This window comes from Hesperophylax consimilis, chromosome 29, assembly GCF_061612785.1.
Source record: "Hesperophylax consimilis isolate HC1 chromosome 29, BYU_Hcon_1.0, whole genome shotgun sequence".
Taxonomy (NCBI): domain Eukaryota; kingdom Metazoa; phylum Arthropoda; class Insecta; order Trichoptera; family Limnephilidae; genus Hesperophylax; species Hesperophylax consimilis.
Genome location: NC_142864.1, coordinates 7,300,062 through 7,444,240, shown reverse-complemented (window position 1 = coordinate 7,444,240; position 144,179 = coordinate 7,300,062). Strand labels below are relative to the sequence as shown.

General features: G+C 36.2%; 3 protein-coding genes across 4 annotated transcripts; 1 reads left to right on the top strand and 2 right to left on the bottom strand.

Moving 5' to 3' along the window:
• Positions 1-18,346: 18,346 nt before the first annotated feature.
• On the bottom strand, positions 18,347-20,283 carry LOC149409837 (Na(+)/H(+) exchange regulatory cofactor NHE-RF1). Its single transcript, XM_089649120.1, has one exon. It carries the CDS (start codon positions 20,230-20,232, stop codon positions 19,675-19,677), a length of 558 nt encoding a protein of 185 aa, XP_089505246.1. The 5' UTR covers positions 20,233-20,283; the 3' UTR covers positions 18,347-19,674.
• A 5,058-nt stretch (positions 20,284-25,341) lies between these two features.
• Positions 25,342-134,346, top strand: LOC149409835 (epidermal growth factor receptor kinase substrate 8-like protein 2). 2 transcript variants are annotated; one of them, XM_089649230.1, is made up of 18 exons: positions 25,342-25,435; positions 78,958-79,004; positions 79,683-79,914; positions 81,813-81,883; positions 86,143-86,336; positions 87,428-87,590; positions 89,077-89,210; positions 90,358-90,438; positions 90,966-91,159; positions 92,128-92,386; positions 93,739-93,899; positions 95,367-95,491; positions 104,610-104,750; positions 106,365-106,413; positions 113,674-113,784; positions 121,346-121,476; positions 127,390-127,581; positions 131,717-134,346. In XM_089649230.1, exons 3-18 carry the CDS (start codon positions 79,695-79,697, stop codon positions 131,783-131,785), a joined length of 2,295 nt encoding a protein of 764 aa, XP_089505356.1. In that variant the 5' UTR covers positions 25,342-25,435; positions 78,958-79,004; positions 79,683-79,694; the 3' UTR covers positions 131,786-134,346. The 2 variants fall into 2 exon arrangements, with proteins under 2 accessions (XP_089505356.1, XP_089505358.1); XM_089649232.1 differs by lacking the exon at positions 78,958-79,004 and having other exon boundaries at positions 25,343-25,435.
• Positions 73,389-75,616, bottom strand: LOC149409836 (uncharacterized). The gene is made up of 2 exons (XM_089649368.1): positions 75,258-75,616; positions 73,389-74,462 (listed from the first exon to the last, which is right to left on the bottom strand). Exons 1-2 carry the CDS (start codon positions 75,477-75,479, stop codon positions 73,524-73,526), a joined length of 1,161 nt encoding a protein of 386 aa, XP_089505494.1. The 5' UTR covers positions 75,480-75,616; the 3' UTR covers positions 73,389-73,523.
• Positions 134,347-144,179: the final 9,833 nt, after the last annotated feature.

Below are 144,179 nucleotides of genomic sequence, written 5' to 3'. Positions count from 1 at the left end.
TAAATCCCTTATTTAAACACAAGAACCTATTATTTAAAATCTCCTTCCACGACGAGTTGTAGAACTGTTTGTGGGAACACAACATATACAATGACGAAATGCGAAAATGTTTAGATATTTATGATAATAAGTTCGTATTTTACTTAAAGTTTATTAGGAAATCTCATTCGTTAATGCCGATTTTAACTGGATTACGAATAATTTTAAGAGATTCTTAATAAATTTAAAAATTCAATATCAGTCATTTTTCTCCTTAAAAAACCCTTTTTTATTATTATAAGTGTTTTTTCGTAACAAAAACTTCGCTGTAAAATGAAACAAATATCATTAAGGCGAAGCTTAGTGCTAAATCACTATTTTGATTAATCTTTATAACGAATTGGTGTACGTTATGAATACCAAAAAATATGTTTTAGATAAATTGAAGGTTTTCCTATCGTTTCGCTTGAGTAGAATACAAATAAAAAAATAAATTACTCATTAAAAAATATTAATGTTAACTACTAAACAAAATATTTTTTCAATAGAAATTTATGAACGCGTAAAGGAAACAACTTTTTTAAAATACAGTATCATAGCTAAGATTATCTGTGACAGTTTCACTTGATTAACTTTTTTGCTTTCTTATAAAATTATTTACAAAATAAATAAAAACCAGTTTTGTGCTTGAAATCGAACGTTTCTAGACTCCGTTTATCAAGCAATTTTAATGCCTATTATCTACAAAATAAGGTATACCACGAATATACACATTTTTGGCTTGTAGCTTCCTCTTAAGCCGATGATGAAAAACTGGGCCTTAGAAATCAACGAATAGATTTATTTACAAATAAACTTTTCAAGGAAATAATGCTGATCATTTACAAAAACAGTTTATAATAGTTTTTGTGATAACGAAAATGAGGTTGAATTACAATGGGTGCCGTAATGTGTTTTTTCTTCATTGTCTTGCCAAAGTTGTGATGGATAGTAATTGTGAGCAATTGAAGCGGATTATAACCGCGGTTCACGGTGACAGGTATTGCTAACTAACTAACTAACCATTACGCCGTTTCCCCGCAGGGGTAAGCAGAGAGGACGGACCGCCAAACAACTCGGTCTTGGCACACACTCCTTGCCTTACTAACATTCATACATGGCCCGACTCAAGTAAGTATCTGATTTACTTGACCGTGCTTTGTCTTCCTCGGGCGTCCCCGACTTCTGCTACTATTCACATTTGCATCATATATTCTCCCAAGACTCCTTTCTTTGTTCATTAGCTCGAAATTCCCAAAGCGTCCCTTTCTTAATCTTACTCATTATGCTTACATCAGCCTTGCTTTCTTTGCGGATCTCCATATTTCTCACACGATTATACATGATTTTACCACACATACTCCACAGGAATCTCATTTATACAGCATTCAGTTAGTCAAATGTAACATTGTCATCAAATGGCCAATCAGCGCCATTTTTTTTGTGCTTCTTACTTCCCTATTATGATTCTTACTTCCTTCATTAACATTTGTGTCATATCCTTACAATCCTTTCTTTGTTCATCTGATCTACGTGCCCAAACTAACTGATTTCTAACACGATCATATATTTCTTTATCAGTTTAATTCTACCTCTGCCAGTTCGATGCCTCACTACCATACATTAGGGTAGTCACCAGCACGCCATTGTGGACTGCTAGATTCGCTTTTTTGACGAATTAGTTGTTACCAAAAGTGCCAAAGTTTTATTCCAGAATTGATGAAAATTGTTTTGCAAACTTGACCTTCAAAACAAGAGGAGTATTTACTGTCTACATTTAATTTTAAAAAACCTCCTTCACCCGTTTTTCTCATCAATCTTGGAAAGATATAGTGAATTTGCTTGTAGCTTACCGCACTTGCTTCGATTACACGGTATTTCTGCTTTTAAACAAATCTACTATCGTACTAAAATACACTTTATTCGCTTGGCAAGGAAATAATGTGTCTTAATATTTATTTATTTACTAGCTGTACCCCGCCACACGTTGCTGTGGATCAGTCTGTCTATGCAGATAAAAAAAACCAAGAGATTACTCTGTTTTTACCTGTCATAGATGACATCTATATAATACGAGTACATGTACCTATATAAAAACACATGCGTATTCGAATGCAATGTTGTTTCAAAATTTTAAAGCAATCGGTGAAGAAATTTCGGATATTTAAGATTTCGGATATTTAATAAACGAATATTTACATTTTTATTTACATAGTTTTAATTATTCACGCCTTGAAGGCTTTTACACGTATACATTTCTATAGGTAAGTTGTTAAGACGTACTATAATAAGTTTTCAGTACATAGCATAATAAATTGAGTATGAACGATATAAGCAGGTACAATATAAGTTATCATAGAAAGTTCTGTACAAAGGAGTTCAATAATAAGGAAGTTGAGTCCATTTTTTTTAATTTTTTTTTATCAATGTTCGCATTCAAACTTAAATACTGGTATTTTTTTTTTTTAAATTTGTTTTCATAATTAAATTAATTCTCAAAGTTTAAATTTTATTAAGCCCGCCAAAACGAGCGGAATCCGAGCGGTAAGAGGCGGGGTGTGGTGTGACGTCATTCGAACTGTGAAAACCACGTCGCTTAAGCATTTTGTATGGAAAAAATTTTAATTCTTCAACAAGGAATTCCAGTAATTTTTTTACCAATGTTAACCGTCTATTAGAATTGATGTTATTAAAAAAAAGAAAATCGATTAAGATTTCATATTTAAATTAATATTTTAAGTTAGAATATTTGCTTTTCCCGCCCGGTACGGTACTTGTACGGTATTGCCGTCGCTACTTGTTGACGTTCCCCGCGCGAATTCAGGACAACCGCGCAGAAAAGTAAAGACCAAAAGTAAAATAACGGTTTACAGCCCAGTTCACTGTGAGACTTTTCTGGGCGGCCGGCGGCCTGAAGTGTATCACATGCTATGTGACATGTATAATAATAAAAACTTCTAAGTTATGCAATAAACAACATATTATTATAAAGCACTATACGAATATGTATCTTTAGAAATCTATTTCATATAATAATAACAACAAATACGTACATATATTTGACTAACCCAAATAAACCTTTGGCCTATACACCTCTCTCATCTAAACCGACCATCTCTCATGTAATAGAAAGAGATGCACCATAGGTGATCCGTTGTACGTACAAGTCACGACACATGTGACGTCAGAATTCTTTCGACCAATCGTGGAGCGTATACAGTCTATTGCTATTGAATGCTTTTTCAAGAACGTTTAACTAATTCTAAGAATAATAATATAGAAATATATTTATATATTTAGAATCGATATTTTTTGATCTACATGAACATATTTTTTATAAGTCAAAATATTTTTCACTCAACTTCCTTATTGTACATAATAACAAGAGTACAAAATTAGTACTTAAGGTACTACGAAAGTACAGGGTTTTCCAATAAGAGGTGTTATTTTGATATTCAATCGTAAAAGATCAATGGTTTCGTTGCTTGTGTGGCACGTAGCGCCGTCTTGTTGAAAATAAACGTAGTTCAGATCAATATCATCCAATTCCGGACATGAAAAATCATTAATCATCTCTCGATAGCGCAATCCATTCATCGTAACTGTTGCTCCAGCCTTATTTTCGAAAAAGTAAGGTCCAATCACTCCGCCGGACCATAAACCGCACCAAACAGTCACACGTTAAGAATAGAGAGGCTCTTCAACAATAATTCTTGGGTTTTCCTAGCCCCAGATGCGACAATTTTGCTTGTTGACGAAGCCACCGAGGTGGAAATGGGCCTCATCACTCAAAATGATTTGCATTTGATTCACTCATGTGAATTTTAATAATTTCAATGCGTTGTTGAAGCGTGTATCGTTCCATTTTATTGATGGCGTAGTTTCTACTTGTCAAATGTCAAAAAATGACAGCTTCAAAAGTAACATCTACCGAGATAGCGGGCTATTCAAAATAACACCTCTTATTGGAAAACCCTGTAGTTACAGAGCAATGTGTCGTAACTTTGTTGATATTTATAAAAATAAACATTAATAGTTTATCGTAAATCATTTTTGTATTAAGCAAACCTTTATTACGTCAGATTGGGTGTTTTACATAACGTACCTTTTTTAAATCAGTCAATCAACATTTTAATTAAACTTAACAACCAGTAATCAGAACTTTATATTAATGTGATTGGAGTGCAGTGAGAGAAAATTCTACTAAAAAATATTCTTAATTCGCTGAACTTGAACTTGTGACGAGGATCGGTAACTGTAGGTACGCCAGATGTTGTCAACGGAATTCTCGGAAAATCTGAAGGCCCTAACAAGTGTTTCGCTTAGCCCAGGGTAATTTATTATCGCGACCGTTTATTTTTATTGTGGGTACGATGAACCACTAACTAACACAATCACCAGGTACAAAATTACATGGATATGAATGATGGACTCGCCGAACGTCACAGCGGTGCACCAAGGTCTGTTATCTATGTGAGGATAATTGTGTCAGCGCTTTATTAGCAGCAGACACATACCTGGACGGATGACAAACCTCGTGCTGGCACTGTTGGTGGACGCGTGCACTCTCTCGCTGCAGCAGCTGGTCCAGTTTCTTCACCACCTAGAATTCTTGCTGCATAGTCTCCATATTCTATCTTCGTGTCACCTGTTCCTGTACTTCATTTTATTTAACTTAATTTCACTTTATTTTGGTAATATTAATATTTTTTGTAATACCTGCATCAAATGTAAAGCGCCCCTGAGGTGACATTTCACAAAAGCGGCGCTATGCAAATTGTCCAAAAAATAAATAAATAAAACTAAATTAATACAGCGACAATAGTTGAAAACAAAGTCTAAAAAATTCGTGAAAAAGTTCAAAAGATATATCAAAAGCTGTACAAAGCATTATGAGAAAATAGAGTCATATTAGCTCAGTGGTTTAGCATCGCCCCGGCGAGGATAATTTCCTGGGTTCAATTCCTAGATGCGACCTCTAGAACTTTTTCATTTCCAAATTTTCGTTTGAAAATCGCTAATATTGTCTTCAATGCTTAGAGTTTTCAAAATTACAGGAAAATTTTAGTTCTGTCCACATCTGAATTCGAAAAACTCTGTTGAAATCCCGGGCAATGCCGGGGTCTTAAGCTAGTATTTTTATAATATGTTTATTAAAGACCACAAGAACAACACAAATTGTTGCAGAGGTTATTTTTTGTGCAAATGCTTGGTGATTTACCTTTTTACAAAGTAAATTGCTGTTCTTGGATTTGCGAGATTGGCTAAACACTAATCGCAGTTATTTTTAGACACAATTTATAATCATAATGCCAATTATTTTCTCTTTTAATGTTCATCTTCTTGCATACAGGATGTCCCAAAAATCAACATTAAACATTGGATGGATGATAATTTTTAATATTTTTAATTGATTTGAAATACTAAAAAAACTGAAAGAGTATTTCATCTGCTTTAAAGAACAGTATTTAGTTTTGAAATACGTTCAAAAACAGCGAATTTATCTGAAATCATTCTGACAGCTATCACATGAGACGTATATTCCAAAATGTCAAAGGCTTTTAGCGGTTAAAACATATTTTTCATGTAATTTTAGTAACGCGTGATTTATACTAATCATTACAATTTATTATCATTTCCGCACAACGAATGACATCGTTTTGTTTCCTGTTTTTATGTGTATTTTTTGCGGTGATAAATAACATAGTTTTAGCCATGATAATAATCGAGATGCAAAAATGAAAAAATCGAAAAAGTTATTAATCATCCAGTCAATAAAAATCAATCCGCTAAAACAAATTAATATCTGATAATATTATTACTCCAGCGTCTGGACGGTGTAGGCCCTGTGATTGGTCAAATTCAAATTGTGTTTAAATAAGACTTTAAAGATTAAGACACCATTTCATACTGAAATAGAATCGCCACATGTAATACGATATTTCTTAAAAAATATCGTTTCTGCTCATACAATTTTTGGATAATATCGAAGAAAATATGTCTTAGAAAGTTCATAATCCATTGGATTAATTACATTACAGTGAAAATTATCCACAATTACGTGATTACGTTTGACGTTTGACGAAAAAAGCAGGCGTTAATTCAATATGGCCGATTCCCGATACGCATCGCGGCTAGGTGGCCGACAGAGCGCCCCTCTGGCGGTGAAGAAACGAATCAAATGACTGGCGCGTATATTTAAATATGCAAAATTACTTGAACATCAAGCATTTAATAATAAGATTTCTTCTGGAAGTTTAGTTCTACTTTGCAATGGCATTTTTCATTATTATTTATAATTTTTTTTTTGCTTATTAATTACATCTGATTTTATATTGACATGTTTTCTAATTTCTAAAATTTCTAAATTATTTATTTGCGATGCTTTAATCCTGAGTGAAGTATTTTAAGACCTGAATTTTTATCGAAAGTGTGATTCAAAAGATGATTTGCAAACTCATATTCACTATTTCCATTTAGAACCCTGAGATATTTTTTAGTTCTGACTTCAAAGTTTCTATTGGTTCTACCTTTGTAAAATAAATTACAAATCCAGCCCAATTGAGTTTATAAACTCCTGATTTTTTTGTTTGATTTTCGCAATCTATATTATTAAGAATATATTTATTCATTCTGTTATTAGTGTAAAACGCCGGTTGAATAGTACCAGGAATGTTTATATATATCATTTTAGAAGTGTCGTTATCCACAAACAGAATTCTACGCCATTGTTTATTTATATCTTAAGAACTAGGGTAAAAATACCGTTTGAAGATAATATGTTTAATTATTTTATTTAGTATTTCAACTATCAATTTATTAGAATAACCGTTATTAAATGTTATTTGTCTTATGAATATATTGTTTTATGGTTATATGCAAAAAAAATTTCAGGTCTTAAAATACTTCACACAGGATATAAAGCATCACAAATAAATAATTTCGAAATTTTAGAAATAAGAGAACATGTTTATAAAAGTAGATGTAATTAACAAGAATTTTTTTTTATAAACTCTCTTTTAAATATTTTCCCACTTAACTGGTCTTTCATATTGTAATTCATAATTCTTATAAACCCAGCCTACTCTTACCCCTCCCCCCTCCTTCCACTTCTTTTTTCCAATTGTAATCTATATTTAATTTTTGACTTCGGTGTATACTTCGTTCATGAAACATGTATTGGTTGTATATAATAAAGTGAAGTTAAAAAAGTTATTTGTTTTTTAATAAAATAAAGTTTAATCGGATAACATTATTTTATCTATTTCCATTGTATATCAATGCATACGTACATAATAAAATGTAAACATTATATTTATTTATTAATTGGACAATTTGCATGGCGCCGCTTTTGTGAGATATTACCTCAGGGGCGCTATATTGTAATAATCTACCTTTATATATAGATTTTTACTCTCCTGATGAAGGTGTATATATAATCTAACTTTAAACTTTATTAGATACAGTAACAGTTTTAGGAAAAGAATTACCACCAGTTGGAGTAAAATTCACACCTTTTAATTAAACCGACTGCTAATCACATTGCACCATTACCCTCCTTTTATCCATAAACACGGGTACAATTAATCAATATGTAATAATGTATTATTTCAGTCAACTTTGTTGTAACTATCTTTAATTGTTGTGACAAACTATACGATATTGATTCAACTTATAGACATTGACGGTTGTAACACATATTTAAGCACTGCAAGTCTCCTATGAGCAAATTATATTAGGTACCATAACAGTTAATATCAGTTGTAGACATGTAGTCAATAATAGTGTTTCATTTGAAATAATCCATCACAAATACGTAAAATTTCATTTATTCAAACAACTGTCATTCTTATTATGCCTAAATTGAGCATGTTATTATTCATTAACTCCTTCCTGTTCCGTGTTTTAACAATATATACTCACCCTCTCTCTGTGAATGACCTAATATTTATCTATTAAATGTAACTGTTGTTAATATCACTTAAACTGGGCGCAGCCCAACCAAGTGCCGCCCGCAGGGCCTAGCAGCAAAAACCCGCGGAGCGGGTTTTTAACTGCTAGTTACTTACAATTATAGAACTGTTTTTATTAACATACTAACTGTACCCTTCCACGCGTTGCTGTGATTCAGTCTGTCTGTGCAGGTAGTGAATAATAGCGCGTGTTGCTTTTATGTCCGACAGATGGCGCTATTTAAATAAACAAAAAGTTTTTTCCTGTCGCAGTTGACATCTATATAATATAGGATTCCATGATAACTCAACACAGTGACAATTCAACACACTTTTAAAAAGTGATATAAAGTCATTAGAAAAAAAAAATTAAACCTAACCTAACCTAGGTACTTAAGCCAGTTAATAAAGTTTTTGTTTCATCACTTTCCATAACTTTATATAACTTTTTAAAGATGTGATGAATTATCATTTTGATGATTTATCCGGTCACCACACATATGAATGGGTCACCATTATATAGGTATATAAAAACACACGTATTTGAATGCAACGTTTTGTCAAAATTTCAAAGCAATAGGTGAAGAACTTTCGTAGATTTAAGATTTTGAACAAACTAACATTTAAATTTTTATTTATATAGATAGATGTATTTTTTTTTGATTTCACTGAGGATTGAACCCTCCTCCCTAAAGACTAACCAAAATTAATTAACCGTGCTATAACTTAAGCCAAATCCTAATTTATTTCGAAGATTAACTGCTGATTATTTTATAATGTCATCCAATTCCAGAGAAATGCGTGTGTGTTAGCAACTATGTGCGTTAGTGCCACAAAAAGTTGATGGAATGTATTGTCATCGACAACGAGTCTATCTGAGGTGTTTCAGCTTGAATGAACGAAGTTCACCGCATCAGGAGTAAGTATACATTGAAACAAAAATTAAATATAGATTACAATTGGAAAGAATAAGTGGAAGGAGGGGGGAGGGGTAAGAGTGGGCGGAGTTTATCAGAATTAGGAATTACAATATCGTTAGACGGGAAAGACCAGTTGAGTGGGAAAATATTTAAAAGAGGGTTTATAATTTTTTTTACTTATTAATTATATCTGATTTTATATTGACATGCTTTCTTATTTCTAAAATTTCAAAATTATTTATGTACGATGCTTTATATCCTGTGTGAAGTATTTTAAGACGTGAATTTTTATCAAAAGTGTGATCATTATTCAAAAGATGATCAAACTCAGATTCACTATTTCCATTTAGAGCTCCGATATGTTCTTTAGTTCTGACTTCAAAGTTTGTATTGGTTCTACCTTTGTCAAAGAAATTACAATCATCCCAATTGAGTTTATAAACTCCCGATTTTTTTGTTTGATTATCGCTATCTTTATTATTAAAAATATGTTTCTTCATTTTGTTATAAGTGTAATATTAGATTGGAAGAAGGCAAAGTGCGTAATTCTGAGTAAATATTTATTTAGTCAAGGCGAAGCTTAATGCTAAATCACTATTTTGATTAATCTTTATAACGAATTGGTGTACATTATGAATACCAAAAAATATGCTTTAGATAAATTGAAGGTTTTCCTGTCATTTCGTTTGAGTAGAATACAAATAAAAAATAAATTTCTCAATCAAAAATATAAATGTACTTAAAATACTAAAAAAAATTTTTTTTCAATGTAAGTATGAACGCGTAAAGAAAAGAATTTTTAAAAGTACAGTATTATAGCTAAGATTATCTGTGACAGTTTCACTTGATTAATTTTTTTGCTTTCTTATAAAATTATTTGCAAAATAAATAAAAACCAGTGTTGGGCTTGATATCGAACGTTTCTAGACTCCGTTTGTCAAGCGATTTTAATGCCTATTACCTACAATATAAGGTATACCAAGAATATACACATGTTTGGCTTGTAGCTTCCTCTTAACATGTTTGTTGATTATTTAACTTAAAACAATACATAGTACATGTACGGCGATAACATGTATGCTAATATTTATAAAAAAACATATACACACATATATTATAATATATAATAATAAACTTACAAAATAAACAAGATTTTAAAAATGCCCAAAACGTCTTGAGACATTTTTAAGATATTCAACGCTTGGTTAATCACAGTACCTACCCCATTTCAATCATTAAATTAAATGGTAGGTAATTAATTAATTAATTTATAATTTTTTTAAGAAGATAATATCTAAAGGAAACATGATACAAAACAAGACATACAAAAATAAAAAAAAGATAACGGTCACAACTAGGAATCTAAATAATATGGGAAAAATTAATTGCAAGATGGTATCGTTAATTCTCAATTTGAAATATGAGATTGACAAATATTACTTCAAAAAGTTATACTCAGAAATGTTATACTTCGAAAAAGTTATACAAATAAAAAGTTGTACAAATAAAAAGTTATACTTCGAAAAAGTTATACTTTATGTTTAATAATTTATTAGTATTGTATTCTTCTTCAATAATAATAATAATAATAAAACTTGGATGACTTGTATAGCGTCGTTTTTGTGCAAAAACACCTCAAGGGCGCTGTACAAACTTATAATACATTTCTACAGTGATCTATGTTATTACTTAACTATTTATGGAGAAAATATACAGTACAATACTTACCTGGTAGGTCACTTGAGATTAACACTTAATTAACATTATCTAATTGTTTATTGGCGAAATTTAGATACAGGATTTAGGACTTAATTGAAAAATTGAATATAACTGGACTTTTTCTTAGGATTGGTATATTTAATTTAAGGGTACGACAGCTTAAAAAGGTAAGTTTTTAGTTTAGACCTGAATTCTGTTGGACTTGTTATGGATCTTAGTTCCGTAGGGAGTTTATTCCAAGCCTTCGGCACATATACTCCGAAAGCGCGATCACCAAACTTAGTATTTGGCTTTGCGCTTAGGTTCTATCAGTCTGCCTACAGCTGATGATGTTGCTGATCTAAGCGTTGACTGCCTCAGACCAGTTTTTTCCGGAACGCATAGTTCAGAGATGTAGGGTGGGGCCATTTCATTGATGGATTTAAACACCATCCAGCACAGTTTGTACTGGATTCTTTCAGGGCACTTGAGCCAGTGAAGGTTACGAAGGTGTTCTGAAATGTGCGAATATTTTGAAACCCCGGTTATGAGCCGTGCTGCTGCATTAATGATATTGATGAGTATAGATAACCTTCAAAATAAGTTAAAAAGAACAAAATGATTACTTTTTTTTTTCGTCAAATAACAACATTAATTACTACATATTTTCTAACCTTACTTAAACACTACAATGGCGTGCAGTAACTTTTCCGTTTTTTTGTGAAGCCGTACAAGAGTCCCAACTACTCCCAACCGTTTAGGGCCAATGAGATTATGGCATCCCCAATTGGAGAATGTTATGAGGGAGTCGATTTAAGTATAACCTTTTCAAAATATAACTTTTTCGAAGTATAAATTTTTCGAAGTATAACTTCTCGGATTATAACTTTTTCGAAGTATAACTTTTTCGAAGTTTGACTTTTTCGATTTGAGGTTTCTAGTTCATAAATCGAATCGAAAGTTGGAATTGTTTGTGTATTTATAATATCGACTGTTTAACGTCTTATTAAATGCGTCTAAGCTTAGACCTGGCTCCAAAATTATAAAAACCTTTAATTGCTGAAAAAAAATTTGGGTTCTCCATCTATTTTATGATAAACCGCACAAAAGTCCCGACTGCTCCCAACTGTCTGGAGCCAGTGAGACTATATGATCCCCAATCAGGGTATGTTGTGCAGATGAAGGTAGTGGGGAGGGAAAAGAGATGAGGTAGAGGAAGGTGGGGGTCAAGCTACGATTTAATTCTGAATCGGATCTAATACCAGGGCGATACTGAGAACATCTTCCACTCTGCAAACGTGCCGCAAGCATAATATATTTTAATTTTAATGAGATATTTGTGAAATAACACAAATTAATCTCTTCATACTCTAAATAATATTTGTCTTACCTTTAACATTGTTATTTTTTCGGATTCACTACCCAAATCCAAACGTGGCATCATGTCAATAATTTAAACTATTCAATGCGCATACATACACACACACACACACACACACACAAACACTCACACATACATTACACACGTCTCACACACACACCTATAAACTACACAAGTCTACTGGTAATTAAGGAATAAACATACCACTTAACAGACATTACAAGGAAACCCAACATGAAGTATCTTATTCCTGTATATTGTTCCATCTCTGTAAATCATGTACTGTTTGTTTCTATAATATAAAATAAAATAAATAAATAAAAATGAAAATTTGCTTGCCGGGATTTGAACCAGCGACCTCCAGCTTGCTAGTCGAGAATCTTACCGTCGAACATGATGGAGGACATCAAAATATACGATAAAAATTCATAAATTTAATATACAGGTTGTCCGGGATTAGTGCTACATGATTTTATAAGTAAAATCGAAAAATTACTTTTTGATATTCCAATGATTTAAGATACTTTTTAGGTTAAAATAGTTGAATTATTTGTATGGAAAAATAAATGTTCATTTATAAAAAAGTTATTTATCTTTTTTACTTCTATCCTCGTGTAGAAACACCTCGTTCCGGACACCTGTATCAGATTAACAAAAAATAAATAAAAATCAGATAGTCTATGAAAATGTAATTTATTACAAAATAATAACATTAGCACTAAGGGACTAATAATAATTTATTAACGGAATGTATTGAGATGGAGTCAATTGTTTTTATACACATTTGAAACAAAATTATTCCTATTCTATATAGCATAAACAAAACAACTTATATAACAGATAATAAGCAAACAAAAATTATTTAGGATAACATTATGGTTTCTAAATATTAATAATAAACAGTTTTTATTTAAGCTTGGTCAAATTGGGAGCAAAAAAGATCCTTTCGATTATTAAATTAAAACAATTTCACTAAGGCGTCACGCGCCGCCAATTGTGTCAAGGCGTCATCTGTTATTGGCTTGAAAAAACGCTAAGAGTTTTTTTACTCCCGATGTGAAAAGGGCCTTGGTCATTCTTCATTATATTTTTATACATATTTTGTCAAAATTAAAATTAAGATTTTTTTGTTATAATTAATTAAAATATATTTAGTTTAAATTATTTAGATAATGACAATAATTTGACATTAGGTGCATTTGTCAAAAGATATCTGAAAAGCACCGAGTGTAGTCTAGCAAAAACTTCAGAAAAATATTAAATTATAATGACAAATTATTTTATTTTGTGAACACAAGAGTCCCAACTGCTTCCACTATCCGTAGCCAACAGGATAATAGAAATCTGATTTAAGGCATGTCGTAATGCTGATTGGAGTGGTGAATGGGGAGATGGGAAATGTGAAGGTTGGGTAGAATGTACCTGGCTATTCAGATCTGGTCACCAAAGTCAGCTTAAGCCATTTGAAGCAACATTTCTATCGGATTAGTTAACATACTGATATAAAATATTGCTAATTTAATAAAAATCTCTTCAAATTATTCGCATTCCTGTTAAAAACGGGACTGAAGGCGTTTAAAGAATGAATTGACAGATTAACAATAAACTATCGTTTACTAGGAAATGGCATGCTGTAACCTTTTTAACAGGATTTTGATAAATCAACGATACTTATTTTTCTCCACGCAACAACAGTACAGTCAACCTCACGCAGTTTTTTTCTATGGTGGCTTCGAAGTCAAAAATCTAAATTCTGACGTTTTTAATGTTTAAATAATGTCAAACAAAATAAAAATTTAAATAGTAATTTATTACAACTTTGGTAATGGAAATTCTAGTAAATTTATTAATATATTTCAGATTTAATTTAAAGTATATATTTACAGTTAAATTTGAAAGTTTTATAATGACAGGAAAACATAATTGCATACTAAATATATTTACAAACAAAATTTTATCTGATGTGATTCAATTTCGATTAAAAAGTACTTAATTATTTATAAACATACAATAAACACAAAAAAAAGAAAGCAGTAATTTAAAAAAAAAGAAAATTTAGATAATAGAAACAATGGAGATAGGTCGTGTTAATCAAAAGTTTCGAAACCAAACTACTGCTAATCGCATCTATTCACAGCAGCACCACATCTTCGTTTCTATCTACACTCCAAATTTGTAACTTTCATTGCAAAACCGCTTTTATAGTCCGTGCAGATTGGTTGTAAGGATCTCGATTAGTAATCCGGAGGTTGCAGGCGCAATCCCGGCGTGCGCAAGTAAATTTTATTTGATGTGTTTTTTCACAAATATTCCATAATTGCGAAACGTTCTAAAGTGGAAGATACTCTCAGTATAACCCTGGTGTAAGATCATTATTCAGAATTGAAACGTTGCTTAAATGACTTTAGCCGTGTTTGGAGATCAGATCTGAATATCACGGAACTTCCCCTCCCAACTACCTTTAGCTTCATAACATACCCCAATTGGGGGTGCCATAGTCTTACTGGCTCTGTTGGGCGGAATTGGGACTGTAGTGGGGTATTCACATTAAAAAACTTTACGACATTCAGCACGCTTCCACGCCAGATCTCAGTTTGTTTCTACTATCAATGATTGTTAGTTAGGATAACATAAAGATATTCATAAGCTAGGATTAAAATCTGTTTAGCATTTCTTATATGATTAAATAATAATTCTTTAACACGTGGAAACAATGAATAATAATACAAGCGTTGATTATTCTAACAAGCAATTCAATTTACATACATTATACAACAATAGTTATTTAATTATTACAACTAGCTATGTTATTGCTGCATTTTATCAAGCAATGTTTACTTAATATCCGCTTTTAAGGTGATATTTTACAAAAATATCTGTACAATTTATTACTTACAAAAAAATAAACAATTATCTGGTTAAATTATGTAAATCCATCAATTAATTAGAACAAACCGACTGAAAACACAAATATTTTCGCGACTTTTTTATCCATCTTTATAAAACATTATATTTATCAAAACTATGAACATCAGTTTTTCAAAGTTCGTCTAGGTAAATTTATTTTAAATATTTACAGCTGTTTTGCCTTACAAATGCATCGTAAAACTGTGATAAAGCCAATAACATCTAAAAATAATTAATTTTATAACTGTTATGTCCTTCAGAAGCATTGCCGAACTGTACCGCTAGCTATTATGCATAAAATAAAACTCTTGTAAAATTTTGCACGTTGTAACAGTGTTTTCGTTATAAACGCGTTGGTTATAACCGGGTTTGACTGTGCAACATTTATCAGCGACTTTTTTTACAGTTTGATGATGCTTTCAGAAGGCGAAACAGCTTTCGAGCTTAAAAATAAGTATACCTGACAGAATTTAATTATAAAAAAGTATATACAGACATTATAATTTAGTTGTTTTAATAAGATTTAAAAAAAAACAATTGAATATAGGAGCCGATGATTCAATTGTTTTGTTGTTATAAACACCAAAAAAATGTTGAGGTCATATTACATACCGGATTTAACTTTTAGATCGATATCAGGAACAAAGCACGAATCAATTGCACAAAATAATATAACTATGAAATGATATGATTGATTCTTAGTTAATTTAAAATATCTATGAACTAAGAATAACTAGATAATACTAAGGACGTAGAATATATATATTTTTACTTTTAAGACTGGCGCTACAATAATTGATATTTTCTAAAATAATGTTAAGACAATATACAACTTGGTATCTATATGTTTAATAGTGACTTATTCATTTTTCAATGTCCAAAAATACAAAATTGTCTAAAACTTTAAATGTTGACTTTTCTATGTAAGTAGGGGTGTCAAGCGAATTACACAAAAAGGCAATAAAAAGGTGCTTTTCAATTCATCTGTCAGAAATAATTTGTTTTAATTTTTAATTCAACCACTCTTGCAAGCATTCGAATATATGTAATTGAATTAAATTGGAAATAGTATCTACATGGGAGACGGGTATGGTTACCGCAGCCCCGGGAACCATTTATTGGATAACCAAAGTGATATAAAAGGTGGGCTCGGGGGGTGAGTTTTTTCTATGTCTTGACGGTGAATGCATTTACCGGACCACTGCATTGCGGGCCGGATCGGGAGAGACTGGTTGAGGGAGTCATTTTGACAGCAGGACTCTCTCGACACATCGCCTTGCACCGCTGGATTTAAACGCCAGTGACTCCCAGATTCTTACCCGACCGTTATACATTTTCCCTTCTTAGAACATCCTCTTTCCTTTCCATAAAAAGACCCCCCACACAGCATCCCCAAAAATAACAAAGTGTGGAGCTAATGAAAAACTGTCTCTCTGTGCGCTTAGTTCTTCTAAACTACGCAACGGATTTTCATCGGATTTTCACTATCATTTAGAGAATTTCTTCTGTAAGGTTTATTTATATATAATACACACAAATCATATTTATAGAAAGTAGAGAAAAGTTGAGCAAACCGTGTTCATGTCAGCTAGTTAAATATAATTTGCTCTGCCGAGTACATAATTTAAAAAAAAAAACAATTAAAATTTATTACCAGGACGATTGTACAGATGTTTCGATATTTTATCGTTTCGAGAGGAAAATTATCAATATTAAATTTATTCATGACTAATTGTAATCAGTTACTCATTTCTGTATGAATCATTATGATTGCTGGAAAAAACCTAGGGTTTTGAAAAAAACACTCGGTTATAAAAGAGATTTATGAGTCAGTTACGAAACGATGCAATAAAATATATATTACTTATATTTAATGTCCTATTTATTGCAACAAAATGAAATTCTAAATTTGGAAAACCGCAAAAAATATTTTGCGGTTCGAAATTTTTCAGATTGTAAATGGAAATTAATAAAAAAATGTTTTTACATCAAGTCCACAATTTAGACTGTGAGATTCATCTCAAGTGCTAAGCCATTGGGACCAGATAAAACCGGACCCTTAAAAAGTGATGTAAAGTCGTGAAAAGACTTGAAACAAAGACAAGATTAAATAGGTTACGTACTTTGGGTTAATTTTTAAGCCTTTTTCATTCATTTTAATGACTTTCTACTACTTTTTAAAGGTTTATTAAATCGTCATTGGGTTGAGTTATCATGGAACCCTAAACCATAATTGGGAATGCTCTAAAGAGTGTATTTTTGAAAGGAATGACTGAAAATCGTTCTTGAAGAAAACAATGTTGTTAGAGAAAGGAAACGAGTCGTTCGGTTCACAAAAACGACCAATGACTCTACGTCTTAGGAGCACCTTTCATTGAAATACCACCACAACAGACACAGCACGTGATGAAGAATACAAGCGGACGGTATTCAAGAATTCATTTTGCTGACTCTCATATGTTTTTTTCTTTTATATATTCAATAATGTTCAATTCATAAAAAAGCTGTTTATTTATAAACAAGTTCTGCTGTGGAATTATTATGACGCGTGACAGCTGTTTCGCCTTCTAAAGACATTATCAATCTGTGATAAGGCCTTCAGAAGAAAACAGTTTGATAATGCAGTCAGTGAAACAATGAAATAGCTTTCACGCGTAATAATAATTTCACATCCGATTTTGTTTATAAATAAACTATTTATAAACTCAACGGATTTTGAAAAGGTTTGTCAATATGTTCATATTCTAAGGTAGAAATTAATACAAAAATGAATAAGTTCTTTTAGCGTATCTGCATTTTAGATTTTTTGCGATTGATAGATTTTGAACAAACGAATATTGACATTTTTATTTATATAGACAGATGGATTGAAGATAAATTTATTACTGGTACTAAGGGCGACTTGTTTCTGAACGGGTAAACGTCATTGTAAAGATATGGTGTCAATGCCACGTATTCAGTGATGCGTTAATTGTGTTGAAATTAATTTAATTGTTTCAGATTGTATAAATTCAGATTTATTTTATTGATTGCAATATCCCTTAGAATACATTTTATTTAATAACAAAAACGACCATTTTTATTAGGGGAAGGATCAATAACTCCAGAAACATCCTCATCATCGAATCCCGCCAGACCTCAGGATCGAGCATCGAAAAACATTGGAGAAAAATATTGGCCCCCATAATTATCGCTCCGATGATAAGCTTACAAGATATTTAAATGTTATATTTTAACACTCTCCATTCTATATAGTTCCTTTTACTTTTTCTTATGTTTTATTTGCTCTATCAAACTTACTTTTTATATTATTTGTACTTAATTGTATCTCTGTATATAACATTGTAGTTATATTTTATGGATTGTGTGGAATTGCACTAACCTCCCCACATTCTGGAATATTATTATTAATTAATGCAAATTTAGAATTATTATTATTAATTAATGCAAATTTAGAAGCGAAAATCCGATTGAGCTGAAACTCGGTAGATATACTCGTTGTCGAGGACAGTGCATTCTATCTACTTTTGGTGTCAATCACAAACACACAAGCGGACATACACGCATTTCTCTTAAACCGAATGACATGACTTTTGCAAAGGCATTTTAAAATAGACGTTAAAAAACGTTGTTTTTACGGTTCTGATTTTTCAAGAAATATAAAAAATTAATAATAATTGAAAAAATATATGTTTTTATAAGTCATTCAGATAATAATTGCTATTAAATTCTACCACGAATAACTCGGGTAAATATTATTAGTGCATTTGCAAAACAAACTAACATGAATTAATAGATAAGATAAAAAATTAATCTATTAAACCAAGAATGTAATAAATTTTCTGTTGATTCTAAATTATTTATATTTTTAAGAAAACCATTATCTGACAATATTTAATAATACAGCATGACACGTATAACTTTACACGTAGACAGAAGAGGAACGAACAAAATATCTGTCAATATTTTAATATACTCAATAGTGTCATTTTAATGAAGAATGAATCCATGACTGTGGGAATCCGAAGCATTTATCCACTCGACTACTAACCATGCTGAATATGTGGGAAACATGCTTATAAAAGATGTGTTCCATTCATGGACTTAAAAAACTTTAAAAAAGTCTCTGTAATAATTGCATTATTAGAACGAACCTTCTGACTATTTTCCGCCATCATTATCTACAGTACAAACAAATTATACTAATAACCGTTTTCAATTATAGAAAACTTCACATCAGTTGATTACTATCATGTGATTACGTCAGTGATTGATTGGAAATTATAACATGTATCATATTTACAGAATGTTGGTTATTTTCCAACAAAATAACTCTTTGATGTCCAATATTAATACAAAATATACATTAGCAAAAAATACAAATTACATACTTCATAAAATATTATTATTCAAGCCGGATTATGAACGCGTGTAGATAAGAGAACGAATTAGTTCGCTGAACCAATATGGTTGCAATTTCGAATGGAATTGTTTAAAATATCGCCAAAATATATTCAAATGGTGCAACAACTATCTATACACATTATTATAATAATATTCACAGAATTGTATGTACATGCGATGTCCTCTGCGTGGTTGTGTTGCAGGATACAATACTAGCCAGCGATGGGAGTGGCAAAAAGCCAACAATGAATATTGTTGGATGTTAGGTATTATTCAAGGACAAATACACGTCATGTATAATATAGTCGAGAATAGTTATAATAACTCTCACAACTGATAACAACTGCACACTAAACACCATAACAAAACTTTAAAAACACCACATTTAAACAAACTACAACTTTTTCATAATCTCGAATTTGTGTTTTAAATCCATTTGTGCAAGCTTGGGGTCTGTTTTCTTTTTAGCAGCCAATTGAGCTCTCATTTCTGCTGCTGTCATGCCAAGATTCAGCTTATTGATTTGTGGTCCTTTTGGTATGAACATCTCGTGTTGATTCATCGCTTGATCTTCTCCGTTTTCTGGTGCAGGTTTTTCTTCTTTCTTTTCATTGTTTTTAGCGTTATCAATATCTGCTTGCTTCTCGAGTCCTGGTACTTTTTCGTTTGGAGGCAGAGTGACCACGAGTAATTTTGTCTCGTTTGGTACAGATTTGATCTTTTGAACGACTTGTTTGTGCGCGTCGTTGGCAATACTCATTCCGTTGACTTCTAGGATTCTGTCTCCTTGTTTCAAGCCTGCGGTTTCTGCAGGGCTGCCATCGTCTACTTTTCCGATGTATTGTCCTGGTTTGCCTTGTTCTGCGTGTAGGTTGAAGCCGTAGCCATCGAAATTGTCCACTTTGATAACATGGCAGAGCCGGGGGGCACCCTCCGCGCCGTTGGCCGACATTGCGATGATAATAACACGGCGAAAGACAATCTACTACTGCAGCTAGCAGCTAGGTTCACTTCTGAATGGTCGGGACTCATCTATAAGTCCTGGGGGGAGGGGCATGTGCGGTCTGCGGGTGAGCGGGGGAGGGGGGAGCGAGAAAACACCTGTGTGATCGTCGGCAGTCAGGTGTGTTGCCGGTGCTGCCAGGTGTAACAGTTAAATGAGAACGGATTTCAATAAATGTTTTCATTATTATAATGACAAACTAGGAAAACCGCATTTTTATGATAGTTTAAAGGTTTTCATAAGGTCGAGTAAACATTAAAATACCCAGATTAACAGTATGTAATTTAATTTAATGTTTTTTTAGAAGAGTGGAAGTCTCTCAGGATCAAATTGAATAAAAATTCGACTTTCTTGAAAAAATGTTATTTTTAAAAATTTCAAAGCTACATAATACTCGAATAACGGGAGTTTGGTAGACGCTCACATTTTAATTATTTCCGATGAACGTATTACTAAAATCTCAAATGTTTGTATACGGATCATTATGGATGTAAGTTATTTATATATAAGATTAATAAAAATAGGACCATACAATAAATATATTTATTGTAAAACGGTTTAAAAATTTATAAAACGTTTTTCGGCTATAAAATTAGCGGTAAGCAGCAGATTTTTTTTTCTTGATGATGAATTAGTAACTTCCCGAGGGATCCCTCTAGAAACATTTTAGATTTTAGTAATACGTTCATCAGTAATTACTAAATTCAAAAATGTAAAATTAAAATAAACCCCACGGAAATATCAATTTTCTCTGCTTGCTAGGGCAAAGTAGACCGTAGGTCCATCATCCATTACGCCAGGCTGCTCGTCGAAGATTGTTTTTACACGACCTCATCACTTATGTCGTTACGATTCCCACTTTATTTTAGAGATTTGATAGGGCGAATTCGACCGCAAGTCTGTCCAATACACCAGGGCCGAGCGTCCCATATTTTTGTGCACGACTGCTTCACTTACGTCGTTAAAAAGCTGGCTTTATTTTAGTGTATTGTCTCTTTAGTAGATGCCAGCCACATTAATGGCTTATAAAATTTATCTGGGTTTTATGCAATCCACAAAGCAAAAATATCGCTTGTAGATATAAAAAAAATTTTACGGTTATAAAAGTCTTGTCATATTTTTTCTTAATGTAAATAAAACCGTGTTACTTTTAACCACCAATAAATTAATCTAAAAAACCGTGTTACTTATAAACACCAATTAATCTATTTAAATGTTTTTATAACGGTTTTTGTGGTGAGATTAAACTGAGTAGATATATTATATAATTTCACTGTGCATATTTATATAGAAAAATTATAATATGTTCATGTTACATATCTGTTTAAATCCAGACAAGTGATAAACTACCTACCTATAATATATTCAACCCGGTGATTATTTTTATTCTTTGACCGGTCGACGGCCGAGTTGACATCGCGCTTGGGTCCCACTCGGGCGTAGTGTGTTCAATTCCTCGGCTGGCTAAGTCCTCCATCACAACACAAGTAACATTTTCAGCTTACTGTGGTGGTAGTAGGAGATTTTCAAATATTGTCAGGTTATTCGTAACCCGGGAATGTTTGTCTTTCTTCTTTAAAATAAAATATTTGAAATGAGCATCCATATGGCTTACTTGACGATGCATTGTATTTTTTTTATCTTGACAACACTAAAAATGAGTAAACATTTCACGTCAAAATTATTACCGTGATTGTTTGATTGGTTGCACTACACTTCACCACAGTCTACACATCTGCCCTGATGATGGACACAAAGCTGTCCGAAACAATGGCTAAATAAGGACAAAGCACAACAAGGCACAATAACCCAAACATGAATCGTGATAACACTAAAGATGGTTATGTGAAATGAAATGGCGATAGACAAAGAAACAACACAATATTATTTAAAACTAGCTTTTTCCCGTTGCAGGCAACTAATGGGTAAATGTGCTAAGCGATCTGATGTTTGAATGTAGATGAGGCGATGGTGTGGGACTACAAAATTTTAAAAAAAATGTGAGAAGGAGCTTACTGATCATTTTTTCACCGAGCCGTTCGGGTTGTGTAGGTCGAGACGCGTAATTTGATACCCATATCGTATGTACGGTTTTTGCCACCGAAACTCTTGTATTATTTAAAATATTAAGTTCTTTTATAACGGAAGCGGAAATTAGCCCACTTTCTGACTTCCAATTGAGCTTAAACTCGACAGATAGACTTATTGTCGATGATTCCATTCTATTAACTTTTGGTGGCAATCTCGTATACCTACCTCTCATAATAATATCTCAGTTAATATATGAAATATATTTTGGTCCTTCGCTATCGGCATTTAGCAAAGTTGTAAGCGTGGTTGAATCCAGTCCAGAAAAAAGGTACAATTCTCAATCAAACCAGATTTTTTTAATACATGTAAAAAAACTTTTTTTTCTAGTTGATTTTTTACAATTTTGAAAGTATGCAACGTCTTGGTACTAAATTTCATTCGTAAAAGTGGTAGAACCTTTCTGTATCTTCCAGAATGCGACTATTACATATTGCTCAGTAAAATTTAACCTTCAAGCCAGTTCCCACAGTTCGTATTTTCAAGTTTAGTGTAGTTTCCCACATTTGCAGATTCGACCCTACAATAAAACAATTCATTGGCCTGGTATTTTTATAAAGATATTGCCTTGTTTGTATCATTTATGATTTAAGAATTAGTGACATTTTACTGCAAGCGGCGGCAGCTTTCAAATAGGGCTGTTCGCTTTATATGTTTATGATGACCCTAGTTAAACCATTATGCCTAAAAATATTTGCCAATACCTTTCCCACCCCTGTCCCATAGTAATAAAAACCCCAAATAAAGTTTCATCTCCTTTAAAATAATTCCTTTAAAATATTTGTATTGTTTAAGTCACGTCTGTATCATTAATAATAGTAAAGTGCATTTTATTTATGTTAAGAATGTTGTTTGCCAACGAGCGAGTGGAACATCTTTATTTTGGTAAAATGTCCTTCAGAATTTAGTTTAAATACAGATACCTCCCAGAAAAAGGTCAGTATTAGAGTATTCATATAACTGGTAGGTACAGACGTACCTACGCAGGAACAGTATTAGAGTGTTGCTATAACTGGTAGGTACATGCGTACCTAGGCAGTCAGCCGTGAGATAATTACTAGGTTTATGTAAACCCAGGGAAAACTGAAGAATAGAGGAAACTAGACCTTTATTTCTTTCAGTTTAAGTTTTAGCAGAGGAAAATAAGATCCTCTGCAATTATATTGTGAATTAATAAATTTATATGTCAAGAAGAACATATGTTTCTGCTATCGTGGTACGAGAACACGCCGTCAGATGGAATGCAGGAAAACACTTCTTCTTCTTGACATATAAATTTATTAATTCACAATATAATTGCAGAGGATCTTATTTTCCTCTGCTAAAACTTAAACTGAAAGAAATAAAGGTCTAGTTTCCTCTATTCTTCAGTTTTCCCTGGGTTTACATAAACCTAGTAATTATCTCACGGCTGACTGCCTAGGTACGCATGTACCTACCAGTTATAGCAACACTCTAATAACTGTTCCTGCGTAGGTACGTCTGTACCTACCAGTTATATGAATACTCTAATACTGACCTTTTTCTGGGAGGTATCTGTATTTAAACTAAATTCTGAAGGACATTTTACCAAAATAAAGATGTTCCACTCGCTCGTTGGCAAACAACATTCTTAACATAAATAAAATGCACTTTACTATTATTAATGATACAGACGTGACTTAAACAATACAAATATTTTAAAGGAATTATTTTAAAGGAGATGAAACTTTATTTGGGGTTTTTATTACTATGGGACAGGGGTGGGAAAGGTATTGGCAAATATTTTTAGGCATAATGGTTTAACTAGGGTCATCATAAACATATAAAGCGAACAGCCCTATTTGAAAGCTGCCGCCGCTTGCAGTAAAATGTCACTAATTCTTAAATCATAAATGATACAAACAAGGCAATATCTTTATAAAAATACCAGGCCAATGAATTGTTTTATTGTAGGGTCGAATCTGCAAATGTGGGAAACTACACTAAACTTGAAAATACGAACTGTGGGAACTGGCTTGAAGGTTAAATTTTACTGAGCAATATGTAATAGTCGCATTCTGGAAGATACACTTTCAATATGAAGACCATACAGAAAGAATGCCTTACCTTTTTGAGGGAAAAAAGATTATTTGTTTCACATATTTTCGCGACGAAAAGGGTTTGAATTTATGTGGTTTATGAATTTATCATCATTTTGTAGGGATTCCAATAGAGGAAATATTTCAATAAACTATCACAAATTCACTTAATATTTCATAATATCCTAGGAAAATATAAACATAATATATTTGACAATTTTATTAATTCTAGTCGGTTATTAAAAAAAATTCCGATGCTTTCATTGAATAGCTTAATAATATGAAAACTAATATCGAATTTATTGTAATATTTCCTGTAATTATTACCCATATATGTTACTTAGAATTGTAGAAGCGTTGCATATAATATGTTCGCATCGATTCACGCCGCGATACTTATAAAATTATCACAAACAAATATATATTACAATTTTTTCCGGGTAGGTACTTTTCCAATTCATTTCGTTTCATTATTATTCCAGTGCACCTGACCACACCTGATAACTTCACGGCAACTGACAAGTTGCCTTTTAAAACCTGATAAACTTTATTGCTTACTCCTCCCACTCGCTTCAAAAAGCCTTAGCGAGAAAGAGACAAAAGTGTACACGTATGCATGCTGCCGTGTTCACAACAAATACTACTCCTAACAACGAGAGAAGCTACTTGAATTCCTATGTATTTAAACGGGTTACCCTTTAACTGACGCCATCTGATGTTTTGGATGAAAACTACAGCGATAATTGATTTATTCGTATGAAATTTTATCGTTATTCCAGTTTTTGCCGCTAGGCTCACAGTTGTTTTATGGCCCTACCTGTGTGTGAAATTAATTGGTATTACAATCTATAGTATTCACTAATCGGAACGCGCTCAGGTAAGTTTGAAAACTTCTAAGAAGTTTAGTTCGTAAAAATGGCCGCTGGTGCTCGTAGTTCACTTTGTTCGCGGACATAATCCATTGGAATACATACCAGGAAGCGGAAAATACGCGTTAAATAAAGGTTAGTGGCTACTTTAATGTTATTACAACAATCTTTAAAGTTCTATTGTTAATTTTTTGGTTGTTTTCCACGTTTGCGAGGCTCTCGAACTGTCTTGACAGATTCTTGTATACGTTGTGTTATGGAGATATTATTTTTGGGTGTGTGTGGTATGGTGGACATTTTTCACATACCTCTGAAGAATTTGCATTCCTCCACTACAACAACTTTACTTTCTATAATATTATTATTATCTATTACACGGCGGCCCCGGGGCATGGATGCCATCGATATTTGCCCCGTTGCCGAACTGTATTACATTATTCCAATAATATGATAATATAAAAACCTACAAAGAGAAAATAACATCGAATGTTGTACTCGTACGATCGTCTTTATTTATTTACTCAATAAAGTTTTTTAGTATAAATAACGCTACTGCTATAATATCAACTGTTCCGAGCCAGTGAGACTATGGCATCCTGAATAATTACGGTATTTTGTTAGTTGAGAGGCTGAATGGAGGGGAAGAGGAAGGAGATGGGAAAGATGAAGGTTGGAAAGTACCTGACTATTCAGATCTAGTCACCAAACACAGGGACTAAAGCCAGATCTCTCACCAGATCTATAATGACAGTTGGAGGCAATTGGGAATCTTGTGCGGTATTCAGACAAATATGAAACGTTGTTTGATTGACTTTAGCCGTGTTTAGTGACCAATCTGAATAGCCAGGTACCTTTCAACCTTCATCTTCCATCTCCTTCCTATCCCACGCCATCCAGCTTCACAACATATCCTGTTTTATTGGGGGTGCCTTAATCCCACCTGCTCCTGATGAAGTTGGGACTCTAGAATAAAATAATATTATTAATATTTATTTAATTTCGGTACTTCACCACTACAATACAGTAATAGAATACGGAGCAAATGTTTAATTTTAGGTTGTTTTATACAGGGTGTTTAGAAATGTTCATGTCTTACTTTAACCGGTGATTTCTGGCATTATTTTTTCGAGTAAAATATTGTAATGAAATTTTTGTTGTTACTTTTTTCTTTCATATGTCCACACTGTTTATTCAGATAACTAACCACCCATCTCCCCCACCCCGACCCTTGCTGACCAATAAATAAGTACTGATATTTTATGAGTTTAGTTTTTTTTTTTAAATGATTTGACCGAAACCAAAATTTCATCTACATTGTTACTCCAAAATACTTATGGAGGCGAATCTTCACGTCAATCTTATTATCTTACTACTCTTATTAATCTTTACTACGAATCGGTTTATATTGATAATACCAAAAATGTGCTTTGGGTAAATTGAAGCTTTTCCTGTCATTTCGCTTGAGTGTAATTATTAATAGAATTGTTGATTACTTTATAAAAAAATATAAGCGTAAACTACAAAATTATTTTTTTAATCATAAATGGATGAACGCATGTAAGAGACGACTAAAAAAAAACAATATTATGGCTAAGATTATCTGTGACAGTTTCCCTTGGTTACATTTTTTTTATTTCTTATAAAATTATTAACAAAATAAATAAAAACCACTTTGGCGCGTGAAATCGGGCGTTTCTAGATTCCGTTTGCCAAGCGATTTTTGTGTATATTACCATAGACATATGAATATTAGTAGACCTGCCCTAAGTGATTAAAAGCGTATTATCCCCACTCCCTATACCGGTTCCATTGGAGCCGGCTGTGCTCGCGTATGGCCTCAAGTGAAATTTGAAAACGTGACGTCATCATTCTTGTGCGAACTATGGTCGAGGCATCATCGGTTCATTTTACGAAATAACACGGCAAAATGTTGACTTGTACTATGAAAACTTGTAAAAATAGATGTGAAAAAGAGAATAAACCCAATTGTCGTATTACATTCCATATATAAGCATTATTTTACTTTATTTTAAGCATATTCACATTGTATAATATGGATCAGTTGTAGAAACATGTCTGGACGCGAAACACAAAGCTGGTTGGTTGCTGGGAAGTAAATTATGAACATTTATAAAAGTGTCTTAACTAAATACTTAAACGAAATATTCGACTCTGAAAATAGAACCGAATTTTTTTGCCGAATTTGGACTTCGAAAATTTGTTCATTACGTGGCGAGTAATTTGCGCTCCCATGTAAAAATGTCTATTCATTCAAAAGCAGATTTTACTTTTAAGAAGTAAATGGTGATATTATAATGCGAGATGACTATTTACTGTCAGATTGATTTATTGACGAATCACAGTCAGCCTTACCCCCTTCGTTCTTCAACAGTTGATTTTACCCCTCGCCATTATCTTCTCGTCTATTAATTCCTATGTCTGTGTATATTACCTATATTTGTGGTACGTTAATAATGTATGCATTATTGACTTGTGGCTTCCTCTTAAAGTAAGTCAGGCACGCCTCCACCTTGTACAGGTCGCGTAATTAGAGTAGTACCAAACAACACACGCTTAAAACTTTCAATTTGCCTTTTATAATGCTAACAGCTTATTTTTTTTATGGAAAAGGGGATAAGAAGTTATTGTGGATGTATACTATATTCGAATTTTAAAATTCTAACCGTCTTACTAATTAAAATATTACACGCCCGTTTAACGCTGGTGCGGTAAAGCCGGCCTTGAGCCTGCTTTAAGAGGAAGCTACAAGCCAAAAATGTGTATATTCTTGGTATACCTTATATTGTAGGTGATAGGCATTAAAATCGCTTGACAAACGGAGTCTAGAAACGTTCGATTTCAAGCACAAAACTGGTTTTTATTTATTTTGTAAATAATTTTATAAGAAAGTAAAAAAGTTAATCAAGTGAAACTGTCACAGATAATCTTAGCCATAATACTGTATTTTTTAAGTTGTTTCCTTTACGCGTTCACATATTTCTTTTGAAAAAAAAAAAAATTTTTAGTAGTTTACATTTATATTTTTTATTGAGTAATTTATTTTTTTATTTGTATTCTACTCAAACGAAGCGATAAGAAAACCTTCAATTTATCTAAAGCATATTTTTTGGTATTCCTAATGTATACCAATTCGTTATAAAGATTAATCAAAATAATGATTTAGCATTAAGCTTCGACTTAAGACCGTTTTACGCCTTGGTAATAAGTCAAGCTTGTCACTGTTCTGATCTTACACATTTACACTACGTTTTTAGTAAGGTTGTAAAAGTTCTTTCGATTATATTGCAATTGTTTTTTTTTAAAGATGAAACAAGCGAGAAACCGAGGAATCCACATCACAGGTAATAATTAAAAAATCGATTGATTATTGTTATTTTTTGTTTCGGAAATTATATATTTTGAAGACGGGTCTACAACCTACAACTTTGGGCTCGATTTTCTGTAAAACAAAGCTTAAACGTGTTAAAAGTAATACCTACCATAAAATCAACTACAAATGTGATGTAAATTTATTAGTTTCCCGCTTATATCACTAGTTTCTGGTTACCATGTATTATCAAAGCTCACTAATAATACCATCTTAAGTCGAAGCTTAATGCTAAATCACTATTTTGATTAATCTTTGTAACGAATTGGTGTACATTATGGATACCAAAAAATATGCTTCAAATAAATTGAAGGATTTCCTATCGTTTCGCTTGAGTAGAATACAAATAAAAAATAAATTACTCAATAAAAAATGTAAAAATGTAAACTACTAAAAAATTTTTTTTTTCAATAGAAATGTATGAAAGCTTAAAGGAACCAACTTTAAAAAAATACAGTATTATAGCTAAGATTATCTGTGATAGTTTCACTTTATTAAATTTTTTGCTTTCAGTTCTGTCAAGCAACTAGCTTATAATGATTTTGAATAGGACTTTCGCAGAACCCGAAAATTAGCGTTGAAATTTGATGAATTGTTTAAATTCTGCGAAACAACCCATCCTTCCTTAGTCAGTGAAAATCCTTCTGTCAGAAAATTTAGGCGTATTCATTTAATTTAAAAGAGTGTCGTAATTCAACAAAATTGATGGAATACCCATTTTAAAACATAGAAAACAAAGAATTTATTTAGAATTCTTGCAATAGCTTGTACATGTATATTGTAATGTGGGTTCTAGACAGGAGATTGTATTCAAGTTGACTTCTAGCAAAGGCAAAATATAACACTTTAATGCACTAACAACGGGTTGTTTTGGAGAATTTGAACAAATCTTCAAATTTCAACTTGAAAATTGCTTTGAAATTTGAAGAATTGTTCAAATTCTCCAAAACAACCCGTCCTTAATATTGTTGAAATTTCTAGTTAACCTAGTTATAATTAATTTGTAAACACTTTTTTGCAGTATCCTAGATACTGCTCGGGCTCCATTATTTGGGCACCTTCTAAACTTTTGCTATATCCTAGAAATATAAAAAGTACAAAAGCGGTTTATGCGTTACCTGCATATGAGAAAATATACAATATATCTGTTACTGTATCCATCCTTGTTCAGATGTCGAACACTTTCTGTCGCGAATAAATTTGCGAGCCGAAACCCGAGCCGAATCTCGAATTATGGGAAAGGAACGAAGTAACACTAAATGGCGCGAAACGCCACTTACGATTGCTTTGTTCCTTTCACATTATTCGACGGTTTTCTTTCGGCCGCTATTCTCAATCTTACTGATCAACCTTTGAGCCGAAATTTTGGCTCTTTCCAACGGAAAAGTGACGACTGAGCGATCAACCAACTTAAGGAAGCCAAAATACTGGATTAAGCTTGCCTCACTAAATGACTAGTTATAAAAAGTGTCGACAGAGTAAAAAATATTGGCGATGCCAAACACATTGGCATTAAAGTCAAGCTAACACTTTATTTTTAACATATTACATACGTTTGTTTAAATATGGGTTTATATATTACAGTATTTAAAAATATATATATATGCAATAATAGTGAATAAAATGATTATTTCTTCAATATTAATTTAACATTGAAAGTTTTTACTCTGGTGTCATTTTATTGTCTATATAGTGGCCGGGGCTACTTAAGGTAATCAACGATAAAGATGGTTGGAAACAGGCGAATCGAACGTTACTGAACAAATCACTTGGCTGATCGGAGCCTGAGATTGATCGTTCAAAAAGTTGGGAACAACGGCCGTTATAGTTTCATTCCCATAAGTTGAGGTTCAGTTCGGGCAGTTCGGCTCGCAGATGTATACGTAGCATTAGAAGCCTGCCGAACAATAGTTTTAGGTACATTTTTAAAGTTAATCCCATGTTGAAAGTGGTTAACTTATATGTGCAAATATACTCGTGGGAGATCCTATGCACTTTTTCCTACTCCGCGAGGACTTCTGCATATCAGAACGCGCCAATCAACAGAATGACTCAACTGCATTGACCATCGTCGACATTTTCAGCGACTTGCAGACAGTTCAGCAACTATCTTTTGACGCGAGTCGCAAAATGGTAAAACTACCCCAGGTCCTTTTGTACTTACATCTCAAATTTGTTATTTTCTTCGTAATACGAGTATATTGGAGCATATCCGTTTTATGTACAACATGACTAAATGAATAAATTATGTAGTTTGATTTTCATTATATCATGTTTTAGCTGAAGTCCCTAGCGTTGTCCGGCTTTTTCGAAATCTCACACATAGACATTGACCTTGATCTTATTTTGAATGTCACGTGTGCAAAATTTCGCCAATCTCGGAATAAAACTGTAGATTTATACAGGGTTTTCCAATAAGAGGTGTTATTTTGATATTCAATCGTAAAAGATCAATGGTTTCGTTGCTTGTGTGGCACGTAGCGCCGTATTGTTGAAAGTAAACGTTGTCCAGATCAATACCATCCAATTCCGGCCATGAAAAATCATTAATCATCTCTCGATAGCGCAATCCATTCACCGTAACTGTTGCTCCAGCCTCATTTTCGAAAAAGTAAGGTCCAATGACTCCGCCGGACCATAAACCGCACCAAACAGTCACACGTTGAGGATAGAGAGGCTTTTCAACAATAACTCTTGGGTTTTCCGAGCCCCAGGTGCGACAATTTTGCTCGTTGACGAAGCCATCGAGGTGGAAATGGGCCTCATCACTCAAGATGATTTGCATTTGACTCACTCAAGAGAATTTTAATAATTTCAATGCGTTGTTGAAGCGTGTATCGTTCCATTTTTATTAATGGCGTAGTTTCTACTTGTCAAATGTCAAAAAATGACAGCTTCAAAAGTAACATCTACCGAAATAGCGGGCTATTCAAAATAACACCTCTTATTGGAAAACCCTATATACAAATCAAATCCACGTCGCCCACTCAAAAGGCACACTCCCCTTAAATTAGAAATGATTGCTGTCGAAATGAAATCCCTGAGGCGTACGTGTAGTAAAATCATGTATGATGCATAAAACGATATTGGTGAAGGACTCAACATGGTTAGCGCTAACAATAAAATGTCCAAAGAAGCGAAGCTAGCAGTCCACAATGGAGTTCTGGTACCTACCCTGGTGTATGGCAGTGCGGTATGTAACTGGCAGAGGAAGGATGAAAGTAAACTGAATGCTTTAGAAATGAGATCCCTGAGGCGTTTATGTGGTAAAACCTTGTATGATCGTTTGAGAATTGTGGAGATCCGCAAATAGTGTAAGGCTGATGTAAGCGTAGTGAGCAAGATTAAGAAAAAGGCGCTTAGATGGGCATGTAAAACAAATTAACGAAGAAAGTAGTGTAGGGGGAATTTATGTTGTTCTAGGGACCCTTAAAAATATCACATCGAATCAGTAATCACCGCATACTATGGATACGTATACTAAATGATAAAATACGGAATAGTTTTTTGGGGAAACTCAGTAAACGCCAAAGATGTTTTTATCATCCAAAAGAGGTGCCTACGAAAAATTACAAACTCTGATCACCGGGATTCATGTAGACCAATTTTTAAAAATCTCACACTTCTGACAGTGACAGACATAATATATATAATGGAGTTATGCCTGTTAGTTCGATCATCTCCAGAAAAGTTCCCACAAAAAAACACATAAACACGCCACAAGGTTCACAGAAAATTTATTAATCCCTAAAGCAAACAAAACTATTTTTCAAAAAGGACCACACTACATGGCCATTAAAGTATATAACAACCTTCCACGTAGCATCAAACAAATAACCGACATACCTAAATTTAAATCAACACTAAAAAAAATTCTTTTAAACAAATGTCACTACACCTTAAATGAATACCTTACATAAATTAAATACCTCTGTTTTATTTTATTTTTTATTTACATGCATTTGTTAACATGTAATTGTTGGGTTATATCACAGACATAGGAATTAATAGACGAGAAGATAATGGCGAGGGGTAAAATCAACTGTTGAAGAACGAAGGGGGTTAAGCTGACTGTGATTCGTCAATAAATCAATCTGACAGTAAATAGGCATCTCGCATTATAATATCACCATTTAGTTCTTAAAAGTAAAATCTGCTTTTGAATGAATAGACATTTTTACATGGGAGCGCAAATTACTCGCCACGTTATGAACTAATTTGCGAAGTCCAAATTCGGCAAAGTAAATTTCTTCTGTTTGCAGAGTCGTAGTTAGTTTCAGAGTATTTAGTTAAGACACTTTTACAAATGTTTCATAATTTACTTACCCCAGTAAACAACGATGAGCACACTTGAGAATCGCTACATTGTGATGTGATAGTATATGTTTCTAAAACTGATCCATATAATACGGTGTGAATAAGCTTAAAATAAAGTAAAATAATGCTTACTTATGGAATGTAATACGACAATTGGGTTTATTCTCTTTTTCACATCTATTTTTACAAGTTTTCATATCACAAGTCAACATTTTGTCGTGTTATTTCGTAAAATGTACCGATGATGCCTCGACCATAGTTCGCACAAGAATGATGACGTCACGTTTTCAAATTTCACTTGAGGCCATACGCGAGCCCAGCCGGCTCCAATGGAACCGGTATGGGGAGCGGGGATAATACGCTTTTAATCACTTAGGGCAGGTCTACTAATATTCATATGTCTATGGGTTATATCATATAATGTGTATTTGTTGGGTTAGCTGGAAGAAATAGGATGTAACCTATAAGCTATACCCTTTGTACTCTTTTTGCGCAGTAAATATTTTTTTGAATTTTGAATTTTATGACGCCAATTTGAATGGTAAAAGAAGTCGGGGACGCCCGAGGAAGACATGGCACGATCAAGTTAACCAGATACTTAGTCGGGCCATGTCAAGAGTCGAAAATAACGAAAGAGTATGTAAGACCGAGTTGTTTGGCGGTCCGCCTCTCCGTCTACTCCTGCTGGGAACGGTGTGATGGTTAGTTAGTTAGTTTATTAGTCTAATAACACGTTTGAAACGTGCTATACGCCACCAATGCATCTGTGAGCGTACTGCGTTCATGTAAAATACCAGTATATTAACATAGTTCATTAATAATACCATCTTATATTGGCTTGATTTCGATTATATCATCGCGCAAGCCCATTTTAAATGCGTCAATAGTTTCTATTAACAGTTATCTCGCCAGCAGCCGATATTATGTTTGATATGGTGCTTGAATACATTATAACTCGCTTCAATAATTACAAGTGAATTTATATTCTAACAGCGTCATCAGTCAGTCTTCATTTTACGGCCGATACATCCGATGACTGTGGTTCGCAAACCATTAAAATGTTACCATTTTAATTTTTTGAATACTTCTATTTGATACCCATAAAGACACTCATAAAGTTCTCAACTGGGAATCGAACCCAGGATCACTGTCTTCCCGGGACAACGTCTTTAAACCTTTCAGTCCCAGTGTTAATTCAAATTAACATGAACTTTGTGAATTTTTTTACCGTAAGGGTAGCGATTTAGAAAAGCCATGTTTTTGTTTTCTTATAGCTTGTAATCTTTTCTGTGGCGTATATTTTTTCCGCTCTGTTGAAATCCTTATTCCCGCCACAACAACGATAAATATTTTGGCATCTGCTGATTGTGAGTTTCATCGAATTTCTGCCGTCATTGATTAGTTAATTTAAGGTGAGATATCAATATTTTCTACTCGAATTACAAATATTTTAACGCATTAAAATGTCTTCTATAGTAATAACATCGGTTCAATTCACTTTTCACAGTCATTTGCCAGAATATTGTAAATGAATTTCAATGTTCATTCAAATTAACACTGGTAGTGATGGACATGTTTTCGACTAGTATGGCGAATTTTTAAAGATTTATTATCCTAGGTTATTTCTTTATTTCTGAATGAATTTTAGTTAAAATGTTATTTGTTTGTACCTTAGAGATTATTACTACATTGTAAATGTGCATTTTTGACATGAAACAATTATTTGTATTACTTCTGTGTTATGTTTATTTTACCTTACTATTTAAAAAATACCTTCTGACGTCCAATGTTAATCCAAATTAACATAGAATAATTTCTAAAAAAAAAATATATAATAACAAAAATTTTCAAATAATTTTCTGAAGTATTATCAAGCATTACATATTTTATATATGTGGAAACAATAATGCGGGTGTGAAAGGGTTAACCACTCGAATATTGGGACTTAATTATTATACGTCATTTTTGTCCATCTCATATTTTAAATTCAGAATTAACAATAATATCTTGCAACAACTGTATGTTTGTTTTTTCCTATAGACTCAAAAACTACTGGACCGATTTAGCCACAGACATAGGAATTAATAGACGAGAAGATAATGGCGAGGGGTAAAATCAACTGTTGAAGAACGAAGGGCGTAAGGCTGACTGTGATTCGTCAATAAATCAATCTGACAGTAAATAGGCATCTCGCATTATAATATCACCATTTACTTCTTAAAAGTAAAATCTGCTTTTGAATGAATAGACATTTTCACATGGGAGCGCAAATTACTCGCCACGTTATGAACAAATTTGCGAAGTCCAAATTCGGCAAAAAAATTCGGTTCTCTTTTCAGAGTCGAATATTTCTTTTAAGTATTTAGTTAAGACACTTTTATAAATGTTCATAATTTACTTCCCAGCAACCAACCAGCTTTGTGTTTCGCGTCCAGACGTTTCTCGATGTGATAGTATATGTTTCTAAAACTGGTCTATATTATACGATGTGAATATGCTTAAAATAAAGTAAAATAATGCTTATATATGGAATGTAATACGACAATTGGGTTTATTCTCTTTTTCACATCTATTTTTACAAGTTTTCATAGTACAAGTCAACATTTTGCCGTGTTATTTCGTAAAATGAACCGATGATGCCTCGACCATAGTTCGCACAAGAATGATGACGTCACGTTTTCAAATTTCACTTGAGGCCATACGCGAGCACAGCCGGTTCCAATGGAACCGGTATGGGGAGTGGGGATAATACGCTTTTAATCACTTAGGGCAGGTCTACTAATATTCATATGTCTATGGATTTAGCGGAAAATTTCGAAGTTTGTTCTTATTATTTCCAGGGGTGTTTAGAGAGCGATTTGAATGGTAAAAAAAGTCGGGGACACTTGGGGAAGACTTCGCATTATTTCGGCACTGGAAAGAGATGCGTATTCGAATGAAAGTTGATAAAATGTAGTTTTTTATTAGCACCAATGTGGTATACTGTAGTGGAAGACATGGCACAATCAAGTAAAAGAAAAACTTATGAAAATCGAACTTTTTTTAATTCTTTAGAATATTTTTTTTATTTTTTTTATTTTTATTTATTATAAATTTTTAAAGATACAAGTTTTATGCAGTCCCACAAAGCTGTCACACATGACGGCTTGTCTGTAGGTTCTACAAATAATATATATAAACATTTTTAATTTTTAATACATGTATGACACAAAATTATACAATAAACAATATCACAAAATAATATATCTCAAAGTACCTACCTATATACAAATTATTTAGGCAGGTACGTTGAGATGTTCAGGAATACATCAATAATAAAGTTCAGAGATACATTGATTCGTCGCTTATTAGCCAACGCTTAGTGTTTTTGGGGCAGGGTCTCTCATTATTCTGAGGTTTAAAAGAATTATTAAATTTATTGAAAATCTCTGGTATTAAATATTTAAGCGTTCGGCTTCCATACTTATTTGTTACTCTTGGAATAATGAGGCCCTTATTTTCAGTGAATCTTGTTGTGTGATTATGTAATAATATCATTAATATTATCTTAACATTAAAAATAGACCCAACTTTCAGGTATACTAGAATTTATAAACTTGAAAATTTACTGCAAACAATTCACAATCCCAAGCAATGCCAGGTACACGTCAGCTTTGGTTCTTTGTGGTTACTTTGGTATGTGTGTCACCCATATCGTCGGAATCTTCTATCAAGATATTATAAATTTCTGCCAAGCATTTTTCAGTTTTACGTCGAGTGTAAAATGATTTACCCATAGCAATAGTGATTGGTAGTAATTATGTGCTAATTGCGAAAGCAAGCAAATTCCGAAGCAATTTTAAACATTGCGAAACATTCAACTAGAAGGTAGGGTATGTCATGCAGCCATTAAATCTACATACATAGGCCCAGCTACAGGGTTTTCCAATAAGAGGTGTTATTTTGAATAGCCCGCTATTTCGGTAGATGTTACTTTTGAAGCTGCCATTTTTTGACATCTGACAAGTAGAAACTACGCCATTTATAAAAATAGAACGATACACGCTTCAACAACGCATTGAAATTATTAAAATTCATTTCAGTGAATCAAATGCAAATCATCTTGAGTGATGAGGCCCATTTCTACCTCGGTGGCTTCGTCAACAAGGAAAATTGTCGCATCTGGGGCTCGGAAAACCCAAGAGTTATTGTTGAAAATCATATCTATCCTCAACGTGTGACTGTTTGGTGCGGTTTATGGTCCGGCAAAGTCATTGGAATTTACTTTTTCGAAAATGAGGCTGGAGCAACAGTTACGGTGAATGGATTGCGCTATCGAGAGATGATTTATGATTTTTTATGGCCGAAATTGGATGATATTGATCTGGACAACGTTTACTCTTAACAAGACGGCGCTACGTGCCACACAAGCAACGAAACCATTCATATTTTACGATTGAATATCAAAATAACACCTCTTATTGGAAAACCTGTAGTTCGCAGAAATTTAAATGTGATATTGTCATCAAATGGCCGCTAAGCGCCATTTTGTGTTTTTTTTAAATGTTTATATTTGATAGGTTCCCGTTAAACGCCGATTCTATGTTCGTTTTAGCTTTCTACCAATCTAATATATCCAATATATAATATCAAAAGAAATCCGTGTTTCCCTGACCGCCTGATTTTTTTCACAGCCAGCCACTGCCACACACCGGTGGTTATGGCAGTAGATAGCCCTTGGTGTCACATCGAAAGTAAGAGAGTTTGGTGTGGGTGGCTGAGCGTGGGTGGGAGTGGGTGACAAAAATGTGCTTTCTAGCATATGGCTTTTAGAAGGTTCCAGAAAGTTCATGAAGGTTCTCGAATGCTCTAGAAAATTCTGGAAGGAGAAAGTTCAAGAAGGTTCCAAACTGAGTGGCGGAGTGTGTCTGTGAGTCTAGAAGCTTCCGGAAAGTTCATGAAGGTTTTCGAATGCTCTAGAACAAGGCTGCCCAACCCCAGGCCCGCGGGCCACATTGTGGCCCGCGAACGAATTATAAGTGGCCCGCGTGAACCATTTTCAAAAAACCCGCCAATCCGGAAAAAAGTGTCGCGGGCCCGCGGTAAAACAAACAATGCAGCTTGCGCGCGGTCACCAGTGTTGCCAACGAAGGCGATTTATCGCTATTTAGGCTACTCAGAACGAGAATCAGCGACTAAAAAATCTAACCTGTTGAACTTACTTTTTAAACAAAAATACACGGTTTTGATATAATATTTTTGCGTCCGAAATGGAATCTTGTAGCCAACCCCCCCCCCCATGGAATTCGAAAAATTGTTGTGGGGAATCACATATGATGTTTTTGGGTGCGCGGAATTTTTTCTCAAAAGCGAAGTTTCGTAACAACCCCCCCCCCATGGATTTCAAATATTTTGTGGGGAGCACTCATTGTGAATTTTTTTTGTGGGGAATTATGTTTCATAGAAATTCTCTAACAACCTCCCCCCCCCCCATGGAAATAGGAACCGTCAGGTATTCAGTGGCCCGCCAGTGATTCAAAATCGTCAATTTCGCCCAACTGTTAAAAAGGTTGGGCAGCCTTGCTCTAGAAGGTTCTGGAAGGAGAAAGTTGGTTGAATGGTGGCCCTACCCCAGGGCGATAATGAAAGTATCTTTTAGTCTGGAACGTGCCTCAAGTATACTATACACGGTGTCCGGAAACTCGTAGTACAAGCGGGAAACTGGAGAATCTACACCACATGGGGAACCCAAATAAACATAAAGTTTTTGATTTGAGCATTTTCACAAAAAAAAAAAAAAAAACAAAAAAAAATATTTTTCGGCTATTTTAGGGTTAAAGTTTTTTCTGGTGTTTAGGGTTGAACAAAACAGATGTTTTAACCCTGCAGAGCAGAAATATTTTATGATTACACCGGATTAAATGAAGGGTGATTTCAAAATAATGCTTCAAATTCGAGTTTCTTCATTTGTTTTACTTTCAAATAGTTTTAATTAGTTGGGTACTTTGATCTTCAGTAATAATTTATAAGAATTTGATTAAAAAAAAAAAAAAAAAAAAAATCAACTTCTAACTCGATTTACTCGATAACGAAAGCTCAAATCAAAAAAAATATACCACAAAATTGACTCCAAATGTGATGTAGATTCACCAGTTTCCCGCTTGTACTACGAGTTTCCGGACACCCTGTATATATAATTTTTTAAATGAATAAATCGTGAAATAACACAAATCAATCAAATAAAATTTACTTGCGCACTTCGGGATTGAACCCGCGACCTCCAGCTTGCTAGTCGAGAGCCTTTCCCCCGACCACGGAGGCATTACATTATTATAATAATTCTCGTATTTTTTATAAACACGCAACCTTTCATTATGATAAAAATTGGTCTGATACTGCTAGGAACACCAACTTTCCTTCATAATAAAAATGTTTGTAGGTACTAAAAAATGGGTGTTCCCCAATTTTATTTCCTAGCAACACTTTAAATTTCATATTATCGCATTTTTGTTGACATATATGATACCATGTATGATACTTTGACAGAAGCAGGGGCATTTAACTAAGCTTTGGCCTTGAAACTCATTTGAAACCGCCACGCCCACCTCAAAATTCTTATAGAAAACGAATAAAATGGCTAAAAGCTCAGATCTCATTGGTGAGAACAGAAGGATTGGTTTGATCTCTCGCTCTCTACCATAATGACTCGTGTAACAGAAAGAGATGACGGAATTTTGCCGTTTGACACTTTGACAGTTTCAAATCATTCAAACAAAATGAGAGTGGTTTATTTATACACGCGGGTTGTCATTTTCTGCCGAAATACTATCATTTCCGTCGAAAATATTGCGTGTTAAAGTTGTTCGTGATAAAAATACAATATAAGCCAGTATAGTGTTAGCGAGTTACAAACATATTATATTCAACCTACCTACGTAAGTTCAAGTTTAAAGTGAATGAACAGTTTTAGGTTATTCGTTCGGTTTTTTGAACAATGCTTGATACTTGACATATGTCTTCCTCCACAACGTATAAATGTTATTTATTATATCGATAAACTTATTCATGTTATTGATTAGTGTTATCCTGTATTATCTTATTGTTTTGGTGAAATTAAAGATTTTTAAACATATGTAACCATGAGTTCATGAGGCTGAAAAATGTCGGAATTTTTCGTCGTACTGTCGGACAATCATGTTTTGGAAATTTTCTTCAGTGTTTTTGCAAATTTCTTGTCATTTTGGGTGTCTTCTTCTCAGATTAACAAGTTTCATCTTAAGGAAATGCACTGTAAAAGTTTATTTTCTTAGTCAGATGAACCTTGCCCTTGGAAAACATTTCGACATTTTTCTGATTCAAGGACATTTTTATTTTTATAATAGTTTTTTTGGGCTAGTGAATGAATAGAGTAGGCTGAGAGCAATTATGTTGTCTATGGTCGCATCTTTTTTTAAATGGCCTTGAGTTTCCTCTACCTTGTCTACTGCTCTGCTCCGCACGGTAGGTACTGCTTGTATATCTGTGGTTAAGTACTGTATAATTCTGTTGGATACAAAAAGCCGGAAGATATCGATCTAGAGAGTGGTATATTTATGGACAGAAGATGCCAACATTACAAACTACTAATTTCTGCCGAATTTCTTAATGTTTGTTAAATGTCCTTTGGTTCTACGATAATAAAATTAAAATTCAACACACCTTTAAAAAAATTTACCTAGTTTTTGTTTCATCACTTTTCATGACTAAATCACTTTTTTAAGATGTGTTGAGTTTTCATTGTGTTGTTATCCCGTTAATGTCAAATCTATACTAACAAAATCCAAAATGGTAGCAAAGGGATCGTTTTATAAGGAATATTTTAAACTTGGATTGAATAAAAATGCTATTACAATAATGCATATTTTATCATCTATCCCGACGTAAATCGCTGTTTCTTGTAGTAATTAAGTTAAAACGAAGTATAATTTCTATTAGTGTGGCGGTCAGTTAAATAATCTCTGAAAAGTTTAACAGTGAGTTTCAAATTCTGGGGCTGCGATAAATTTTAATTTTATGAAATAATATTAAAAATACACAATATTTTTCATAGACAATCATTTTAGAAATGAGCATTCCTACAAAGAATTTTTCATTATCTCATCGATTTTTATTCAGAATCTTATCAAAATGATTGTTTATTCTTATCTGCAAGTTTCAAATCTTACAACAAGGTTCATTTCATATCTATAATTATTTATGATAATACGCAATGATACAAGCTCAAGTATGTCGACAAATATTCTCTAAATTCACTAAAAGATAAGTAATATTACTTACTTACACCATTAGTTATTTTTCATTATTATCTTTTATCCTGTGTTATGTATACATTATTTGATGTATTGATAATAAAGTCGTAATCCGAATGATAACTATGTCTTTTGTTCAGTGACTTTCAAATTTATCTGTGTGTTTTTTTTGGTTTTACGGTTTACGAATAGTTCCCTTGACTCTCAGGCCATCAACCCATTGTACTATCTCCCATTTCACCTCATTTCTTTAACAGTAACCCGGTCCCTATGTTAAAGTTCACCAGGGTTTTCATTGGATATTTGGCTACTGGATATATCTCCTAGTTCCACAATGTGTCTTCCCAGGTATTTGATCTTGTTCGTCACTGCGGGACATTGGCACCATAGGTGAATGAATAGAACAAGACACAGAATATAAAAAAATAACGGTCACAACTAGGAATTGAACCCAGGATCTCTTGTCTTAGACGGAGAGCGTCTTAAACACAGTAAGATAAAAAATCCTGGGTTCGATTCCTATTTGTAATCTGTTCTGTTTAAAGGTTCGTTTAGATTTATTATTATTATCCCCGGGTCTCGTTATATCGGACTGCTGTGCGTGACAAGTTGTAAGCAATACGTTAGTTCGTCATAATTTCATGAAGAATGCACTGTCTCCAGCAAAACAAATACTATTTAAAATTAGTATCCTCGCGTTTAGCACCATGCTGATTGAAGTGGGGAACTTTATCAAAAATCTAATCGTAAATTAAACTCGATGAGAGTAGATGGATAAACCACTCACGTAGATAGTAGTTTGGTTTTACAAAGAAAAAAGATACACGTTCCTCTATTAAAATCATAGACAATACATGTAATGTTGGTGATATCTAGGCTTCCAATGTAATATTAATTATGTTCCAAGCCGCGCTAAGCTCGGAATTCCAACCGAGACGAGCTTAAAATTAATTGATATACCGGGCCTAAGTCACCAATCCCTGTGGGACTATAACTAAGAGCTTTATTACTAATATGATCCTTTACAATTTGAAATTTTTTGTCAGTTACAAAGGTACATACGCTGAAAACATTGTCCCTGAAAAGGTGTAAACGAATGAGATAGCGCTGTTATATTTTTGTCTTTTAGGAGAGAGAGGGTAATGATCAGAGATGTGCTTTATTTCAAATAAATCCATTTCAAATGGAAATGCAAAATGCAAAACTAACAAAAAAACATTGACAAAAGCTCTTAAAAGATATTTACTTAGCAGTTTCATTAATGACTAACACAATCTTTCTCTGGTACTCCATAATAACATCTGCGTTTATTTATTTTAATGTATTTTATTTATTTGCCTTGTCCTTTCTAATGTTGTCTTTCCCGAAATCAGTTTTATAAACTCATTGGGAATAATACATTATTACTTTGTTATCATTTTGTAATGTATTATCTTGTAATACAAAAAAAAAAAAAAAAATGGGTATTTTCCATTTTGCATTTTAAATGCTTTTTTCAATGCATTTTCTATTTTAAATGCTTTTTTGCAACATTCTTCCTACTATCTCCACTCATCTTTTTTTCATAAGCCCCAAATATCAGTCGGTCCTCAACCTCGCTATGAGAGATCATTTACATTTGTCCAGTTGCTCCCTGGTAGGAGCCCTGGCAATTGAGTAATAATTAATGGTATCCATTACAAAAAATACTGATTCAAATACTAAACATGGGGCCCCGGCCATGGCGCTGTAATATTAAATGTTAGATAGCAGTTTCTATGTTTTTACGTTGGCAACATTAGTCCCGTGCAAATTTTTTGTGGTTTCATAATCTGTAGTCGTGGTGTTTTTGGATTTACCATCATGTAATATGTTTGTTCTACATTGATGTCCATTATTAAATGACAAAATTGTTTAAAAATGCCATAAATATTTTGATTGTTTGACCTGAGAAACCATTTTGCATTTTCAAATGGAAAAGTTCTGACCCATTTCCATTTTGCATTTCAAATGGTTTTGGGTACCCATTTTGCACATCTCTCTGGTAATGATGAACATCTATAATACACATCCGTATCGGACACATATTGGAAGGTCCTTACAGTGCATCTGTGAGTATATTTAATATAAAGATCAGTGGGATTCTATGCCAACGTCTCCTTGCAATTCATATTAAGTTGATATTATTATTTGCACACAAAGAGTCTTGTGAAAAGAAAATTGGCCTCGGGCTATCAGCAGTGAAGTGCCCAGGCCTGTAATATTTAATATTACTACTACCATAGGAATGTTATCAAACCTGTTTATGTTCTCAATCTTGGATTATACAAGTGTAGAAACTTCGATATACAGTGAAACCTTTATCTATCGTTTTTGAAGAATCCTATAAAAGCTACCCTTATACTTATGTATATTATATTCACAATAGTTTATTAAAAAATGGCACGATGCCTAAACGTTTGACTACATCAAAGTTTGCAGTTTTCACCAAAATCAAAAGCTAAAATGGATCCATGAAACAGTATTTAACGGGAATCTTTCAAATGGCGCTGATTGGCCATTTGATGACAATGTTATATTTGAATGATTGAATGTTGTAGTAATGAGATGCCTGATGCGTATGTGTGGTAAAAACATGTATGATCGAGTGAGAAAATGTGGGGATCTACAATGAATGCAAGTAAGATAAAGAAAGGGACGCTCTAAGCATTTAGAGCGAATTAATGAAGAAAAGAGTGTAAGGAGAATATGAGATGCAAATGTGAATGGTAGCAGAAGTCGGTACGCCCGAGGAAGACATGGCATGACCAAGTGAATCAGATACTTGAGTCGGGACATGTCAATAGTCAGAACAATAGTAGAGTATGTTTGAGATGATCTATGAATGTGAATGAGACAAGGAGTGTGTGCCAAGACCGACTTGTTTGGCGGTTTGTCTTCTCTGCCAACCCCTATGGAAAAAAAGGTATGATGGTTAGTTAGTTGGTGAAAAACCTCAACCTAAAAGTTTTAAAGTTTACAGAGAATTTACAGGACTAAATTTAACAGAATGTTCAGTGTCAGCGGTGTTTGGATGATCAGGTAGTGCTCATGGGATCTATACGAAAACCATTTCTGCTTTAAAAAAAAGGGGATTTATTTCGGTTTTTTACTTGACGAGTCTTCCCTCAGGTCATCTTGCATGGAGTTGCTGATTGTTGAATTGATCGGTTAGTAGCAGAGTTGACAAATGCGTTGAGTTACTACTATGGCGGTTTCAAGCCTCTCCTTTCCAAGTCCTTCATCAATGCCCAAGCATTTTCCCACTATTACGATGGAAGTAGGAAAATTTCAAACATTGTCAGGTTATTCGTAATCCAGTCGATGCCAGTCACTTAACCACTCGAGCAATGGGTGTGATATATACCCTATTATTTCATAACATTCCGTCATTGCTGGTTGTTTTTACAGGAACAATTTATATTCCATTATCAGATCTAGTGTTTCTAATATATGTGTCAGTTATTATTTCTTGTATGAGTGAACAATGTTGGCGACACGCGTTTGCGCACAGTTTCATACTAATAATGGTTTGTTGTCCATCTCCCTTGCTTCTTTTATCTATACAGGGTGTATCGGCACTAACCCGACAAACTTTATCCAGCTATTCCTTAGCACATTTGGAGTAAAAAATGTTATGGGCACTTTGCTGTCCAGTAGCATTTTTTTTTCAATTAAAAACAAAAAAAATAAAAATCTCCACACTACATCACTGTCATTGGCATTGCTTTTCGTGTTCAACAGCTGTTATAAGCAAGTATGTCGAAAAGCGTCTTCGCTTTTTCGCTCACACTAAATAATAATAGTTAAAAATGAGACGAATGGTGCCGTCCCATTTCGTTGTGATTGTAAAAGTGCGCCAATATAGGTACACACCTGCATTATTCAACAGAATTCGAATAAAATATTGCCAGATGGGTTTTCAAACTTTGACAAAGGATAAAACAGTGGTGACATGTGGTGGAAATATGAATAATACATTTTTTATTAAAAAAAAACGTTACCGAACAGCAAAGTGCAAATAAGATTTTTTGCTCCAAATATGCTAAGGAATAGCTGGTTAAAATTTGTCAGGTACGTGCCGATACACCCTGTATATCAGAGGTATACGGTGATGCGGTAGATCGCGCCACTGACGGGTCAGGGAAAAGGATTAGGTCCTCTGCTAAATGAAAACCTATACAGGATTGCACCGCCCCACACCATTCATAGAGTATCAACCAATATTGTACCAACTTTTGGTTATCTTGATGTGTGTAAGTGGGGCTCGCTCTCTGACAATGTTGAGATAAATTTGATCATAAGTCACGTAAAAAAACACTAATCACGGCTCAAGTACACGGCAATCAACACTTGCAATGGTCATGTTTTTCCACAGCGTTTACGGTGAACTGGACCAGTAGTTACTGATAAAGCTTTCAACATGCTAATATTAACATCGATACACTCGTCGAATTATCACGTTGTATAATAAAATGTGCGGATTTGAAAGTAAAGGTTTGAATCCTGGCTTTGTAATTGGTGGGGAACAGAACAAAGCCACCGGTAACCAATGACGTGATGAAACAAAAGTAACGTTGTTTTGCTACACACTCTCTTTGTTTATTCTGCCATAGGTTTATATGTCTAATCAATATGGCTCGTAAATAATAATGGTTTTGGAATTTGGTATCATTCGATAAGCAAAGCCCTAGCATTTATTATTAATTCATAATGTTCCGGAATCGCCTATCTTTTGTATGATGGAATTTGTGGACAAAAATTCAAGTGATAAGGATACCAGTTTATTTATGTATGTATCAAGTAAGCATGTTTAATGCATCACGGACACAACCAGCGGCTGCTGATGTTGTAGCTGAATATGTCTTTGTGTTTTTTCGAAAATTCGTAAAAAATTAATTAAAAATTGTTTTGGATAACGACCAATAAATATATTAGCTATAGCAAATCATTGCTGGGTCCATTAGTAAATAGATAAATTGGGGTACGTTGTGAGACTTACATGATCGGAGTAGGAGAATGAGATGGGGAAGAGAAAGATATATAACCTGGCTATTCAGGTACGGTCACTAAAAAGCCATTTCTTAATTGTGATCTTTCATCAAGGCTATACTTAGAATATAACATCTCTAGAAAATGTGCCCAGCCATGACAATAATTCAAAAGCACGTAATAAAACGTTTATTTTATAGACTTATTGTGTATTACGACAAATACCCCATTATTAACAGCCTCTTACGCTGATTCTGTCTAATAAATGGCTAATCTATAATCCCACCATTTGTGTGATTCATATTATGTATTATCTTTAATAAAACTGTGTTTATCACTGATATTACGACTGATATTTTATTTTCGCTTCGTGTATTAGATGATATAGATGACTTATCATATTTTTACGTCAGCTCTAAATCATTCTTTTCAAGGCCTATCATAATTTATTTATAATTCAATCATATATATATTGTGAACTCCTGCAACTTATAAACATACATACACCCACAGTAACAACACGACAAAATACAATATTCTACAGCAGCACACATAAGCGTAACTACATTGCCCACTCTCCGATACAACAACTTCACACCATGGGAAATCATTACTTGGGTGATGTTGACATATTCAATACCAACTTGGCAAGTTTTGTGGATCATTTAAAACATTTATTTCAACAATACTCCTAAACACATCATCTAAACCTACAAATAGCTGTAATTTTCTGTTTTTGTTTCTTGTGTTTGTATGACTTGTTGCATAGCTTTTATCAAATGTAATTTTATTCTTATTTTTTATGTTTCAAAATATCTGTCAAATTAAATTTATAATACCAACCATGTAAAAGCCCTCTGGGCGTTAAATAAATAAATAAATAGTTATGTCAAAACCCTTTCGCAACATATAGACTCGTATTCTCTGTATACTGTAAATATATTTCTACCAGTGGTGGTCGGTGACTTTTTGTAAAAGGGATGCTGGACATCAAATGTTTATACTCGTACTTACTACGTACTTGATATCAAATATGCACATCTAGACGCTAGCACACGAACAAGATACAATTAGGTACCGTCTAAAATTATCTCCATAAATCCATTAAGCTCCATAACTCAATATTTCCAGTATTCAGAATAAGTTTTTATTCCGCAAATGGCCGAGACACAAACATTTTCGCATTGATGATTCAATTATACAACCACACAATTCACTATTATCATTTAGAACACGTTGGCGAAGTATCCAAGCTCAAAGCAAACTGTCAAAGCAGCGTGCGCATACAATCCAATAGATTAGTAATAGAGTATACGATTCTGTGCATTATACATATGAGCATTAAAGACGGTTTTTGTACGTTGGATTCTGTCATTAATATCGTATAAAGTTGACAAAGATACTGGCTTGCGGGTCTCAGTGCGCATGCGTGGAAAGAACGTACGTTCTAGCGTTCTTGGATACGGTTTACAAATCGCTTCCACACCACAGTGTTTTTTACGTGTTTCACAGTATTTGAGAATGTATGTGTATTTAGACTCGCCAGCGCTCTTTGTATCGTGTCGTTCGTTGTGCGTACACAGGAACTGGACGATAACATACACGATGTCTTATAATAATAACATTTGAAAAATCACATTAAGGTGGCTGTAGAAATATTAAAATATTTAAATTGCAGTATTGCTGTTTACGGCTAGAAGTCCAAATCTTTTTAATCTAAAATGCAAGGGATGCGGAGCATCCACAGATGTATGGACTGCGCCTGATATCCACCCCCAATTAGAACAATATAATTGGTTCACTTGATCGTGCCATACCTTCCAAGGATGTCCCAGATTTCTTCTACTATTCTCTTTTGCGTTCTTACACATCTTTCTTCATTTATCAGCTCTACACTTCTAAATCATCTAAACATTACTTCTTTAATCTCATTTGTTACATAATATTGGGATCGTCGCATTTGTAACAGGGTCTTAGATGGTTTTACCACACATATGCCTCAGCGATCTCATTTCAACAGCATCTAATCTACTTTCATATTTCAGTTTCATGCCTCTCTGCCACACATAATGCTTGGTTTCATCGCTCCATTATGGACTGATAGCTTGGCTTCTTTTTAGAACTGTTTGTCTTAAAAAAACAATGGCCATGAAAAATTTAAAATATTTGTTCATGTCGTTTTTCAAATCTTAAATCCTTGATTGAATATTTTTGTTATTATTATTAATTCACCACACCTTTATGCTTTTATCTCTGTAGGTACCGTAATATGGGGTGACTTTTCAATCGGTGGGTGACTTCGATCAGCACTACCACTTAGAAATTACTCACTTCTTTTTAAATACATCTATTTGAATTTCACTTTTGTTATCGGTAATGAATTATGCAAATCTTGGAAGCGGAAACTAACCCATTTTCCGACATTCGATCAACCTGACACTCGGCAGGTAGAATCGTTGTCGATGACAATGTATCATACGCGGATAAACGCATATCTATGAAATTCAATGACATCACAGCAGTTAATATATTCATTTCAATCCTCAGTTAAACAAACAAACAAAAAAAATATGTTTTAAAAGGCATTTGAAAAAAGGCTTTATTATTGTTTATTGTTTATTGCGGTATTTTAAGTAGGTACTAGTTATCTATGTCCTAATACAATCCTTATATACATATACATATAATTATAGTAACACATTTAAAATGAATCAATCGTGGTCCGAGAACATATTTTCGTAATTTAATTTTAAATGTTTTTATTTATTTTTCGGAATAACTTTATTGAGTAAAACCTCAAATTGTAATATTTAAATATTGAAGACAATATTAGTGATTTCTAAACGAAAATCTGAAACAGAAAAATCAGAAAAGGAAACGGTCACATCTGGGACTCGAACCCAGGACCCTTGTCTTTCCGGGACAGTGCTCTACCGACTGAGCTCAGTCGGTAGAGCACAGAGCTCGGTAGGGCAGTCCTGGGTTCGAGTCCCAGATGTGACCGTTTCCTTTTCTGTTTCAGATTTTCGTTTAGAAATCACTAATATTGTCTTCAATATTTAAATGTTTTTATGTTTTCTTCTGATTTTATTTCTTCTGGTAGCTCTCCAAATATCTTCAACGCTCCGTACATCAATGACTTTTGACTCTGTGTTTTTTTCCTGAAGGGGAGTCTCAATTTATTTCTTTTCCTCATTTATGTGTTGATTTTTATAAATAATTTTTTATCAGGCATTGTGGATACAATGACTCTTCGAAATTAAGTGTAAAATTAGTTGGTTTCTAGTTATATTCAAACATATTGATGGTTTAATTATTTTGAAGCGGTTTTTTTTTTTTTTTTACATTTTTCGGATAAAGGAAAGTATAAATACATTTTATAATTAAAACAACAACGACTTTAATAGTTTTGTGTTATTTATATTGTGAAGTTTATCAATGTCTATCGATATAATATCATACATAATATATCTACTTGAATATGAATTGGCATATCATTGTAAAATTTATATAGCTTTTAAAAAAAATTATATCGAAGTTGCCCCAATCGGAAAGGTGACTTTGACGATCATATTTCCTACCTGAGGTTCCCCAACCACATTTAAAAAAAAATTTAAACATGTATTTCGATTGTTTAAGCATGTGCAATAAATATTATGACATAAATTTTTCCCTCACAAATTAAGGGTTTTATAAAAAAGTTGAAAATTTGACCCGAAAAGTTGAAAGTCACCCCGTTTTACGGTACTGCAAATAAAAGTAAATTGTTTATCTTTAAAAAGATAAGTCTAATGATGTCATTTAGTTTGGAATTTTAAAGTTATTTGGTATGTTATCATTTCTCATAACAAAAGATTATTTAAATCTTTCTAGTTCAAAGTCTTTTACAAGAAGTCATACTTAATAGAAACGAGGGATACTACTCAATTGCATCTGCGCATAGCGGCCCCCGCCTTTGTTTCTATCTACACATCAAATGCATAATTTACATTGTAAAGCTGTTTTGATAGTCCTTGCAGTTTGTACGACAGTCAGTACGCTTCCATGCCATTTCTCCTATTGATTCTATTATCTATGATAAGAAGTCATGGTCATACGGCCTCCGTGGTCGTGACGTCGTCCGTGGTCATTACGGCTATAATAAATTTTATTCGATTGATTTGTTCAATTTCATAATTTAAACATTTGCAGCACATTTCAGAGTGGAAGATACTTTCAGTATCGCCCTAGTGTAGACTACCATTCAGAATTGAAACGTGGCATTTTTTTAATTAATTTTAAAAGATTACAATTTTGGTGATTTTCTCAGCTACCATACTAGCAGAGATGTGCTTTATTTCAAATAAATCCATTTCAAATGGAAATGAAAAATGGGTATTTTCCATTTTGTATTTTAAATGCTTTCCTAAAAACCATTTTGCATTTTCCATTTTAAATGCTTTTTTGCAACATTCTTCCTACTATTTCCACTCATCTTTTTTTCATAAGCCCCAAATATCAGTCGGTCCTCAACCTCGCTATGAGAGATAATTTACATTTGTCAAGTTGCTCCCTGGTAGGAGCCCTGGCAATTGAGTGATACCATTACAAAAAATACTGAACATGGGGCCATGACGCTGTAATATTAAATGTTAGATAGTAGTTTCTATGTTTTTACGTTGGCAACATTAGTCCCGCGCAATTTTTTTGTGGTTTCATAATCTGTAGTCGTGGTGTTTTTGGATTTACCATCATGTATAATGTTTGTTTTACATTGATGTCCATTATTAAATGACAAAATTGTTTAAAAATTCTGTAATCATTTTAATTGTTTGACCTGAGAAACCATTTTGCATTTTCAATGCATTTTGAAAATAGGTATTTTGCATTTGAAATGCTTTTCTAAAAACCATTTTGCATTTTGCATTTTGCATTTTCAAATGGAAAAGTTTTGAACCATTTCCATTTTGCATTTCAAATGGTTTTGGGTACCCATTTTGCACATCTCTGCATACTAGGCTAATGCCCATATTACTGTAGTTCTACATGGTTTATCTACGAATAACAAAATATTTGTAGAAAAAATAATAAAAAATAAGGGAAAAGAACATTATTATAAAAACCATATTAGAAATAAAAATAATGATTGATAAATTAGTAAAAATATTAAAAGTACAATTAAAATATGTGCCAAATTATATCATTATCCTTTTTCTTTAACACAGGTGGTGTTACTTATCTAGAAATGTACCTATTTACGGTCACATTGTCACATTTGAATTAAGCGATATATGGGCCAAATCGGGAGAGACTGGTTGAGGGAGAACGTTTGACCTCTCCAGCAGGACTCTCTCGACCTATCGCCTTGCATCGCAGTGGAGCGATGAATTCAAACGTCCATCACTCCTGGATACATTGACCCCCACATTCTTATCCATCCCTCATACCTTTTTCCTTCCCAGAACTTTCTCTCCTTCCTTTCCTTAAAAGGTCCTCAAGATAACATCCTCAAAGATGATTTTGTCTGACTCCTGTGTGGAGTTAATGTAAAAAAAAGTCATTTCTGATATACTGAGAGTTAGCGAAGAGTAATTCATGAACGAGCCACACAATTGATAATAATAAATCCACCCCCAATCAGAACACTGAACACCGATCTGGACTCGTGCGTACTAGCGATGAGTCGTTCATGAACAAGCTGCACAATTGATAATAATAAATCCACCCCCAATTAGAACACGGAACACCGATCTGGACTCGTGCATACTAGCGATGAGTCGTTCATGAACAAGCTGCACAATTGATAATAATAAATCCACCCCCAATTAGAACACTTAACACCGATCTGGACTCGTGCGTACTAGCGATGAGTCGTTCATGAACAAGCTGCACAATTGATAATAATAAATCCACCCCCAATTAGAACACGGAACACCGATCTGGACTCGTGCGTACTAGCGATGAGTCGTTCATGAACAAGCTGCACAATTGATAATAATAAATCCACCCCCAATTAGAACACCGAACACCGATCTGGACTCGTGCATACTAGCGATGAGTCGTTCATAAACAAGCTGCACAATTGAGCTACGTCTTTGTGATAAGCCATATTTTTACAACTCCCTGTAAACAGTGCCACTGTTCAATTGAACTGATACTCTTTTCTATCAGGAGATATTTTAGAAAAATAATGCCATTAAAACTATCCAAGTATCAAATGTTATTACATACTCAAAGACGTGAACGACATCTGACAGTCCGCAATCTGGACTGGAACATATCCAACTAGAACTACTAACCACCTAACATCTTATTTTTCTTGTGATACGAAGCGGTGTACCGGTACCAAGAGTCGTATGATTATTCAAACGCTGGGAGCTGGGAGCCGTACCGAGGAAGTTTCATCGGGTGAGCACAGTCTTCTCATTGCTCATATGCTCTGATCTTACGGCTCCCGTCCAATTGAGTCGACTCTTCGAGTCTTACGGAAATATTGAGCTGGTACAGTGGCTACCGCTTTTAATAAAATGAGTCATGATCCATCGCTACTAAGAGTGTATCGGCATACATTTTGATAGATTTTTTAGAGAATCTGCAACCTACAGACCTAATTATTTCAAGTATACAACTTCTTTGCCGTGTAGGTTGGTTACTACAGTATATTATTTGTAGAAGTGTTTTTAAATAAATTATGCATTCATGACATTGTGGGTTTGATTTCCTATTATTACTGATTTAACATTATTGGGTAATTCTAGATATTAATTTTTGCACGCTGTGCGACTGTCGTAATACTGTAGGTTTAACTAATTCTGATTATGTTAAACTAAATGGCTTAGATGGTGCGAGTCATAGGCGTTGATTCTGATGTTGGCATAACAGGTAGAATGGATTCAGAAATATACAAATTCTGTACTGAGATTCCCACTAAGAAATTAATTCATTTTTTTTTAAATACGTCTATTTGAATTTCACTTTTGTTTTCGGTAATGAATGAACGTAAATCTTTGGAAGCGAAAATTAACCCACTTCCCGACATCCGATCGAGCTGAAACTCAGTAGATAGACTCATTGACAATGACAATGCATTCTATCAAGTTTTGGTGGCAATCATGTACACACACGCGGAAATATACGCATTTATCTGAAATCGAACAACATTAAATGTCGGTCCTACGATCTACCTGATCAGCATTTGGCGAGGTTGATAGAGTTGTCGACACCAGTTATTCGGTAGGAAGCCTCAATCCTCAGTAAAAAATTCATATTAATTTTCCTTCCTTTGGGGATGCTGTGTGGAGGGTCTTTTTGAAGATAGGAAGCAGAAACCCAGGGTTTTGAAGACCCATGTTGTAGGAGGAAGGAAACATAGAAGCCGATAAATCGTTCCACAGTAAGGCTGTTGAACTTAAGAACAAGTCGTAGAAATGAACCGTTCTCATGTGACAAATGTCAACAGCGTACAAGTGCTACCTTAAATATAAAGATGTCACCTGTGACAGGTAAAAACATGCTTTTTTTTTAAAACAGTTCCATCTGTTGGACAAAAATGCTTTTTGTGAAAAACCGCCATCTATTGGACGTAAAAGTAACGTGTGCTATTGTTTCTAAATCTGTATAGACAAACATTGAAATTAATAAAACTGATTTTTCCACCACATTAAACCTACTTGTTTATTTCACAATTTATTTATGAATTAACACCATTTACCGGTTTTATAAACCTCCGCAGGTTCAAATCCCGGCGTGCGTAAATAATTAAAAATAATATATAGTATATTTGCGGCACGTTTCAGAGTGAAAAATACTCTCAGTTTTGCCGTGAAACAGGCGTTATGCGTGGCAGAGGGTACAGCCAGTAGATAATATAATTAATTACACATTGAGATTGCAAAACATTTGTTAATGAATACGTCACTATTGCATTATAGTCTTTACTTTATTTATGTGTCAATATTGATAACATGCATTCTTATGTGAGCACGTCATAAGTCATAAAATATGAATGATTTTTAATTTTGTATCAGTAATTTTCATCGCAGGATTTCCAAGTCAATCTTTAAAGGATTGACATCAAATTTTTCCACAGCCGAGCTGTTGAACACAGGAATTAGTCATAGTAGTGACCCATTCTCATGTAACAAAAATATCAAACGTGTACAAATTTTGGGCGTGCGTCTTGTGTTTTTCTCGGCAGTGCACCGGTGACTGTAGCCAAGTAAATCTGACTTAGGGCCCGTTCCCACTTCCGTTTTCAAATCGGAGGCGGGTCCCGTTTTAAAAACGGATGCCCTAGTGGCTGTAGTGGATGTATGGAGGTATTTACACTTGTCCAACATTTTTTGTCGGATGGATCGCCAGCGCAGCGCGTCCGTTTTCAAATCGTGTCGGAACTCGCTCGCTCATAGTTTTGTATGGAGCTGTTACACTTGTCGCCTAGTCGTTCCGGCAGAGTCCCCGCCACACCCCGACCCCTCCCCGCCCGCTCCCAGTCGCAAAGAAGCAGGCACGCTGCGTGCTTGTATTTGGTAATTTTGTTAAGTAAATAAATTAAAACGTATTTTCATCCTAGCAATCAAGCTCACTAAAAACTCACGGACCGCCACTGGAAGACCCAGTATCCAACAAACTACAATATTTTATTTTTAATAAAATAAAAACAAAACGCTTGGTGTACACAATTTTTTTATATCAAAATTATCAACATGTTTCAAAATTTATGTTTTATTTTTTAAAATTTACTTATTTTTCTTTATTTTAAAGCTTAAATGAGCTGCACGATGCACGGAAGAGCGCATTAGTTTAGTAAACACATAATGAAAAAAATATTTGAGTTGTAATTATTTTCTTACCTTAAAAATATCGATTGCCTTTCTGAAGGACAAATGCACTCTCTCAATTTTGTATTTTCATGCGTTAAGCTCTCTGAAATTCGTTCCAGCAGATGGTTAAAGGAAGTGATAGACATTCTAAAATAATTAAAGAACTTTAGTTAATCACTTCTCAACTGACCAATTAACACTTGGAAAGTTCCTACAGAAAATCTTTCACCCAAGATTTTCTTTTCATTTTTTTCCTTCTTTTTAATAAGTACCACATGACAACAAGAGCTTCATCATCGTCCATTGTGCACGATCGTCTACTGAAAAATGAGCAAATAAAATGTTTTGGTTGAATTGACAATTATTTGTTTTCGTAGAGTTTTTTAAACGGAGGTGTGAACAGGGCCGTAGAGCATCCGTTTTTAAAACGAGATCCGCCTCCGATTTGAAAACGGAAGTAGGAACGGGCCCTCACAAGAAACTGGGTGTCTTGTATAGCGCTAGCAAATTCTTCAATGGTGACCAGCTACTAACCCCATACAAATCTCAAGTGCGCCCAACTATTTTCCGTTAACAGACTGATTGCTGTCTCTAAAGCACAGACGCAATTTAGGTATGCTGAGTCTATTCTGGATCCTGCCAGATTCTGCTTTGATCTCCGGTGCACTGGTGCACGATTGACAGACATGAGAGGGAAAAACCGTTAACAGAGTATGTTGGCTTCATGAGAACGGCTCGTATGTGGAATTCAATTCAATTCAATTTGTTTATTCATTTCAAAAACATTACAAAATTGTTAATTTCAATGTGTTTTTAAAATATTTTTATAATAAGAATTCTTAGATTAATATTAACAGTGTGTATATTAACTTTACCAGTGATAATAGAGCTTGCCTTTTAAAGGCAGCTTCACCTTCAGCTAAATATGTCTACATCCGAATTGATTCTGTTCAACAGCAAGATTGCTCTCCCCACCGGCATGACCTGCAGGCAAGTTAGTCCTGCAGGCCGGGAGATAAACCAGTCTATGCTGTCGGTGACGGAGATAACCATCAGGAACATAGAGACTAATACTCTCCATGATAGACGGATTTTCAAACCATCCACGAATCAGTTTGAAGAAGTGTGATACAATATGCACATCTCTTCTGACCCGTAGATGGTTCATACCGAGCATGCCCAAGAGAAAGTCAGTAGGATAGAGCCACGGGTAGTAGCCATACTCCCTCAGGTAGAGGAATCTCAGAAATTTCTTCTGCACTCTCTCCAACATGAGGGAATACTTCACCTGATGCGGGCTCCAAACCACCGACCCTACTCCTAATCAACGCAATGTACCTATAGCACTTGGAGAACCCGAGTGTCTCTAAAATTCCTCGCAGTGCGTAGGACGAAGCCCAGCATTTTCAGTAAAGCACTACACGTTATTTCGATATGAGTATGAAATGTCAGCCTACTATCAAACATGATGCCAAGATCTTTCATAGTGGAGACACGTTTTAAACTTCGGGCATTCATGGTATACCGGTAAAACCAAGTATGACGTGCCCGTGTGAAAGAAAGAATGAAACATTTAGAAACATTGAATTCGATCCGATTCCGTTTACTCCAGTCAACAATTCTATTAATGTCCGATTGGAGTCGAATGCAGTCTTCTAAAGTTTTTATTTCCAAGAATAGTTTTAGGTCATCAGCAAAAAGAAGTGACCTGGAATGCAGAATATTTTCTGTAATATCGATGACCTACGATATCTGTTTTTCCTCCTTCGTTTAATCCGGGCCTATTTTAATAAATCCATTCCTACAACCTGTTGGCAACATAGTTCCTTCGTCTTTACACTGTACAGCCAGGGTGTTTTTGTGATGCGTCATCATTCCCCCTGATATCTATGTCTAAACTTGTAATCTGTCAAAGTTGGCTTAGCTTACCTTCGACAGGGAGCTTAAAATCAAATTTCTACCTTAATTGTGTCTTATCTTCCAATGCTATCTGTTACAGGCTTAACCTTTCACATACTATTAAATGATTAATCTGTGTTTTATCTCTTCATTGTTTTTTAAAGTTGCACAAATATTATTTTCACTTCTTTTTAAATGCATGTATTTGAATGAATTAATTAAAATGTTTTTACAAATTTGCCATAATCGCTCGAGTGGTTTACTATTAGCCATGAGAACAGTAAATCATTTCACGTTCAGACATGGTTTATGAATGAAATTTCCTACGGTGCTTTTGATAGGGTACACACAATAAATGAATTGGTAGTGAATTCAAATTGGTTCCACATGGACTTTATTTACAATGATTTATTGTAATAGATCGAAAATGCTAGTCCAACTTGAAAACAATCGACCCGCAAAAAACAAGGTTTTTTTTACTACAATAAATCTATTTTTATTAATTAGTATTTAAAAATGTCTTTTGGTTTGATTGGGTACTAGACCATCCTCCCCAGGAGTCAACCATGGTAACAACTGAGCCAAATCCCAATTGGGTAGGACCGCAATTTATTTTGAATTTTAATTGCTGTGATATCATTTCAGAGAAATTCGTATATGTCTGCGTGCGTATGTGTGATTGCCACCAAAATTTGATAGAATGCATTGTCATCGACAAAGAGTCTATCTGCCTAATTTCAATTCGATCGGACGTCTCAAAGTGGGTTAATTTCCACAAGATTTGTATTAATTTATTAACGAAAACAAAGTTGAAATTCAATTAAATATATTTAAAAACTAAATCTTCTTTTGTGTCGTAAAATTTTCAAACGGCTTTTTCTCGTTTCGTCTTTTGGGGTTGGACGCTTTCTGCATAACTATGTCCATTTATTCCTTCTACAGTTTTCCTAAGTTGAATTGTTTGCAGCTTCCTTTGACGAAGGATTGCGCTAATGAGGATTGGCAATGCATCGTGTGGGAGTCTAGCTTCATTGCACAAACGGAAATTAAATAATTATTTGACTATGTGCAAATTATATTCGATCAAATCAAATAATACAGAAACTTGTAGAATGGAGATACTTTTGCAGGCGAGGCAGAGTAAAAAATTAGTAAATTTTACACTGAAATGTTTCATTCCTGTGAATATTTTAAAATTCATTTAGGTACTTATCACTCGCAGAATCAAATCTACGATATAGATTAACCACTTGGGAACAATCTAGCAAATATAATTTAAATTACTTACAATCAGTACAAAATTCTATGGTTAAATTACTAGTTTCAAAAAATATTTTTTCACAGAGACGTACATTTCATTGTTGTATCGAAACTTAAATATCTTGCCTGTGCAGGCCTTACTTTGGGACAAAATATTGATTCTGAATATAAAAATAAATTGAAACATGAACAAAACACTAAGTTTACAAAGAATGAAGGCATGCTTGTTCCAAAATATAACAATACATAAATACGGACAGCGAACCCTAGAATATAACGCGCCCAAAATGTTCAACATGTTGCCAAATAACATAAAAGATTGTATTAAATTCCCAAATAGATTCAGATAAATGCTGAAAACATGGCTCATAATTAGAAATACTTTATACTAATCATCACTATCAATCAATAGTAGTTATTTATTAGCATGTAGATTTAGTGTTATTTTTGATTATGTGCAAATAATAATAATCTGATGTTATAATTAGTAATAATATTATCTTTACATATTTACATTGTAATTGAACATGTACATCCTGCTGACAAACTGTTTAATTCCCCTTGATGGCCTGATGGCCTGATAGCCTCAGGAGACGGGAGATGTCCAAATATCCTCCATAAAAGGCTGCTTGGACACATTTTTGTAATTATCTTTTTTCACTTAAATTCCTCATTTTTTTGTGCCTATCTATGTATCAAAATATGGAATGTATTGCATTGCACTATCCCTGCATACATTCTGGAATAAATTCTTTTTTAATTTTTTTTCCGACTTTATGTCCGGGTTAAATCTTCCCCACAGGAAGGCTCGGTAGAACTTTTAATTGGACCTATAAATCCTACTGATCCCTCAATATAAATATTTTAAAAGTCTTTCTTAATCCTACATGTATTTAAAATGACTGATTTTTGCATTTTTATGTATAAATTCTTTGACAGATCTAATACGCCTAAATTTTGAATGAGAGAGCTAGGTATAATGCCAGTAGCATTATACCTAGTATATTATTATTAATTGTAGTTTAACGGGATAATACTTTAAAGAATAATAAACAATTAAAAATAAGATGTTAAATAATAATCAATAATTTTTCAACAAAATGACCCTCCCTCATGACCCCATGACCCTCATTGCTTTTTTAAAAGTTCTTCAACAAGCCCGATTGCGGTCGTAAATGTTGCATTTTTACTGGAAAGGCTACAATATGACTTCACTGTTAAATCATGTGGCAGTCCACTTCAAGCTTTGGGTCCTGACGCTCACCCAAATTAGTATCTGAAGTTAGTATTTTTTTTTTAAGCGTAGATGGTTTAGATGTAGTGAGCACTTAGGCCATAAGCCCATTGTGCTATCCCCCATTTTACCTCAATCCTTTAACAACAACCCAGTCCCTTTAATAAAGTTCACCAGGGTTGTTATTGGGTATGTGGCTATGTCTTCTGGTTCTACTGTATGTCTCCCCAGGTATCTGAGCCTAGTTCCCACCAGGGCAGGACATTGGCACCATAGGTGAATTGGAGTCTCTTCATCCTCTTCACATGTCCTGCATCTAGTGATGTAGACCCCGTAGGTCCCCGGGGAATATTCCCGGGAACAGGAATATTCCCGGGAATATTCCCCGACCTGAAATAAATTCCCGAAAACGGGGAATTTATTTTATTATTAATAAAATGGTTTCTACACTTCTCTTGGATGCTTTATTGAGTGTTAGCATGTAAAGTAAGCCTGCAAACATTTGCAGTAAACGAAGCTGCCTCATCTTTACTTCGTGATATGAAGAACAGCCTGTTGGACGATGATGTTTACTGGACAAGAGTGACATCATTAGACGATGTTCTGCGACCGATTGTTTCCTGGATTACACAGCTAGAGGGAGACGATCCACTAACACACAAAGCATTGTATGCTTTTGAGGATATTGAGAGCAGTCTAAGGACGGGTTGTTTCGGAGAATTTGAACAATTCATCAAATTTCAACATTTATTTTCAAGTTCTGTTTTTATTTCAGTTTTGTCAAGCAACTAGCCTACAATGATATAATAACAGAACTTGAATAGGACTTTCACAGAACCCGAAAATGTACGTTGAAATTTGATGAATTGTTCAAATTCTCCGAAACAACCCATCCTAAGTAAAACTCTTCCAACGTCTCTACTGTCACATGCCGAAGAGAAGCAAATACTGGAAAAGGCGGCGCAGCGCAAAGAATTTGCTATTGCTCCAATATATCTGGCTGCTGCCCTACTAGATCCAGGTTCCCAAGGACATCTGCTAAGCCACGCACAGCAACTTGAAGCACTTGAATTCATTGACCAAGTAGCAAGTCATATGGAGACTGTTGATAGTGCAAATGTTCTTGTGAATCATGGAGCAAGACATTCCTATGGAAGTGTGTCAATAAAATCACGCCAGTGACCTGGTGGAAGGGGATGTGCGGATGTTCTGATTTGTCACAGGTTGCCATAAGAATATTGACTGCTCCCATTACTTCAGCAGCCACTGAGAGATCTTCTAGCACGTTTAGTCGCATTCATACAACACGAAGGAATCGTCTAACAACTCAAGGAGCAGGGAAAATAACATTTGTGGCACACAATTGGAAACTTCTTTCCTCTGAAAGAGTCTCTCAAGTTGCTCCCACGAAAACCCTTTCTTCCACGGATGAGCAGATTGCTTCGCATCATAATGTTTCAAACCTATCTGGTACTCGCAAACGCAAACATCCAATTGACTGTGCTGAGGAAGAAGAAAACGTAGATAATCCTGAGTTGGCAACAACTTCCTCCGGGTCAGATGAAGAAGAAGAAGAAGAATATGAAGGTGAAAGTGGAAGCGAAGTTGATAGTGTCAGTGTCCAATTGGTATCATCAGATGAACAGTACCGACCTGTGAAGTTGTGTCATTTTTACAGTTTTACGATTGATTTTTTATATGTACCGTTTACTAGCATAGAGTGTATATAGGCTACTAATACTGTACAGTATACAATTATATAGAGATACTACTCACTTTAAAATAATTTTGATCGGTATTTTTTTGTTATTTTTCTCTTGGATCCTATTCCTATATATATGGGAATAGTTTTTATGGATCTATCCTGCTCTATATGTACCATATGTGTGTATATTTTATTTTTTATTTAATAAATATTATTCTTTTTGAGGTATTATGTTGTTAAAATCAAAATTCCCAAAATTTCCCGTCCAGGGGAATATTCCCGGGAATATTCCTGGGAATATTCCCCAGAAATAAATTCCCGGGAATTTATACATCACTATCTGCATCTATTGGTGTTTTCCACTCCCAATATCTGCATGTGTCTCCTGAGATGGCAGTGTCCCGTTAGTAGTCCTACCAGTTCCCTCAGCGAGTTTCTGTCCATATCGAGTAGTCCATATAGAGAGGTCCGTCTAGGGTCTGGTCCTTTTATGAGTACTTTGGATTGTCTCATTCCAGGTGCCCTCTCCCATTCCTTCCAGTGTTGGGATTTGACCCACCTCTTGCTATGTAGTTTTGTGTGGCAAGCTGCTACTCCTACGGCCGGCTCGGATCCTACAAGTGGTGCTTTCGCCCCTTTCCTTGCTAGTTCGTCAGCCCGCTCATTGCCCTCAATACCTTAGTATCTAGTATATATATATATAGTATAGTATCTTAGTATCTGGTGTGCTCTTTGGTTCCTTCAACCTACTGATATCTGATGACGCTGCTGACCTAAGGGTTGACTTGTCGTGAATTGGTATTTTCCCGAATACACTTGTCCTATAAGTAAACCGGAGCCATTCTATGAAATAAATACCACCCAGCAGAGCTCGAACTAGATTGTTTCAGGATATTTTAGTCAGTGAAGGTTTTTTCGTGAATGCAAACCGCTGCTATTTCCGCCTATAAAAACAAATAAAATCTAGACTGCTTTCCAGAACCACCAAGGTATTAGTGTACAAAACACAAATTAGACCAGTGCTTACGTACGCAGCCGAGACTTGGGTTCTAACTAAGAAGAATGAGCGAGCACTGGACGTTTTTGAAAGGAAAATTTTAAGGCGCATCTTCGGACCGGTTCTAGAAAATGGATTTTGGCGCAGACGTTATAACAATGAGCTCTATACTCTGTTTAAGGAGCTAAACGTCACAAAGTTCATAAAACTGGGAAGACTTCGGTGGCTAGGTCATGTGGAGAGAATGACCGGGCATCAAGAGTCAAAGTCCCTGCTGAGCTCAAGACCGATAGGGAGAAGGAGCCTGGGAAGGCCAAGGTTAAGATGGAGCTACAACGTCCTCAAAGATTTGTCTGCCTTGGAGCTTCGAAACTGGAGAGAGCTGGCGCGGGACCGAGATGAGTGGAGGAAGACTCTTGAGGAGGCCAAGACCCACCAGGGGTTGTAGAGCCAAAAGTGATGATGATGATGAAGGTTTTTGAGATGCTATGAAATGTTGGAACACATATTTATACATGTAATAAGTCTTGCCGCAGCATTGAAAACGGATTACAATTTGTTCATTTGATATTTGTATCAACTTTAAACCTTGATTGGTAAATTAAAATAATTTTATATCACGCAATAACAACCATGTTGATATTGTGGTAATTTCATTGCTGAAATGTTCAATAATAATAAAAAATTATCTTTAAAACTTCCTTGTGATGTTTTCTTAATTATTCTTTTATTTGAATACCGCGCAAGAGTCCCAACTGCTCCCTGCTAACCGGTGCCAATGGGAGTATGCTATGAGGCTGAAGGGAGGGGAAATAAATGTGTAGCGGAAGGTATCTAGAAGGAGATCACCAAACACTGCTAAAGATATTTTAAGCAACTTTTCGATTCTAAATAGTAGTCTTTCACCAGGGCGATACTGAGAGTATCTATACTTCAGTTTTTGCTGCAAATTCACTATAATTTAATTCACTATAATCTGGTCTCCTTTTTATGCTGTCCACATTCGACGCATTGAATCTGTTCAACATCGGTTCTTAAGAGGGATTTCTAGGAGGCTAGGATTAGAAAAAGGCCAATACTCATATGATGAAATTGAACTAACTCTAAACTTCTCTCCTTTGGAAGTCCGTCGGGAAAGAAATAACCTCATTTGTTTCTTCAAAATTATAAATGGTATTATTGATTCACCTACTCTACTGCAACTCATTCCCTTCAATATCCCCTCGCAAAGACTCAGAAATAATGAACAGCTCTTCCTCAACCATCATTCGACAAATTATGGATATTATTCACCATTGTCCAGAATGTGTAGACTGGTCAACTCAAGTCAAAACCTTAACTTTTTTGGGATAAGTCTGAATGATTTTTGCCAGTCGCTAAACAAGTGACGGAATATTATAAATGTCCCGTGGTCCTGACCCACGGCGTATTCTTGACTTGATTCGACTTGTCACTTTATTTTCTTATATTATATCTACCTTATGTCTTTGCTTTCATATACCTTTGTCTACTCTTGTATTTTTCATTTTACTGTATTCGTGTTATTATTTTGTAATTTGGATGATGTCAGTTAATAAATAAATAAATAATTTATTGCAAAACTATGTCGTAAACCATAGCTCTAATGTTATTATTATCTGAATTAATATGTTGCTTGAAATGGCTTTAGCTATGCTTGGTGACCATAGAACCGGCTCTGCCTGAGGCGCATGTATGACCATGTTACAAATGTGGATATCCGGAAAGAATGCAAGGATGAAGTAAGCATAATGGATAAGATTAAGAAAGGGACAATTAACTTCTCGAGTGCCGACACCGTTTTATCCTCAAGGATATAAACACAAGTGAATCAGATACTTGAGTCGGGCCATGTCAAGAGTCAGAATAATAGAAGAGTATTATTCTAATTATTATGTATAGTAATTTTGAAAAAAACAACCAACATTTCCTTCAGCAACATTTTAAAAGTACCAAAAATTGAAGACCTTTATAAAAAAGATTCAATATTACAAATTTACAAAAAATGTAATAATTTTTTTTTAACTTAAATCACTAAGGCATAAGTATAACATCTGAATTCCTCTATTTTCAACACAACAAATGCACAATAATTATTTTTACAAATGCATAAAATATTTCAATAGTCTTCCCGAAGAAATAAAAAAAATGACAGATTTGATATCATTTAAAAAAAAGATCAAATTATATTAAAATTAACAACCATAACATCACCAACCACTTCATTTCATGTACTATTATAAATTTTTAACGTTACAACATCCTAGTATTTAAGATTATATTTACTGTACACTATTTTTTTTTTCTATTTTTTACACTATTTGTACACTAAAATGTATTAAAATTATTAAAAAACTCCTACACCAAGCTCAAGAGCTAGCTCTCTTAATTGGCGTAGAATCCTTGTAAATGTATTTCACTATTTTGTTTTTGCCATATATTCTGTTTATTACTGTAACAGTGTTATAATTTAAACAATAAAAAAATGTATGAGATGATGTATGAATGTGAATGAGGCAAGAAGTGTGTGTCAAGACCGAGCTGTTTGGCGGTCAATCCTCTCTGCCTACCCCTGCGGAGAAATGTCGTAATGTTTAGTTAGTTAGTTAGCAATTAAGTTATTATGAATATAGAATCAGCTGGCCGATGATGAAAATTTAGCTCATGTGAATGAAGCGAGGAGTGTGTTCCAAGACCGATATGTTTGGCGATCGATCCTACCTGCCTACCCCTGCGAAAAAACGGCGTGATTCTTAGATAGAGCCAGGAAAGAGTCTAAAAGTCAACGTCGAAAACGAACATCACAGCGGTGCTGCCAAGGTCTGTTATCTATGTGAGGATATTGTGTCAGCGCTCTTTATTAGCAGCAGACACATGTCAGCGCTATATTAGCAGCAGACACATACCTGAACGGATGACGAACCTCGTGCTGGCACTGTTGGTGGACGCGCTAGTCTCTCTCGCTGCAGCAGCTGGTACAGTTCCTTCACCACCTAGGATTCTTGCTGCAGAGTCTCAACTGTTCCTGTTCTTCATTTTACTTTACTTAACTTCACTTTATTTTGGTAATATTTATATTTTTTTAATACCTGCATCAACTGTAAAGCGCTCCTGAGGTGATAACTCACAAAAGCGGCGCTATAAAAATTGTCCAATATTTATTCATTATTTATAGTTACAACATTTATTATATTAAGCATTTTCTGTCTGGGCGAAGTCAATTTATTGGTTTCATAAACCTTACATACTAATTTCACAACTGTCAGAAGGACAAATCAATAATATATTAACCATCCCAGTTTAAGTTATTGCCATTCTTGGTGTTTCAGCATTCCGTGTAACCCAACCATGATTGAATTCTGCATACATTTTGCAACCATCCACAGTAGATAATTTTCGTAGGAGGTATTGATGTTATTTAGCAATGGGCACGAATGCTATTTCTGTTTATGTTCAATGCAATAGCTACCCACATAATATTTATCCACAGGCAGGGGTTCTCAAACTTTTTAGAACATGCATTATTTGTGACCCGCCTAGCTGATACAGAGAAAGGTGCGTTTTTCTCTGCAGGCAATTAAATGAGTAAAAAATAAATGAAAATTTACTTTAATACATCTCTTTTTTGTATTTCTTTGGCATTCACTATGTAACAATTTCCAGACTTTTTTTGTTTTTTAATGAGTTTTATTATTCACAATGTACATTTGTTACGTATAAATGTACATTGTGAATAATAAAACTCATTAAAAAACAAAAAATTAATACATCTCTTTTAAAAAGTTTTTTAAATTAAAAAATATATATATGTACCTATATATATTTTTGGTTTGACTGACAATTGAACCTTCCTACCCAGAAACTAGAGTCTACAAATCTACTAACCACACTAATTGCCGTTCGGGTAGGACTGACATTTATTTAGTATATTAACTGCTGTAATGTCATCCGATTTCATTAATTTACGTATATGTCCGCTTGTGTGTATGCGATTGCCACCAAAAGTAGATAGAATGCATTATCATCGACAACCAGTCTATTATTCAAGTTTCAGCTCGATCGGATGTTGAGAAGTGGATTAATTTCTGCTTCCAAGATTATATGTGGAATTTTATTCTGATATTGATGAAATTTTGCACGCTTCAAATGAAAAGGAAAGTCACCGCCCACATGAGATTTCGAAAAGCCACCCCTTGGCTCTTGGTGTACCAGTGCTTTTCGCCGCGCACCATCTGATTCTATTTTCGCCTAACTTACTTGTTTTTTGCAAAATGTTAATTTTTAAATTCCACTTATCAGATAATGTGTTTATACATTTACAAAATTTGTATATAATCTACAATATGTCAGCTAGTTATATTCAGAGAAATGATTTTTCAATTGTATCTTTAAGGATACGCTGGCGTTTAATAGTTTAGGCGACATATTACGCTATAAACATCATGGCTTAGCCTATTTCCGCATATCACTTGCCATACACTACCAATGGGAATGTATGGCAGGCGATAAGCTGAAATAGTCAAAGCCACGAAAAGATAGCGTGATCTGTCACAGGCTTGAAGTAGAATAAAGCTCAAGCAACGCTCATTGCTTCAGATACTATCATATTATAATTATGTAACTTTTTGTGTCTTCTTGAATTGGGAACCACTGTTCCAAGGATAGTAATTACTATTGACATGCCTATAACTATTTTTATCAAAGAATTTTGTTGAAATTATGCAGGTGGTGATGTTTTTTGTTCTATGTAAAATTCAATATTGATTCGTTATTTTTTAGTTCTTTTGTTGTATGCAGGATACTGATGAGTCGTTCATGAACGAGCCACACAATTGAGCTAACTCTTTTTAACCCTAGATAACTAAAATGTTTTCATTGTTTCATTGTAACTACACTTTCGTCGAGTGGACTACGCAATAAAACACTAGAAATAAATCAAAAATATTTCATTAAGATAGGAACTTGTTACATGGCACAAAAGTAAGGTTTATAATGAACAAATTAATATCAAAATATCAGTCTACACACAGTGGCGTAGCTAGGTAACCAAGGGCCCTGGGGCAAATGAAAAAATGGGGCCCCACTGCTATGTAAACTGATTAGGTTTTATCAAATAAAAATATGAAATATACAAACACTTTAAAAATGCTAAGCTACTTAAGCTCTTTTTTGTGTACTGCAGACTGCAGGGCAGGTAATAAAAATATTAAACAGTAACAACATAAATTACAATTAATACTTGGTGAAGGTTTGGCTGATAAAACGAAATAGAGAAGATTCAAGGGTTTATTATATAAAAGTCGGGCCTACCAACTGACTAAATAACAATTATATTTACAATTTTTTCCTAGCTTTAGTTTTCGCAAAAGTATCAATGACTTCGTTTAAATCCAGGCTTGATGCGGTTTTGTTTTCTATTGCTATTAGCGATAAATGTCGGAGTCGAGTTTGGCCCATCTTATTTCTTAAATAATTAATTATTATTTTTTTTGGTAAACTAATGTTTAAGACAAGGTTTTTTATGCATAGCACAAAGGGTAACAATTATTTTTTCAAATACTTCCGTTAGGTCGCATTCTAGCACTCCATATTTGCTCATTATTTCCTTACATAATTGGTGAACAGTCCATGCTTGAGTTAGTTGAGGTAAAACTAGATGGTAAATATTAATAAATTGAAGTGAAAAACTAGGGCCTATTATATCTGAATATTTTCTTTGGAATTCGTCACACTTTTGTAATAAAGTTGCTTCATCAACATGTAATAAAAATGTTGGTGTTAGAAAATCGAAAATATGACAGACTACACTCATACCAATAAAACGTGTATCTAATTGAGATATTACTGTGTCTAGTGCATTATTGAAAATCTCAATTTTAAATATTTTTCTCGGTTTGGAAATCGGTGATCAGCAGCTAATTCATCAAAATGTTTTTTCTTTGATAATGCCTTTTTTCTTGTAAATGGGTATCAATACCATATTTCCTTGCAGTTTCACTGGCTTTGCACTTGAATAATTCGAAATCATTTCTATAAACTTGCAACTTTGCTTTGGTCTCTGCTAAAAGTTTACTCGCCTCGCCCAAATTGATGTCGCATTTTTGTAAAATTTTGGATGCATAATTGATGTCGTTCAATACACTGTGCATGAATTCGCAAAGCAACACGAACTCGAAATTTAGCATTTTTGTTTTAATACTCTCTGCTTCACTACGCTCATCTTTATTAGGACTCTTTAGAACTGTTTCTGATAATGCTTTGATAATATCAAAATAACGAAGTTTTATTGCAGATATCGTATTGACCCTACTGGACCATCTAGCCGGATTTAGTTTTTTTAGAGTGGTGTCCGATTCGCCAGTGAATTTTGACAGTAGATCCCAACGTTTGATGCTGTTTCCGAAAAAGTTATACAAATCTTGCAACGTTGCGAAAAAAATCTGTATTTCCACACAACTGCTAACGGCATAATTCATCACCAAATTTAAATATGTGTGGCACGTACTCTGCGTTAGGCAGCTTCTAGTATTTTGGAATAACACAACCAAAAACGATTAACTGGCCCATATTTAGAACACGAAGAATGAAGGCTGTAAAGGCCCCATATCAAGATGTTTTTCGTTATCACTTCATATTTTGTTCGTGAAGTTTCCCAAGTCATAAGAAGATTTATTGTACACATTTTCGAAAAATGTAGAGGTCTGTGGTTCCTCCAAACTGCTCCAAACCCTCCGCTCTTATGTGTGTCATGCACGTTCACATGATCGGCGGCGGAGGTATCTCCAACTGCAATAATTGTCGAATCTTCTTCAGTAGGCTTCTCAACCAACACTGCAGTTACCACATTTTTTGAGTCACTATCAATAGAAATATTTTGGCCAGATGTACTTGCAGAAGGCTGACTAAAAAACTTGTCTATTTTGGTCAATTTTTGTTTACTATCTTCTCTTTCTTGGCGTTGTTTGCGTTTAAATGCACCACTGGGTTTCTTCTTTTTATCCATATTTTAATACGTTACAAGTGTCGTTGGGGAATGACGCACATATCACTATCCGTCAAATTGACAACACTGCCAATCTACAGACTACAGAAAGAATTTAGGGGAATTCCCTAGGCATAACTTTTGAATTTCTCTCAACTGAGTTGTCATGAATAAAGTGGGGTTGCAAGTTGCAACCTGTTATACTTATTTTGAAAATGGGAGAAATTTCCAAAAGTTCAGTTTGGTTGATATTTCTGGTAAGGATTCGAGGGCCCCCTGAGCTTGAGGGCCCTGGGGCACTGCCCCGCGTAGCCCCTAGGTAGCTACGCCGCTGTCTACACAGTGACCACACATGTCAACAATATGTGGACCGCAAATAGCCTTTCTACATCTGGTGCAACGGTGTTTGGTCATCCTCCGGGCCTTGGATGGACACAGGTAGCTAATTTTACGCACGTTTGACGTAGATGGAACCGGAGTTTCTATTGTAGAAGATTCGCCAAAATTAACAATAAATATAAGAATATATGAATGTACGTACCTTAAAAATAAAAATTGTTATAACTAAAGTTTCGTCCAGCGAACGACGAGATGGTCATAGGGCACGTCCTAGTATGCGTGTGGCCGCAATCGCGTCACGTGCTGCACTGTTTACTCAAATTAGGAAGGTAATGAAAGAGTCAAGGTCGAGGAACTGGGGGAAGTAGGTGATTTCGATTTTCGCCGAGTAGCGCGTCGTCGCCTCGACAAGCGATTAGTTATCTAGGGTTAATGACTCGTATTCGTACGACTCCCGGCAAACCGTATCACCTACTCGAGAGACGTTAACGGTGTTTGACAGTCTGACATCTGGACTTGGACATATGTACCATAACCTTCTAAATACCTAGCATATTATTTTTCTCATCGTACGATGCGGCTTACCGGTACCAAGAGTTGTACGATCATTCATACGTTTATGCTGGGAGCCATACCGGAGGAACCGTATCGGACGAGTCATATCGGGCGAGCACAGTATTCTCATTGCTCATACACTCTGAGGACACGGCTCTCGTTAAATTGAGTCAATTGTTTGAGCCGTACGAAGATATTGAGGTGGTACCGTGGCTCTAGCTCTTAATAAAAGTCGTGACCCATCGCTGATGGGTTAAATATGGATGGAACTTTGAAGTTGGTATTCATTTTCAACTGTTTGTAGTTATCGAGATATTTGATTACTTATGATAATTAATGAATATTTGTAAATATTCTCAGTATTGTCCTGGTCCAATCATTCCACCATTTAGTAACGTCCTGGTCCAACCATTCCACCATTTAGTATCGTCCTGTTCCAGCCATTCCACCATTTAGTATCGTCCTGGTCCAACCATTTCCACCATTTAGTATTGTCCTGGTACAACCATTTCCACCATTTAGTATTGTCCTGGTACAACCATTCCACTATTTAGTATTGTTCTGGTCCAACCATTCCACCATTTAGAATTGTATCCTTTTCTTCCCCACGCCCTTCAGTATCACAACATACCCCAAATTAATGATGCCATAGTCCCACTCGCTCCAGAATGGTCCCCATTGAAAATGAAGCATAAATAAAAATTATTAAAGCATTATTTTTAAATACGCTTAATATGTTTCTAATGGTACTTACCTGCAGCAGCAAGGCTTGCCGTTTTAAAGCAGCTTCACTGATGCTAAGTGCGTCAATATTCTAATTGATTCTGTTCAACAGCAAGAATGCTCTCTGATTGGCAAGTTAGTCCTGTAGGCTTTGAGATAGAACAGTTTACACTGTGGGTGACAGAGATAACCATTGGGAACACAGAAATGAATATTCTCCATGATAAGCGAGTTTTCAAACCATCCACGAATCAGTCTGAAGAAATGTTGAGCAATGTGCACATCCCTTCTGGCGCGTAGATGGTTCATTCCGAGTATGTCCAATAAAAGTCAGTAGGATAGTCGGGTAGCAGCCATACTCCTTCAGAAAAATCTCAGAAATTTCTTCTGAACTCTCTCCAAAATATAGATACTAAGCAGGATTAGCTGTATAGATAATAGAAACAATGCTAGATATGACATGTTTGCATGCCGACTGTCGCCAAGCTATGACCAAACTGCACATCAAAGCAGCTATGCGATGAAAATCATGTGTTTGGTGTGTTAGTAAGAACAAAGTCCCATCTCCCTTGTTTCTATTATTTATTGATCGTCGTGTGTTAATTAAAAAACACCTGTATAATTTTGTATCAAACGACATTACGAGATCACGGGTAATTAATGTATCACTTGCAAAAATAGAAAGGAAAACAAACACGTATCGCTTCATAAACCACAGTTGAGTGTTGCTTTTAAACTAGATTTCGTTTGTTATAGATTCCAAATGACGTCTGATATTTCTCTATCAGTGCGGTAATCAAATTATTTTTTATAAGTAAACAAAACAAAAGAAAAAATATGTCAGTACAAAGTAAATGAAATCAAATGAAAAATAAAAACAAAAAAAACCTCATATACAGTATCCTCGTTAAAATATGCACTTTATACTTCATTAGAGGCATATTAAAAACAGCAGCTACATTAGCAAAAGAGTTACCAATTGTGTGTAATCTATTTATAACAGAACTGTAGCTTAAACCGTAGTACAATTGTCACAATAATACATAACATTGAACCTCGATCTAATCGTAGGGAACATGAAAGTGAATCCACATCAATATATCAGGGCTAACCAACTGATAAGTTACAATTTTATATAACTGACTAGCTGACGTGTACTCGGTGTTGCTGGGGGTTATCCTTAGGATATACACATATACCATCATGAACTTTTCTGTAGACCTGTTCAAGACATACAATTCCGTAGTACATGATTTTGATGTATCTCATAAGGTTTAGCCAGCATTAGCAATATAAGCGCCCAAAAATAATCTTTTTACGACTTGATAAATTTTGACTTTTCTCTACTTTCTATAAATATAATAAAATAGTTTTACCTACCAATAAAACTTATATTATGTACCTAACCTCATTTAAAACCTTTATTGAGAGAAGCATTCTCAAATTCCCTTTCGCGTGGCACTTTCCCGCTCTTTTTCAGCACCTTATGTTGGACAAGTGGTCACCAGATGCTACACAAAAGTAAAGCGTCCCCTATGCGACTTTTGTTTACGGCATTCTTTCTCATTAGTTCTCACCAGGCAGTGATTGCCTAGGTTTTAAATGAGGTTAGGTACATAATATAAGTTTTATTGGTAGGTAAAACTATTTTATTATGTAGCCTGAACCGTCATTTAAAACCTTTATTGAGATCTGTTTGTTATCGACTGGTGACCACTAACGCTAATGTGATCTATTATAATACGTCAAAAACTGGAATACCTACTCACGTGTTACAGTGGGTGGAATAGGGAGGCTACAGACAATGCCCTATTTACCTCTAGGGGAGTATTAACTTCCCTTCTGTAGAATTTGGCAAAGGTGTCCCGGCTCCTCCAGTTCCCTCGAGCCAGGATGTCATCCAATCTAAAATTATCCAGCCAGTTAAGTGACGCCACTGCTGCCCGTACACTTCCCGGGGCAGCTGTGATCTTAGCTTCTTCTAGAATTGTTTTGACCCAACGGGCGATGACTGTTCTTGAAGCTGCCTTAACTGCTCCCGATGTAGTGATGAAGAGTTCTGTTAAATTCTGCTTTGTTTCCCTCCGTTCTTTGGAGGTTTCAATCAGTTTCTTAATCCAGTATGCTGGGTCTATATTTGGCTGATTTCCGTTTCTCAACCTCCAACCTGACTGTTGGTATGTAGCAGAGTCAGTTTTGGATCCGAAAACTGGCCATAACGAGACCCCTTCCTCATTTATGAATAGTTTGTCTGGCGAACACTGTAACAAGGTCAGGTCATGCACTCTTCGTCCCGAAGCTAACAAAAGTAAAGTCGCTGCCCTTCTCGAGACTTCAAAGAGACTCAACTTTTTGGGTGGGTTAGCTTCTAACCAGGTCAACACCATTCTGGGATCCCAGATAGGAGGCTTAGACAGTTTAGGATGCTTTAATGCTGCGGCTTTGAGAACTTGTCTGACTAGAGGGTGTGAGCTTAGGTTTCCTTCTTCCGGGCTACTGAAAGTTGTTACTACCGATTTATGGAGTCGAATTGTGCTGGGAGAAAAATTGTCTTCTAAACTAAGATCTGTTAAAAATCTTGCCAGGTTACTTCCTGTAGGGACATTCGGGTTTACCCCGTGATTTAATGCCCACTTTTGCCACCTAAGCCATGCCGGTTTATATGTTTTAAGTGTGGATTCTCTCCAACCTGACTTTAAAAATTCTTTCTGTTTGTCCGACCAATCTGTTAATGACTGACTCCACCCCGGCACTTCCACACCTCCAAAATAAAATCCTCTACTTGTGGAGGGGGTTTCAAGGTTCTGGTGTCTATCAGCACTTCTGTCAGGTTCATTATGGTGAAAGGAGGGCTCGTCGCTCGACTTTTCAAGTCTGGTCTCCAGAATACTTTCTTCCATCTCGGGGCTACAATCAGGTATAGGCCCTTGGCCCGGTTGAGGTGTGCGAGAACTCTCGGCATGAGGCACGGAGGGGGGAACACCCAAGCTAGAGGAAAATCCCACTCTCGAGTCCAAGCGTTGACAAAACTTGCCTCTTTGTCGAATACATTTAGGGACACATAATCTTCTACAACGTGAGCTGTCTCCGATGCAAACAGGTCTATAGTTGGTCTCCCCCATTTTGCAAAAATCAATTTTGTTGCTGCTGGTAAAAGATGCCACTCCGGAGGTTCGCGTTTTCTGGAGAGTTGATCTGCCACCTCGTTGAACCTTCCTGGTAGGTAGTGAGCAGACAGTGAAATGCGATACGTGTCTGTCATCTGAAGGACTTGACGAGTCGCTTCGAGCAATGTCTTGGATCGTGTGCCGCCTTCGTTGCGAAGGTACGCAACCACCGATTTGTTGTCTGACTGGATCAGGAGACCCGAGTCTGACAGCTCTGGCCCGTGAGGAGTAAGTGCTGCCAGCACGGCGAGCATTTCCTTGACATTGCTGTGGAGAGGTTGCTGTGTTTGGGACCAAGCTCCACTCAATCTGAGGTCGTCTAGCTGCGCACCCCATCCCCAGTCCGAGGCGTCGGTCGTGAGGGTATGACGAATCACTGCTTGATGCATTGGTGACCACGTCTGCAGGGACCTGCTCCACCATCTCAGCTCCTCTATCGCTGTTCGAGGAATGGGATGGAGTCGTCTCGGTTTGAATGCAGGCAGCTTGCGACTGGCACACTGTAACATGCGAAGGTTAAGCCTGCCTCTATGAATGGCGAAACTAGCAAAATTGAGGGTACCCAAGAAGCTCTGGGCCTGCTCAAGTGACCACCTTCCTAGATTAATGTATTGTTTCAGTAAATTTGTTATTTTCGCTATTTTAGTTTGCGGGAGGCCTTTTAAGCCGTCCCTTGAATTCCATGAAATTCCCAAATATTCAATTTTCTGAACTGGACACAGAGTGGATTTACTGAATTGTATTATCCACCCAAGAGTTTGTAACATTGAAATAGTTTCGAATGTATGCATTTTCAATATATTTTCATTTTGATGTACTATCAAAAAATCATCTAGGTAAACAATTATTCTGAGACCTTTGTCTCTTAATTTTTGCGCTATCCAATTGGTAAGTGAAGCAAAAACCTTTGGAGCTGAGGCTAGTCCAAAAGGCAAACATGTCATTTGAAGCAGTTCTCCATTAAAAATCAGTCTCAAAAAACGGCGATGATTCTCATGAATTGGAAGGTGAAAGTAGGCTTGAGAAAGGTCCACTTTAACCATCCAGTCGCCTGGTTGAATAAATGTTGCAACCTTATTAACATTAATAAGTCTGAATTTGCTAATAGCTAAGAAATTGTTCAAACGACGAAGGTTGAAGACCGGCCTAAATGACCCGTCTTGCTTCGGTATGAGAAACATCCGTGACAGAAAGGAAGGCGATATTGAAGCTGATTCCAATATCTTTTCCTTTTTCATTTTGTCTATTTGTCGTGTCATTTCGTCTGTGATTTGGGTTTTATAAGTTGAGCTTACCGTGTCTGCCACTATACTTAGAGGGGGTTTCTGCCGAAAGGGTAGCTTGTACCCTCGCAACATGGTTAGCAGTGCTGGTGGTGCTTCTAATTCTTCCCATTTGCTTATGAAGTGCTGCAATTGCCCCCCCTGAAACGCCTTCTCCGGATAGTCATAGCCTATCCTTGTTGCCAAAATTCCTTCTTGGTTTGGCTGGTCCCCTCTTGTCCGCACCTCTTGCATCTTGATTAGATCGCCCTCCGCGGGGGGCTTTGTTGTCTCGGAAGGGCTTGTTGTCCCGAAACGTCCTGCTTTCCCGAAAGGGCCTGCTCTCACGAAAAGGCTTCCTCACTGGCACTTTCTTGGGCATCTGCGAGCTGGTTGATGGCTGAGGGTCGAAGCTTGAATGTGGGAAGCATTTATCCAGTCCTCCCATCCGCTGAATCTGGGATTCTAGCTTCATTGGTTCAAAAAGATAACCCGCTGCTGGAGGAATATTTTTGACTGCCTCCCGTACGTAGCGGCTCTTTATCTCGTTAAGGATTGCATCCCTACGATGCTGGATCGCATTTGCTCTCCTTCCACAGACCATCTGCAGGACATCTTTGGTCACTGTCTGATATTGCGTATCCGGGGCAAATAGCGACTCCACTTTCTTGAAGAGGGAACCTGCTGACAATTCCTTGCCTTCCTCTGCACTCCAGTTTACCAGTTCCTGAAGAGATTTCTTGAGGCACTCATTTTGCTGCAACAGGGCATGGCTTAGTGACCCGCAAAATTTGTCAAGTGACCCCGCGTATTGCTCTGCCTTATTCAAATGCAGAAACTCTCCATTAACCTCCAACTGGTTGAACATGGGGTTGGCCAGGTATTTTCTTACGACCTCCCCATACCTTACTTCGTTCCATTCAGGCGAACCGAAGTGTTGTAAATCTTCGATTTTCTTTACGCGGTTTGCGTCCGCCTTAGGAACTGTAGGTTCCTTACACGTGGTTTCCGCCATCGATAGGTTTAATTCCTTGAATTCATGATTAGGATTTACTAATCCCATCCCTAGCGAAGATCGCGAATTTCTCTCCACGTGTATCTCTTGATCTTCCGATGATGCGTCCTCGTCGGAATCCAAGTTTCTCCTATCTTCGTATGTTTTAGCCGCCATAAAATCCTGAATAAACGAGCTAATGTGCTCCACTTGAGCCGTGAGTTTATCAATGCGATGTTTTTTCGTAGATTTGGTCGATTTCGGCAACTTTCGTTTCGGCTCATTTTGTTTTGGCAAAATGATCTTGTTAACTTCTTCTACCGTCATCTCTACCGAATCGGATGATGACATCTCGGAGCCACTCATTGTTAAATTGGACAAGAAACCAAAACACAAAACACAAGGTACACAAAACACAATGTAAATAAACAAACAACACAAAATGGCCGACGAACTTTTCCGTCGTGTTCACCACGTGTTTTATCTTTTTAAACAGTTAAAAATTATTTCTGTTTTAAAAATACTTCGAACAGCCTCGCTGTTATAATATAATGTATTATCTTGAAATAATTATACACTTAAAATAATTATATACGGGAAAAATCGTTATAAATTCGGAGCTACTTCGCAACGACAACGCCAGCGACGGAATTTAAAACGCTAATGAGAAAGAATGCCGTAAACAAAAGTCGCATAGGGGACGCTTTACTTTTGTGTAGCATCTGGTGACCACTTGTCCAACATAAGGTGCTGAAAAAGAGCGGGAAAGTGCCACGCGAAAGGGAATTTGAGAATGCTTCTCTCAATAAAGGTTTTAAATGACGGTTCAGGCTACATAATATCCATGTTTTATACAGGTTGTATCGGCACATACCCAACAAACTTTAACCAGCTATTCCTTAGCACATTTGGAGTAAAAAATGTTATGGGCACTTTGCTGTCCGGTAACATTTTTTTTTAATAAAAAATTTACTATTCATATTTTCACCACATGTCACCAATGTTTTATCCTTTGTCAAAGTTTAAAAACCCGTCTGGCAATATTTTGTTCGAGTTTCGTTGAATAATGTACGTATGTACCTACGTTGGCGCGCTTTTACAATCACAACGAAATGGCACGGTACCATTCGTCTCATTTTTAACTATTATTATTTAGTGTGTACGAAAGAGCGAGGACACTTTTTGACACACTTGCTAATAACAGCTGTTTAACACGAGAAACAATTCCAATGACAGTGACGGAGTGTGGATTTTTTATTTATTTTTTGTTTTTAATTGAAAAAAAATGTTACCATACAGCAAAGTGCCCATAACATTTTTTACTCCAAATGTGCTAAGGAATAGCTGGTTAAAGTTTGTCGGGTACGTGCCGATACACCCTGTATATACACGGTGTCCGGAAACTCGTAGTACAAGCAGTTACTGGAGAATCTACACCACATGGGGAACCCAAAAAAACATAAAGTTTTTTGATTTGAGCATTTTCAAAAAAAAAAAAACCAAAAAAAAATATTTTTCGGCTATTTTAGGGTTAAAGTTTTTTCTGGTGTTTAGGGTTGAATAACAGATGTTTTAACCCTGCAGAGCAGAAATATTTTATGATTACACCGGGTTAAATGAAGGGTGATTTCAAAATAATGCTTCAAATCTGAGTTTCTTCATTTGTTTTACTTTCGAATAGTTTTAATTAGTTGGGTACTTTGATCTTCAGTAATAATTTATAAGAATTTGATTAAAAAAAAAAAAAAAAAAATCAACTTCAAACTCGATTTACTCGATAACGAAAGCTCAAATAAAAAAAAAATATACTACAAAATCGACTCCAAATGTGATATAGATTCACCAGTTTCCCGCTTGTACTACGAGTTTCCGGACACCCTGTATAAACCTTTCGAAAGAAATTCTAACACTATCAAAATCAGTTGCATAGTTTAGAAGAACTAAGCGCACAAACAGACAGTCGTGGATAGCGACTTTATTTTATACTATTTAGAGATAGACAAAAAAAATTCTTCCATCACTTAACCTCAACAATTTCAATGAGTGTAATAAAATATCATAGTCAATTGATTCTAACAATTGGCGTTGAAGAATTGTGACCATACACATCACAAAGCATTGCAATTGCAGTGTAGACCTCGTACATTTTTTTTTTATTTGGATTTTACATCTATGTACTGGGTTTGTCAAACACAAAAATCAGTATGTCACTTTATCAAGTATGATATTGTATAGGTGACATTAGCAAAAATGATTCCTACTAGTCTAAAATCAATACACCTCAAAAATTTGCATTAGACTCTTCCAATATTAATGTGATTATTAAAGACAGGTGGCCAAATTGAATAGCTATTATGTTCTTGAATTTATTTTTCCGATTTTAATTACTGGTTAAATCTTCCCCATAGGAAAAACTAAACCCTTCCACGCACTTTTCCACAAATGATCATCTAGTCAATCAACACTATGCAAGTGCATTATATAAGTAAAATAAATACAAAACAATACAAGAACAACACGTCAACTCACCAGAGATCAAATGGGAAAATAATTCACCGACTCCAGATATTTTCATATCAGAGGGTTCGGCTCGGTAGAACTCCTAACAGGGCCTATAAATCCTACTGATCCGTCAACATAAATATTTAAAAAATCTTTCGTTATCCTACATGTATTTAAAATGACTATTTTTTTATTATTATTATTTATTTAACTTATTAGTGATTTTTTTCTTTCTAGGCCCTCGGATAGTGACGGTAACTGTAACGCACAACCATAACATATAGGTAAGAAATGAATAACTTACCTGATCAGTTTCTTTGTATGATAGATCGTAAATCACTTACCACAAATAATTATTTGATTCATTTCTTCCTCGGGCATCCCCAACTTTTTCTACCATTCACTTCATCTATTATCATGAAATCCACATTGTTACTGTTAAAAAACTACATAATGTCGAATTTAATTCTACTCCGTAGCTCATTCCAGTGCAGAGATAACGCATAAAGTTTTCCTCAAGTCCCCATCTTATTTTACCATTCAAGCCACTCTCTAAACACTCCTGGCACTAATAAGAACAAACTTTGAAAAGAAACAGGATGAATGGTATAGGAACGCATACGGGACAAAACAAAGAAACATTAATTTATGTCCTGTGTCCTGTTCAGGGTTGATCAAAGCAAAACTAACTCTAAGCAGAATTCTTGCCTGAACAGACTATGCGATAATTACAATAGCGTATTATCCAAGGTTGATATTTTCAGTTGCGAACTTACCAAATACAAGAGGTCCATAAAAGAATATTTCTCTGATGGTTTGTGAATAATGTTTATGAATTTGTTTTAAATTTAGCATGCACTATTTTCTGACGCTTGGCGCACTAATTGGACACTTGCCCGTTTTGCCCAGATTAGTGAGAGAGTATTGTTTTACATTTGAATGATTGTTTAATTTGTTTCCAGGTTACCTTCCTAATGATGGCCCTAAAAAACAACGGCGGGCCAAGTGGGGGGTACGGGCGGGACTCGTACCCGACGGGCGGAGACACCCGTGAGGGGTCCATGGGCTCGGGTCAGAGCCACCGGCCCGCCTATCTCGTGGAGCACCTTGCCACCTTCACGGTGACCAGAGAGACGGGGATTCTTTACCCGGCAGATGGTATGCGGAGGCTGTTGCAGCTAGAGAAGACCAATGGTCAGTTGGATATTATTACAATTAACAAAAGTCTCCTTCAACGGAAGCAATCTTCCCAACAATATAAATTTCCGATTTTATTTCTGGGTTAAATCTTCCCCATAGGAAAAACTAAACCCTTCCACACACTTTTCTACAAATGATCATCTAGTCAATTGATATTATGCAATTGCATTATATAAGCATAATAAATACAAGAACAACACGTCAACTCACCAGAGATCAATGAAATGGGAAAATAATTCACCGACTCCAGATATTTTCATATCAGAGGGTTTGGCTCGGTAGAACTCCTAACAGGGCCTATAAATCCTACTGATCCCTCAACTTAAATATTTAAAAAATCTTTCGTTATCCTACATGTATTTAAAATGACTGATTTTTGCATTTTTATATATAAATTTTTTGATAGTCTAATACGCCTAAATTTTTAATGAGAGAGCTAGATAAAATATTACATAATACAGGGTGCGGCACGGAAACTTGCTGATTTGAACTGGACGCCGACGAGCGAGGCGTGGTCAGAAAGGGGTGGGGAGGGTCTCATTGGAAAGAGGGGGTCTTGAAGTTTTGTTACACTACAAGCCAGTTGGCGTCATACGTTGGACAAAGGAACAGCGTGCGTTTGCCGTCGAAGCTTACTTTTCTAGCGGTCATTCGGTGGTCGCCACCCAACGTGCCTTCCGTACTCGGTTTAACATTCATCCCGCGGGTCCCGTTCCTAGGCGGCAATTTATGGGGATATCTCAAATCCATTGTTTATAACGACAAACCCCGGACCTTGCAACACCTGAAGGAAAACATCCGCCAAGCCATCACCAACATTCCCGTCGATATGCTCGAAAGAGTGGAGCGAAACTTCAAATCTAGGGTAGATCAGTGTATCACTAATGAGGGCCGCCATTTGCCCGATGTCATTTTTAAAACTAGTTAAAACAAAAATTCAGAATGTGTACTAGATGATACAAAAAGAATAAAATCGATATATAAAGTACTTTTTCTTTTATTGACTTTTCAAATCAGCAAGTTTCCGTGCCGCACCCTGTAAATGGCATAAGAACAAATAATCATTTGAATCATCCTTAAAGGGTCATTAATCCTTTCAGCACCGGTGCACAGTCAAGAAACATGCAAAACGTGTGCCTAATATTTTAACACTGATTTGAATTTTATCACTGTATATTACACTGAATTTATCACTTGTCGTTTCTACAACTCGTTCTTGAGTTCAACAACTTGACTATGGAAAGATTTGCCGGCCTCTGTGTTTCCTCCCTAGTATAATATGTCTCTCTTCAAGACCCAGCTTCGCTACTTCCTTTCCACAAAATAAACCCTCCACACAGCATCCCAAAGATGACAAACGCCCTGAGGGAAATGGTTTTATCACTTGTCATTTCTACAGCTCGTTCTCGAGTTCAACACTCGGCTATGGAAAGATTCGCCGCCCTCTGTGTTTCCTCCCTTCTTTAACATGGCTCTCTTCCAGACCCAGCTCCGCTACTCCCTTTCCACAAAAAAAATCCTCCACACAGCATCCCAAAGATGACAAAGGCCCTGTGGGAAATAGTTTTGCGTTGTGTGGAGTTAATGTTTTAGTTGGCGAAACGATCAGTCCTCACGAACCATGAGCAACGGGTGTCCGTCGAGTTCACACAAGAGATCAATGCTGCTAGCTCCTTAGGGCAGGCTACATTGAAATACCTGTAGAATGGACTCAGAAGCTACATTGTGTCTGTGCATTAGTTAACAAAGGATTGTAAATCAGACGAACTGCCCTCCTTCTGCAACATAATATATTCCCCTCACATTGCTTTCACTGCGCATTTGTTCCAGATGCCCAAACTATCTAATCATGAAGTCTGTGCTGTACTGAGTTATGTTTTTTCTCTTTCTAGGAATATGGTCCCAAAAAATGCAGCTCTGCCTAGATGGGCAGTGGGTCCTTATTATGGACTACGAAAGTGGAGTAAGTGCAACTGATCATTTATTTATTAACCCCTCAGGCCTCTGGCATATTCTGTCAGACGGTCAGATTATTTCCTCTTTACAATAAAATCCAAATAAATAGAATATTTCTGAACGAAAACTATGAACTGTTTTTAAGAGGTGGTGAAATACGCTTTCAAATTTTATTATTAGAAATAAACATATAATTATATACATTAGAAATGAACATCGGAAATGGTGACCGGATAATTCATCTAAATGACAAACAAAGAAAAAAAACTAGGTCAAATAGTTATATACAGGTTTTCCAATAAGAGGTGTTATTTTGAATAGCCCGCGTATTTCGGTAGATGTTACTTTTGAAGCTGTTATTTTTTGACATTTGACAAGTAGAAACTACGCCATTAATAAAAATGGAACGATACACGCTTCAACATTGCATTGAAATTATTAAAATTCACTTGAGTGAATCAAATGCAAATCATCTTGAGTGATGAGGCCCATTTCCACCTCGGTGGCTTCGTCAACAAGCAAAATTGTCGCATCTGGGGCTCGGAAAACCCAAGAGTTATTGTTGAAAAGCCTCTCTATCATCAACGTGTGACTGTTTGGTGCAGTTTATGGTCCGGCGGAGTCAATGGACCTTACTTTTTTGAAAATGAGGCTGGAGCAACAGTTACGGTGAATGGACTGCGCTATCGAGAGATGATTAATGATTTTTTATGGCTGGAATTGGATGGTATTGATCTGGACAACGTTTACTTTCAACAAGACGGCGCTACGTGCCACACAAGCAACGAAACCATTCATCTTTTACGATTGAATATCAAAATAACACCTCTTATTGGAAAACCCTGAATGTAACTATTGGTGTGTTGAATTGTCATTTTGAGGAGTTATCATGGAACCATTTGAAATAAACATATAACTATATACATTAAAAATAAAGATTTATTATATACATTAGAAATAAACATCATTATATACATTTTTAATGCAAAAATAAAAACTTTTAATAATGGCTCACCCTACGTTTTTTCTAACAAAAATTATTGATAATGAAAAGCACTAAAAACACATAATATTAGACAAATGTTTTATAAACATTATAGTCACCTCACTGTTTTGTAGTTTTATGTAAAAATAATTAACACAGTTCAAGTTTCATAATTTTTTTTTCAAATTGAAGTCAGAAGCTTTGGTTTCATAAAGCTGTGCATTTTAATTTTTCAATGGTTAACTCTTACATTTGAATATAAAGCGTGGTGCTTTCTCTTTCTAACACTATTCAAATCATATTTCTCTCCATGAGAGTAAGGGAGACATAACAATTCATATGAGACCTATATGAGCTATTCCCAAAAGCAAACAAATTAGCTTGAGGGGTTAACACCATTTTTAGGGGCTTTTATGTAGTAATAATTATTTCCCTCCTGCAGTATCTTGCGTAATGAGGAATGCATATGGCAGTTAGTCCCTGAATTTTTACACTGAAATAAATCCGACTTCTAGTATTATGTAGTGGAATCCGAATGCTTATCAATTCAAGCAATTCTTGACTATCAAATGCGTAATAATTGAAAACAATTTATTGATAATGATGTACATATTATTTTCATCATATGATGAAATACAATGTGATAAGATAGTAAAAACGTGACTGCGTCTGTCATACTTTGATGTAAAATTAATGTTCATGAAATGAGTCGTGTAATTTCTATACCCGCTATATCAACTTTCATTGATTTGGAGAAAACCGCAAAAAACTGTCACATCTCTGGCGTACATAAGTAATTGTATTACAATTTTTTATATAATGAATTGGAGTAATAAAATTTCGAAAAGCATTTATTTTTCTATATATGTCTAGCAATAATTAAGTAATTTCGATAAATAAAATGGATAAAGCGGATTTTGATACTCACTTCATATAGGTATATATATTCGTGATATAGAGGCTTTTGAAAGTCAACTGAGCTGACATGGCGGGTTTAGAAACACACGCGTAGATCATTTTGAAACACGAGCGTGGCGTCAGAGCGGCGGCCAAATTGTATTTTGGCAAAATAACTGCTTGTGATTGGTTGAATCCGATATAGCGCGTTTTGATAGTAACTTTCTGTATGATATAGCGTATTTGGTTTCTCACTCGCAGTTTTAACATGGTTTTTGGTCGTGATAAGGAGGGTTTTGAAACTCAATTTTAGGCTCCTCTTGTTGCTCGCAAAAATGTGAACAAGATGTCATACTCAGATCATTTTGTCAAAAAATCAGATATAGCGGGTATAGAAATTATAGGATTCATATCATAAAAAAAAGCATTTTCCTGTTTTACAAGGAACATTTTATAGAAGATTCCTCAGATTCGAAACAAAAATAATGTTTTATCAAATTGTATTGTTTAGTTATTGAAGACAATATTAGCGATTCTTAAACGAAAATTTGAAACAGAAAAATCAGAAAAAGATACAGTCACATCTAGGATTTATAACTTAGAAAAAAATATTCATCCTCGACTTCAATTAGATGTTGCACATTAAAAAATAAAATAAGATTTAATTATCTAAGACACTCGCTAGATTGCATTTAGTTCGATTTGAATCTTGCGATCATGCATAAAGATAGCAACCAATAAAAAAATGAAGATAAAGTTAGTAGTTCTTATTCGAAATCGTATGAAAACGGTTATTATTCAGGTACACAAAAATCTAGAAAATCTTGATAAAATTGATCATAAATATATCACAAAAAGTCACACCCGAAATGATCTCTTTGTCCCAGGCAAAGTATCAAAAGTCGTATACATATCTGGGACCGAAATTATATAAAAAAATCCCTAAAGAATTAAATATTAAAACATGCAAAATGTCCTTCATCGGTTCAATAATACATAACTAAATGGTTGATTGGATTGGAGAGGGTGGAGTCTGATAAACTATTAAATAATGTCACTTAAAATTTTACATGGTTACCTATTAATGGCTCATTTATTAAATATTTATTATACAGGGTTTTCCAATAAGAGGTGTTATTTTGAATAGCCCGCTATTTCGGTAAATGTTACTTTTGAAGCTATCGTTTTTTGACATTTGACAAGTTGAAATTATTAAAATTCACTTGAGTGAATCAAATGCAAATCATCTTGAGTGATGAGGCCCATTTCGGTGGCTTCGTCAACAAGCAAAATTGTCGCATCTGGGGCTCGGAAAACCCAAGAGTTATTGTTGAAAAGCCTCTCTATTCTCAATGTGTGACTGTTTGGTGCAGTTTATGGTCTGGCGGAGTCATTGGACTTACGCAACGAAACCATTGATCTTTTACGATTGAATATCAAAATAACACCTCTTATTGGAAAATCCTGTATATTCAATTTTGATTTTCTACGCTTTAATTTTACAGAATAAATTTTTAGCAATTTTAACAGCATTTGGTTCCTTAGAAGGGGCAATCTGCCTAGCTAGGAACTAATATCGACCTACAATTCTTAATAACACTTGTACTTATTTTTAATATACTTATACAGTTAATGCAATTTTATTATCTTGTCATTTTTGCTATACACGGTGTCCGGAAACTCGTAGTACAAGCGGGAAACTGGAGAATCTACACCACATGGGGAACCCAAAAAAACATAAAGTTTTTTGATTTGAGCATTTTCACAAAAAAAAAAAAAAACCAAAAAAAAATATTTTTCGGCTATTTTAGGGTTAAAGTTTTTTCTGGTGTTTAGGGTTGAACAACAGATGTTTTAACCCTGCAGAGCAGAAATATTTTATGATTACACCGGGTTAAATGAAGGGTGATTTCAAAATAATGCTTCAAATCCGAGTTTCTTCATTTGTTTTACTTTCAAATAGTTTTAATTAGTTGGGTACTTTGATCTTCAGTAATAATTTATAAGAATTTGATTAAAAAAAAAAATTTAAAAAAATAAAAAAAATCAACTTCAAACTCGATTTACTCGATAACGAAAGCTCAAATCAAAAAAAAAAATACTACAAAATCGACTCCAAATGTGATGTAGATTCACCAGTTTCCCGCTTGTACTACGAGTTTCCGGACACCCTGTATAATGGACGGGTTGTTTCTCAAAATTTGTACAACCATCAAATTAATATTCAAGTTCTGTTACTATCCAAGTACTGTGAAACCCATGATAAAATAATAACAGAACTTGAATAACAGAAGGACGAGTGTTCTTAGCGTCTTATTGATGTAACATATATGCTAATTTTATCTTTCTTATATCAATAATACTGATTGTAATTTTATCTACAGAGCGTCATGGAGAGGTTTAGCTGTTCCTCGATCCAGGAGCCGACGGCCTTCACCTCCTCGGACCCGATGGAGATGTACAACAACATCCTGGCCTTCATCGTCAGCGGGCGCGGGGGCACCCGCTCCGAGATGCACATCTTCCAGTGCCACGATGTGGGGGCACAGGACTTGGTGGAGGACCTCAATCAGATCAGGTTAGTTTCTCATTCAATTTAAATACTTGATTGTGCTTTTGGTTTCAGTCTGGAATTCATACTTTTGTGCAGTTATCAAGAAGAAAATGTCACCATATCTGGGGTATTATGCCATGTTGCGTTTATTCGTTTTTTAACCAAAGTTTCAGACAGCCTTTCAATGTCCATCTGCCCTAATGATGGACACCGAAAGGTTGTATCAAACGTAGATAAAAGAAGGAAGAAGTGCAGCACGGTGTATTACCCTAAAAATCAATCTGAATTGGCTGTGAGAACTCAATTCATACAAAAAGATAATTTATTTTTATTTGGAATTAGTATATCAGGCCGGCTCAAGTAGCTTCTTGTATAGGGCTGTCAGATTCTTCAATAGTGAACAGCTGCTAATTCTGTACAAAGCTCAGGTACGCCCAATAATTGAATTTGGGAGCCACCTCTGGCTGATTCACAATCCATTGTTAACAGACCGATTGCCATTTCTAATGTACAGATGCAATCTAGGCATGCTGAGTCTATTCTAAAGGTATTTTGATGGAGCCTGCTCAAAGTACTTGCGTGAAACTCAGTTGATGCTGGCTTCATGGGAACGGGCCGTTTCTTCGACTCATGTGGAATGAGTCCTTCATTTAATCCGTGCTTCTTCAAGACCCGCATTAATAAATCTCTTCCTACAGCCCCTACCTTACCACTTCTCACAACGCTGTCAACCGGGTGGCGAGATAGTTCCTCTGTCTTTACCCTATAAAGACAAAGGCTCTCTTGTGAGGTGTTACTTATCAAAAGATTGAAAATTTATACAACGCACTACAGCTTTTGTGTCAGTATGATACACAGGTGAAGACCAAAAGACTTGTGACAAAATGCTTCAAGCATTCTGCCTAGAATTATGCCCTCAAAAGACTTGGGACAGAATGCTTCAAGCATTCTGCCTAGAATTATGCCTCGAAAAGACTTGGGACAAAATGCTTCAAGCATTCTGCCTAGAAATCGAAGAGGTTCATAGGACTATAATTGTATATAATTTTGCCCCTATGTGTAACATCTTTGAGTGTTACATTACAGCTACAGTCAATTGTATATTTTTCTTTCAGGGGCAATAAGGTTGACGACAGAGACAGAAAGATCAGTCAGACAGGCAGCAGACAAGACAGCCAATACGATGAAAGAGATGACCCCAATTCCAGGGACTTTGTCATGGAGAGGGAGCGAGACAGAGAGAGGGAGATGGGTGAGAGGGGCAAGGCAAGGAATGGGGTAAGTTACTTTATTATTATACAGGGTGTATCGGCACGTACCCGACAAACTTTAACCAGCTATTCCTTAGCACATTTGGAGTAAAAAATGTTATGGGCACTTTGCTGTCCGGTAACATTTTTTTTTAACAAAAAATTTACCATTCATATTTTCACCACATATCACCAATGTTTTATCCTTTGTCACAGTTTGAAAACCCATCTGGCAATATTTTATTCGAGTTTCGTTGAATAATATATGTACGTACCTACATTGGCGCGCTTTTATAATCACAACGAAATGGCATGGCACCATTCGTCTCATTTTTAACTATTATTATTTAGTGCGTATCAAAGAGCGAAGACGCTTTTTGACACACTTGCTAATAACAGCTGTTGAACACGAGAAACAATGCCAATGACACTGACGGAGTGTGGATTTTTTTATAATTTTTTGTTTTTAATTGAAAAAAAATGTTACCGGATAGCAAAGTGCCCATAACATTTTTTACTCCAAATGTGCTAAGGAAAAGCTGGTTAAAGTTTGTCGAGTACGTGCCGATACACCCTGTATATAAAAAATTCTAATCCAATCATAGAAATCCTTTTTTTTTTTTGTATTAGGCAATTCACCCTAAAAAGAGTGCTATTAATTTGATAGACTTGTCCTAGTATGAAATCTAGGTATCATTTCGATGAGCTGAAGACAAACCACGTGACTATATTTATACCAACAGAATGGTTCGAGAATGCTTTGAATAATCCAAGATGTCAGTCGTACGTTGAACGCCGAAGAGTGCACATTGAAATAACCAGAACGTGCCCGAACTTTTTTTCCTCCGATTTGGGATTTGTAGTTAAGTTTTTACGCATCCAGCAATTTGCGCAATATCGTAAAAAGCACTAATTATTCATAAGTAGATTTTATTACAATGCGATTTGCATGTATACTACCAGATTCATTTATTGACAAATTACAGAAAGGGAGACTGTCAAGCCCCTTTCCCTGCTAGTCTATCGAATCCAATACTATTTTCAATACAATCGAAGCTAAGTTTGAAATGGCTTTCGCCGTGTGTCCACAAATTTGTGTGTTAAATTGTTTAGTGACCACACTGAATTGATAATACACACTATAAATGCCTTCCATGAAGATTTGAATGGAAAACGATGTCGCCACCGACTTAATACCTCCTGATTCTAGTCCATTTAGCATGCGCTCAGTCTCTCTTACATTTGCCTGACACTGTATATCGCCATCCCATTTGAAGTACATAATGATGGTGAAGGCATATATATGAGCATGAATAAACCATGCCCTCAGCGTTACTCTTACATATGTGTATTAGTTTTTACAGAAAATGTATGAATCTCATGAAAAGTGTGATGGTATGACACCAAAACAAAACACAAAAGAAAAAGATATCCATTTTGTTCCGACGATAATGTCATCGGTATTATTTCACGTCTTCTTCAATGACCATTCTGACGATTGTATTGATTTCCAGATCCCGATGTTTGCCCACCAGTACCGAGAGCCCCTCTCGGACTCTGAGCTGACCCCGCATGGACACAACGAGGACGAAGCATCCAGCACTTCTTCGGATAAACTATACGAACAGGATATCGCCATACTAAACAGGTATGTGTAAATAAGATGGATATCACAGAAATTCAAATGTAACATTGCCATCAATTAGCCAATCAGTTCAAGAGACTGTTATTTCTAGTTGCAGAAAGATGGAAATCACAGAAATTCAAATGTAACATTGCCATCAATTAGCCACTCAGTTCAAGAGACTGTTATTGCTAATTGCAGCAAGATGGAAATCACAGAAATTCAAATGTAACATTGTCATCAAATAGCCAACCAGTTCAAGAGACTGTTATCGCTGATTGCAGCAAGATGGAAATCACACAAATTCAAATGTAACATTGCCATCAATTAGCCAATCAGTTCAAGAGACTGTATCGCTGATTGCAGCAAGATGGAAATCACACAAATTCAAATGTAACATTGCCTTCAATTTGCCAATCAGCTCCGTTTTTGACATTTGAAAGGTTATTAAGTGCTGAATCTAGGTCCGTCTCAACGTTTTATATTTCTAATTTTTTTATTACATTAACTCCATGCAAAAAGCCCTGAGTTAAATAATTTCCAGCAAATATGTGGTCATATATATTCCATGTCATATTTGCATATGCTGTGTGAAGGTTGATGTGGAGGTTGTTTTAAGGAAAGAAAGGAGAGGAGAAGATGGTAGAAGTAGTTGGAGACACCTGAGGAAGACATGGCACGATCAAGTGAACCAAATACTTGAGTATGTATGTATGTATGTGAATGAGGAAAGGATTTTGTATCAAGACCGAGTTGTTTGGCAGTCTGTCCTCTCTCCCTTCCCCTACGGAAACGGTGTGATGGTTAGTTAAGGAGAGGAGGTTCCTGGAAGGAGAGAGGTATTCCTAACCACCCCTTGGTGGGTAGGAGTCTCAGGATTAGCGTGTCCAGTAGTGACGAATGTATGAATGCTGCGGTGATAAGGCGATGGTTCGAGAGAATCTGGCTGGAGGTCAAAAAGTCTCCCTCAATCAATATCTCCCTATTCGGTCTGCCACGTAAGCGGTGAAGCTGTCAAGACCTGAACAAACATCACCTCACAGCACCCCTACTAAGTCACCAACGTAGCGAACCACTCGGATGACCAATGGCAGAGGTGTTGGTTATCCAAAAAACGATTGGCATTACCCAAATTTTTTAACTGTTATTGACAATAATTTATTTATTTCAGGTGTTTCGACGATATTGAGAAGTTCATTGCCCGCCTCCAGCACGCAGCCGCTGCCAGCCGTGAATTAGAACGCAGGAAAAGGTATAAAATTCTAACCTTAATTGTATGAACTCTTCTGACACAACATAGAATGAAATCTCGATCGATCGTTCCCTGAATACAAGTAGCTATCCCTGAGATACTACTTGGGTTAGATATCACTCGTTTGCTACAATAACAACATAAATCCAACATGAAACATCCAAATAATGACTTATTTGGTCAAAACTAACAATTTCTAACTTGTTTCTTGAAAATTTGCTTATTTTGAATTGTGTCATTAATGCAGCAAACAGGAAGACAATACTAATAAATCTAAATGATAAATAGAACTGAACAAGATACAGAAAAATAAAAAGTTAACAGTCGCAACTAGGAATTGAATCCAGGATCTCGTCTTTCCAGGATGGGCGTCTTAAACCAAGAGTTAAGAATACCAGAAGATCATGGGATAGGGACACCTGCAGGCACTGCATCGAGGCGATGCGTTCCTGACCCGAATATGACAAAAGGAAGAAAATGATGACGATGTATATGCACTTCTCATAATGTATCAACGTTACTTTCAGATCCCGCAAATCAAAGAAGCAGTCAGACCCGGGGGAGGGTATGCTGTCCATGAGGACCCGCCCCCCTCCCGAGCACGAGTTCTACGACATCTTCCAGAAGTTCAAGCTGTCCTTCAACCTGCTGGCCAAGCTCAAGTCCCACATACATGACCCCAACGCCCCCGAGTTGGTCCACTTCCTCTTCACACCACTGGGTAACACTCTCAAATTAATGATATAATTTGGGTTACCGCCGCCCCGGGAACCATTCATTGGATAACCAACATCTCTGACAGTCACCCCCAAGGGATTCGCTACATTTGGTGACCTAGCAGAGTTGCCCAGGTTCATGGGGTGTGGTTTGTCCAGATCTTGCCTACCAACTGCATGGCAGGCTACAAGGGGACAGCCGAACTCTCTACATCCAACGCTTGGCACACAGTGAGAGGGATGGATTCATATGTCACTCCTGGATGCATTGACCCTTAAAATCCTACCCAACCCTCAAACACTTTTCCTTCCTTAAAACTTATTTTCGTTCATTTACTTAAACAGACTCGCAACACAGAATCTTCAAAGATCTACTTCTGTGTGGAGAATGTAAAATTTTAAAGAATATCAAAATATTCTTGAATCTCTTAGTAATTCTTATTCCAATAGGCTAAATATTCTTATTCCAATAGGCTAAATGTTCCCATTCCAATAGGCTAAATATTCTTATTCTAATAGGCTAAATGTTCCCATTCCAATAGGCTAAATATTCTTATTCCAATAGGCTAAATATTCTTATTCCTTTAGGCCAAATTTTTTTATTTCAATAGGCTACATATTCTTATTCCAATAGGCTATTATTCTTGTTCCATTCAGCTAAATATTTTTATTCCAATAGGCTAAATGTTCCCATTCCAATAGGCTATTATTATTGTTCCATTCAGCTAAATATTCTAATTCCAATAGGTTAAATGTTCCCATTCCAATAGGCTATTATTCTTATTCCATTCGGCTAAATATTCTTATTCTTATAGGCTAAATATTCTTAAACCAATCGGCTAAATAAGTTTATTACATAATAAAAATAAAGAAAAAAAACTAAACAAACTGGGCGTTAGACTGTTATTATTTGAAATTTATTAGTTTATTATTTAGTTCGTTTTTACAACAGTTTTTCTTTTATTAATTCCAGCCCTAATCGTGGACGCATCCCACGAATCCTGCTCCGAACCCCGCCTCGCCTCCCGCGTGGTTCAACCCCTCCTGACCCGAGAGACCATCAACCTTCTGGGCAACTGCGTCACATCCAAGGAGACGGAGCTGTGGCACTCGCTGGACGACCCGTGGCTTGTGCCGCGCGACCAGTGGAAGACACCCGTGCCACCGTACCAGCCCGTGTTCATGGACGGCTGGTCGCCGGATTTTTTCGTAGTCGATGAGACGCCTCAAAGGTAGTGTTTTTAGAGATTTTTGAGAGTATCATGATTAATATTTGGGATATTATGCCATATATATAATTACTGAGGCAATTGAAACCCACAAAAACCTCATTAATATTAATAGAGACAACGGTGCGCTTAATTGGTATCCGATACTTGATGGCCACACCAAACTAATTGCCGAAAACCATTTTAAACCCTCAGGCCTCTGGCATATTCTTTCAGGTTCCATGATAATGACACAATTCAACAAACCTTTAAAAAGTGATATAAAGTCATTAAAAGCCAACTAATCTATAAATCTAACCTAGTAACCCAGTTTTTGTTTCATCATTTTTCTTGAAAAAAGTCTTGAAAAATTCGAAAACTAAAAAATGCTTTAAAATCAAATAAAATTACATCACAAAATCGACTACAAATAGTGATATGTAGATTCACCAGTTTTCCACTTAAACTATGAATTTCCGGACACCTTATCCAAGATTAAGAAATTTGCTTTCCGTCCGCTATTCAATATTTTCAACGGTACAATTAAATGTCACCAATATTATTTCCCAGATCATACTTTACCTTTCGAATGAACACAGTTTGTAAACTTTGCTAAAAAATTACGGCATCTGTCAAAAATTTAAACTAAAAAAATACACATTTCAAATACAGAATAATTGATTAACAAAAAAAATTCTACGTTTTATAAATTTTAAATTAAATATCCCACTAGAAGACTTACAATATCATTTTTAATTAAATACTTGGAAGACAGGCGTAAAATAAACGACTTAACTTTTTTATTCAAGATTCTAAACTCTAAATTCGACTGTTGCAAACTTCTGCAACTCATAAACTTACAAATACCTACAATAACAACACGACAAAATACACTATTCCAATGCAACACACATAAGCGTAATTACATTGCGAACTCCCCAATACAACGGTATCACACTATGGGAAACCAATACTTAGGTAATGTCGATATATTTAATATTAACTGCGAATTTTGTGGATTACGTAAAAGACTTATTTAAACACTATTCCTAAATGAAAGTTATATTTTTGTAAGCCATTCAAATCGCTGTATTTTTTTAATTTATGTTCTTTTATTTTTAATATTTCTTTCTCATGTTTCAAAACTGTCATTAAAATTGTACCACCTACATGTAAAAGCCCTCTGGGCGTTAAATAAATGAATAAACATAAATAAAATAAATATCTGAATCGCCCACAATCAGCTCCGATTTTCGGAAATCAAAACAAATCCCAGTTCTGATTGTTGCTAGGAGTTACAGACGGAGTCACAAAATTGAAATTAGTATTCTTAAATGATGATTTTACATTAATGTTGTTGTTTTCTTGGCGCACAGACCCCAACAGCGCAGATCTGATGCCTCATCCAACTTCCCCCGCGACGACGAGGGCTCCCCGCCCTACACCCGCAGGGGAGGTCGCCTCTCCGAGGTGCCCCTGAGGGACTCCGCCAGCCCCCCTCCGCCCCCGCAGGGGAGAGGCAACACCCCTGACACAGGTATGTATTCTGTCCTTGAATTAAGTCCCTAAGTTTTCATTCTAAACTTCAGAACCGGGATGCAGCATTCTACTGATGCGCTCATATCTGATTTCACTATAACTTTAACAGTAATTGAGTTGTTTTAAATTTAAAATAAGTTAATTTTTTCTTCTCTCCAAATAAGAATTATACAGAGCTTTAAATTAATTTATATTAGTAGAATAGATGACATGTTATTGAAGTTTGTTCCATGCATCCACTACTCTATTTGCAAGGAAGTGTTTCCTAAGATTGGATGCTAAAATTGTCCTCGGAGACTTACATTTTTGTTGGAGGTGAAGATTTCTTGGATGCCAGGGCAACTATAATGTTGTAGCGATGCTACGAGAATATTCCGGAACGATCGCCAATGTAAAACAAATTGTAGCGGGAACACTCTAGACGCAATGAGAGCATTCGGAGTTCCTACCTACAGTTCTGAAATGTTCTAGATGCACCCGGGTGGCTATATAATGAGGCGCGTCGAGATATACTTAGTCAATCATTAATTAGCAGTTAAATTAAGTTATAAATTATACGAGTGACCAACAAGCGAGCGCTGCGACTGCTTGCTGTGTACTGAGGAGTCGCGCCCCGCTGTTTCTTCACCGCGCTGCTACAGGACCATCACCTACACCGGGCTCTGCACGGAATACAATTCATTATAGACTCCTTGGGATCACATCAGCGCCCTGGCCCCGGCTATCATTCCTGGCCAGCGCTGACAACTTCGCCGGTCTGCGCTTCGGCCCCGCGGCATCGTCGCCAGCCTGCATCTCCCGAACAACTGCCGACCAGGTCCATCACACCTTTGGCTACCTAGTTCACACTGGAGTATCCGGAAGACTCCACGTCTGACCTGCGCCTTGACCGCTCCACCCCCGTCATCGCCGTATGCACCTGGTGTCGACTTCATCGGTCCAGAGTCATCTCCCAATTGCGCAACTCTACTGACTCTCTCTCTCTGGTTTCAATCCTGGGATTGGTTTGCAGCAATTTCATCTAATCTCCTCTTCCATTCTTCCCTGTCTTGTGCGGCTCTTTTGACTTGTGCATATGATGAGCAGCGCACGTCCACCAGCAGGTCATCCAGGTACTCTCGGCGTGGGCGTCCCCTAGAGTTGGTCCCCTCGGTCACTGACTCAGCACAACATTATCTTTCATCTCTCTCTTCCTTACCAGATCCCCAAAATGTCATGACGGAACGCTCTCCTTTCCACAGAATCAAATGGGTTTATCAAGTATTGTGTGACTCCAGTCCAGAAGTGGCTTTGAAGTTGGGTGTACTTCAGATTTGTACAGAGTTAGCAACTGGTCACTATTGAAGAATCTGCTAGCCACCAGTTTCTTGGAAGCCAGATTTACTCTTTACCAGAACTACTTGAGCCGGTCTGATATACTTACAGATATGTTTATATTATACATGTTTTGTTTGTTGCGTTACAGATGACCTAGGAGAAGCTTGGGCCGAAGAGGTTGTAGCTCGCGGAGGAAGAGTGGTGAGGGTCACCTATCCCAGGACTGCCAACAATGACAAGGAACTCACTGTCGTAAGGGGAGAATATTTAGAGGTACGTACACAGAATCCCACTCCATCTCCAAATTTGTTTTTGCTGCACCTCTTGTTGTGGATGTTAACGGAAATGTATGTAATCCGTCATTGTATTCGATTCCTAGGAAATGTATGTAGTTCCTAAAATCGCCCGGAAATGTGAAATAAATTATATTAGACACATTTCCTAGGAAATCTATACATTTCCTAAATAGCAATCGGAAATGTAAAACATTTAAGATATCAATGGGTACGCGGGGATAGCGGGGCAAGGGGAGGGTATTGCATCGTCTGATCGTGCTAGTGCGCGTAAACAGTCAGTGCATACGCACGTCCAACCTAACCTAACCTAACCCAACCCAAAAGACTTTTACTTTAATATTGTGACATTTATAATTACTTAAATAACAGACTGATTACTTACCAAATGAAAGTTTAACTTTATAAGAATATAACAAATAAAACAATGTGTTTTATTACAGAAAGCATTCTTTTTATACATTTCCTAATACAAAATTGGAATTATATACAATTCCTAGGTAATGTATACATTTCCCAGGATATGTATGTATTAAATAATTTTTAAAACAATATTTTATATATTTCCTAAATAGCTTCGGAATTGAATACATTTCCTAGGAGTTGTATACAATTCCTAGATATCATACATTTCCGGTAACATGTACACTAATTCATTATTACTCGAACGACAGAACAGTCCATGAAAGCTTTTTGTTTGACAAACCCTCAGTGGGCATACAATCTACAAACTACAAACTCTGAGTGAGGACTTTGAAGGAGAGAACGAACAGTTACCTCTAGAGAGTTTTTTCTTGGGATAAGAATATGTAACCTCATTGAATTTAATGTTTCAAAGACCCTATGATGTCCGATTATCTATTTCTGAGATTTCTCTACCTAGACTACCTATGAGTATCTTACCGACTATCTCTTGGGCATGCTCAGAATGAACCATCAACAGGTCAGATAGGATGTGCACATCGCTTCACATTTCTTCAGACTGATTCGTGGATGGTTCGTAAACTCTACTATCATGAAGAGCATTCATTTCCATGTTACCAATGGTTATCTCCGTCACCCACAGCATTATTACTATAGACTGTTTTATCTCCCGGTCTGTGGGACTAACTTGCCAATAGTGAGAGCTATCGTGTTTAAAAGAATCACTTCGGATATTGATATATTTAACATCAATGAAGAAGATTTTAAATGGCAAGCTCTGTTACTCCTCGTGTAAAATCTGCTGTTATATATGTAGGGGGCAACCCTACCTTTCTGTGACAACCCTGGAGGTCTTGCACACGGCCCCAACCACCACGTGACTGCGACGACAGCGCCGCCAGGAGGAGAGAACGCGCAGCGTACCACGCCGCCAGAAGCCACGTACCCGTCCCGCGGTCAACAGTTTACTTAACTTAACTTGGCGCTCAGAGCTTCTCCTGAGACGTAAATAAATCGATCGACAATCATTTGTGTTTTCCTTCAAATACCTTCTGATTCCTTCTCCCGACGATCCCGCTATAGGCATTCAATCCCACATTGGTGACCTTCCGACAGTGAACACGCGATCTAGTGAAGTGTAATCATCTGAACTTTCCTCCTGGCGCATTCCCGAGTGCCAAAGAGACGATCACTGCGTCAGGAGTATCAGACGAACATTTACATCAGTTGTTTATTGATTAAGTGAGTGATTTTGTGCAGCAAAAAGATGACGCAACAAGGCGGCAGCGTGCCGCCTGAGCCGACAGATCCCCTCACCCCCGCACCGACCGCCACGGCCGCATCTAAACCCACGCCCGCACCTACCGCCGCGCCGGAAGTGGATCGCGTGGCGGTTCGCATCCCGCCTTTTTGCCCAACGGATCCGGAACTGTGGTTCGCGATGGTAGAGCGCAGTTTCGAGGCGGCAAGGGTGACTGTAGATGCCTCCAAGTTCGGTTTCGTCCTGGGAGCCCTAGATCCAGCTTACGCCCAGGAAGTGCGAGACATAATAGTGGCACCACCGGATGTCGGAGCCTACGCTTTGCTCAAGAGTGAGCTCATTAAACGCCTCAGTGTCACGCAAGAACAGAAGACGAGGAGACTCCTGGAGCACGAGGAACGAGGAGATCGAAGGCCGTCCCAGTTCCTCCGGCACCTGTGCACCCTCGCCGGCAATACAGTGTCTGACGAAGTATTGAGGACTCTGTGGATGGGCCGACTACCTCACAGCACACGGGTGGTCCTCGCCACACAACAGGACACCCCGCTGGATAAAATGGCTAACCTCGCCGATGCCATCGACGACCTTGCGACAATGCCCTCTGCCAGCGAAGTTTTCTCTCCAAGAGCGATCACGGAGGCAAATTTAATGGATGCGATTGCCGAACTGCGCGGGAAAATCGCCGCCCTCGAAGTCAGGGATCGTCAACCCAGGGATATGAGCCCAGTTCGCCGCGATAACCGCTCTAGGTCACGACTTTTCCGTAGCCGCAGTCGTGCCAGGGGTACGCAACCATCTGACGTATGCTGGTACCACGCAACGTTCGGAGCTAATGCCCAACGGTGCCGAGAGCCCTGTAAATACGCACAGGGAAACGCCCAGGGCTACAACTGATGGCGACCAGTACCTGCAGCCCACCGAAATTAAGTCGCCTTTTCGTCACAGACCGGGTAACACGCACACAATTCCTCGTGGACACGGGCGCGGACCTGTGCGTATACCCACGGACCTTAGTACGAGGACGACCTCCTAAACAATCTTACGAGCTGGCAGCCGCGAACGGAAGCACCATCGCCACTTACGGAAACCTGACACTTACTCTCAATTTGGGGCTTAGACGTGACTTCACCTGGAGTTTCGTCATCGCTGATGTCTCCAAGCCTATCATCGGTGTGGACTTCTTGGCAAAATTCAACTTGCTAGTTGACGTCCGCAACGGAAAACTACTCGATCAAGTGACGAACCTGACCACGACAGGGACCAGGAGCAACGACAACACTCCTTCCATAAAGATAATTACAGGTACGTCACCCTACCACATTCTGTTGCAACGATTTCCTGACCTGACGCGCCCGGACGGTACCAGGAGGGAAGTTCGACACGAGACTAGGCACCACATCAGAACCACTCCAGGACCTCCAGTAAGCGAACGACCACGCCGCCTTGCCCCCGACAGGTTGAAGCTGGCCAAAAAAGAGTTTGAGACAATGGTATACCTTGGAATAGCTCGTCCTTCTGAGAGTTGTTGGGCATCGCCTCTACACATGGTACCCAAGAAAGACGACCAATGGCGACCGTGCGGAGATTATCGGAGCCTGAACGCCAGGACTATTCCAGACCGCTACCCTGTTCGCCACATTCAGGATTTTGCTCAGTCGTTAAGCGGCACTCGAATATTCTCCACCATCGACCTCGTGAGAGCGTACAACCAAATTCCAGTGGCACAGGAAGATATCCCGAAAACGGCCATATCCACACCGTTTGGCCTGTTTGAGTTCCCCATGATGTCCTTCGGCCTCCGCAACGCAGCCCAAACCTTCCAACGTTTCATCGACGAAGTCACGCGTGGACTCGACTTCTGCTACGCCTACATTGATGACATCCTCATAGCCTCATCATCAGAAGAGGAACACATGGCACACCTCGAAGTATTATTCCAACGCTTACAGGAATACGGTGTTATCATCAACGTCGCAAAATGCCACTTCGGTGTACACGAGGTCAAGTTCCTGGGGTACTTGGTGTCCAGCAAGGGTACCACACCCCTTCCCGAGAAGGTGGAAGCGATCAGGAGCTACAACCGACCCCAAACAATCAAAGATCTTCGACGCTTTCTGGGAGCACTAAATTTCTACAGGAGATTTCTGCCCCACGCTGCAGAGGACCAGTCACCACTCAACGATTTCCTACAAGGGAACCTAAAAAGCAAACAACCCGTTCCCTGGACACCGAAGACCATAGAAGCTTTTGACAAATGCAAAGAAGCCCTTGCTCAGGCAACTTTAATCGCCCACCCAAAGTGCGAAGCTCCTCTATCCATCATTAGCGACGCTTCTGACACCACAGCTGGAGCCGCACTTCAGCAGCGCGTCAACGGAAACTGGGAGCCACTTGGATTTTTCTCGAAGAAATTCAGCCCAGCCGAACGAAAATATGGAGCGTACGACAGAGAACTTCTTGCAATATACCTTGCCGTCAAACACTTCAAGCACATGGTAGAAGGCAGGATGTTTACGATCTTTACGGATCACAAACCAATCACTTTTGCCTTCCAGCAGAAAGCTGAAAAATGCTCGCCAAGGCAATTCCGACATCTGGACTACATCAGCCAGTTTACAACCGACATACGTCACGTGGCAGGCAAGGATAACATCGTCGCAGATGCCCTCTCCAGAGTCGAAGCAATCGATACTCCTCTGGACTACGCAGCGCTGGCAGCGGACCAAGTTAACGACGCAGAATTAGAGAATTGCCTTCAGGGAGGATCCAACCTGCAGCTCAAGAAGGTGCGCATCCCCGGTACCGATGCAGATCTCTACTGTGACGTCTCCACAACAACAGTCAGACCCTTTGTCACGAAAAAGTTTCGACCGGCAGCATTCAATGCGGTTCATCAACTGGCTCACCCAGGCATCAGGGCAACGTCCAAACTCATGACTCAACGTTATGTATGGCCAGCCATCAAAGCCGACACCACGAATTGGGCACGTAACTGTCTCCAGTGCCAGCGGAGCAAGGTGTCGAGACATGTATCAGCACCTCTTGGAGATTTCCCCACAACCGCATCCAGATTCGAGCATGTCCACGTGGACATCGTCATCATGCCCATGTCAGAGGGATGTCGATACTGTCTGACATGCGTAGACAGATTCACCAGGTGGCCGGAGGCATTCCCCATCAAGGACCAAGAGGCAGAGACAGTAGCACGCGCATTTTACGAAGGATGGATAACCAGATTTGGCACACCACTCCGCATCACGACCGACCAAGGCAGACAGTTTGAGTCGAAGCTGTTCAGGCAATTAAATTACCTGGCAGGAACGACCCAAATACGCACCACCGCGTACCACCCGGCAGCAAACGGTATGGTGGAGCGGTTACACCGCCAGCTGAAGGCAGCGATCAAATGCCATCAGAGTAACCGCTGGACACAAGTACTTCCAACTGTCTTAATGGGCATCAGAGCGGCCTGGAGAGACGATCTCGCGACCTCATCGGCCGAACTGGTATATGGTAAACCACTTCGCCTACCAGGAGAATTTCTGGTTGCACGTCCATCATCAGCACCCGAAGTCGACACCGGCAACTTTCTCAAGGAACTGAGACAGCATTTCGACGATTTAAGGCCAGTAGAAGGCACTCGCCATGGTGAAAAGCGACAATTCATCTTTAAGGACCTACCAACAGCAACTCACGTCTTCCTGAGAGACGACACGGTAAAAAGTCCACTCCAACTACCGTACAGTGGTCCGCACGAAGTCATTCGCCGCAGTGAACGCACGTATACAATTCGTGTTAAAGGCAGAGAAGTCACCGTGACTATCGACCGACTAAAACCAGCCTACATTACCTCCGAACCGACAGAAATGGCAGCAACAACGACAAACACAACAAACACCACACCCAACACCTTTGAGAAAACTGATCAAACTCACACCACAACACGCTCAGGCCGACGTGTGCGATTCCCGGATCGACTCGACAAGTGACAAGATTTTTTTTTGGGATAATTTTATTTGTTATTTTTTCTTACAGATCACTAACCAACGATTGGTTACCCCTGTATTGAAATTATTATCAACAACACGGGTACAAGCCACATTCCGATAAGCGCTGACGCCAGGAATTTCAAAACATTCTCGAGAACAATGGACGGCATGACATCATGCTGATAACGGCTTACATAAACAAAACATTCATAGCGCATTTCGCAGAATCCCTTCATATACACGAGTATAACGAAAAGCAGATTTAGCAAAAATCGCTTCTGCCGACAAATTCGCTGAGTAGGTACCTTAGGCTGTACTATATAGTTTGCATTAGTCAAACAATCTTCAGTTCGAAAATAACCAACAATGGGTCCACAACAGACCAAGGAAGAGATCTTTGTCACCCAAGATGGGAATACGACCGTACAGCACTTCTCGCTTTCTACACTCGTCATACTCTGCATCTTGGTAACCGCCGGCATAGTATACCTCACGTGGAGATGGTGCCGCAATAGGATTAGAAGACAAATCCTGAAAGAAGGCGCACCAAACAACCCGATTCAACAATAACCGTGTCTGATCGACTTCAACGCCCGACTTCGAAGGTATCGCAGCTGCGTCTTCAATCTTCAATCTTCAATCTCAAGCCGACTCAGCTACTGGGGGCGGAGTACTGTAGGGGGCAACCCTACCTTTCTGTGACAACCCTGGAGGTCTTGCACACGGCCCCAACCACCACGTGACTGCGACGACAGCGCCGCCAGGAGGAGAGAACGCGCAGCGTACCACGCCGCCAGAAGCCACGTACCCGTCCCGCGGTCAACAGTTTACTTAACTTAACTTGGCGCTCAGAGCTTCTCCTGAGACGTAAATAAATCGATCGACAATCATTTGTGTTTTCCTTCAAATACCTTCTGATTCCTTCTCCCGACGATCCCGCTATAGGCATTCAATCCCACATATATTTACTAGCTGTACCCCACCACGTTTGCTGTGGTTCAGTCTGTCTGTGCAGATAGAACAGATGGCGCTGTTTTACCTGTCACAGGTGACATCTGTATAATATAGGTATACAAAAACACATGTGTATTTGAATGCAACGTTTTGTCAAAATTTTAAAGCAATTAGTGAAGAACTTTCGGAGATTTAAGATATGAGCAAACGAACATTAACATTTTTATTATTATAGATAGATAAACTGACGGCCGGCATAGTCCAGTGGTAACGCATTGGACTGCCATTCCGAAGGTCGCGGGTTCGAACCCGGCGTGCGCAAATAAATTTTATTTGATTAATTTGTGTTATTTCACAATTAATTAATTAAAATAATATGTAGTATATTTGCGGCACATTCCAGAGTGGAAGATACTACCAGTATCGCCCTGGTGTAAGACCACCATTCAGAATTGAAACGTTGCTCCAAATGGCTTTAGCCGTGTTTAGTGACTAGATCTGAATAGCCAGGTACTTCCCCACCTTCCTCTTTCCCTTCCCCACTTACCTTCAGCCTCACAACATCCCCCAATTGGGGATGCCATAGTCTCACTGGCTCCAGACGGGAGCAGTTGGGACTCTTGTGAGGTATTCACTATAAAAAAAAAAATAAAAAAAATTAGTTTTTCTTGTACTTAACATCATCTTTAAAAACATATTAATATTGAATTTTGTAATGTTTTTAACCCATTGGCCTCAAACGACGCCGTCCCGGCGTGTGTACGGCGATGTGTCTTAAAATCAAACGACGCCGTCCCGGCGGGTCTGATGTCTGTCAGCTTAAAAACTTAAAAGCGATACATTATTGACATCTGTGTTTAAAATTTTAAATGCCAATCGCTCTGTAGACAATTAAACATTTATTTCGTAGTAATTGGCAGGACTCCGTTGGTACAATTTTTTCCTGATATTTACGATTGAAATTTTGTTATATTTCAGCTTCATTGAATTTTTTCAAAATGGCGTTTGGTTCGGGAATTGACAAGCTTGTTCGTAAAACGCATGGTGGGCGGCTAACAAGAGCCCAAATGGCAAAAAATATATATAATGGTAATAAGTATGATTAATGTACAACTTTTCTTAATCCAATTATAAAAAAAAATTAAGAAAAAAAAATTGGTTTTTGAAATAAAAAATTTTCATATCCTCGTTTAATCATATATATATTTTTTTTAAACAATGCAAATATTTTTTACATACCTGGATTCAATGCACAAGTAAATTAAAAAAGATTGTTTCGTTTGCATGTTTAGTTTAAAAGTTATGTAAGATTTAGTACACCACTGCACATAAAACTTTTGGTACAAAATTAATTCGGATGTGAAGGACAATTTTTTAGCCAAACAATTCGGTGGCCAATGGGTTAAATGATTGAACTGATTTGAATTAAAAATTATTATCTCCTTTAATTACTGTCTCCTTCAATGAAAGCAACCTACCCAACAAGCCTTCCATTGCCGTGTTAACCCTGAGTGACCAGCTCAGGCACGGGGGCTGAATCGAAGCCCACACGATTAAATTTCTTAAAAATTTCTCCATCTTTCCTCCTTCCTACAACATGGGTCTCTTCAAGACCAGGTTCACTCCGTCCTATTGCATAAAACACCCTTCACACATCCTTAAAGTAAGCTATCCTCATTCTCCTGTGTGGAACTCATTTGAGGATGACAGACCATGATCATGGCTCCATACATTGCTGAATAATTAACCTTCTGAAGCATAGAGAAATGATAACACGTCAAATTTGTATTTTTTATTGCCTAAATAAAATCAATTGTTTAATTACTGAATTACATGAACTAAAACTATGCCTTAAATAGTAAGGTTATATTATTGCTTTTACTATTCTATACTTATAATCTTCACAATATTTTTTAAATAAACTATTTAAAATATTTATGTAAAATGGCAGACCGAACACCCTCGATTTAACAGGCCACGAAAACCAGTCAAACGCTCTATATTTTGTTAGCAATACATATTCTTATTTTTGTACAAGAGGTTTATACCTACAAATAATTGTTGTATGCATTTACTATTTACTTGCTGTTATAATATGTCAAATGGATATGGTTAAATGTATTATTACTGTTACTATTGTGAACTTACAATCTTCAGAATATTTTTCTTAAGAACTATGTATGTAAAAGCCCAATGGGCATATAAATAAATAAAATAAAGATTCCCACTACAATGTACTGCTAATGAGTTTCTATCCCTGTTGAACTCCAATATTGTGTTATAGAATTTAGTCTCAAACTCCATTGATTGCTTTATGAGTGATCTTGGGAAATTCCTCCATCCAGATGATAGACAGCTGCCGGTCATCACCTTGTGAATTACGTAAATCAGCATATTGGTTGACACAAATATATAAAAGGGTTTTATTGATGGCTCCAAGGTTGTAATTTTGCATTTTGTTTGTTTTGCAGGTACTAGACCCGTCTCGCAAGTGGTGGAGGGCAAAGAACCGGCGCGGCCAGGTGGCGCACGTGCCCCACACCATCGTAACCGCACACGCCCCCCAGGATACCTTCAGCAACCCGCTCTATTCCACCAATAACTACAACCAAGTACACACACTTTCGTCGCATTGATCTTATCAGTCATCTCAACCTCACTAAATTTATAACATTCGATGAAATGTGTATAACAGAAAACTTATTATTTTATTGAATTTTTTCGTATCATTTTCTTTTCTTTTTTTGCTTTCAGCAGTTAGAATTATTGAATAACATCACTTTCTCTTTTTGTTATTATTGATACCCATTCCATGTTGGCCATTTGATGACACTCCCTTGAGGTGATTTTTCACAAAAATGGCGCTATACACGGTGTCCGGAAACTCGTAGTACAAGCGGGAAACTGGAGAATCTACACCACATGGGGAACCCAAAAAAACATAAAGTTTTTTGATTTGAGCATTTTCAAAAAAAAAAAAAAAAACCAAAAAAAAATATTTTTCGGCTATTTTAGGGTTAAAGTTTTTTCTGGTGTTTAGGGTTGAATAACAGATGTTTTAACCCTGCAGAGCAGAAATATTTTATGATTACACCGGGTTAAATGAAGGGTGATTTCAAAATAATGCTTCAAATCCGAGTTTCTTCATTTGTTTTACTTTCAAATAGTTTTTATTAGTTGGGTACTTTGATCTTCAGTAATAATTTATAAGAATTTGATTAAAAAAAAAAAAAAAAAAAAATCAACTTCAAACTCGATTTACTCGATAACGAAAGCTCAAATAAAAAAAAATATACTACAAAATCGACTCCAAATGTGATGTAGATTCACCAGTTTCCCGCTTGTACTACGAGTTTCCGGACACCCTGTATAAATTATCCAATTGATTTTATTATTATTACATTTGAATTTCTGTGAAACAGACACATGTGTTACTCTTTTTTTTTTTTTTATGTTACACCTCACAAGAGCGCCCCTGTCTGTACTGTAAGGTCAGGGAAACTATATTACCACTCGGTTGGGCAGCGTTGTGAGGCGGGTAAAGGTAGGGGCTGAATAAGGAAAAACAGATGCCGGTAGTTCGTTCCACATGAGCTGACTTACACAAAAACGAGTCGAAGAAACGCTTGTGTCAGGGAATCGATGCTGCTAGCTCCTTAGAGCAAGCTCCATTGAAATACCTGTAGAATAGACCCAGCATGCCTACATTGCGTCTGAGCATTAGAGATGGCAATCGTTTAACAACTAATTTTCTGTCAGACAGACCGCCCTCCTTTGCACAGAAACATCTAGCTTTATCAAGTGTTTTGGGGACCTAGCCCAGAGGTGGCTCCCAAATTCAATCATTGATCGCACGTATATGATTAGCAGCTGGTCACTATTGAAGAATCTGCTATCCTCTATGTTATATACAGACTTGGTGGTACTGTGAGGATCTCAATAATTATACGCGTGTGCGGATAGAATGTTTATTAACACTTTAGAACGGATTGTCTATTACTATCTTCTTAGCTGTCGGTTGGGAAAAGAGAGCGAGCAGATGCATCCATCATCTTTTATACGTCGATCTGTCATCTCGCTTTTACACATTCAAAAAGCAGGCGTACCACCTAAAACCTTTCTTACACTCTACAAGTTTCTCGAGATACATAATAATAATTCATTGTGTTATTTGCAATATTTTGACTATTATTTCTGTGTTCCAAATTGTTGTTTATTGTTCCCAGGATGCCAGGGCCGGCAGCAGCAGTCCTAGAGACAGTCCTGCCACCTCAGGTAACAACCCCTCCCGTTCCGTCGACTGGGTTCGCAAGGAACGCCTCGGCAAGAAGGGCGAATTCAGATACTTCTAGCTTACCACTCATAGACGTACCACCTTACCATCCCCACACCACCCATCGCTTCATCACCCGTCTACCAAGTTTGCGTCCATTCCATCCATTGTTCAGTCTGCTAAAAATAATGTCCTGTAAATGTCTTCAACTCTCGACCATTGTTCGTACGTATACCTTTTCTGTTACATGTTTAATCCTTTGTTAAAATTGTCCTTTTTTTTATTTGAATTGATTTTTGATCACTGCCTCAATCTATTAATATTTTTAAGAGTCCTTAAATACCTTGTAAATTATGTTTAGGTACATAATATGTGTTTTATAAATCAAAAGTGATGATTCTGCATGATGTAAATGGCGTTCAGAAACTCGTAATAGGAAACTGGTGAATTTATTTACAAATTCAGTTATGACAATTGTTTCGTTTTTCTACTGTTTTACATTTTTTGCCGTCCGTAAATTTAACCCTTACAAATTTAATATAAAATTTTTGTTGTCTCTGAAACTCTAATTTAATTAAAATTAATTTAAATTCCTCATCTTTGATGTTTTTCATAAAATTTCATCAAAATTACTTTATTTAGGGTCATTTTTTTACTCAGAAATTATAAATGTACAAAGAAATTTTTATTATTATTAATTTTTGGGTCATTATGCTGTATTGCATTTTCTCCTTTAGCCAGCGTTTGCCCTGATGATGGACAGTATAATTCTGTCCGAAACGTCGGCTAATAACGTAAAAATTAATTTTGAAAATATTTTTGACCATGAAAATTTCAAATCATATCCAACGAAATGTTTATTTCTTTTTAATTTTGGGTTAACTTGATCTTTTGAAAAGCGGCTATCAACAATTCACATCAAATAAAATATTATATAATTTTACAAGTCAATTTTTTAGTATAATTTGAATTCTTAATAATATAATAAAATAAAATAAATCATTTGTGATTCAAACACAATCAAAACGTTTCTGTCCAATCAATTTCATATTTTTGTAAAAAAATTAAATTATTACAAAATTCAGATTACTTTTTTGTGAAATATGACTTGAGGGTAAACGTAACGTACATTATAATCTGCGCTTACCAGTCAATTCAGTCTGTATGTCGTGTATAAATTAATGTCATTGAAAATAGAATATATCAAAATCAAAAAATGACTTTCGTAAGGAAGTTTGTCCGATAAAAATTTTTCAAAGTTTTTAGAAAAAGCTAGTTATTTATTGAAATTCCATCAATTTTAAAACATTATTATTTAGTGTATTGATAGTAATAAATGTAGAATAAAATATTATATTTTTATGGTAGAACATACTACCTTCTCACTGTGTATAACTCCGTCCATTTTATCATGTATGTAATTATTTAGAAAACGTATGCATGTGGATGAATTGAAAAGAAAAAAGTTTTTTTTTTAGGTTGGTAGTAGAAATTTTATTCACGTGGCCAAAAATTAACTTATCAACTAAGTCATCCTTTAACAGAATAGACGCCACTGTATCATATATGAGACGTTGACGGCGCGCTGTTGTTGCAAATATGATACATCATTTAAACTTTTAGCGTTTGTTTACCAACATCGTACATATTTTGAATACATAATACAGGATTTTCCAATAAGAGGTGTTATTTTGAATAGCCCTCTATCTCGGTAGATGTTACTTTTGAAGCTGTCATTTTTTGACATTTGACAAGTAGAAACTACGCTATTAATAAAAATGGAACGATACACGCTTCAACAACGCATTGAAATTATCAAAATTCACTTGAGTGAATCAAATGCAAATCATCTTGAGTGATGAGGCCCATTTCCACCTCGGTGGCTTCGTCAAAAAGCAAAATTGTCGCATCTGGGGCTCGGAAAACCCAGGAGTTATTGTTGAAAAGCCTCTCTATCCTCAACGTGTGACTGTTTGGTGCGTTTTATAGTCCGGTGGAGTCATTGTACCTTACTTTTTCGAAAATGAAGCTGAAGCAACAGTTACGGTGAATGGATATATCGAGAGATGATTAATGATTTTTTATGGCCGGAATTCGATTGTATTGATCTGGACAACGTTTACTTTCAACAAGACGGCGTTACGTGCCACACAAGCAACGAAACCATTGATCTTTTACGATTGAATATCAAAATAACACCTCTTATTGGAAAACCCTGTATTTACTTTCGAAGAACCAAAATGGTGGACTATTTTAGTTGTAAAGTTATTTTTACGCCACCCAATACAATAAATTTTAGCGCATGCATGTGATTAAAGAAATGATTTGTGAGTTAGTTTCGTTTTGTGTCTACCTACACAGATACTGAGAATGATTGTTCATTAGATGTATGAATAATTATGTTTTACATAGCTTTTTTTGCAATAATATTAGGAATCCATCTCCGGTATTTATCCACTTTCCAAATCTGTTAATACATTTTTTTAATTCAACTTCAAAGCTTAATTATATATTTACACCTAATTACAAAGCAGAACTAATTTTTTTTACCCAAATAGCAATATGGCTTTGCATAGAATTTGTGTTTTTAAAATCTTCATCAATAAGCGATCAATTAATTGATATAGATCCCATAAAGCCATGTGTATATTAGCAACTAAAATTCAGCATTGTGCATTTGTTAAGAAGCATGCGTAAGTCTGACTTACATAGTTGCTAGACTTATGTAATTACGATAGCGAAGACCAATACTGGAAAGTTAATCATTAAAAAGTTATTAATTTGTGTGTTTTAGTTTATTTTACAATACGGTTAAAAGATGTTTATAAATATTGATAGATTTTTAATAGAATTTATTAAGTACTTATTAGTTGGTTAATTTATTGTAATATGTAATGCTTAAAGTCATTTAATCTTTATGTTCTATTAATTTAACTTGTACAAGAAAGATGCATTTTATGCTTATCCACTCTAGCGATTTTTGTCATATTATGGCAAGTTTGCAAAAACATTTTGAGCGATCGCTTGTCATAGTGTGCCAAATATATAGAACCTGAAAATTGGGATAGGCGGCGAAATCTAGATGGATTCATTGGTTTTAAGGCGATGCCATACGTAGTAATTCTAAATCATGTGTTTTTGGTTTGAAAATTTGGTCACCTAGAAATGTTTCAGATGCTTTAATTAAATACTGCGAGTAGAATACATCTTTGGCCTTTGAAATAATCGAGTATTTTTTAGATAAAGTCTTTTTATAAGCCCAGAAAAAAATAATGTAAAGGCCTATGAAAACTGCTTTAAAGTTCAAAATCTCCTACTTACGAACCCATTTTCGGTTATGATTTTATTGTATAATGTGGCAAATTAAGTTATTTATAAAATGATCGGAAAAAAATTAAATATTTATGCCTGAACATCCACAAAATAAAATAAAAAGCACTTTTTGGCCATGTTTTTTTCTTGCATAAACCAAAACAGGCGGATGGTGTTAAGCGGGAATTTAAACCTTATCGCCATCTATGTAAGGGTTGTTATTGATAGCGGCTCAATTTAAAATATTACACGACGTAGTGCATCGCCTTAAACCGCAGTAAGCAGTTCATATGTTTCCATATTAATATTTTGAAGAATGATTGTAATTAAATAATACGGTAAATGTATATATATATATATATATATATTTATATACATTTGCCATATAACCGATCGCTCGAGTGGATATTTTGAAATGAATGCAAATAGGTTTTATTTAAACATATTATTATATTTGTGGTTATAGTTCGTGTTCTTATTAATGCATCCAAAAAAACTTAGAAACACAAGCAGAACGTTTTACAAAGGAATGTTCGAGATACAAGAAGATTAGAACTGTAAGACTTTGCAATACATTGTTAATTAATTACACACGTGGCATAGCGCCCTTGGCACCAAATTTTAATATTAAATTCATTAAATTAGACCGAATATAAGCCAAACTAACACGCAAACTCCTATAATAAAATATATTTTTTTTATTTATTCAACAATTTTTTTTTAATATTATTCATTTATACTATAAAAAACAATTTAAATGTCAGTCATGCATTTAAAAAAATTGATAATTACAGATTTTACAATTGTACAATTATATTATATTAAAAATTCTTTAAAAAATTATTTTACAATGTTTAAAGTAAATATTTAATATTTTAAGACTGACATTTCATTGACAATATTAGAAAGAAGTTTTAAATTTATTTATTGATATAAATTATGGTTATATCAAGTTGTTTATTTTCGGGGTGTTATGCCATGCTGGGCTAGCTCCTTCTTTAGCCAACGTTTGTCCATCATCAGGTCAGATGTGTAATCGAAGATTGTGGTAGAGCGTGTGCTTTTGTATGTAGATGTGATACCGTGTTGCTATCCTCCAAGAGCTGGTAATACAGAATAATTTAAAATAGTTTTCTGCATTTAGTTTTGGTGTAGCTATCAATTACCAGATACGGAGAACTATTGAGGTCGTTGTCTTTATTATAAGTAAACTCTGCCACCCTGACAAATTGGCAATTAACGAGCATTTTATTGAAACTGGCCATTACTTTGGATTTGTTCCTGAAGTCCTGGGTAGACCCAAAACGCACAGAGCACGCCTAATTAAGTTCAGCTCAGCCGTTGGCTAAAGAAGGAGTTAGCACAACGTGGCATAATAACCCAAAAATAAATCAATATATTACTTTTGGCCGTGAAAATTATATCTTATATCAAGTTATTCGGGGTAGAATTAAATATCCCATACAAATTGTTATGTACTTACCACGAAATAATCCAAACATAATTTATTTCACAATAATTATCACTTATTATTTCATATTTATGTTTTGTCCGCCTTGTCTAAGTTCTGGAAAAATGTGTGTGTTTTTTTTGTAATATGTGCTATATTATAATGTTTGGTGTAAAAATATATGTTTTTTTTTATTATTAATCTGTGTTTTCATTCATAAAAATGTGTTGTCTCTCATCTTGTGCTTTTTTCTGCATTTTATTAAAAGTGTTTGTCGGGTGCATCTTCAATTTCAATATTTTCTTTCTTGGAACTCGATAACTCATCAAAATGACAATTCAACACACCTATAAAAAGTGTTATAAAGTTATGAAAAGTGATAAAACAAAAACTAGGTTAGATGGGTTACATATGTAACTATTTAACCTAGTTTTTGTTACATCACTTTTAAAAGGTGTGTTGAATTATCATTTTGAGGAGTTATCATGGAACCTTATGCTTTAAAATAAAATTAATGAATATTTTCAAAAATGGTGTCATTTACACTTATTCTACGGAAATGCTGTGAAAAGGTTAAATTCTTTAAAGTGAAAAAATTATGAGTTTCTGCATAGTTTAGTGGAATTCTCACACCAAGTGTTAATTAATTTCATAATTAGTTTTGCAGTTATTTGATATTTTTTACTATTATGAAGTTTTTTATTTTAAAAAAAATCATCTGTAAAAAACAAACTCTCTTTTCGTGTTTAAAATTATATATATCCCGGGGACTGGAGTCAACAACGCTAACAGCTCAGCCGAATTCTAATTGGATAGTATCAACATTTATTTCATGTGTTAACCGCTGTAAATTTTTATTTATTAGACTGTTAAAAAGTTTATAGAATGCATTGTCATCGACAACGAGTCAATCTGCCGAATTTTAGAAAGATCGATGTCGGAAAGTGGGTTAATTTCAATCAAGTAAACAAAATTGAAATTCAAATACATAGATGTATTTTTTTAAAAATTTACATTCCTAACAGGAGGCTCTGAGAAAAAAATCTTCCCTCAGGGCTTATGTTATCTTTGGGGATGCTTTTTGGAAGGGTTTCTTTAGGGAAAGAAAAGAGAGGAAGTTCCGGAAAGGAAAAAGGTATGAGGGGTGGGTAGGAATCTGGATTCAATGTGTTCAGGAGTGATGGGTGTATGATTTCATCCCTCTCACTGCGGTACAAGTCGAAGAGTCAAGAAAATCCGATCCCTCTCAATCAGTCCCTCCCGATCCGTCCCACCACGCAGAAGGTGGGCAAACTCCGCCGCTAAGACCTAGACAAAACCCACGAGCACCCCTCTTAAGTCACCAAACGTAGCGAACGATTTGGAGTAACCTACGAAGGAGTCAATGACATAAACTTTAAAACGACAAGTTAATAAGGTTTTCCTCACAAATCAGTAGGAATGCTGTCTGTTTCAATATTATACAGGGTGTATCGGCACTAACCCGACAAACTTTAACCAGCTATTCCTTAGCACATTTGGAGTAAAAAATGTTATGGGCACTTTGCTGTCCGGTAGCATTTTTTTTTCAATTAAAAACAAAAAAATTAAAAATTTCCACACTCCATCACTGTCATTGGCATTGATTTTCGTGTTCAACAGCTGTTATAAGCAAGTATGTCAAAAAGCGTCTTCGCTCTTTCGCACACACTAAATAATAATAGTTAAAAATGAGACAAATGGTGCCGTGCCATTTCGTTGTGATTGTAAAAGTGCGCCAATATAGGTACACACATACATTATTCAACGGAATTCGAATAAAATATTGCCAGATGGGTTTTCAAACTTTGACAAAGGATAAAACAGTGGTGTAAATATGAATAGTAAATTTTTTATAAAAAAAAAACGTTACCGGACAGCAAAGTGCACATAAGATTTTTTACTCCAAATATGCTAAGGAATAGCTGGTTAAAGTTTGTCGGGTACATGCCGATACACCCTGTATTATAAGTAGGTACACTGCTGCCGACAAATTAATGGTGAATTCAATTAATTAAGAACGAACGAACAATAACATATATTTTATTTTTTACAATGCTTACATTTATGCTGCTGGAAAATTGGTGAAGGAAATCATTTAAAGGTAAATATTAAAACATTTTCTGTCATCTAATTGTGCATTAATTTATTATAAAATTAAAGGCTATTGTCGCAACAGGTTTTGAAGGGTGACTGATAAAACTTAATAAGTCTAAACCAGAGGTTCCCAAACTTTTTTGCCCCGTAGACCACTTGCAAAATATTTTTTTTTCCGTAGACCCCCTGCCTGCGAATATTGAATTTTCCTAAAACTATTAATATTCCATGTGATAATCATTTATTTTTTCACTTAAATTCAAAGCAAATCCGTTTTCTAGAGTTCATTGAACCAGAGTTACACAAATTAGTATTTACAGCAGAAAATAGTATTTTTGATACTAATCCAAACGTTATCGTACATATTGATTCTTTTCCTGTCTAGATGATGAAGATACCCCGGCCCCCAAGGCGCCCCCGATGCCCCCGCCCCTCCCCCCACCAGCACCCCCCATGGAGACCAAGAGTGCCCCCTCTTCCAAGTACAACACCCTATGTAAGTAAACCACTATGCATAGCTTAAGACCGTTGCATCCAATATATTCCTAGCCATGGCAAAGTCAACTAGAAGAAAACAGCAGAAAAGCACATGTCTTGTACACATGTCATGTACACACTGTCATGTTGTTATGCTTGTCAGCTGATCACAATAATTTGATAGAATCAGTGACCTTACAATATACCTATATTTATTTTATTTTTATTTTTAATAAAGAAAGACAAACATTCCCGGGTTACGAATAACCTGACAATATTTGAAAATCTCCTACTACCACCACAGTAAGCTGAAAATGTTGCTTGTGTTGTGATGGAGGACTTAGACAGCCGAGGAATTGAACACACTACGCCTGGGTGGGACCCAAACGCGATGTCAACTCGGCCACCGACCGAGATATCACTGTCAATGTACTAATGGTCGAGAAGATACAAAAGAAGTTTTTACAATACCTCTACATGAGAGAGTTTGGTTATTACCCATGGCTGTTTCCAACAGCATTTATCTTGGGAATGCTGGGTATGCAACCTTAGTTCCAGAAGGGATGTTGCATTACTCCTGATGGCGTATAAGCTTCTAAACGGTTTAGTATCAATACCAGACATTCTGGCTAAAATAGGATTTTATGTCGCCGATAATTTTGCGCGAGGCCGCCAACACAGGCTTTTGATTCTTCCTAGGTGCAGAACTGACTTACCAATGGTGATGCCCTTGGGAAGAATCACTAGGTTAATTAACTGCCTCGCAGGAAATGTGGATATTTTCCACATGTCCTACAACATATTTAAACGTGAAATATTATTATTCAATACTTAACATTGTAAACCTAAATTAGAAACTTTTTTCTTTGTCCCACTTGTAAATGTATTTGTTATTAACTTTTTTGTAAATTTTAATTATCTATATTGCAATGTTCTGGTTTATACTGTTTTTGCAAATAAACAATAAATAAATATAGAAGTTATATGTAAAACTCTCGAAGTAGCAAGTAAAAAATCAATCGTCGTGTTTCCGATTTCATTGTTTTAGTTCTAAACTGTCACGCATCGCATTTGATTGCTTGCTACCTCTAACTAAATTGCATAAATAGTGCCGAAATACCCTCGTGTGTGATGAGAAAGTGTTTACATTACACGGCAAATACTAGAAATACCCTCGTGTGTGATGAGAAAGTGTTTGCATTACACGGCAAATACTAGAAATACCCTCGTGTGTGATGAGAAAGTGTTTGCATTACACGGCAAATACTACAAATACCCTCGTGTGTGATGAGAAAGTGTTTGCATTACACGGCAAATACTACAAATACCCTCGTGTGTGATGAGAAAGTGTTTACATTACACGGCAAATACCAGAAATACCCTCGTGTGTAATGAGAAAGTGTTTTCATTACACGGAAAATAATGATGGAGTTTTACCTACCATTAAAACTCTTATTATGTTGCCTTCCTCATCCAGAACATATATATTATGTGAGAGAGACGACATGTCGATTCTTGTCATAGTGGTCTGATCCTACTTCCTTTTTCCTGTTTTGGTAATCCTGGGATGACATCATCTACTCGCTCTGTGATTGGTTGTTTGTTTTGTCACCGGCAGTTGGCGTCTCGCGTCGTTTCATTTGTCAATTATAATCTCACCAAGCAGTGATTAAATATATGTTCTGGATGAGGAAGGCAACATAATAAGAGTTTTAATGGTAGGTAAAACTCCATCATTATGTACTGCCGTTCCTCATCCAGAACATATATATTATGTGAGAAGTGTTTGTTATCGCCTTGGTGACAGAACTGATGTCAATTGTGAGAGGTTATAGGTTCAAACAGATTTGTGAGAGATGGCAATGTCAAAGAGTTACCTCCTTCCATTATCCCCCTTCTGTAATGTTTTGCAAAAGTGTTCTCGCTCTTCCAATTTCCTCTTTCCAGGATCTTTTCAATGGGGCAATTTTCTAACCAGCTCAGTGATGCTACAGCAGACCTTGTACTCCCTGCTGATTTATCAATGCCAGCACTTTTTAGTACTGTTTTCACCCATCCTCCAATTATTGTTCTTGAGGCAGGTTTTGGCGGGCCCGTCGTTGAAATAAATAAATTTGGTATGGAATTTGATTCTTGTCTTCTTACTCTAGATAAGGTGCATACTTTACGGAGCCAATATACTGGATCTGTAGCTCGGTCTGAGGAAGCTTTAAGCTTCCATCCCGACTGCTGACGAGTAGTAGAATCAGTTTTAGATCCAAAAGCTGGCCAAAGTATAATATGGTCCCCATTGTCCACGAAACTGTCTGGTGTGTATCGTAACAGAGTAAGATCGTGCACTCTTCGTCCAGATGCGAGTAAAAGAATGACAGCGCATCTTCGAGAAGCCTCAAACAGAGTAACTGTTTCTGTAAGGTTTTCTTTCAACCATACAGTAACTTGTCTAGGGTCCCAGATAGGCAATGCTTTCTTCTTTCTAGAAGTATTAACTATACCTTTCATCACTTGTTTAACTAAGGTATGGCTGCTTAGCGATTCACACTCTGGGTTGGTTAATGTTGAAATGGCTGACTTATGAAGAGCAATGGTACTAGGAGCCAAGCCTTCTTTAAGTTTTAAATTGGCTAAAAATCTTGCCAACTGGGAACCTGAAGGATCAGCTATATCCACCTTATTCTTGACACACCATTGGCCCCACCTCTTCCATGCTAATTTATATGCGGTGACCGTTGAAGATCGCCATCCAGCATTGAGGAGGCCTCTCTCGTGTTCTGACCATTCATTGAGCGCTCCTCTCCAGCCCCAATCTTCCATACTTCCATCTCCAGTTTTTGAATCTGAGGAGGATGAAGACCTGTCGAGATATCCACCAGGTTGTCGAGTAGGTTGGTTATTTGTAAAGGTGGAGCTAGTGCTCTCGACTGGAGATCTGGCAGCCAGAACACCTTGGGCCACCTCGGTACTACCAATAGGTAAATACCGACACACTTGTTTAGATGTTCCAGGACTCTCGGTATCAAGCAGGGCGGTGGAAATACCCATGCCAGTGGGAAGCACCAAATCCTGCTGAAAGCATTGTGATATAGGGCTGCTGTGTCGGTGGGGTCTATGCATACATAACTGTTTACAACATGAGCTCTTTTGGATGCAAATAGGTCCACCATGGGTCTGCCCCAAAGGCAGAATATCTGGTCGGTCGCTGTAGGTAGAAGGTGCCATTCTGGTAACAAGGTCCCTCGGGAAAGATGATCGGCGAGTCCATTGTATCGTCCCGGGAGGTAATACACTTCCATCCTTATGTTGTGCGCGTCCGCTACTTCCAGAATCTGATAAGTTAACTGAAGGAGGTTCACTGATTTCGTACCTCCTTCGTTGCGTAGATATTTTTTTTTTTTTTTTTTTTTTTTTTTTTTAAATTTTTTTAAAAAAAATATGCTAGTACCGTTCTGTTGTCCGATTGAATGAGACAAGTAGAATTGCTCAAACTGGCTCTCTGGTACTTCAATGCATGGAGAATAGCAAACATTTCTTTTAGGTTGCTGTGCCATTTGGTTTGTTGTTGTGTCCAACAGCCTGAGAGTGGGATGTCGTCTACCTGCGCCCTCCACCCGCTGTCTGCTGCGTCTGTCGCAATGAAGTGGCATGCTTTGGGGAAATGGATAAGGGAATGCGTACTCACGTTGTGCCTCCACCAATCTAGATCCTCCAGTACTGCAAGGTTTACAGGTACCTTCTTCCGGAGTGGGAGCTTTGTCATGGCAAGTGACTGGAGCTGCATCTGCCTGCAGTGCAAGCGACCCCTGGGAACCACAAACGCTGCAAAGTTCAGCTGTCCTAGGATGCTCTGCGCCTCCCTCAGGGACCATTCCTTCCTTGTCGTAACCTTTTGCAACGACTTCCATATTGCCCGGCACTTGTTCCTGGTTAGCATCTTCTGATTGAGGCCAGTGTTCCATAACACTCCCAGATATTCTATCGCCTGTGTCGGTAGGTGAACACATTTCTTTATGTTGATGGTCCAGCCGAGCGACTGTAAGAAATCCAACACTACTAGTGTCTGCAGTCGGAGAGTTTCTTGACTCTGATGAGCCAGGAGAAAATCGTCCAAGTACACAATAACTCGAATGCCCTTTTTTCGAAGGATCTCTGCGATCCAATTGGTTATTGCTGCGAAAATTTGAGGGGAACTGCTCAAGCCCTGGGGCAAACATGTCATCTGCAGACATTGACCTCTGTACACGACACGCAGAAAACGTCGATGGGTCTTTGCCACTGGTATATGAAAGTACGCATGCGCCAGATCTACTTTTGTCATATAGTCTCCGGGTTGCAAAAAGTCGGGTACTTTGAAGTGGGAGATCAGGGAAAACTTTTTCCCTCGCACAAAATCGTTCAACACTTTCAGATTGATGATGGGACGATTGGTCCCGTCGCTCTTCTGCACCAGAAACATCTGGGAGAGAAAACCCCGATTCATGGGTGCTGGTTCCAGCACTCCCATCTTCAGCAACTCCTTTATTTGTATGTCCATTTCGGGTGTTTGTCTTGTGGTGAAATTGTGCAACCTCACCTGAGTGGGTCTGGACAATGGAGGTCTCAACCAAAATGGGATCCGATAGCCATTGAGGATTTTTAGGGCGAAGTCGGGGGCATTTGCGATACGCCATTGTTCTAAAGAACTTCGCAATTGCCCTCCCTGAAATCGCCTGGGCTGATTGTCAATTGTTTCGGGGACGACGGTGCGAGGTCTGCCCACGCCCCGTCGGCCTCCGAAATTTCCGTCCTCTGCTGGAAGAGGAGGAAGGGCCAGAGTGGTGACCGGGGTCTGCCCGCCGGTACTGATATGGAAATTGGGTGAAACCCAGATTTCCTGCAGAAGCACATTGAGTCTGTGTTCTGTTATTTGGCCTTGACACAGATTCCAAGTCAGATCTCGCAGACCCCAAGGGTTGCCTCGCAACCCTTGGGGTCTGCGAGATCTGAGCCCTGAAGACTTTGCTTGCCCCACCAAGTCTCTGCAACTGGGAGACAAGCTTGTCTTCATTAAAAAGGTGCGATACCGTTGGAGGAATTTTATCCAGGGCTGATTTCTCCGATGGAGTTTTGCACAACTCCAGGATACGATGGCGTCGCCGCTCAACGATTTCCGCCCGCTTCCCACAAGCTATCTGAAGGATTGCATCGTTTTTTGCAATACTTCCCCCAAGGACATCCTGAAATTTCTCCGCTAGGGTCTTCGGCGAAAGTTCGGTGTCAGGCTGACAGCTCCAGGTTAGGACGCTCTGTATAGAGTCCTGGATGACCTGCCTTTGTTGGAGCGCCACGTGAGTGATTGCTGCAAAGGCCCTTTCCATTCCTGTGAGTTGAGCACATGCCGGCGTGAGGGAATTGAGCTCGCAATTTACTTCCAACTCTTTGAATCCCGGGTCTGCTGCATATTCTTTTAATGCCTTTGCGTAGCGTACGTTACACCAACCGGGAGTATCAAAATTTTGCAGGCGCTCCACCATCTTTAACATAGCATCTGTCGGTGCTCCCATTAACGGTTCCTTTAACGCAACTGTGGGATCCGGCACACGAAAAATCGGAGCAGCGGATGTACCACAAGCACTGGTGCCTGGCGCGTCTATAGGGGTTGACAAAGACTCGCCGTCAATTTCGGAACCCTCAAACTCACTCGCGTCAGAATTGCCGGCGGCCGCGGCATCTCGCCTGAACACGAAACGCTGCAGATCGCTTAACTGGCGCGTCAATTTCTTGAGCATCTTCTTTTGCGATCTCTTTTTGCGCCTTTTGTTTTTAGGCCGCGAACAACCCGAACTCGAAGACGAATCCGAATTCTCGCTGCGACGTCTGTGTGTAGAGGAGGAATCGATATCCTCGCTACGGCGTTTGTGCGTAGATTTCGTCGGAACTACGGTAGACATTATGACGCAACAAATCTGACCGTTATACTGCGTTCTTCCCGCCAAATGCACAACGCGTAATCTACACAAAGCACTATTTTTTTCTTTTCACGAAAAGGAAACACTCTCAAGGAAGTTATTTCACTCGTTTTTGAGTTATCTCAGCACTTATGTATTTGAAAAAACTTAGCGCGAGATAATTCGACCACATTCGAAAGAATTTCGATGTCAATTGACAAATGAAACGACGCGAGACGCCAACTGCCGGTGACAAAACAAACAACCAATCACAGAGCGAGTAGATGATGTCATCCCAGGATTACCAAAACAGGAAAAAGGAAGTAGGATCAGACCACTATGACAAGAATCGACATGTCGTCTCTCTCACATAATATATATGTTCTGGATGAGGAACGGCAGTACATAATAAAAATTCCCTCATGTGTGATGAGAAAGTGTTTGCATGAACAATATTTATACAAATAAATTACTGTAAAACATAAGAGTTGTTACTTGTCACTTTTTATTTAAATTTTGTGAGACAAGACAAGTCTAGATGTATTGTAACGTCATTGGATAGAATGCTGGAACAGACCTAAAATCTCACTAGATGGCATCCTAGTCAGCGACGTTCTAGACGCCACCTAGTGACAAATTAAGTATAATACCTTTCCTACAAACATAAAGTTGGTTGTTTTCAGGTGAAAATAATTGTTAATGAAATTCTAGTATTTATTAAATTATTTGGCAGTTAAAAATAATCCGACGTAGCACAGTGGTTCCGTGCAGCTGACCGGCAATCAGAAGGCGGGTTCAATTCCCATCGGCGGCATTTATATTTTCTCGGGAGATTTTTCAATTTATATTTGTGTTTCAGGATAATAATTATTGCTTATAATAATTTGTAGACCTAAAAGATTTGTTTAATGTCTGCGCTGATTGGTTATTTGAAGACAATGTTATATTTGAATATATATATTATTATTAGTAAAACAACAATATAAATGTGCAATGACATTACAATACATATAGACATGTTATTGTCTCCCAAAATATGGCAAGTAACAAGACAAGAGTAACCAGTAAATTCTTAATTCAAACGCTGTTCTTGTATGACAAAGATAAACTTTTCAATTAAATATATTGTCTATGAACAAAATAGAAATATGACAACATTATCCAGTAACTTTGGAAAATAAAGTTATAGTATCAATAAAAAAAATTAAATAACCGTATGGCGTATTTTTGTAAACGGGCAAAAATAATTTTTTTATGACTTGATTACAAAACATCGACTACTCTCTACTTTTTACAAAATAATATCCATGTATCATATATATAAACCTTCCGGAAGAAATTCTATAAATGATTGTGAAAACCCTATAAAAATCTGTTGCGTAGTTTAAATGAACTAGGCGCACAAACAGACAGATGCGGATACCATTTAGAGATAATAGTAGTTTACATGTATTTACGAGTGAAATTTCTGTGTTTTTCCTCGGCTTTTGTTAGTGATATCTAGTTTAATACAATATAGAAATAATTGAAAGTATGTCAATTATCGTATATTTCGCTTGCCACTTTTCAGTTCCCTACAACGTATCTATAGTTTGTAATGTCATTGCATATGTGTACATGAATGAATATTAATTATTTGATTGTGTTCCCATATAGCTTCCAAGAGTGTAAAGAGTATGGGGTTGGGTGGAGAGGAAATGCAAGAGGAGCTGAAGATGCTTCTAGCCCTGAGAGAGAATAGAAGGACTCTAGACATCCTGAAAACACCAGACTTATTCATCAACCAGGTATGTATATGAAGGGTATACTTAAAACACCAGATTTATTCATCAACCTGGTATGTATATGAAGGGTATTCTTAAAACACCAGACTTATTCATCAACCAGGTATGTATGTGAAGGGTATACTTAAAACACCAGACTTATTCATCAACCAGGTATGTATATGAAGGGTATACTTAAAACACCAGACTTATTCATCAACCAGGTATGTATATGAAGGGTATACTTAAAACACCAGACTTATTCATCAACCTGGTATGATATGAAGGGTATACTTAAAACACCAGACTTATTCATCAACCAGGTATGTATATGAAGGGTATACTTAAAACACCAGACTTATTCATCAACCAGGTATGTATATGAAGGGTATACTTAAAACACCAGACTTATTCATCAACCTGGTATGATATGAAGGGTATACTTAAAACACCAGACTTATTCATCAACCAGGTATGTATGAAGGGTATACTTAAAACACCAGACTTATTGATCAACCTGGTATGTATATGAAGGGTATACTTGAAACACCAGACTTATTCATCAACCAGGTATGTATGTGAAGGGTATACTTAAAACACCAGACTTATTCATCAACCAGGTGTGTATATGAAGGGTATAATTAAAAGAATTCATCACCTGCTCGTTCATAGATAGCGATAATTTAATTATTTTAAGAAAAATCACAAGTTATGCATCAAAACATTTATTGATTTATTTACTAACAGACCAAGTCCAATTTACACATTACAATATACTACACGAAGTTACCACAAGGAAAAATGTTACAATAAAAGATGCTATGACAAAAATAGTGCACAAAAACAATAGATATAATGTAAAGTCAAGACAGAAATAAGGTTTTAATGGAGTTCACAACTTCTACCATATATCGACAAAAATCATTTAGGTTTACACCAAAAAATTCAAGGTCCTGACTTGGCCATTCTGGACATTGGTGAATGGTATCCATAATTTGTGGAGTGGTGATTGAGGGAAAGCAAATCATTATTTCTGAGTCTACAGGAAGGGATATTGAAAGGGATGAGTTGCAACAAAGTAGGTGAGTCAATCATACTGTTAATAAATTTTAAAATACAAATGAGATCAAAGTCCTTCCTCCATTTTTCCATGGAAGAAAGATTTAATTTTACTTCAAGTTCATCGTATGCGTAATCGCCTCTTTCTAGTCCTAACCTCCAAGCAATTCCCGTTGAAGCGATGCTGTACGGATTCGATATAATTAATGTGAACATCATAGAATGGAGACCTAATAACCCAGGCATATTCTAGATTAGGGCCAACCAACGAACAACAACGAACCAACAAGAGTTTTTAGGGTGGTAATATTATTGAAGTCAGAGGTGATTCTATTGATGAAGTCAAGTAGCTTAAGAGATTTATTAACCATATTGTTAATGTGTTCACGAAAAGAGAGCTTGTAATCTAAAGTGACAGCAAGGTCCTTAATAGACTGAACAGTAGATAAGCAAAAAACAATTAGTTTATTATCAAAAAAAATTGGTTTCTTCGCTCGGTAAAATGACATAATTTTGCATTTGTCAACATTTAATTCAAAGCTGTTGCTTTTACACCAATTATTAAATTATTTGACATCTAATTGGAAAAGAAAACAATCTTGGTAGGATTTAATTAATTTGAGGATCTTATTATTGTTTGCGAAAAGCCAAAAAAGCGTGTGAGAAATAACTTCAATATAATATCATTAATAAATAGGTTAAGCGGAGCTAGATGCGCTTCTTGTGGCTCGCCGGACGTTACAGCAATAATAATAGATTCAAAGTTATTTATTTCTATTTGCTTTCACTCAAATAAGAATTCAAGAAGGATAATAATGGATTTCTTATACCAATGGCATGTAGTTTGGCCATGAGGATTGAGTGGTTAACTTTATCAAAGGCTTTAGAAAAGTCATAATAAAGAACATCTACCTGAAAGTTGTCTTGGGGAGCTTTGACAATGATATTCGTAAAGGAAAGTAAATTAGTTGTGGTAGATTTAGCAGATTTAAATCCTTACTGTTCCTCAATCTAAACATTTTGGAAAACAGGAGTGATTTAAGACTCAAATTTTGGAAATATGAGATGTTTGGGGATCTGGCGAGAGGCACGAAATGAAAGACGTGTTGTGAAGGTCACAGTGTTTATTGATGAGTCAGGTAGCCGTGATGTGAGTTGACGTAGGACAGATGTAGTATTCTCCGGATGCAAGCGGTGATGGCAGGTCAAGCGCGGGTCAGTGAGTCGACGCCGGGCGCTGGTGACCGGACTCGTTGACTATCAGGCACTGGCGATCTTGGCAATCAGTACTCCAGTGCTGACGGGAAGGCCGAAGGTGCGGTGGACCTTGTAGGCGGTTTAGCGGGAGCTGCGTAGACCAGTGAGGATGCTGCGTGTCATCATGGTGCGTGGATGAAGCGCTGGTCAGAGGCGCTGGAACCAGGGCGCTGTAATCCGTTGTAGCGCTGGCCAGGGACGGCGGCCGGGGCCAAGGCGCTGTAATGATGTTCCGATGGAGTCCATGATGAATACGGGCTAAACCGGGAATATTGTCCTTCGCGCAAAGGTGCGCGGCTTATCACTTGTTGATCCTTGTAAACTGACGGCGGATTGATGACTGACTGACTAGTTCCTTCATGCTGCCGCTTTTATAAGGTGAAGAAGCTTCTCGAACAATTTGGTTGCTATATAGATATTGCCAAACTAAAATTAAAAAATAAAAGAACATCCAAAAAGCTTGTTTGGAAAAAGCCGAAACTTCTAGAATGCCGTTCGAATCAAGTAGTGGCGTACCACTACAGATGTAATCGAAATAGGTCTGAGTTTACAACGTTTGACTTGTTTCCTGATTTAAAAATAGGTCTGATATAAGAATTTCTCCAAGAATCAGATAAGTTATATAACAAACAGATTTGCTTAGAAATAATAAATTTTCTTTCATTCAATAATATTTCAGGTATGCATACCAACAGGACCAGTGCTTTTTTGCTGGGGAGATTCTGGAATCGAAGACATCTATAAGTGTGATTTGGCTGTGATTTAAGTCGATTGTATTAGCATAGTTGAGTGGAGGGATGGTGCACGAAGTATCAGAATTGACAGAGGAGAAGTGCTTAGCATTTCAAGACCGTTGGTAGCATGATTTTCGAACAAACTAGAATGGAGATCATAATAATTACGTTTTTGTTTGTTACAAATTTGTGGTTCTATTCATAAAGTTGACTGTAATTTTTTGGGTTAACAGTTAGAATTGGGAAGGGATTTTGACTCACCCCTCATCTTCTGAGACATGTCTTGTTGTGAATCGATATTACGGCCCGAGAAACAAAACACAGGTGGTAATCACTACACAAGTTTCCATGATAGATTCAATTGTATACACATTAAGGAAGCAATTAGCATGCTCATGGCACATTAACTCGTTTGAACAATTGTTGTAATGTCACTGATGTAAGTATGTACTTCATTCAGACAGGGACAGGTAATTGGGTAAATAGGTTGGGTGGAGGAATGCAGAAAAATATATCATGTTTATTATTCAATACTTCTTTTGTGTGAAAGCACTATGAAACAATATATGACAAATATTAATCCCTAAAGTCAATACAACAACGGTACAACACCATTACACATAGTCAGCCATTAAATGTTTTAGCAAATTCCCTAAAGAAATACAAGGTGAAGAACTTCATCTTCTTCATTCGTTTGGGGGGGGGGGTCAGAGGGGGACATCTAGGTCTGCGAGCCATTCTAGGGCCTCAGGCGTCGCCATGTGAATCTCATCAATCCCGCCGGGGGATGAATGGAGCGTGCATTCGTTGACCACATGTTCGGTGGTCTGCACCGCACCACATTCACACATCGCCGACTCTTTAAGGCCCCAACTGTGCGTCATGTGGGCACAGCGGCTGTGGGAGCACCCTAACCTATTGATGGTGAACCAGGTTTTACGAGGCAATGAGAATCCAGGCTGTCTCTTAATGGGGTCCTGTATGAGGTGGGCATTTCCCACGTTGGCCGTTTGCCACTCAAATTTAAGAATAAACAAACACACTTTACCTCAGACTAATTTGATTGTTTGATTTATTATTGTATAAACAATATTTGTAAACATACACACAGAATTATTTATTTTATATTTTATTTTTGCAATATTTAGCGTATAAACATCTGTTACTCTGTACACATATGTTCATAATTTTCAAGATTATGTATGGTGTATTCCCTAAATGAATTAATGTTTAAAACTTAAAACGAAACTCCCTCCCTAAACACGAGTGGTTCTCAATTAGGGAAGTGGTAATAAAATTTTTGTTTATAAATTACTATATATTCTGTACATTATGTAACATCATTTTTTGTGAATAGATATAAAAAAAATAAAAATAAAATAGGGAGATGCATATATTTGCTTCAACAGTCCATATAAAAAGTGATGTTTTTAAGAAATTTTTCCAAATACAACATTGGATTGAATTACCAATACAATATTGCAATTACAATATTTATCAATTAAATTAGCGCCACATATGATAGAGCAGTTTATGAATTTAATGTTAACCCAATTCTGGAGGCGGGATTGGGTACCGCCACCCCGGGGAGTATTTATTGGATAACTAACACCTCTGCCATACGCCACCCCATGTGGTTCATTACATTTGGTGATTTAGGAGGGGTTCCCGGGTTCATCGGGTGAGATGTGTTCAGGATATGCCTGCCCATCAGCTGTGTGGCATGCCAGATCGGGAGAGGCTGGTTTGGAGAGACCCTTTGACCTGTCCAACTGGTCTCTCGACTCATCGCATTGCGCCGCAGTGGGAGGGATATATTCACATGTCCGTCTCTCCTGGACAAACTTATTCCTAGATTCCTACCCAACCCTCATATACAGGGTTTTCCAATAAGAGGTGTTATTTTGATATTCAATCGTAAAAGATCAATGGTTTCGTTGCTTGTGTGGCACGTAGCGCCGTCTTGTTGAAAGTAAACGTTGTCCACATCAATACCATCCAATTCCAGCCATAAAAAATCATTAATCATCTCTCGATAGCGCAATCCATTCACCGTAACTGTTGCTTCAGCCTCATTTTCGAAAAATTAAGGTCCAATGACTTCGCCGGACCATAAACCGCACAAAACAGTCACACGTTGAAGATTGAGAGGCTTTTCAATAATAACTCTTGGGTTTTCCGAGCCCAGATGCGACAATTTTGCTTGTTGACGAAGCCACCGAGGTGGAAATGGGCCTCATCACTCAAGATGATTTGCATTTGATTCACTCAAGTGAATTTTAATAATTTCAATGCGTTGTTGAAGCGTGTATTATTCCATTTTTATTAATGACGTAGTTTCTACTTGTCAAACGTCAAAAAATGACAGCTTCAAAAGTAACATCTACCGAAATAGCGGGCTATTCAAAATAACACCTCTTATTGGAAAACCCTGTACTTTACCTTCCCAGAACTTCCTTTTCTCACAGCACCCTAATAATGAAGATATTTTTATGTTATTATGATTGAATGAGCAAGCAGAATTCTGCTGATGCGCTCATATTTGATTTTACAATAAGTTTAAAAGCAATTGAGTTTTTTTATAAAGTAAGTTAATCCAAATAAGAATCCAATGTAGTTTTAAATTGGATTATTTTAGTATTATCGATGACATGTTGTGGAAGTTTGTTCTATGCATCCACTACTCTATTTACAAGTGTTTTCTGGGATTGGATGCAGAAGGTGTTTTGTCCACTAAAATAAGTTGTTACAAGTGTTAAGGGGCATACAGATGATCATACATCCTGGATACCTTTCAACACTAAGCAAGGATGGATACAATTGGTTTTTCTGTAGGCCTTGTCAGATCATATATCACCCTTGCTAAAACTTCTCTGTTTATTTCCAGTCTTCATCAGCCTCCGAAGTGCAAAGCTGGCTAGAAGCCAAGGGTTTCCAAGAAGACGTGCGTAAGAAACTCCGCGGGACTTCTGGAGCCGAACTCTTCAAGCTGGATAAAGCCGAGTTCCAGGTCTACGCCGGCGAACAAGAGGGATGGAGGCTGTACAGTCAGCTCACCGTGCAGCGGAACGTCTCCGGGGTAATTCTTAGTCCATGAACAGTCAGCAATCATGCATCGGTGTACTTGGAAGGATCATTGGCTTTTTCATGCTAGTAAAGTTGTTTTTCTTGGATAAACAACATGGCCTTGCTCAAAGTTCAACACTCTTTCTTCATGTTGAATATTTGAAAATGATTAGTTAATCACCTCACGCATGGGCAGGGCCGGTCCTCTGCAGACGCAACTGGAGCAATCGGCTCCAAGGCGCCAAGAAGCCAAGTCGCCAAGGTGCTGATAATACTTAACACTTAAAACAGTGCCCTTGAGATTTCTACTAGTTCCAGGCGTCGTTAAGCTCAGGGCCGGCCGTGGGCATAGGGCATTGGCTTGCATTGATCTTTGGGGATATTTCATCATCAGCTTGATAAGCTTTCAATAACTCAACTAACTTAACTGATATAATAGCCACTGTTCATTCATAGGTTCAAAAACCGAATACACAGTAAACTAGGACATTATTTTGGAGTTTGGTGGTATTTATTTCAGTTTATTCATAGGATAATGAGTATTTTAAATTTACGATATATTTATTTATGAAGTCCGCGTTTACTATTCGGTTCACGAACATACGAAGAATGGCTATATATCGAATAATTTAGCCGACTTTTCTACCCATTGCAGGTATTTATTTGTTTATCAAGAGGATGGTGAAATGTCCCCACGAGTTATCCTATGGATAGTGCTTTGGTCATCTTATCAAGGGGATTTTTTATTTTAGTTTCTCAGGCATTCAAACGGTTATACGTATTTGATTAAAATAATTACATCTTACATGGTTACATAAAATTCATATTTTATACAGAAAAAATAAATAATTAAAGAAAAACTTAAAGTGGATTTGGAGAAAAAAAATACAGATTGAAAATATATAAATAAATAATGTACCTGTATAAAAATAATACATACATACATGCTTACATCATAAAATAATATTCAAAAATAAACAAAAACAACAAAATTAAAATAACTTGTATTTTAATATTTTATACACACTGAATGGGTAAAAGGTTCGTAATTAAGGCGATGCACTACGTCGTGTAGTATTTTAATAACAACCCTTACGTAGATAGCGATAAGGTTTAAATTCCCGCTTAACACCATCCGCCTGTTTTGATTTATGCAAGAAAAAAACATGGCCAAAAAGTGCCTTTTATTTTATTTTGTGGATGTTCATGCATAAATTTTTTTTTCCATCATTTTTTAAATAACTTAATTTTCCACATTAAACAATAAAATCATAACCGAAAATGGGTTCGTAAGTAGGAGATTTTGAACTCTAAAGCAGTTTTCATAGGCCTTATACATTATTTTTTCTGTGCTTATAAAAAGACTTATCTAAAAAATACTCGATCATTTCAAAGGCCAAGATGTATTCTACTCGCAGTATTTAATTCAAGCATCTGAAACATTTCTAGGCGACCAAATTTTCAAACCAAAAACTCATGATTTTGTATTACTACGTATGGCATCGCCTTAACTCTTGACAGGCCAAGATGCCAAACAAAATGTCCGTTACCAAGTGGGTCTTCCGATGACCCCATGCATTTTTCTGTCTTATGGGCTTTTAAACTATAGAAATCACAATTATTAATGGTAACTTTTGTATTTGCGCAGAAATACGTAAAATACTAAAATGATATGTCAAGTATTTCAGCTAATATAAGGAGGATAGTAATTTTGGGATCTACCTACACCCCCACTTGGGTGAGGAATAGTTAACAATTTTTTTTTTCCAATACATATTTAGTAAAAACACCTGAGGACAAATGGAAAATATCTGCGTCTGAAAAGATTATTGTATTTTGTGCACGTCTTTCTGAAAAATGAATGTTTTGTTTAGTTAGTTTTTGAGTGATGTGGGATCGATACCCCTTAAAAGTGTAAGTTCACAAATTCATGAAAAAAATACATTTTGATCAAAAACTATATTATTTTCTAATTGTTAGTTTTTTTAAGAATAAGCACTGCTTTTCAGCCTTTGTGGATTATGGACTAAACGACAGTGGTACAGGGAAATTGGCTTTCACTTAATTGATTATGTTTCTTTTTTACAGTTAGAAATATTTTTCTTATGCTCATCATTCTTTTATTTCTGTATTATATTGCTAGCAGTGTTTACAAAACTTTATTTCCAATCAGATAATTGTTTGTTTCAGTTTGTTTTCTTTATAATACTGGCTTTTTCGCTTTGCAATGTGTACATATTAACATTTATTGCTTTTAACGCTTTTTTTGTTTCATTTCATCATTTCTATACGTTTTAAATCTAGCTGTGAGAAATTGGAACAATTTCTGCCAAATTTCCCAATGAAAACTAATAATGGAAATCTGAATATTCTTCATATTAACTGATTCATTGTTTCTTACCTAAATTATCCTTACCTAACCTAGTTTCATAACTGATTTCAAAACACACACAAGTCCCCTTTCAAGAATTTATTAAATATCCATAAAATCTCATTTTTACATAACATATTTAACTTTTTTTTTTCATTTTCTATTGCTATACAAAATCAATTAATTCCATCACAGATTAGGAGTTATATCTGTTGGTGAGGTGTGCGTAATTAATTTAAACCAATTATTAATTTACGTAATTGATAGAAGTTAATCCGAACATAAAGTTAATCACCTGTTTATCTCTAAATGAATTGAATTAATCCCAACTTGGATGATAATTGAATGCGATTAAATTAAAACATTAAAAAATTCCAATGAACTGTGTTTTGTTAATTTGCTTTTATGTCGCAAAACTAATTAATCAATCAATTCATTAATCCACTCATTTGGATTAAAAAAATAAAGCATTACGTATTTTATTTTCTTTTTCCTGCCAAGTGCGAATTTGCATATTTGGATGCGCACAAAACTTCATTTTTCCCCTACTGCGAGGACATTTTGGCCCCCGAAACGTTGACATGAGCGAGACATGTGCAAATCTCTTGTATCTTCTATATCTGTGTCTATCACATATCTTGTATCTCTTAGAAAACATGCGTCTCCAATGCGTCTGTAATGGATTTATTTAAGAAAACTAATTTGTAATATTAGCACTACAACATTCACATATTGGCACTGCATGAATATTCAATTTTGACAGCGAAATGTAAAGCGATTTAAAAAAAACGAGTGCATGTCTTTTACTTTTGAGATGATTTTGGGAATGCTGACGGAGCAGAATCATTTTTACAATTAGTTTTAAAATATTAGTGGAGAAAATAAATTGCAATTGGTCAAGGGGTAAGGTTCTCGACTAGCAAGCCGAAAGTCCCGGGTTCAAATTCAATTAATTGATTTGTGTTATTACACAATTTATTAATTAAAAATAATATACATATAGTATACTTGCGGCACGTTCCTGAATGGAAGAAACTCTCAGTATCGCCCTGGTGTAAGAACACAATTCAGAATTGAAACGTTGCTTGAAATGGCTGTAGCCATGTTTGGTGACCAGATCTGAATAGCCAGGTACTCCCCCACCTTCCTCTTCCCCATCTCCTTCCCCTCCCCACTACTTTCAGCCTCACAACATACCCCAATTGGGGATGCCATGGTCTCACTGGCTCCAGACAGTTGGGAATCTTTTGCGGTATTCATATAAATTAATTTAATAGTAAATAGTATGTACATTTTAAGTAAAATACACTGATGGCAATTTAACTGGCTCATTTTTAGGATGTGCTTACATAATATAAACAGGGCTTAACAGAACGTACCTGAAAGATTTTGGCCAGCGGTTCCTGAACAAATTTGTTGTAAAACATGTAGACGTCATTTTGCTGTTCAATGATAATTTTTTAAAATTAAATACTAACAAAATATATCGCTTGCAGTTGTAGAACCAGAAGAGATAGCCACATACCCAATAACAACCCTGATGAACTTTATTAAAGGGACCGAGTGACTGTTAAAGTAATGAGGTAAAATGGGAGATAGAACAATGGGCCTATGGCCTAAGTCATCAAGGGGAACCTTACGTTAACCGTCTCCTATTATATAAAAAAATTAAATAAAATATATATTTCACGCTAGACTATTTTTTAGACTATTATTTCTATTAGATTTATACATTTATTTTTTCAAATTTCTGACTTGGATTATTATGTTTTTTCAGTACAAGACTACGACTGCCAAGGAGCTGACGGCCATCTTACAAAAATTCAAAGAGCGAGCAGACAACTGATGCACGACTTTGAACACCCCGCCACACGCCTTTAAAACTTCATCATCGACACTACGCCTCTATTCTTAGGATATTCCCGTCAAAAACATGCCCTTGACATACCCTTTCCTTGTTCTTAGTGAGGCCTTACATTCTTGAGATGTACCTAGCCTGAAATGTCTAACAAGTGTTTTATCATTGACCTAAAAAACCCTGGACGTAGCAATTCGAGAACAATTTGAAGCCACGGAGTGAGGGGGAAGATATATGAAAAATGCCAAAATATACTTAATTTTTTTAATGAAGTCCAACATTCCTTGTTGAGTCAAATACCCCGAATAATAATAATCCATTATAACTGCATTAAGAACACAAAAATAAAATTATAACAGTTCGTTATGCACCACTTTGCATACAAATCAGTTCAAAAGATAGTCATACAAGATGGCTGCAAGGCAATTTCCCCTCACCCTTGATTTGGCTTCAATGCCCCTCATACAAAATCGCATTGATGCTCTGTCCAGGGCTTTTTGTGTCCATATGTTTAGTGATGAAATGAAATAAAATAATGATTTTTAAGCCAAATTATAGAGATGGTCGATATTCCTGCCTTACATGGAACCGGTTACTTAGAACCGGTGATATTATTTATTTTTGGAACTGGTTCCAACTAACTGGTTCTAACTGGTTTGGAATACAGTTGATTCTGCTTAATTGGGACACATCAGGCCCAAATTTTTTTCCCCATATAAGTAACTGCCCCAAATAAGCGAAGTTTTAAAAAATAATGATATTGAGCTTTTTTACATTTATTTGAGTTCTCTTGAATGTGTTTTAGAAACTTTTATAAATTTTTTGAACAATCACATATTATTTTAGTAAAAATAACTCAAAAAGTTGACATGAAAACTGTAGCCTGTTTTGTGATTTTGTAGAGTTACAATTGTACAAAATCGTACTTACAATTGACGTTGACAATTGACACGCAGCAGTATACTATGAACGGAATAACTTTACGTTGACATATGTCGGCGGACGACGAACAGCCGGCAAGGCAAACTCTACCGAATTACGACTAAACTCCCGTAGGGAGGCGCGCTCGCTTCTTAACTAAAATTCGTTTTCTTAGACACGTTTCGCATCGACTTCAGTTCTAAGTAAATTGTATTAATTTATTTATTTGGCTTCTGTTCCTTGGCTTTTGCCGCAAATAGCCGACTGTCCCGATAACCCGGTGTATCAATTAAGCACAATCAACTGCATTAATAAAAATGTTTCTAGCGAGCCCCCCATGTATTTTTTCATTTTGAGTAACTGGTTCCAAGATGAACTGGTTCCACATCTGTACATGATAACTGCAGTGACAAACAATTTCAGATACCATCCATCTCTATCAAATTGTAAAAAAAAATGAGAAAAATAATAAAAATAATACTATGTCATCAATATATATATTATTTAATCCATGACTGTAGTAAATTCATGACAATGGCTTTTAATAACTACTGTAATTTTGTACTTGCAAAACGATTGACACTTTTTATCGTTCATATATTCAAAATTATGTAATTAAACAAAGAAGAACACGATGATAAGCAGAATCTTAAATATTTTCATGTAATTAATTCATAATTTTGTATTGAAGGAGGATACATATTGCCTGTATGCAAAATTTATATTAGTTTTAATTGTGATTAATGAAAAAATGGACGCATGTTTCATCTCTGCCAATTTTTTTAGCTAATTAGATAAAAAAATTATTCTCCTAGTAGAGTTATAATCATAGATATGTTTCCACCATAGATATCAAAATTAATAGACGAGCCAATCAGGGAGTGGGGAACAAACCAACTTGCGAGGAGCGTGGGGTGTCCGTCTCACTTTTGGTGATTTGTCAATAATGAATCTGACAGTATACAGGCAACTCGCATTGTAATATCACCATTCGGTCGACAAAAATAAAATCTGTTTACGAATTACTAATCCTTTGTATAATGGCATAGAAATTGCTGGCTGCATAAAAAAATACATATTCCAAGTCAAGTACACACAAAGTCAGGTTTATTTCCAAAATTTTATATTTTGTTACACTATTTGGTTAGACTCTTTACAATTACGTTATAATTTATCCACCGTACTCAATTTTAGCATCGCTATGCAGTTTGTTTGAAAACGAACATTCAGTCCTCCACAATGGACTGCCCTGCAAACCCTTACCTTTCTTTACTTTCTGGCTATTTCAATGTTCGCTCTTCGGTAAACAATGATGTCATAATTTAATCAAAGCCTTTTCGAACAATGGTGCCAAAAATATGGTAACGTGGCTTGCCTCAGATATCATGTTATGGCAAGTCTGTTAATTTAAATGCCTATGCTTTCGATATTATTTTTCACAAACAAATTATTTATTCCATTGATTAAATCTTTTATGTAATCATATTATTGCTTGTAATTGAAATATTTATTGTGTGTTATATTTATTTATTTATTGTTTTTAAAGGCTATAAATAGGTACAATAGTAAAACTGTTCAGTTGCAAAAGAGTTTTGCATGCTTTTATGTAAACATTGTATAAAATTCATATGAATGTAAATAAAATTAAAAGATATGAAAAATGTTTTCTTATACAACGTGAAGTAATTAAGGTTTATTCGCTGCGCACCATTGCACCTGTGGGTATTTTTGCAGAAAACCAAATATGACCAAACATGTATTTCATATTTCCTAACCGTTCCTCCATCACAACTCCCACAAGGCACAATTGACTGTTGCCTAGCAAAACACGATCTCGCTATCTACACTACTTCTAAGCAATGCAGCTAACCTGAACTCCTGTTTTAAGGCGCAATTGACTGTTGCCTAGCAAAACACGATCTCGCTATCTACACTACTTCTAAGCAATGCAGCTAACCTGAACTCCTGTTTTAAGGCGCAATTGACTGTTGCCTAGCAAAACACGATCTCGCTATCTACACTACTTCTAAGCAATGCAGCTAACCTGAACTCCTGTTTTAAGGCGCAATTGACTGTTGCCTAGCAAAACACGATCTCGCTATCTACACTACTTCTAAGCAATGCAGCTAACCTGAACTCCTGTTTTAAGGCGCAATTGACTGTTGCCTAGCAAAACACGATCTCGCTATCTACACTACTTCTAAGCAATGCAGCTAACCTGAACTCCTGTTTTAAGGCGCAATTGACTGTTGCCTAGCAAAACACGATCTCGCTATCTACACTACTTCTAAGCAATGCAGCTAACCTGAACTCCTGTTTTAAGGCGCAATTGACTGTTGCCTAGCAAAACACGATCTCGCTATCTACACTACTTCTAAGCAATGCAGCTAACCTGAACTCCTGTTTAAAGGAGCATTTGAATGGCTCCCACCAAAACAGGAGTTCAGGTTAGCTGCATTGCTTTGAAAATCTACCGAAATTTGTGAAAACTAACCGAAATTTTCCAAAAATCTGACGAAAATTTAAAAAATCCACCAAAATTTATGAAAATCTACCGGAGTCAGAGGAAAGATTCTGATTTATGGCCAATTTTTTCCGAAGATCGCAATGTGGGGAATTTTTTTTTCGAATATCTTTACTCGTGAACATAAATGGAAAAATAATTTCCTACGAATTTCCTATCCTAAAGTATTGTGGGGAATCATATTTCTTTTTCTGAAATTTTGTAGGGAATTATTCTTCGCAGAAATGCAAAAAATAGCTAAGTACAAGTTGTGTATTATCTTAAATACTAGCTGACGTTTACCCGGCGTTGCTAGGGGTTATTCTCAGGAGATAGACGTATACCATTGGGCAATTTTCTCTAGACCTTTTTAAGATATAGAATTCCTTAGTAATTAATTTTGATGTATCTCATAAGGTTTAGCCAGCATTAGCAATATAGTGCCCGAAAATATATTTTTTCGAGTTGATTATAAATCATCGAATTCTCTCTACTTTCTATAAATATAATATACATGTATCATATACCTACGTAAACCTTCCGGAAGAAATTCTCTAAATTATAGTGAAAACTCTTAACAAAATCCGTTGCGTAGTTTAGTCCACGAGTGAAAAGGACGCTCTTCTTAGCCTTTTGCACCACCCTGTACACATGCGAGCTCCAGGGCTAATTTCAAGAAAAGAACAATGGAAAGGCTTCGGGTGCAATATAACAACGCTTACCGATTGATGTTCGGACTCCCCAGGCACTGCAGCGCCTCCTCGATGTTTACAGAAGGGCGAGTTCCAGGATTTACAGCTCTGTTAAGAACCAGGATTGCAGGACTGAGGGAAAGGATAAACCATTCCAGAAACATTCTTTTTATTTATTTATTTATTTATTTTTTATTATTTTTTTTTTATTGTACAACAGAACATTCGTTCCAGTTACAGTACAATTTTACAAACAGTATAATTTTACATCATATCAGCATTTGGGTAAGTGACTCTTCAATAATTGTTTTAGGTCGTTTAAAGAACAGTCATTTACATCCAAATTCTTTGCTAGTTCGTTCAACAGCACCACTCCCCTCGTTATGCTATGCTTTGCCAGGACGTCGGTTTTGCCTTTTGGTACTCTGAATAAGTCATGGTATCGACTTCGGCTGTAGTGGTCTGGTACATATAAATCATAGCATCCCAAGAGGAATGGGCTATCAATAAAATTGTTCCAAAATTTGAAAGATATAGTGGCTAGGCTTGCTTTCCGCCTAGTTTCCAGACTCACAGAATTGGTTTCCTCAAGTAAGTCGATATGGTGCATGAACCTAGGATAGGTTCCATGCGTCCGCATATAGACATACCTGAGGAATTTCTTCTGGATTTGCTCTATCATTTCAATGTACTTCTGGTGATACGGTGCCCAAACATCGCTCGCATACTCCAGCTTGCTTCTCAGTATGCCATCGAACAATGCTAACATAGCATCTTATCATAGAATCCCGTCTGACTTCAGGATCGAGCATTGAAGACCATTGGAGAAAGATACTTGCTCCCACAATCTTAGATGCGATGGATTCCCGTGCTTCTCTGCTTTAATTTAATTTTTATTTTTTTAATCTTTTTTATATATTTTACTATATGTAAATACTATCTGTACTTATATCCTCTATGGGATGTGTGGGATTGCACTAACCTCCCCACATCCTGGAATAAAGAATTTATTTATTTATTTAAGCACACATACAGACATATTGCTAGAATTCGGTAGACAACTAAATTATCTGTCTTTGAGTACAATTTTATTTTTCATAAACCTTTTACCTAAGACGTAGAAAATTGTAAAAGTCTAGTTGACATAATTGTTCCCAGTCTCCCCTAAGTACCAATTTTAAATGAGGAAACTCGTAATTATCTTAACCGTGTTTTCATTTACCTTGAAATTTGTGATAAAAAACTTCCTTATCTAAACCACAGAGTTTGAACAATCATGTCAACAGACACAAACACGGTTACCTTACTGTATCGGTCACGGTCGTTAGATAACAAAACAAATTAAAGAAAAAAACTGTTCGCAGTAATTTCAGACAAACAATAGGTACAATATATTATTGGTGTATAATCCAGTGCTCTGATTGAAACCGGAGCAATCCGGAACCGTGTGCTTGAAAAAATGTTAAAAGATTTCGTCCCGGTTATTATTGTCATTGTTCCGCTGTGCACCGGTTCACGCGCGAGAAACTCAACGGACACGAGCGGAACACCTGTACGTAGTAATTGATGTTGTCTTCATGAGAACGGGTCGTTTTGGAGCGATCTGTTTTTCCACCTTCATATAATCCAAGCCTCTTCAAGCAAGACCCGTATTAGTAAATCCTGTCCCGCAAGACTGGGCCGGCCCTATGCAGGCGCAATTGGAGCAGTCAGCTCCAGGCAGAATGGCCTAGGTATTAATGTGCTGATACCTTTACGTTATAACACATCACTATTGAGATTATTGTTCATTAAAATAAAAAATACAAAACATCCGAATATTATTGATTACAGAGATCACTTACCTGGACCTCTACTAGTTTTGACAAGGGACGTCAAGATTTTTTGGCTCAATGCCGGACCTGCCTACAGCCCCTACCTTAACCCGCCTCACAATGCTGCCAAAGCGGGTGACGAAATAGTTCCCCCGTTTTTACGCTGTGGAGATAGGGGCGCTCGTATAATATTTATTAAAAAAAACGTTAAAACATTTTCAACTGTCGGATTCCCTCGATGCTATTTTTGTGAGATGGTTATAGTTGTAGGTACAGGTAGATTTTATAAAATCGTTCTGTGAAACATTTAGTTAATCAATTTTCAATAGGATAATATTACATTACAGACTGACGAGCAAATTCAATCAATCAATCGTGGCAATTACAACAAGGGCATTTCTTCTAATTATTTCCATCACTAGTGCAATTTGTAATTTGAAAATATCCTAATTTATATCTGCTATTTGCAAAGTTCCTAAAATGTGAGTATTATTCCGGCAAAACCGAAATCAAGGACGGGTTATTTCGGAGAATTTGAACAATTCTTCAAAATTCAAAGTTAATTTTCAAGTTCTGTGAAAGTTTTTTTCAATTTTTGTTATTATTTCAGAATGGTCAAGCAACTAGCCTATAATGATATAATAACAGAACTTGAATAGGACTTTCACAGAACCCGAAAATGAACGTTGAAATTTGATGAAATGTTCAAATTCTCCGAAATAACCCGTCATGAGTATCGAATGGTTGAATTAAACGAATAAACTAAATTAATTGAATCAGACTGAATTGATTCACAAATGCGAATAATCTGCCCATATCTACTGTGCAACACATTCTGTTACATAAAAAAGATTGTAGTTGAGAAATTGGTCTATTTTCTGTCGCAAATGAACCTTGCATTCCGGTTGATAAAATTTTCAAATTCAAGCACTGGAGATATAAAATGTTGAGTAAATAACTTTCGTTAGCGTTTCCAAGGTCTTGAAGGCCGTTTCAATCATTGAAATAATGACCCTTTGTTCCATGTCAAGATTTTGAAACATGTTTGACTTTTTGAACATTTGAAAAATTTAAACAAATAATTAAAAAAATTATTCAGGCAAAATCCAACACATTCTGTAAAATTTTCTTAACGTATTATTAAAATCATGTCAATTTTTTGAAAATTTTGATTCGCGTCATCGGACTTTTCTTAACAGTTTCGTGTAAAAGCCGTATGATTAAGATTATACAGGGTTTTCCAATAAGAGGTGTTATTTTGAATAGCCCGCTATTTCGGTAGATGTTACTTTTGAAGCTGTCATTTTTTGACATTTGACAAGTAGAAACTACGCCATTAATAAAAATGGAACGATACACGCTACAACAACGCATTGAAATTATTAAAATTCACTTGAGTGATTCAAATGCAAATCATCTTGAGTGATGAGGCTCATTTCCACCTCGGTGGCTTCGTCAACAAGCAAAATTGTCACATCTGTTGTTAAAAAACCTCTCTATTCTCAACTTCTTCGATACGTTCAATTCAAATTGAGACAGCCTGTAATTGATATCTGCTATAATACATTAATGTCTGGTCTAAATCTACCACTTCTTTCTACCCGGCGAACTATTAATGACATTCTTATACTTTTTAAATTACTGAACAATCTCATAGACTGCCCCCAAATGTTAAGTGTTATAAATTTTCGTGTCCCTGTTAAATCAACTCGACTCCACCATCTTTTCCACAGTGACAATCATAGCACTAACTATTTGTATCATTCACCGTTGGCGCGTTTTCACCGCACTGCCAACACGTATACAGACCTTTTTGATATTTTCAAAACCTCACCGTCTTGCATCAAGGCAAAAATACTTGGTTGTGAATGTAACTGATATGTTTGTGAAATGTTAAATGTCTGTTTGTACTGCATCATACTGACTGTTGTGTTCTTCTTTATGTGTAACATATATATGGTGTTCTATACATATACATTCCACATATATACATATATGTGAAATGTATATGTATAGCATCAATAAAAACTGCTTGTGGATGTATTATTTTAATGAAAAATGCTATTTCTAATTGTCAAGTCTCTGACAGCCCTGAACTGTGTACTTATAATCCAATGTTTCACATTACTGTAAAAGCCTTTTATGGCGTTTAATAAATAAATAAATAAAATAAACGTGTGATTGTTTGGTGCGGTTTATGGTCCGGCGGAGTCATTGGACCTTACGTTTTCGAAAATGAGGCTGGAGCAACAGTTACGGTGAATGGATCGCTATCGAGAGATGATTAATGATTTTTTATGGCCGGAATTGGATGTTTTTAATCTGGACAACGTTTACTTTCAACAAGACGGCGCTACGTGCCACACAAGCAACAAAACCATTGATCTTTTACGATTGAATATCAAAATAACACCTCTTATTGGAAAACCCTGTATCTACGAGAATGTAGATTGAATTTATCTATCTGATCTATTTAGATTACAGTACATCTGCGTATATAAAGGTTGATTGGTAAATACGAAAGACTAACATTAAACCGGTTCTAATTCATTTTGATGCACATCGGCAGTAAACATTATCACGATGACCTTATTCAATATCTTGCAGATATCAAATAATGCAGATATTATCTGTTATTTGTATGTGTTGAGTTCGCATTGTAAAGTCAACACATCGCAAAAACAAGCCAAAAATGTGTATATTCTTAGTGTGCCTTGTATGAAAATAGTTGCTTCGGGGAGACCCTTTAGCCCCTACAACTGATCTCTCGACCCATCGCCTTATGCCGCAGTGTGAGGGATATATTCGTACATCCGTCACTCCTGGGTGTACTGATCCCTAGATTCTTTCCTAACCCCCTATACACTTTTTTCTTTATTCATTTAAATGGTTATTACAATTATTATGAATTTTTAGACCACCAAGCTAGGCGCATGCCTGTTTATCTTTAAATGCAATTAAAACGTGTTTTTAATAATTTTCGGAGCTTATTTTTTTCTATCGAGGGAATTTCTTATAATTAACATCTCGGCATAACAAATGCGTAGATATTATCTTTAAAAATAACTTGTATTTTTTTGGAACTTAAAAATTTAAAGAGTTAACGAGAAATTTGTTATAAATCGGTAGAAATTTAGTATGCGGAATCTTTCCTCAGGCTAAGTTAGAAATATGAATCAAACGGTGAAAGAGAAAACACCAAGCTCTTTATTGAAATACATAAGTTACCCACAGAATAATTAAATTGATCTCAATGTAAAACCTCAATGAAACTAAAGGTTCTGACCGCAATTTGAGAATCATTTTTATATGCAACGACAAAAAGTGTTGAGGCAATAATGTTTATAATGCATTTGTCTTATTTAAAATTAAGTAAAGTTAGTTAGTTAGTTTAAATATTTATTTTCATTTTACAGTTAGTTTTATTTCCTTTTACGATTCTGCCAAAGTATAACATCACAACTGCCATTCTACAAATAATTCAACACTCCTCACACACCAACACTAAACCAGTCTTTAATTCCGACATACACCAGCACAAAACACGATCACAAAATCAAATACACTTATCGTCATCTACTTACATGACTAAATTTGGAATTAACTCCTGACAATACATTGCACATAAACAATATAACGCATTACCTAGTAATCTAAAACTTGCAACGAACAAAAAAACATTAACAAAAGCTCTAAAAAGCTATTTCCTCAGCAGTTTTATTAATGACTGACACATTCTTTCTTTGGAACTCCAAAATAACTTCTGCGTTTTTTTATTTGAATGTATCTATGTTGTCTTGTCTTTAATCTAATGTTGTCTTTCCCGAAATGAGTTTTGTAAACTCACTGGGAATAATACATTATAACTTATTATTTTTGAATAAATAAAAATAAAAAAAAAACGTCTTTAAGGCGAAGCTTAATTCTAAATCACTATTTTGATTAATCTTTATAACGAATTGGTGCACATTATGGATAACAAAAAATATGCTTTAGATAAATTGAAGTTTTTTTTATCGTTTCGCTTGAGTAGAATACAAATAAAAATATAAATTACTCAATAAAAAATATAAATGTAAACCACTACAAAATAATTTTTTCAATAGAAATGTATCAACGCGTAAAGGAAATAACTTTTAAAAAATACAGTATAATCTAATTTTTTGTTGTTTGTTTTTGGGGTGTTATGCCGTGTTGCGCTAACTCCTTCTGCCCTTCTGATCTGCCCTGATGATGGACACTGCAACGCTGTCCGAAACGTCGGCTAAAGAAGGAGTTAGTGCAACACGGCATAACACCCCAAAAACAAACAACAAAAATGCTTTTGGCCGTGAGAATCTAAAAACTAACAGTATTATCTACTATTAGCTAAGATTATCTGTGACAGTTTCACATGATTAACTTTTTTGCTTTCTTATAAAATTATTTACAAAATAAATAAAAATTCGTTTTGTGCTTGAAATCGAACGTTTGTAGACTCCGTTTGTCAAGCGATTTTAATGCCTATTACCTACAATATAAGGTATACCAAGAATATACACATTTTTGGCTTGTAGCTTCCTCTTTAGTGTGATTTAAAAAATTTAATATTTCGTGTATTTTATCACCTTTCGAAAACAGTTTTTGTCGGATACTTTCAGAAATAGCTTATTTTTGTATTTTATTGAGATACGCACAATTTTACCGACTTTTTGACAGGATATTTAAGAAAAATAACGGTTTATATGCAAGAGACTTGAAGCGTTAAACTACAATTGTTTTTTCTTAGTCCTCCTAACTATGGGTCCTGAGCTGAGACGGACTAAAGTTATTTAATTTGGTGCGTCTTCTATGTAATTTTTTGCACCGTTTTTAAAGATACTTCATTGACCTCTTGCAGTCAGACTTTTTACTCAAAATTTTCAAATTAACAGCAAATTGAAACATCTTCCGACCGCGAAATGAACCTTCAAACCTGTGTCAGAGGACACTGATAATTCAAGTAGTGTCTCTAAGTACAGATTCAGTGATTACACGTTTGCGTACACAGTGGCACCAAATAGTATCTGTTATTTTATTTGTCAAAAGCTATGTGACGCATTTGTGTAATTATCTGTTTAACCATCATAATTATATGTTATTATCTTTTGTAAATGAATCTAATCGTACACACTGTACACAGACTTCAGATATCAGGGACGCAGGCCCTTTTATGTTCGTGTCAGAAGGTTGGCAGGCCGTTTAAAAAGTCGTTAGTCAGAGATGGACTGACGTAGAGAGCCATTGAGGGCCTATGATGACGTATTGTCATCTACGGGTAAGGAGAAGGAGGGTCATTTTGAGGAAAGGATGGAGTGAACCAAGAACATGAAGAGACCTATACTGTAGGTTGGAGAAACACAAATACCGGCAAATGATCCACAGCCAAGCTGTTGAACACAGGTGCTGAAACGAGGTTTCATATTCATGGTTTTCCAATAAGAGGTGTTATTTTGCTATTCAATCGAAAAAGATCAATGGTTTCGTTGCTTGTGTGGCACGTAGCGCCGTCTTGTTGAAAGTAAACGTTGTCCAAATCAATACCGACGGCCGGCATAGTCCAGTGGTAACGCATTGGACTGCCATTCCGAAGGTCGCGGGTTCGAACCCGGCGTGCGCAAATAAATTTTATTTGATTAATTTGTGTTATTTCACAATTAATTAATTAAAATAATATAGTGTATTTGCGGCACGTTCCAGAGTGGAAGATACTACCAGTATCGCCCTGGTGTAAGACCACCATTCAGAATTGAAACGTTGCTCCAAATGGCTTTAGCCGTGTTTAGTGACTAGATCTGAATAGCCAGGTACTTCCCCACCTTCCTCTTTCACTTCCCCACTTACCTTCCCCACTTACCTTCAGCCTCATAACAACCCCCAATTTGGGGATGCCATAGTCTCACTGGCTCCAGACGGGAGCAGTTGGGACTCTTGTGAGGTATTCACTATAAAAAAAATAAAAAAAATACCATCCAATTCCGGCCATAAAAAATCATTAATCATCTCTCGATAGCGATCCATTCACCGTAACTGTTGCTCCAGCCTCATTTTCTAAAAAGTAAGGTCCAATGACTCCGCCTGACCATAAACCGCAACAAACAGTCAAACTATGAGGATAAGAAGGCTTTTCAACAATAAATTTTGGGTTTTCCGAGCCCCAGATACGACAATTTTGCTTGTTGACGAAGCCACCGAGGTGGAAATGGGCTTCATCACTCAAGATGATTTGCATTTGATTCACTCAAGTGAATTTTAATAATTTCAATGCGTTGTTGAAGCGTGTATCGTTCCATTTTTATCAATGGCGTAGTTTTTACTTGTCAAATGTTAAAAAATGACAGCTTCAGAAGTAACATCTACCGAAATAGCGGGTTATTCAAAATAACACCTCTTATTGGAAAATCCTGTATAATATTTAAGGAAATGGTGAGAAT

Excerpts from the sequence above, each read along its gene's own strand:
- LOC149409837 (XM_089649120.1), bottom strand. The coding sequence starts at position 20,232 with ATGTCGGCCAACGGCGCGGAGGGTGCCCCCCGGCTCTGCCATGTTATC.
- LOC149409836 (XM_089649368.1), bottom strand. The coding sequence starts at position 75,479 with ATGCAAGAGGTGCGGACAAGAGGGGACCAGCCAAACCAAGAAGGAATT. Across the intron at positions 74,463-75,257 it reads TAAGTATAGTGGCAGACACG|TGTGCCAGTCGCAAGCTGCC; the intron begins GTAAGCTCAACT and ends CGCATGTTACAG.
- LOC149409835 (XM_089649230.1), top strand. The coding sequence starts at position 79,695 with ATGATGGCCCTAAAAAACAACGGCGGGCCAAGTGGGGGGTACGGGCGG. Across the intron at positions 93,900-95,366 it reads AGGCAACACCCCTGACACAG|ATGACCTAGGAGAAGCTTGG; the intron begins GTATGTATTCTG and ends GTTGCGTTACAG. Across the intron at positions 106,414-113,673 it reads AGACAGTCCTGCCACCTCAG|ATGATGAAGATACCCCGGCC; the intron begins GTAACAACCCCT and ends TTTCCTGTCTAG.